The 121,896-nt window shown below is 37.4% G+C and overlaps 2 protein-coding genes across 6 annotated transcripts; one reads left to right on the top strand and one right to left on the bottom strand.

The window, feature by feature from the left end:
• Positions 1-3,489: 3,489 nt before the first annotated feature.
• ANKMY2 (ankyrin repeat and MYND domain containing 2) lies at positions 3,490-40,698 on the bottom strand. 2 transcript variants are annotated; one of them, XR_012921003.1, is made up of 11 exons: positions 40,431-40,698; positions 32,335-32,399; positions 27,725-27,863; positions 25,863-25,961; positions 17,485-17,645; positions 12,374-12,588; positions 11,460-11,595; positions 9,360-9,488; positions 7,426-7,555; positions 5,106-5,964; positions 3,490-4,341 (listed from the first exon to the last, which is right to left on the bottom strand). XR_012921003.1 is itself a non-coding variant. In XM_012781029.3 (10 exons), exons 1-10 carry the CDS (start codon positions 40,495-40,497, stop codon positions 5,780-5,782), a joined length of 1,326 nt encoding a protein of 441 aa, XP_012636483.1. In that variant the 5' UTR covers positions 40,498-40,698; the 3' UTR covers positions 4,579-5,779. The 2 variants fall into 2 exon arrangements, 1 of the variants encoding a protein (XP_012636483.1); XM_012781029.3 differs by lacking the exon at positions 3,490-4,341 and having other exon boundaries at positions 4,579-5,964.
• On the top strand, positions 40,144-100,801 carry BZW2 (basic leucine zipper and W2 domains 2). 4 transcript variants are annotated; one of them, XM_076006396.1, is made up of 13 exons: positions 41,073-41,199; positions 47,877-47,908; positions 62,921-62,985; positions 69,949-70,125; positions 75,113-75,216; positions 78,286-78,351; positions 81,546-81,681; positions 84,002-84,111; positions 88,507-88,677; positions 91,432-91,578; positions 92,636-92,774; positions 99,515-99,637; positions 100,327-100,801. In XM_076006396.1, the coding sequence occupies exons 3-13, from the start codon at positions 62,928-62,930 to the stop codon at positions 100,353-100,355; spliced, it is 1,260 nt and encodes a 419-aa protein (XP_075862511.1). In that variant the 5' UTR covers positions 41,073-41,199; positions 47,877-47,908; positions 62,921-62,927; the 3' UTR covers positions 100,356-100,801. The 4 variants fall into 4 exon arrangements, with proteins under 4 accessions (XP_020145435.2, XP_012636482.1, XP_075862511.1 ...); XM_020289846.2 differs by lacking the exons at positions 41,073-41,199; positions 47,877-47,908 and adding an exon at positions 40,144-40,161; XM_012781028.2 differs by lacking the exon at positions 47,877-47,908 and having other exon boundaries at positions 41,057-41,199.
• Positions 100,802-121,896: the final 21,095 nt, after the last annotated feature.

Raw genomic sequence — 121,896 nt, 5'->3', positions numbered from 1 at the left:
AAAAACTGGTAAATTGAACTTTATCAAAAGTAGAAACTTTTGCTCTTATAAATAGTCAAGATTTGTTTTTATGTATTTACTCTTTTTTTCAAGAAAATATGAGAGTACAAACATTTTCGTTGCATTTTATATCTTTGCCTCTCCCTAGCAAGGGTTAGAAGTATGCCCTTCCCTTCCAGCAATAGCATTATTAAGCATCTACACAAAAGAGCAATAAGACATTCTATAATAAAGACATCTGTACCCGAATGTTTATGGCAGCACAATTCACCACTGCAAAGATGTGGAAACAACCTAAGTGGCCATCAATTCATGAGTGGATTATTAAAATTTGGTATATGTTTACAATGGAATATTACTCAATTCTAAAGTCAAGATTTTTAAAAATGAGAAAGCTACAGACCGGAAGAAAATACTTGAAATACACATACATTTGACAAGAAAGTAGTGTTCTGAATATATAAAACACCTTCCTTTACCACTCCATAGTAAGAAGATAACTCAATTGAAAAAATAATAAGGTATTTTAACATTTTAATGAAGACATCTCAAGGAAGGAGGCATATGGATGACCAATAAGCACAGGAAAAGGTGCTTAACATCTCTACAATTACATAAACACAGAAGAAAAAACATGTAGAAATAATAAGATGAAATAGGATTATATTCTTGTTAATTTCTAACTGTTTTATTGTAATGATTGGGGTACAGAGAAGTGTTACATGTAGAGAAAGAGAAAGCAGGAAAGAGAGAGAGAGAACGTATATAATATGTATATTTAGCAACAAAATGAACCCAGGTGTAACCACTGCCCAGAGAACATCCAGGACATTGCCAGCATCCCAGAGGCTCCCGTGGAGCTGCAAAAATCACAATCTTCTCATTCCACGCCAAGTTATATGCTGATTTTCAAGGTCACTGGGTCCTTGATTTAGTTTATGATTTAACCTTCTATGCAAGCAAACCTAAAAAGTGTTATCTAATTTTACCTGCTTTTTGGACCTTATATAAGGTCCAAAAATTATATTTTTCTTTTTTTGAGACAGAGTCTCACTGTGTTGACCAGGCTAGAGGGAGTGCCATGGCATCAGCCTAGCTCACAGCAACCTCAAACTCCCGGACTCAAGCAATCCTTCTGCCTCAGCTTCCTGAATAGTTGGGATAGAGGCATGTGCCACCATGCCTGGCTAATTTTTTCTATATATTTTTAGTCGGCCAATTCATTTCTTTCTATTTTTTTTTTTAGTAGAGACGGGGGTCTCGCTCTTGCTCAGGGTGGTTTCAAACTCCTGACCTTGAGCAATCCTCCCGCCTCAGCCTCCCAGAGTGCTAGGATTACAGGTGTGAGCCACCACGCCCAGCCTTTTTTTTTTTTAGTCTGTAGCTGTTGGTGTTTCCATGTTGCTGGCTTCTTCAGCTCCAAGTCTGGGATATGTGAGATGGAAAGAAAGCCCTGACAGTTGTTGCCTGGATCCCTGGGTCCTCAGTCAGTCTACCTTCTTCCCTCCATCTTTCAGAGTCTTCTAATATTCATTAAAAATGCAATGTTCAGGGGTTTTAAGGTGACTTAGTGGGAGGAATAGGGAAAACTGTCTATTCCATCTTCCCAGAAGCAAAAGTGTTCAGATTATTTTTTAAATACATCTGAATTTGTTTCCTTGTGTGGCTTCTGAGTTTTTGAAGATCGCCTTCAAGCTAAGATCTTAAAGAATTCTCTCATGGTTTCTTCTGGGATTGGTCATTTATTTTTTTCACATTTGACTCTTCCACTTACAATCATGAGATAAACTGGTTTTGTGTGAGTGTACAAATTAGCTAGCTACATTGCCCTGAATTGGTCAATTATGTAGCCGCCTGATTTATTCTATATAAATTATGATCACAATTTAAAAACATGGTTTCAGCTCAAACAGTGTTCTCTCCCTCCCTTTGGTCTCTTTAATAGGTGCATTCTCTCAGGCAGATCCACATGTTAGGAGCTGTGGCCTCAGACAGCTTTGGAGATGGATCCTTGTAATTTATTATTGTCCCAAGAAAGGAAAAAGTAAACAAACAAAATAAACAGAAGCCTCTCATCTTCAACTTCAGAATGAAAATCTCTGAGAAATGCTCTGATTGGCCTAGTTGTGGCTAAGGAGGCAGATTGCTATTCACAGCAACCATAAAGACACAAGAGCCATAGTTCCCACTCAAAAAGGCCACTAATTTGCTGCAAAATCAGGGGAGACAGGATCCTGACAAGATAAAAACGTTACAAGAATATCCGCTGTAAGAATTTCTACAAAGTGTAATACTCAATACTATTAAAGCTCGAAGAAAATTCATATATGAAGGATGAGAAAAATCACTGATCTTTGTAAGGGCCTAGAGAATTATCTGCTACATCCTGGAAAATAATGGTTTGTCCTCAGTGCTCCATGACCTTCTGCCCGTGGAGCTACTACAGTGAAGTTAACATATGAAGAGTGTAAAATATGTGCCGCAGTTAAAACTGCAGACATCATTAACCACCAGCTCCACACTTTTGGATAAATTAGGTAACTTCTTTAAACTTCAACTTCCTCATCTGTGCTATGGGATAAACATAAAGTCTAATTCATAGGGTTATAGTGAATGTTAAACAAGATAACTTTAAGAAATGGAGTCACTTTCGATGTTACCTATTGAATCAAAAAGCAGAATTCAATTTTTTAAATGAATCCATTGACCAATTTAATATTGCATTACATCAGTTCTAGGTACGAGGAGTATTGGAATAGTATTAATAGGATTATTCTAAATTCTTTAGGTCTTATTATTGTTTGAGTAAAGGTTTTTTGGGGGCAGTGTATTGCAAATAATTCAATATGGAAAAAAAGAATAACCAGATTTGGTGGTATTATAATGGATATCTGTTTTAGATAATTTGTGACAAAGCAAGGGATTATCATCAGAATTAACTCCATTTTCTCCTAAATCCCATTTTTCTGACCAGCCCTTCCTTTAAATCTGAGAAAAAATTTGATATTGGCCGGGTGAGGTGGCTCATGTCTGTAATCCTAGCACGCTGGGAGACCAAGGCGGGAGGGAGGATTGCTTGAGCTCAGGAATTTGAAACCAGCCTGAGCAAGAGTGAGTCCCTGTCTTTACCAAAAAATAGAACAATCTGTCCAGCGTGGTGGTGTGTGCCTGTAATCCCAGCTGCTAGGGAGGCTGAGGCAGGAGGATCACTTGAGCCCAGGAGTTCAAGACCAACCTGAGCAAGACAGTAAAACCTCACCTCTATGAAAAAAAAAAAATAAGAAAGAAAGAAAAATTAGCCAGGCATGATGGCCCAAGCCAGGCATGGTGGCCCACATCCGTAGTCCCAGCTACTTAGGAGGCTGAGGCAGGAGGATCTCTTAAGCCCAAAAGTTTGAGGTTACAGTGAGCTATAATAACACCACTGTACTCTAGCTGGGGTGACAGAGCAAGACTCTGTCTCAAAAAAAAAAAAAAAAAAGGCCGAGCACAGTGGCTCATGCCTGTAATCCTAGCACTCTGGGAAGCTGAGATAGGAGGATCACTCAAGGTCAGGAGTTTGAGAACAGCCTGAGCAAGAATGAGACCCCCTCTCTACTAAAAATAGAAATAAATTAATTGGTCAACTAAAAATATATAGAAAAAACTAGCCGGGCATTGTGGTGCATCCCTGTAGTCCCAGCTACTTGGGAGGCTGGGGCAGGATAATCCCCTCTGCCCAGGAGTTTGAGGTTGCTGTGAGCTAGGCTGATGCCACAGCACTCTTGCCCAAGCAAGAGAGCCAGACTCTGCTTCAAAAAAAGAAAAAGAAAAAAGAAAAAAAAAATTTAATAATTTAAAAATAATTTGATATTGATATGGCTTATGCCTGAATTCCTTTGGCCAATTTTAAAGTTCCTATTTATGCCAACTACATCTGTTAAATTCTGATTCACCCAGCAATCCGTTTCAATGAAGGAGAAAATTACCTCTACATTGTCACATCTTTTTATTTTCCTATTTCCTTGTGCTTTTTTCACAACGCGCTGTGGTATCCAAAGGCAGAGGCCATGTTCTCTTACCAGACCACAGCACAGTGTGTGGCAGACAGTGGGGTGAGGAAAAGGAGGAGAATGCTGATAACATAAACACGCACACAAAATCACGACAAAGCAAGGAGCTCACACAGAAAGCAAGTCAGTGGGAGAGGGACCCCTGGGAGGGCTCTTTTATTACCTGAAGATAAGTAAGTGTTCCTCAGTGTGTAGTGTTCCTCAGTGTGTAGTTAACCCTGAACATTGAGTTCCCTCATGTGAAGTCATTCTGAGCAGCGGGATACAGGGCGTGTGAGGAGGGTGTGCACTAGCACGGGGAGAAAAGTAACGGAGCGTAAGGAAGATGAGAATCAACACGGTACAAGCATTTCATCAGCAAAGTGAGGTGAGAATTCTAATCATTTTCATCTGCAGTTATACATATTAAAATAATTATTACTTTGTTCTCCAGTATTTGCCAAGTTCCCTACTATTTGTTAAATTTTTCTAATATTTCTCTAACATTTGCCACCCGCAACAACAACAAATTATGAAACAAGATGAGTTGTGTATATTCATAGGCACAATTTATTTTAAAATCAATACAAGAAACCTTGAAATGCAGGAATACCTTCAGATGTCACTGTTTAGCTCTGTTTAAATATCACATACGCTAAAAACTGATGCCAGGACATTCTCTAAATGACAGCTATAAATCAGTGTCTGGACAGGAAGAGCCCCATGAAAAGCTTACAGGAAGATAAAAGTCAGCCTTTCAGGTGGAGTATGGCACATGAATTAGTTTTACAGTAATTGTGTACCCAGTATATTTAGCCATTATTTAACTAAAAATTTCAGGAAGTTATCTTTTTTTAATGTGCATGCTGAGATAAGCCTGGGTATGCCTTAGTTCAGTGGTCCCCAACCTTTTTGGCACCAGGGACCATTTTCATGGAAGACTTTATTTCCAAGGACCAGGGGTGGCAGGAGGAGGCATGGTCTTGGGATGATTCAAGCACATTACATTTATTGTGCAATTTATTTCTATTATTATTACATTATAATATAAAATGAAATAATTATACAACTCACCATAGGTTGGGGACCCCTGCCTTAGTTCCTTCTGAGGGACTGGACATTTCTGAAGGTGCAAATACAACCATCACTGTGGGAACTACACAAAGTTCAAACTGCTTAAGATCATTTCTATATAAAACTACAATTAGCTGAACTATGGCAGAGATCCTTTGACATATAGCTTTTCTTCATTTTACTGCATCTTAATAAGCAGAACTTTACTACTGCAAATGCTATTTATATGTATTTTATTTACATATAAGTTACGATTTTCCTAACTACCCATCCCTGTGGTTATAAAATTTTTCTTTCCTGAAAAATCTCTCTCATCCCTACCTTTTCCACTTGTCCCTTTGTTCCCTAAAGCTTATATTTCTTCTTTAAAGGGATGTGTTTTCCTTTGAGAACACCTGCTGGGGAGCCAGCCTCAGAAAGGGAATAGAAATGTTTTTTCCCAGATTTTGAAAGAGACAAATCTCTATAGGAATATCTGTTCAATTACAGAACAGAAATCAATAAGAAATTAGGGGAGAGTAGACAGAGCTTTGCCTGTAAACATCTATTCAATGACACGTGGAATCCTGCCATGGTGTCATGCAGGTGTCACGAGGCAATGAGGATACATTCACGTGAGTTTTCCAGCTACCTGCCTGGGTGAGGACCATCCATGCTGGCACGGGCTATGGCTTTTATTCTTCAGATACCTGCGGACCTGTGGGAGTATCCTGTAAGCCTTCCAACCCAGCCTCACTTTGAAGACATTCTTTCTCTTCTTCCACAGCATCTTTAGGATTGGAATCCTCTCGGGAGATACCCGCTTCAGCCTCTGGCTGCTCTTCATTAACGCAATTAGAATTGACATCGAGTTTGACATCTGATTTTAAAAAAAAAACAACACGGTGATTTTGTTCCATGTGGCCAACATGCTTGTAAATGCTTTACATGTATTAATTTATTTAATCCTCATACCAACTACATGAGGTACGTTATTATCTCTACTGTCATTACTCTCAGTATTTTATAAATGGGGAAACCGAGAAGAGAGGGGTTTGGTAACTTGCTCCAAGTTTCACAGCTAGCAAAACGGCAGAATCAGCATTTGAAGTCAGGCCTCTGCTTCCAAAGACTGATCTCTAAATCAGGACTGTTGTTTGGGATTTGACAAAACCTGCATTCGAATTCAGCTTTCCTATTTCTTAGCCTGATGTCCCTGGGTAGGTAACTGCCTAATTGTGGTTGTTTCCCTTATCTATAAAATAGGGGTAATAAAGGCTACCCCACATTTGTGAACAAGAAAGGGGTCTGCAACATTTAGAATAGTGTTGGGCACGTGGCTCACGCTTCACAACTGGGAGTTCCCAATCCTACGAGCAATCTTCATCTCCCACAGTGGTTTGTTAGTACACGAACAATTGTTATTCTCTGTCCTCAGCATATAGAATAAAAAAGTGTGGTCCAGAAAACAGGAGGAGGCATGGCAATCAGAAAGCCTGACTATTCTCTTAATGACAAATGGTTTAATTTTGATTTAGAATATAATCATTTCATCCCACTAAGCATGTTTCTCAACCAAGTGGTAAAGGAGACATGGCCCCTGGAGGGGTGCAGGCAGAAGCGTCTAGTATAAGAGCCATCCAGATAACTTTTTCAATCTATGTACACTCCCCCAGAATATATGATATATGCTCTGGGGTGGGGAAGTGGGTGGGGATGGTTCTTCTCTCCAACTTGAGAATCAGGCTGAAGCCCCTCACTATTTCTGATGAAAATGAGTCACATAACCTCACACAGAATGGGGAGAAAAATAATATGAAACTTGCTGTTCTGACACTTGCTGAAATTTAATCTGTATATTCTATCTGCAGTTTAATCTGTAATTTATAAGTATATTCTGTAGTTGCATGTGTAGTTTTGAAATTTAATTAAGAAATTTAAAGGCTTCCAACCTTAAAATCTTTTGGTAGTCATTAGGGGGAATTTAATTATTTCCCTATTCAAAGACCTTAAAATCCTTCATGAGCAGCATACAAATGAATACTCATTAAGAGTCTCATTGTTCCAGGGCAGTCTCCTAAGTTAGAATGTGCAATAAAACTACATGTCTCAGAATTCCATGTCTCTGTTTTCCAGTGATGTGTAGGTTGGCTATATTTTATGCATTATCCCAAGGACTCAAGAAAGGGACACATTTGTGTTTAAGTGTAACCCTTATATTGGTTTCCCCAAGCTCTCATGGTTCCGGGAGAAGATTCAGTACCAGCGTGCCCTGTGTTAGTACTATCTAGCATTCCTCCCTCTGCTAAGAAGCAGAGTGAGCTCGAGTTTTATTACGTACTGTTCTCCTCTTGACTCTTTTCTTTGGCAGCTTCCAATTGTTGCTTCTCATAAATGTCCTTCAGATTCTTACAGATTTTCTTATGTGCAAACCAGTGTGTTTTCTGGCAGGTTTGATCGCAATATATTACCTGAAAGCAATTGTAGGTTTATTTTCATTTCAAGAGCTGCGATTTCATGATTTCCCAACTACAACATTAAACCAAGAGCTATGCTGTAAAAATGTTCAGTTTTCTATACCCTATTTTAAAACCATGACGTGTGGCTGTATATTGCTTTAAATTTGTACTTCCTAGCTGACACTTTCAAACTATAATGGATATATAACAAACTGCCTACCCAAAACTCTAACAAATAGCTTAATATAAACCCTCTATGTGCCAGAATTGGTACAGCATAATGACAAAGAAGATACAGCTGTTGTCCCAGAGGAAGCTAACATCAAGACAGGGCAGGATTAGGCAGAAAGGAGGGAGCCAGGCACCTACCAACATGATTTATAACACAGCACAGGATGTCAGAGCGATGGGAACACAGAGGAAACAGTGACTCACTCTAGCTGGGGGCGTCAGCGTAGACAGAGAAATGGCAAAGAAGCTTTCCAAGTGGAGGGAATATCTTGTACAAAAATGCACAAGGGAAGTGAATGATATGTTCAAGAACAGCAAGATGTTTTTGTAAATGAGCTTATATTTTTGCCAGTGAGAGAGGGAAAGAGATGGGAATGAACCTTATTAAGTACTTTATTATACAAAGTCATGTGCTAGGCCCTTCCACATAGATGATGTCACAGATTGTATTACTGGCCCCAATTCATGCCTGCATTCATTTGCTTTCCCATGGGATTTTAGTTCTTTGCACTAAGGAGGAGGGGACTTGACTTTGGATTTGGCCATGTGATTCGTTTTGACTAACAGTATGAACAGCATGGCAATTTCAAGGCTAAGCCTAAAGAGGCCTTGTGTGTTTCTACTTGCCCATTTGTACCTCTGCCATTGCCATGAGAACATGCTCAGCCTCGCCTGCTGGTGCAAGGAGGATGAGAGACACAAAAAACACAACTGCCACAGCCAAGCCCAGCCAACCACAAACGAGGGAGGAAGACTAAATGATTATTGTTGTAAGCACTGGCTTTTAGAGTGTTTTTATAAGTATCAATAGTTAACCAACATACATAGCTTAATTTAATTCTGACAACTCTAGCTTCGTGTCACATATAAGGAAACTGAGGTTCACAGAAGTAAGTAAGGAAAGAAGATGAAGCTGGAGAAATAGGTTATGGCAGATTTTAATGGGTTTCATAAAACATGCTGAAGAACTTCAACCTTAAAGTCAACAGGAAATTGCTATTACCTATGGGATTAAATAAATGTACAGACACATGTGTGTAATATCTGGATGTGAGAAAAACACGATCAGATACGCCCTTTACGAAGATAATTCTGGCAGAAGGAGGCAGTGTAGTTCATAGGGATTAAAAACTGGTGACAGTCAAAAGGAAGTTGTAGTTTCACAAGAAAGAGGTGATGAAGAGATTGCCATTAAAGTCAACATCAGAAGAGTTAAGACTGTATATCCACGAATCATTCTATTCTTGGTGTTCGTATCTGCACCAGCCTCAGTCTCCTTTTCCCATAGATAATCTTTCTCTATTTTCTCATATTCGTTCATTCATACCCTTTCTTTTTATGAGTTGGACGGCACTGAAGCTGAGGAAGACTGGTAGTTTGACAGAAATAGATACAACACAGAACTACGTTCATTTTATAATTCTCTCCCCAAACTACTTAGGTATTAGATGCAATATTTTCGTGTACTAGAATTTATTAAAAAACTAATGTCACCTGTCATATTTATAGAATATTAAAACTCAGTCATCAGCTTGGCTGCAATCTAAACCAGAAGTCAATGAACTTGAAAGAACTCCATTCTTACCATTTTGCATACTGAGCATCTCTTACTTGCTCCCTTTTCTCCACAGGTAGTGCAAAATTCAACATCCACAAAACCCACCTGGCCAGTGATGGCCTGGGTCAGTACAGAGAATGCAGTGGGATCAGAACCCTAGAAGAGGAGGAAAAAAACCCTCTGAAATCACCATGGAAAGACTACAGAAATGTCACCCCATGAATAACGCTATCGCACAATGTTGACACAAAAAGGAAGAAATCATTAAGGCTAGAGATTACACAGACTTTATGACAAAATGACAAATATCCATTCAAGTATAATGTTTTCTATACAAAGCATAGAGGAAGTAAGTCATAGATCTCAATAATTAAAGAGAAAAAACATGGCTGTACTTGAGAATAAAAGTTGTTTTCAATTAGAGTAATTCAGTAAGCCCACAGTGATTTCAGATATAGGACAATGGACTCAGAGTGAATTTTCTACTGAGAACTGACATCAAGATAATATTCTGTATGACAATTATAGGGCACATCACAAATATTTAACTATCTTAATTCTTAAAGTTTGGTACAATGTAACTATTTTAAAAACAATACATTTAAAATCATTTACTTGCTGTTGGTCTGCAATTCAAATAGTTATCATCTTTATCATAGGACCATTCCAAACTCTTTAAGAAACATACATGTGATTGTATCAAAGTATTAAGAAAAATCTAAAGTGTGAAAATTATTACTATAGGGCTCTGGATAATTAGAAAGGGTTGTTAAAGAGGATTTATGAAATATTTTTGTTTGTTTTGTTTCATTTTGAGACGCAGTCTTACTCTATCAGCTGGCTAGAGTACAGTGGTGTCATCATAGCTCACAGCAACCTCAAACTCCTGGGCTCAAGCAATCCTCCTGCCTCAGCCTCCAGAGTAGCTGGGACTACAGGCATGCACACATGCTGGAGAAGCACATCATAGAACTTGTTAAAAATTCAGATCCATCCCACTACCCCACACCTTCCAAATTAGAATTTTTAAGGGTGTGACCTCAGTACGTGCATTATTACCTACAACCCAGTTAATGGTAAGACGTACTGAAAGTTTGAGAACTACTGGTACTTACTATTATGATGAATATGTATAAATCTATATAATTCTTTAGTCTCAAAGGTGGAGTACTGGATCAGGTAACAGTGTGGTACGCAAATCAACAGAGTATGATGTATTCAACAGACAGTGAAACAATTATGTTTTCATGTATAAAGGAACACTTGGAACTCACTTCTAACCCTGCTTTTCCACACACAATGATATCGCACCTAGAGAAGGCACTGAGAAGTCACAGAGGGAAGGAAGAAGCCATGAGTGAGACTGGTCTCAGGATCAATTTCTTGTTTGAAATGTAAAAAAGCATAAATGGGTATAGGTAAGGAGAACAGAAACTTATTCAAAATAGAAAAGGCAGAAAGTATCTTTATTAAATGCTACTTAATATATGACAAAATGGTAGTAAGTAATTTAAAGAACAGATAATAAAGTCAACAAAGTTCACTTTCCATCGCTGGGATGTATAAATGGATTTCTTTTTTAAGTATGGAAAATTTCTAATCAGAGGCATTAAGGTGGACTTTAGGAAGCTGGACATACTTTGAGATTGTGACCAGGAACCCCGATAAGCCTTCCCATGGCTCATCCAGATAAATCCTCTCTGCCTGGACACATCACCGTAGACGGTCAATTAGTACCTTCCTCTAGTACCAGACTCTGCACTGGTAAGTCTCACAGCCACAAGTGGATGTGTGTGCCTGTATTACATAGCAGATGGGTACCCACCTTTACAGCTTTCATGGAGGTATTTAAAATGTCAGCTTCTACTGTAATCATCTGTAATGTATTCCAACATAGGAAATACTGTTTCATAAACTATGAACTATAAAAATGTAAGAAGACGATCATGAGATGGAAAATGGAGAAACACAAACAGATTTAGCAGACAAACTTATCTCTACCTTTGTTCCTGAAAATGTTCTGAAATCATAAAAATAAATATTAAAGAAAATTTGCCTTTAACAATATAATACGTGGCTTTAATTAGGTCTTACTAACAGAGTCAACCTAGTTAAGAAGAGTCTTACAATTTCAACAGGAGCGATGCTTCGAACCAGCTGCTGGAGTAGTGTAGCTTCACAGTAAGGAAATTTTCGGATACTTTCCCTAATGATCTTTTCTTGATAGACTGGAAAGCCATCGGAAGGTCGGCCTTTTAACAAGCTGAAAGATATTTTTTTGATGAGTAATTGGAGTTGAATCACCAAGCATTCCCTCCTGAACTCAATAGCTTCTAGTTGCTTCTTTTTGTTACTTAAGATTTTCATTGTCTCTTTAAATCATGAAGAAGGACTCAATTCAAATTGCTATTGAACTTGTAAGTTAAGCCAGGCCTTATCAGGTTTGGGGCCCTGAGATGAATATGCAAAGGTGACCCCTAATCATAAAACATGTTAAACACTGTTATTGGAGTAGCTAGTTACTCATTACCGTGTCAGTTATTTCAACTAAGAATGAAAACTCTCATGAGTCACACCCTTCTGACATAGTTCCCTTTTCTCAGTGAAGCTGCAAGAGAATTTGATCTCTGCTGGTGGAAGAACAAGGATAACACCCAGCTCCCCAAGGAAGTAACAGAGATGTCCTGAGTGCCATTATGAACCCAGAGCTTCAATCTGCAGCATAACATACCTACTCTCAATTTGCACTTGGGCCACTTTCTAGCTGCATGATCTTACACATGCTATTTAACCTTTCCAAACCTCAGAGTCCTCATCTGTAAATTAACGATAACCACAAAAACATCACTGTAAAGGGTACGTAACTGAATAATCACTCAATGTAAGTATAATATTGTTCCCAGTTTCTTACAGACTAAATGTGATCCCAACAATAGCAATTGCTGCCTAAATGCTTACTTTTAAAACCCACAAAGAGGCTTTATACAATAACACATTATCCACTTGAGTGTATTTTATTCGTGACATGGTAAAAACTGTACCTTTTGATCAGCGTGTCTAATTTATTCTCTCCATCTTTTAAGAAATTAATGCATTTCTGAAAGATACAGCTGATGTAATGCATTTTCATAGCCAGTACTTCATTCATGTCTCTTTGCTTCATACATTTCTCACAAATCAAATCCAGCACCTTGTAGCATTTATTCAGGGCTGTTTCTTCTGTCAGCAGAGGATTCTCATTTACAAGCATCACGATCTAGAAGAAATTCCAGTGAACTTAGAAATTCCATGAGAGACTCTTCCACGTATAGGATAGTCCGTTTGGATGATTTCAAAAGATTACCAAAGAAAATCTTTCTTAGGATCATGTAGTTACTATGTTAAATCAAATTAGAATGCTAATTGCCCCTGATCAAAGTTATAGAACTAAAACAGAAGAATTCTGATATCATGGACTCTCTTGAAGTATATCAAAGTTAAATGTGATCTTGCACCTAGCTAAACCAGGGTATTAGCATGCCATTCGGAGTACATGGTTTTACTGCCTGTGTTAAAAGCACTATTATAAAAGATAAACATGGCATATTTGTACAACCTTTATATACAGAATTAAATCATTGAGCAATAACTACTTTTAGTTAACATTACTTGGCTGTAGAATTTCATGGCTAGCAGAACTAAAATTCTTGCTAATTCTTATTAATTATAGGAAAATAAGATTTTTTTTTAAAGAGTAATATAAAAATGAGCTGTGTTTTACTTTCCAATTAGCTACATTTCTCTATGGAAGTTTTCCTGAAGATGTTTTCAATCAAGGAGAATAGATAAAAGAGAAAACTATAAATTGCTTTAAGGGGGGAAATATTAGAAAGTTATCAAATCTTACATATTATGAGTCCCACGTTTCCCATGTATGCACAGATCAAGCTCAAATTCAGTGTAATAAGTATTTTTTTATTGGCTTTATTATAGGGTAGATTATTTGAAGTGGGTCTGCATGGGACAGTAATACGAGCATGTGTGTAACACGGCACGACTACATGCACAGAGCAGAGAGAGTCAATCAGTACCTGCTAACACATGTGTTACAGCAAAATCCCTGTACCACGGATCAAAAATGTCAGGGAACAATAAGTAAATATCCTGAATGAGAGTTTTTTCTTTAGGCATGAAGAAAGATCATTTGTTAGCTTACATAAAAACCATGCATAGCCTCCTACTTGGAAATTTAACACAGATTGAATGTCTTTGTGAAATTTAAACAAGATTTCCACTTATTTTTGATACTATTAGATTTTTATGTATCCTAATATTTTACTAAAAATCCGTCACTTAATAATGAATTGTTAGACTTAATGAAGTAAGTATAATCAGAATCCTTCTTGGTAAATTTGCTGATAACTCCCTCTACCAAAACATATATCAAAATTAATTTGTGGCAGAAAAGAATAGACTCATTAATCATCTTGTTAGACTTCTGCTAACTATAATCATTTAAAGTTATCTGATTAATATTTTTATATACGGCATTTAAAATCAAAGTATTAAACTCACAAGTGAGAATTCTTTTAAAAAATATCAAATAGAATCCAGATTAATGATCTTTTCTTTGGAGACATTAGACCTTATTTCAGCACAAATATATACCAAGAAAAATGATAAATAACTACAGCATTAGCATATTACTGAAACATTTATCTAGTTGCACACAAAAGAATAATATTTGTACTGGTTTCCTTCCTTTAATCTCTGCAGCATTATGAAGTAATATATCAGAAAGGAAATCCTTATTATTAATTACTGAGGAAGAGTAAATATATTCTTGTCAGCATTAAAAACTAGATGAATCTCCCAGTGGACTGCTACCTGAAAGTATGTTTATGCAGTGGAATTTGGAATTCTTTTTATTTTTAAATCTCAGTTTTCAAAATTGCTAAATCTACAATTCTGGGCTTGAAAATCACATTAATAATCAAAGACAAGATTGCTCTGTGCACATCTGCCTCCTGTCCATTTAGACACCCTGCTGTGTTCTGTTGCCATTTTTTTCTGTGATTTTTGTTTTTCTTCTAGATAACTTTCATATTCTGGGCATCGGCACAATTCCCAAGTCCCTTTCGAAAACAAACACATCTTTGTTGCTATAGCAGCCACTTAACCGAGACACAAATGTAGCTGTGCTAGATGCGCTGTGTAATGAAAAAGTGAGTTGTGCATTGGGGAACATTTCTGTGCTTATTTTCTTTTTCTTTTTTGAACCAGAAGAGGGTTATCTGTGCTTATTTTAAAAGGTGCTTGACATTATACAGCGGCTTTTGGTTACTTTTTTTAACACTCTGTATGAAAACCCATGCTAGCCTGAAAAGGTGTAGAACAATAAAAATGGGCCACAATAAGAAGAACTGGGCAGTTTTTTATATCCAAAGTATGGACAAAAGGAAGGGTTTCAAGTGAATATTGTTTATAACTTATAAAAATCAAGGTCGAGTCTGAAGGAAGGTACTATAGTAACAGACTAGTCTCTTTTTATAAGACTAAGTGCTCTAAAAAATTTATGTAGTCTATTTCAGATTCCATACCTTTACAATTTATTGCTTGTATAAATATGCCCTTAATCCAATTTACTCAAAATGTATGCCTTTAAAGATAACTGAAGGTAGAATAATTCTTAAGATACTTCACCCGGAGAGACTGGGTTCCATCAAAAATTATTCCACAAACCCTTACTGCAATCTAAAGGAGTAGAAATGTATATGTAAAAGACAATGGGTCAGAAAAATACAGGAAAACTTCTCCAAATCAATCTAAACCAGAGTATCCCGTAATGCTCAGGCAGGAAGAGAACAAGGGTCTTAGAAAACAACACATACTTTTCACATTGAGAAATACTGCACCCCTACAAAACACTTGTCTCCCCATCACTGCCTGTCCCATGCCTAAGAGAGACAGTGCCACAGACAGGAAATCACTGCTACTCACAGTTCTCTCTTCCCCACAAGTGCTGAAGGAGACAGAACCAGTAACACAGAAGAAAATAAATATTTTTAAAGGTTAAATTCTAAGTCCCCTGCAATCTTCACTAGAAATATGAGCATGCAATTCACAGCTGAATTCCTTTTTTGCCTACTTCTAGCAGTTCTTCCAGAATGTTAAGAAAAACCCTGAGCTTTCTAAAATAAAAACTGCAGATTTTACTTTTCTGTCTTTTGGGAAAGTCATCTACCAACTTGTCATCTCTCTTAAAGGCCCAGAAAATTAATTTGAGTGGAGCACCACACAATAGGTATTTTTTGTTTGTTTTGTGAGAGTCAAAGACTCAAGAACGATGGGATGCATCGATAAAATAATATGGTTATATATATTTTGGATCTTTTATCTCTGAATGAATGTTTTTGGGCTTTTTTGTTTTTGGTTTTTTTTGAGACAGAGTCTCACTCTGATGCCCTGGCTAGAGTGCCGTGGCGTCAGCCTAGCTCACAGCAACCTCAAACTCCTGGGCTCAAGCAATCCTTCTGCCTCAGCCTCCTGAATAGCTGGGACTATAGGCATGTACCACCATGCCTGGCTAATTTTTTCTATATATTTTTAGTTGGCCAATTAATTTCTTTCTATTTTTAGTAGAGACGGGATCTCGCTCTTGCTCAGGCTGGTCTCGAACTCCTAAACTCAAGCAATTCTCCTGCCTTGGCCCCCCAGAAAGCTAGGATTACAGGCGTGAGCCACCACACCTGGCCCTGAATGAACATTAATCTTCAAAAGAATAATTTTATAAGAACTATCTACTTGTTCATTTATTTTAGAGACAGGGTCTCATTCTGTCACCCAGGCTGGAGCATAGTAGTATAATCATAGCTTTTTGTAGCCTTGAAATCTTGAGCTCTAGCAAAGCAATTCTCTTGGATCAGCCTCTTGAGTACCTAGGACCATGGGCATGTGCCACCAAGTCTGGCTATATTCTTTAATTTTTGTGGAGATGAGTCTTGTTATGCTGCCCAGGCTGGTCTCCATCTCCTGGCCTCCAGTGATCCTCCCTCCTCAATCTCCCAAAGTGCTGAGATTACAGGCATGAGCCACCATGCATGGCCCTGTCTACTTATTTCAAGGGTGCTCAGCATATTCTATAAATTCTTCTTTTGTAACAGATTTCTAAGGAATCCTATTTTACTATATGATAGTAACACCTTGTATTAAAGAAAATCCTCAACTTTTGACCCAACTTACTATCTTGCTCACCAAACAGTTCTGACATGCTGTCAAATCTTACACAGTGAAGACAGATACTAGCCACTGAAATTTGAAAAAGGACATCACTGTAGCACACGTATAGCTATGTAGATTTCTTCGATGATTCATTGACGAAATTGTACTTCTTTCGATTGAAGTTTTAAAAACATTTTGTAAATAATAACAAAAGTTTGTGTTAAATAAATCTGAAGAAAGTAGTGGTGAAAATTGTTCACGATGACTCTTGAAGTTTCCTAGTTTAAGCTATATGAATTTATGTGTCAGTCTCTACAAAGTTTGATAATCTGTTTGATTTGACTAATTACTGGAAGAATTATACTACTTAAAGGCATCAAATGGCTACTTGCATTCAAAATGTGCTCCTAATTACATTTCAGAATAGTTCCTAGAAAGACAATGAATGCAATAGATGCTGTTGGTGTCTCACATAGCTCGTCTTTACCAGGCCTGGCACCAGGGCCCAGGTACCCTGAGTGTGGGCTGCTAAGGTCATGTCTCCTAGAGAACTGTCCTCATTCAAAGAGAGCCACCTCACTTGGTACTATCTGAGAGGCTGTCCTTTCCCTCTGGGGACAGACTCCAGCCAAGGACAGCCTGATGGATTCCAAAAACTGGACTCCTTTGCCTGTCTGGAGCCATTTATGCTCCAGAGTTCCCGTGGGATGGTGGGAGCTAAGCTTCAGCCAAACCCACCTCTTGGCCCGCCTTTTCCTCCGGCTCCAGTCTGTTTCCCTCACTCTTCCACTGAGAGCGCTCTTTCAACAAATCAGTTGGCCCAAGAGAACCCATAGCAAGCTCTGTATCTACAAAGCCCAGCCCAAGCCAATTAAGATCCCATATAGTAAGAGCTGTTCAAACTCTGAAGCAATATTTACATAAAAAGCAAATGCAATTAGCAGCACACTACCTTGACCGGATGAAGGTTAGTTGTGGTGATAATTTTGTGCAGCGGGCCTGCCAACTTTGGGGGCAGTTTTGGCTCTTTATCCAGTCCCTGGGGTTTAGTATAATAATCCAGTCTCTCTCGAGGAAAGAAATTGTTGATTATAGTCACACAATCATGTTGACCTTTTAATTGAAAAATAGAAAAGTTGTATTTATAATTTTATTATTAAAAATAAGTCATCTAGATTTTTATTAATTATATTGCTGCTTTCTTGTTAAGTAAACATGCATCAGTATCTTTATTTTTCAGGAAAGGAGAGTAGAGGAGGAGGAGAGGTAAAACACTTTAGAGAACATTTATAAACATTTCTTGTAAATTCAAGAAATAATCTTTTAAAGACACAAAATCCACAAAAAAATTACAAAAAAAAACACTGCTAACTTATAATTGACTAAATATTTTATAAAAGTTGCTTGTCATTCAAATGTGTCTTCTTCTACCCCTACACAAATGATGGTCATCCCTTCTCTAATCACATCTGGTTGTATTTATGCAATATTTAAATTTACTTGATATTAAGTATATTTATTATTATAATTATTATTAATATTATTAAGCAAAATCCCCCCTTCCCCTGAATTTGAGAAAAGATTGGCCTCTTTATGAAACAAATTAGAGAAAAAGCTTTTGCTCTAATAAGCTTACAATCCACATCATGGCTTCTCATAGATCTCTAAAGCCACTTCTCTAAGCCACCTCTTGCATTAAAAATGGTTCTACCAAAAGCAAAGCAAAGCCTTCCCTGGCGAAGCTGGTGACCTGGAAGGATGTTCCTGTTGCCTCCCCCTCCCCAGCTCCCTCTCCACTCTCTCTCTGGAACAAGGAAGTGGCCACTCTGGGCAAATAGGCAGAACCTGCAGGGCACACTGGAGGGTGCAGGCTCTTTCGAGATCTCCAGAAGAGACATTTCTTCTTCCTCTCTGCCTGCCGAAGGCCAAGGGACCAGCGGCAGCAAGTCATGGGAAGAGCACCCAGACACTGTGGCTCTGGCTCCTGGAAAGTAGTCCACCCTGGGTGGCCTGCATAGCTCCGGCCCACTTGTATGTGATCCTCGGAGCTTCTGCTTGAATCTGCTGACAGCAGGTAACCTCCAGGGGGATTGCACTGTGGCTGGCTGGACCCTGGCACTCAAGGCTGGCAGAGATTTCTGTTTGTTCCTGGGAGTTCCTGAGGGAACCTGGGAATGGAGAGGTTTCTCCTTGTGCCTCAGCTTGTTGGTTGACCTGGCCCCACAGGTATAGAGACATAGCCCTTTCTTCCACCACTCCATGACCCTATCGGCTTTACCTGACTGCCCGGGAGGTACACAGCAAAGAACGCAAGGAGATCCAGCACCTCTGAAGATTACGTCATGCCTCCAACAGATGGCTTCTTGAGTTGGGAGTATATTGACAACATTCGCCATAACAACAATCACAACCACCACCAGCATCACCACAGCACTCAAGCAGATTTAATTATAGTATATAAATAGACTTTCAAGAATTGCAGAAAGATTCAAATTTTAAAAATGAATAGGCAAATTGAAAGAGGTAATCCTGGTCCTTACTGAGAACTAAACTAGTAATGTAGAAGATCAAGTGGATGAAATATCTCAAAACAGGGAAAAAAATCAGAGTCAGGAATCATTATGGAAGAGATAAAATCTGAAGAACAAATCTAGGAAATCTAATAATGAAAAATAATAGAAATCTCAAAGAGAAAAAAATACATAGATGGGGAATTAAACAAATGATAGAAGAAAACTTCCCTGATGTGAAAAGAGAATTTAGCAGCAATCATGGTATCTCTTTTGGTACTCCGTGATATTGTTAATTACCAAAATACAAGTTTCTTCCTTTCTTAGGGGAGTAGGGAGGTATTTCTTTTCTCCTTCCTTTCCTTTTTTTCTTTATCAGAAGCTCTATTACATACATCTTGAGAAGTCAAACAGCAGTCTATATTAGAAATGTGAAATGAGCCAAGGTGCTTTATTTAGACAATGACCACCTCTTCCTCCAGAATCTTCAAGTAGAGAGAAAAATGACCTTCGACCACAAAAATCTCCCAAAGTAAGTGGGTTATGAACATGACAGCATCAAAATAAACACAGGTAACCGTGTGTGGGAATTTATAACTGTATATTAAAAAATAAGAGAAGATGAAGACAAATTGTACAGGCTTAAAACACTACCTATATATAACTTCAATAAAAAGATATTCCTATTAAAACAAAAAGTTGTTCCAAAGCATCTCATCAAAAGTATCAAAGGAGATATAGACAGATTTGAAGATAATGGGATCAGGGAAAATATGGAATTATCTTATAATCTTATCTGCTCATCAGTCCCCCAAGTGGTATAATCAGAAATGGCAATTAGCAATTGGAAATATTTGTATTACTATATAAAAATATCTGCTACGTAACAATGACACTGTCACAGGACTAGGAATTTCTTAATTATACCTTTTTGAAAAGAAAAAATAATGTTACTTTATTTTTTTCAAGATTAATCTTTTTCATTTTAGGTAGTTCTTAGATTATTTTGATTTTTTCCTTCTTTTAATTTTTATTTTGTTATTTCTTTTTTTTTTTTAATTTCAGAGGGTCACAGGGGTACAAATGCTTCAGTTACGTACATACATTGGCTTTGCACCTCCTGAGTCAGAGCTACGAGCGTGCCCATCCCCCAGACAGTGAGCACTGCATCCATTAGATGTGAATATACCCATCCCACCTCTCCCCTCCCACCTGCCCAACACCCTATGAATGTTACTTCCTTATTCGCCTATAAGTGTGGATGGATTAGTACCAATTCAATGGTGAGTACATGTGGTGTTTGTTTTTACATTCTTGTGATACTTCACTTAGAAGAAAGTTATTTTTTTAATCTGCTAAAAATTTATATTTGAATAATGTCTGTTTAGAGTTTATCTCTGTGAATACAACTTTACTTGAAAATTTATATTTAAATTTTTGAAATTGAAATTATTAAATATTTAGTTTTACTGTCTTTTAATTTATGAATTCTGAATACAAACAAATAAAACAGCACTAGTCATATAGAAAATAAATGCTGGGAGAAAAAAGCAAGCACATCATTTTGCTCCAGTGTTACAATCACTAGATTTGAGTCTTCTAGACCTAAAGGGCTCACTGAGTCCTAGGCAGGATTAATGTGAATGCACACATACACACACAACTAGACATATCCTAGTAAAGTTTCTTACTTACAAGGATAAATGGAAAATCAAACAGTGTTCCAGAATGAGAAAGGAAAAGTTTATAATGGAAAACAAATTGAATTCTGATTTGCCCAACCAGAGTTTAGCTAACACAGAGTAACTTCTATATACGGCTGAGAGAAAAGAACTGATACAAGTCATGAAACAATAACTTACATTTCAGAGAGAAAGAGAGTTTAGTTATGATGGGCTTCAAGGAATACAACCTTCATAACCCGTCAGAAAAGTCCTATAACTAAAACCTAAATGAAAACAGAGACCTCAAGACTGAAATGGGACAAACAGAAAGAGGGAGTAGAGGGCAACAGAGGGAGGTAATCTGAATGGGAGAAGATAGCATGACCAGCAGCAGATCACACTGTTGACAGTGAGGATTACTGAAAGAGAAGCAACGCCCTATCAATGACACTCTAATAACAACTGCTACTAAAAATACTAAACTCTCTCAGCTGAGTCCACAGCTAAAAGTATGACTGGCACAGGCTCTGAGGAAATAGGGAAGGAGGCATAAAGGAAAGACTTATGGCCTGACAAGGCAAAAACAGAGACTGTGGAGAAATAATTGAGTTATGAGGATTTCATCCTGTGGGGGGGATTGCTAATTGGGCAAATACAGGGCCTTGGGATGGGGGATGAGGCACTGTATGGTTTTGACCAAGAGGATCGCTTTAAGGAAACACATACGTGTGCATACACATACACAAGAGCAAAAACAGTGACCAAGTAAAATAAAGAGTAAAAATGGAGTAAAAGAGGAGGAATTCAATCAAGTATATCAGTAATCATATTAAATATGCATGAGCTAAATAGCTATTAGAAGACAGACTACTATTTTGAGTTATTAAACAAAAGCCACCTATATGTTCATAAGTCACACTACTAAAATGAAATGATAAAGACTGAAAATACAGAGGTAGGCAAAAAGATTATTGACAAATGCAAAAAAACAAAAACAAAAAAAGGAATCAGGAATGGCTATCATATCAGAAAATGTTGAACTAAAGAAATCAACAAGAAAAAGAGGGACATTATGCAATGATAAAACCAACAGCAATATCATATTAAAAAGTAAAAAGCTAAAAATGTTTTTACCAAGAACTGGAAAAAAGACATGCCAATTATTGCTGTTGTTATTTCTTCTTACTTTGAAGCCTGAAACTAATTCAAATAGAAAACAAAATGAAATTTAATGCTAGAAAACCCAGGAAACTAATAAAAATGATAAGAAAATAACATAGAAATTAATAGCTTTTCTCTTTATTACTCAGAACCAGCTAGAAGTGATGGAGTGTGGAGGTGGTGGTAGGAATTCTCCTTACAATATGGACAATAACCACAAATTACTAAAAAATAAATTTTAAAAGATAGGACCAACTAAATATTGTGGAAAGACCAAAAATAAGTCCAAAAAATATATAAAGGCATACTATTTAATTGGGTGGGAAATCCTAACATCACACAAAAGTTAATTCTCAGCATATAATTATATAACCACTTAGTAAAAGAGAATTTAACTTGACACAAAGGTGGTATTTCAATTCAGTGGGAAATGCTGGGTGGCTTAATAAATGGTGCCATTGCAATTAGCTATATATATCAGGGAAAACGAATTGTAAACCGATAAACTCTAGAAGCATCAAAAAAAAAAAAAAAGACTCATAAAAAAAATTTTCAAGGCCAGGAGCCGTGGCTTACGCTTCTAATCCTAGCACTCTGGGAGACTGAGGTGGGCAAATCGTTTGAGCTCAGGAGTTCGAGACCAGCCTGAGCAACAGCGAGACGCCATCTCTATCAAAAATAGAAATTAATCAGACAACTAAAAATATATAGAAAAAATAAGCCGGGCATAGTGGTGCATGCCTGTAGTCCCAGCTACTCAGGAGGCTGAGGCAGTAGGATCACTTGAGCCCAGGAGTTTGAGGTTGTTGTGAGCTAGGCTGACGCCAAGGCACTCTAGCCCGGGAAACAGAGCGAGACTCTGTCTCAAAAAAAAAAAAAAAAAAAAAAGAAAATTTCAAGAACATTTAGGAGAATACTTGTATAACTACTGGTCCAGAAGACTTCTTTTAGCAAGACAAGAAATATGAAAGCTATAAAAGAAAAAATATGACTACTTAAAAATAAATTTCCTGTGGCAAAAGTCCCCATAAAGTCAAAAGAAAAACAAGACTGGCATAAAATATTTGAAACACATTTGTTAGATAAAGGATTAGCATCCATAATATACATACATACTTCTTAGGCAGTAAGAATACTAAGAAGATGACAACCCAAAAGAAAAATGAATAATGAATATGAGTAGACAACCCACAGAAGAGAAAATACAAATAACCAACAATAGAAGAAGCTTAATTTCATGAATAATGAGGAGAAAGAATTCATGATATATCATCTTTTCAACTATCTGATTGGCAAAAATGAAAGAATGGTAATATTCAGTTCTGATGAGGATACTAAGGTGAATTACTATGCCCTTTTGGAAAGCAATCTAGATTTACATTAAAACTATGTATCTTTGTCTCAGCAATTTTACTTCTGGGAAACAAGTTACATATTAAAAATATGTAAATATTAAAGTACTAACATAAAAAAAATAAGATCAAGGATGATTATTATACTATTTGTAGTGAAGTGGTTAAAAAACTATAAAATCTGTCCCATAAGGGAGGGTCAAATGAACTGTGGAACATCTATCGCATAGGATATTATGCAGCTGTTAAAATAACTGAAATCACTTATACCACTGAGATGGGAGGGACTTCCATGATGTACTGGTGAGTATAGAAAACAAGTTACAAACAGTAATTATTGCGTGATTGATCATGTTTTAAAATAACAAAAATCTTGTATATGTGCATATACATGTATACATGTATATACACTGATCCACTTGAAAGAAACAAAAAGAGCAGAATGTGTTTTCTAAAAGGCTAATTATATGGAAAATATAATATCAACTGGAAGGGTATAATGTAATTTTCTGTTTGTGAAATTATTCTAAATAGATTAAAATGCAATGAAAACATTACTCTCATTTTAGGATGGGATTGTGAAAAAACGTTTACGTTAGGTTTTTGTTAATATTGTAGTGTTAAGAAAAAATAAAAAGCATTGTATTAATGGTTGAAAGAACAGACTCCTCCATTTCCAGCCATGTGTCTTGGGAAAGTCACTTAACCTCTATCTGAGCTCCATTTTGTTACATCCTGAACATAACAAAAAACTTGTAGAGTTACAGAGAACTTTACAGATCATCTAATTCCCCTGCTTCGTTGCACACAGACCAGAAAATTGAGGCTAATAGAGATGAAGGGATTTGCCAATGATCCTGTAACTAATTATCATCAGCAGACATGAGCTAAAATACAAGTCTCCAGATTTAGTGTTCTTTTTCCACTGCACTGATATCCTCAAAATTAGCTTAGAAGTGAAGGGGGAGAAACTTGGGGTCCCTGACTGTGTGAGATAAACTATTTCTCTGAAGTTTGCACAATAAAGCCATATCTTTCTCAAATCCTCCTGAAGCTGACTTAAAATAAAATAAGAATATCTGTTCTAACAAAGCTGTCATATAAAATAACTGAGTGTCTCACTTAATCAGCAGGAGCTACTATTAGTTTCAAGAAAATTTAATAATAAAATTGGATATGATACACAGTTATTGTATACCCATCTCTGACTAATTCCCCACTGTATCTCAGCTTAAGTGTAATTCCTCTCAAATCCCCCTTGCAATGGGATAGAAGATCCCCCTCTTCTATGTATTTCTATGGAATTCTTAAGTTCTCCCTTGGAGTTTATTTCCATCGTCATTGCTATTAGTGCCATGAAAGCATGAACAGCCTCTGTCTTGTTCAGGACTGTAACCAAGGCACCTGTGATGCTTGGTGTACAGGTTGTGAACATTAAGTATTTGTTTAATGAATTATGAGTCTCCACAAGGCCACTTCCTGCACTGCCAATAAATCAGATGTTTCTATCTTTGCTTTTCTATCAATGGACTCTCTTAACTGCCAATTCAATAGGGGCAAACTACCAATGTATTCACTCCTACTTTCCCCTAAAACTCTATAAAATGTCAGGTAACAGAATTAACATGCCAAAAATTATTGGTCACCCAAAATAAATGTTTGTGGTTGATGAGGATGATAATGAAGCTGCTGTGTATTATAAACACTCCTTCCTAAGAAAGAATTACATCATCGTAATAATTATTAGTAACATTAACTGATAACATTTATTTAGTACTACATGTAAAATTAAGTCTATAATCTCATTTAATCTTTACAATAACCCTGTGACCATTTTGCCAAGAGGAAACCAAAGGTTAGAACCATTAAGTACCTTGTTACTAAGTGGCACAGCCAAAATTTCAACTCAGGATTATTAACTTTACATTTCATATTCTTAAACATTAGGTTTAACAATTTCCATTAAAGAAGTAAAATATACTTGCTGAAAGCATTTAGCGGCAATAAAAATGGCCCCACTACTGTTTGTATCTTAGGAAGTGGAAATTCAAAATAGCTGTTCATTTTCTCCTAAGAGTCATTAGATGTTTTGCTAAGTTAAAATGGACTGTAAATACTTTGTTTTTTAAAAAACAAACCTGACACTATTTGCTCCCTGAGAAGCAAAGTGGTATTTTCTCCAAAAGGAAATTTTTAGCATGATATAATGTAAAACTGCAGCAAAAACACACCCTCTCTGCCTTTTTTTTTTTTTTTTTTGAGACAGAGTCTCACTTTGTTGCCCTGGCTAGAGTGAGTGCTGTGGCATCAGCCTAGCTCACAGCAACCTCAAACTCCTGGGCTCAAGCGATCCTCCTGCCTCAGCCTCCCGAGTAGCTGGGACTACAGGCATGTGCCACCATGCCCAGCTAATTTTTTGTATATATATTTTTAGTTGGCCAATTAATTTCTTTCTATTTATAGTAGAGATGGGGTCTCGCTCTTGCTGAGGCTGATTTCGAACTCCTGACCTCCAGCAATCCGCACGCCTCAGCCTCCCAGAGTGCTAGGATTACAGGCGTGAGCCACTGCGCTCGGCCCCCTCTGCCCTTTTAAAAACCAAACCAAACCAAACCAAACCAAACCCAAACAAAAAAAACTCACCTACAAAGGCTGCCATCTGAGCTGCGGTTCTTCCCACAGAGTTGACAACATCTGTCTCGGCACCAGCTTCTAACATTACCCATGTGATGTCTTTATTACCTACAGTTAAAAATGAATATATTTGTTAATATTACGGAGTACACAATTTAAACACTCAGTTTTTACTTTCTGTCATGTGGATATTTTCATCTTTTCCAAAATATGAATCATAACTACAGTAAAGAGTAAAATGCTACAGAAAAGACTTAGAAATTAAACTTATTTTTTGGAAAATGAATCAAGCAGTAAAAAAAAGGGTATGAAATTGAAAATCACTTTTTTAAACAAAATGAAACAAGTTTTCCTAGGGGTAATGTTTAGTATAAAATCAAAACACATATATAAAAAATATCAAAAACAAAGACAGAAAGGTTAAAATGAATAGAAGTCCCTGATTAATGTCTATTAACTCATCCCATCCCTCACACTTACAGCTTCTGGAATAACTATTAACCATTGGGGTTCTATCTTTCTAGACTTTTTTTTTCCTATTGAAACATCCACAGCTATTGTATTCTGAATATAGAATACAATAGAATACAGAATACAATACAATAAAGAATGTATTCACATTCTTTCCCTAATGAAATCATTATAGATATTTTGCTATTAAAAACCCCACTCAGTGACCAGTAATTTTCCATTCATTTTTGTAATTTTGAACTATGATTTTCTTAGAAACTGTTCCTGGGAAACATTGATGGATCAAAAGTTACAAATATTTTAAAAGTACTTTGCCAAGCTGCCATCCAACAAAGTTGGACTGATACGCACTCCCAATAACAGTACAAAGAAATACCTGGACATTATCACTCTTTCTTAACCTTTGCCAATATAATGTTGATCAGCCAGTTGTATTTCTTTTGTTCTCTGTTTATTACAATATTTACCTTTTTCTAATTTATTTATTTATATTTTTTTAGAGATGGGGTCTTGCTATGTTGCCCAGGCTGGTCTTAAACTCCCAGCGTCAGGTGATCCTCCTGCCTCTTGAGTAGCTTGCATTCTAGGCATGAGCCACCGTGCCTGGTTTTTCGAAATGATTTACAAGAGCTCTTTATATGTAACAATATGACCCTTTAAGATATGTAATAAATATTTTCCTTACTTTATCATTTGTATTTTAACTCTTTATGATATAGTGTATATGTGAAAATGTTACAATTTTATGTAATCAAACTGGTCAATGTCATCCAATTTGGATTCTACATTTTACATAATGCTTTGCGTTCCAGGATTATGAAAATATAGATTACAGCTTTCAAAGTATAAGAATACTATATTGTTCCTGCATTTTCTTAAAAAACTGCAACAATTATAGGTAACTCTACTTGATTTCAGATAATATTTCTCAATTGTGTTTATTCAGCACATAATAAACAACATGAATCAAGGTAAGTTTCTAAATGGATCATCATATTTAGTATGTAGATGCCAGTGAAGCAAATAAAGCTGTCACAGCAGCTATATGATCAAGAGAACAAAGATGTTTTCATATTGCTTCAAAATCTAAAGATACAGAATATCAAAGGAACTAACTTGAAAGAATAATATATCCAGTTTCTCAATTCTACCAAAATATTGCCAACATAAATAATCAATTTATTTAAATAACGAATGAAACAGATCATTAAATTAACTATCACTTATTTCATATATTATAGCTTTTCAAAAACCAATTCCCACTATTCCTTTGCACACAACTAGATCTTAAAATTACTCAAATGAAAATACATTTAATATTTTAATATATATGCACTTATAACAAATTTGTCCAGGTAATTGATATTAATTAATAAATATAGTAAATGCTCAAACGTCACCAGAAAGTGCAGCAAACATGAGGGCTGTGTATCCATGTTCGTGTTGATGACAATTTACATCAGCTCCATGTCGCAGAAGGAGTTTGCACATATCAAGTTTTCCTTTGTATGCTGCATGCATTAGAGGAGTCATTCCATTCTTTAATAGAAAGGAAAAAAAATGCATTAACTCTACTGATTTACCTTTCCCCTACCTATGAACAATTGGTGCAATTAAATTAAAAACATAAAATAAACATGACTTAATGAAACCATCTTTATAATCTGTAAAGTAGTTTTATATTTACTTTCCCACTTGGATTTTCCATTAACTTCAGAGGAAAAGAGATGGTTTTATTACCTGAGGTTTTTTCTTTTTTTTTTTTACACATTAGCAAACAGATTCAGAGAGGACTTGCTCAACCTCACATGACTAGGAAATGGCTGGGCCAAAGATTAGAACCCAGATTTACGAAACATACTTAGTTCTTCAGAAAACAAATGAACAGATATACACACGTGAAAAAAAAAAAGCTTGAAGAAAAATCTCAAAGCAAACAGAAGACCTACCAAGGGGAAAACTGAATAAAGTAAAGTAGATCCACGACATGGGATATTATAAAGCTATTAAATGAATGATTTCATCTGTATTTATTGAACTGGAAAAATTTCCATGAATTATTATCAATGAGAAAAACAAGTACAGGAAATGTATATTATAGAGCTATTGTTTTTTAAAACAATGATCCAAGAAACATATTACAGTGGTATTTGTTTTTCAACAGTGTTTCTCAAAATCACATATATACTTTGATCATATATATAATTTGATCATATGACTATATAAATATGAGGAAATGGTAGTATTTGCTCTAGGCTACACTGTTTGGTCTCCATATGTTTTATGCATATTTAATGAAATATCTAACCTTACATGTACTAAGTACCTAATACTATTTTGTAGATAAATGAATGAGCTATTTCCTGTAAGTGAATTTTCTCAGTAACCCAGGCTAAACTCTTAAGTGCTGGAATATCAAAGTTGTTTCAGATGAAAACCTCTCTAACCATATAATCCCTTACCTTAGTATGCTAATATAATTTGAATTGTTCTTGATGTTTCCAGACTATTATTATGAACATAAGCCATCATACTGTTAGCACAGTGTCACACTATTCTCAGAGGGTTGGGGACAAGAGAATTACAGGGAGTCTGGGATTTTTATTTTCAGGTGGTTGCACAAGAGGCAATTTAGTGGAAGTAATCAACATTTCTTGAGAGTAAGAATGGAAAAAATGACAGGGAGATATTATAACTTTAAGACTCCATGGCTGAGCATGGTGGCTTATGCCTGCAGTCCCAGCACTTTTGAGAGGCAAAGGCTGGAGGATCACTTGAGGTTAGGAGTTGAAAACCAGCCTGGGTAATATAGTGAGACTCCATCTCTACAAAGAATAAAAAAAAATTAGCCAGCCATGGTGGTGTGTGCCTGTAGTCTCAGCTTGGGAAGCTGTGGTGGGAGGACTGTTTGAGCCCAGGAGTTCGAGGCTGCAGTGAGCTGTGATTGCACCCCTGCACCCCAGCCTGGATGACAGAGCGAGACCCTGTTTTAAAAAGACTCATTTGTCAGGTGTTTCTACAGGGATGGAATATGTACATGTTGGGAGTGGATGGGTTAGTGAGTGTGGTAATGAGAATCTCATCATACAGACAGTCAGTCAATGGTGTGCTTTAAGGAAGTAGGAAAGGACTACATTCATTAGTTTTTGTTTGTTTGTTTTATTTAATGAGATCCTTATTTTATTTATTTATTTATTTATTTATTTTTGAGACAGAGTCTCACTCTGTTGCCCGGGCTAGAGTGAGTGCCGTGGCGTCAGCCTAGCTCACAGCAACCTCAAACTCCTGGGCTCAAGCAATCCTCCTGCCTCAGCCTCCCAAGTACCTGGTACCAGGCATGCACCACCACACCCGGCTAATTTTTCCATTTTTAGTAGAGAGGGGGTCTTGCTCTTGCTCAGGCTGGTCTCGAACTCCTGACCTTGTGATCCTCCCATCTCAGCCTCCCAGAGTGCTATTATTCATTAGTTTTTGAATGAAGGAAAAATATATTGCATCACTAGGGTGAGATATCCTAATGGATAACATAACCTGTACATAAGAGGCTAGTGTATGGCCTGGAGGGAAAGGAAAGACCCAATACTATCAGAAGGGCCCCCACCCCCACCCCGCAAAGAAGCACACAGTTATTTCTTTCACAAATTTTTAGGACCCAGACTTTAGCCAGGGAGTTCAGCATTTTCTGTTCATCCAGAACAGGTGGGCAGTCAATCACCCAGCACTCCAATCCTGCAACTAGAGGTTATCTAGCTCTGAGAATGATTAATCCCAAGACTGCAGAACTGTCCTATAGTCAAAAAAACAAAACAACAAAACCCTTTCAACACAATGTGGTAATCTGCTTAAAAGCAAAGGAGATATGCAAAGCTTTGGGATCCTACATTGCAAACTGTCCTCATTTTCTTGTCTGTTTTAAGGTCATCTGTGTCAATCACTTCTGTCCATTTATCTCTCTGCCTCCCTCTGTTTCCTACTACTCCCTTTTCTCTTTTTAAAATTTTACCTCCCTCTTTACTCTCTTGTTCTTTCTTCTTTTTTTTTCTTTTTATAATTATTATTAAAATTAAATTCATATATTTTCTTTTTCTCTTTATTATTTTCTTTTTTCTCTAATTAGAATTTTAAATTAGAAATTCTAAATTAACTCTAATTTAGAACTGGAAAGAAAGATTGTTCCTTTTTCTTTACCGGCTGTCATCTTAGCAGAAATTGGTTTTTAGGGCAAACCTATGAGAGCTTTTTTCCAAAAAGGTAAAGAGATATCCCAATCATATCATTTGCTACACAATCTCTGAACCTGCTGTTTTTGTCATGTATATAATGCAGTGTGTGTTTTTACCAAAAACCAAATTTTACCAATTAGGGACTTTTACCAAATTTCAGTGAGGTGCTGGATGGTCCCAGTTATTAGAAAATAAATTGTGGTAAGTGACAAATTCATACTAGCTTTCCAAATAATTGGATATCACATGTACTTTCCTATCTTTTAATGTAATTTTGTGTTTAAGAATTTAGAACTGTACAAAGGAAATTATAAATTTTGAAAGCAATGATCACTATGTATTATCTTAGTTCTGGTACCACCCATTATTTATAAAACTATTTCCATGGGCAAAGAAAATAGAAGTGATATTAATAAATTTTAATACTGTAAATTTTCTAATCATTCTAGTATTTTTATGGCATTTCAGTATAAATATCAAGAAAAGGACATGAATAATTCAAAACAATACTGCTACCCTATTAAGAGTAGAAGAGAATACTCCCATGTCTAAATAAATTAAGTAAATTTAATTTAAAATGTTTTATTCCAGTTATAAATATGGAATAACTTAGTATCAGACAGAAAACTAAAATACTGATTGTCCATCTCTGCTCAAATTAGAAAGGTGGTGATAAGTTTCATAAAATATCATCATAGTGTTATATGTAATTCACCAATTCTAAGAAGAATTTCATTTTCGTGTCTACAGGAGTTGGGTGGGGAAGGGCAGGAAAAGAAGATTACAGAGTATAAGGAAACATTTGAGGTGATGGATATCTTTATTATTTTGATGTTGATAGTTTCACACGTATATACATATATGTCAAAGCTTAACAAATATTACACTTCAAATAGGTACAGTTTATTATATATTAATTATACCTCAATAAAGCTGCTAATAAATGATGGAAAACTAAAAATCCAGTTACTCAGTCAAACATTCACTCCTTCATTCATTCAGTTATTTTTTGTAGATAGAGTCTCACTTTGTGGCCCAGGCATGAGGACACTGCATGATCATAGCTCACAGAAACCTCAAACTCCTGGACTCAAGTGATTCTCCCACCTCCCCCCTCCCCACACCCAGTAGCTGGGACCACAGGTGTGTGCCACACACACCTGGTTAATTTTTTATTTTTTGCAGAGCTGAGATCTTCCTCTGTTGCCCAGGTTGGTCTTGAACTTCTGGCCTCAAGCAATCCTCCCACCGTGGCTTTCCAAAGTGATAGGATTATGGGTGTGAGTCATCATACCTGGCCAAACTTTCCACATTTGAAGTGTTTAATGGCCACACTTGGCCAATGGCTACCATACCAAATAGTTCAGATGTTACCACCATCTCAAAAAGTTAACTTAGGTAGCAATAGTTCTAGAAAGTTAAGTTCTGTTAACTTTCCCTAAAAGTGGAATTGCTGGATCAAAGATATGCACTTTAAAATTGATACTTACTCCAAAATTTTCTTCAGAATGTTATGCCAACTTACACTTAATCCATCAGTATATAAAAGTCTATTTCCCCACACTTGACAAGAAATAATATGATTTTGGTTTAATTTGTACTCATTTGATTATTAATAAGATTAAACATGTTTTTACATGTTTGTGACCTGTTTACATTTGGTTTAAAGATTATTAGTATAACTTGAGCATAAATGCTACAAAACAACTTCTATTAACATATTGTGATTTTACACATTATCTATTCTCATATAAATAAAACATTTTATTAAACTTTTAAAACTTTACCTCATCCAAACAGTTGACACGAACATTCTTGCTGGATAATAACGTTCCAGCTTCTTGAACAGTACCTTAAAAAAATGAAAAGTAATTTTATTTATCACTAGAATAGAAAAAACAAACATCAAGAAAATATAAAGAGTTATCTGTAAAACTAAGACTAGTCATATTGGGTTGCTAAGAAATAAAGCATCCAATCACATACTACTTATTTCACAAAGTAATTGTCCAGAGGAATAGATTTACAGACTCTAAAATAGTTCCATCTTATTTTTACTTTCACTAACCTTAAAGTAAATTAAATTGGCCACATTTTCCTTTTGGCAGTAATACAATAATCACAAAGCATAAGACCTAATACCGAAACAAATCTAGAGGGTATCTAATTCAAATTACCACGTAAAGGTTCAATTCCAGTCACTATATTACTTGGAATTCAAAATGCAGTGAATATTTATATAATGTGTCAACACTAGGTCTTGTGAATTGATGGCATGTTTATGATAGCATGCTTGGTTTAGAAATGCTTAGGTGAAACATATCTTTAAAGCCTACTATATAAAAGTGTTTTATGATCAGTATTTACCATCCTCAAAGTCATCTAATGTAACTTGAAGGTCAGTCCTCCGTAAATTGGAAAACAAGCTGTACCTGGGCCACAACTGTCAGTTTTACCAGTCTTCTATAAGGCATAATGACACAAGCATACTTGCAGGAGAGAATGTTGCTATTATTATTAATGCAAGCCAGCCACATGCTCTGCCAAGAAATTTCTGGTTTAACTGGGCAGAGAACAATTAAATTGAATGTTCTCAGAAAGGATGAGATAAGCCTCTCCTCTAAATGAACGTAAAAGAATAGGTGCACTCCCCAACCAGGTTATTTCTTCTCTGTAAATTTAGAATTATAGCGTGAGAATGTAATAAACCTTGCTAGTCTTCCACAGTTAAAGGTGGAAGGCAGCGTAAAGATAAGCATGCTTCCTTCTCCCCGACCCACTTCTTAGGCAAGTCACCTGAGTGTCCTTCACCAAAAGAAGAGAAAGAGTGTCTCCTAGACAGGCAGAGAAATAGCTCTGTTGGGAAAATGTCAAGTGCATGATCTACACATCCCCGGAGCACGACAGCAGCTATTTTTGTCAACAGTGCATTTTTCTGACCCTGTACTCCCTCTGAAGGCAGTAACATCACTGGCTAAATGGCTATAAAATAAGAGGGCAAAGCTTTTAAGTGCCTAAGCAAGTTCTACGTGAAACCATATCCATACTTGTGGCTTCACATCAGAGACTTTCTCAAACGCCTTGCCAAAGGAATTAAAGCAGGATAAAAACTCCTGCACCCCAGTTTCACCTGAGGAAATGCTTCAGCTGAATCCCATTCTCCAGAGAAACACCGGAAGTTGTTCTCTATATGGCCAGGAGATGTTTGTGCAGGAAAGGGAAAATACTATAGGGACTCTGAACACGTCACAGCCTGCTACATTTGAAGGCCAGGATGGGGAATAAAATCACAAACGTGTGGCTCTCCTTAGAGAACGGGACAGGTAATTCTCTAAAATGTATGCCCAATGGCCAGCATTGAAAGTTAATCTGTCCTGTCAGGGAACAATTTATTTTAAATAAAGATGAGGCATGCGTAATGCAGGAGAAAACAAGGTGGCTATTTTCTCCTACTGCCCTCTTACTTCAGTCTCAAAATCCTTCACTTCTGATACCAGATGTATAGGGGTTTTCTCCACACACACCAAGTAACCCTCCATCAGAGAGTGTCTTACAATTTAACTCAATTCTGACACTACCTAAAGTGAGAGTCAGATCTCAGAGGTTAAGGACTCAGTCCCACAAGACTGTCCCCACTTCAGATGCCAAACCCAGGTTGTGAGCCTGTGCTTCTGCATGACTGGCTATAAATCAGGGCTCCCATGACCTTCTCTTCAGGTTCCATAATTGCTAGGACAGCTCACAGAACTCAGGGACACACAACTTACAACTACTGGTTAATTATAAAGGCTATTACAAAGGATGCGCGGATGGACAGCCAGATAACAGAGAAGCATGGGGCAAGGTATATGAAAAGGGGCTTGGAGCTTCCATGCCCTCTCCAAGCTCTCCTTTCTCCAAGGACTTTCATGTGTTCAGCAATCTCGAAGCTCTCAGACAGAAACCTATACTTCTGGGATATTTACAGAAGCTTTGCCATGTAAAGCAAGGTCATTTATTAACTCAATCTCCGACTCCTTTTGCTTTCCTGAAGGAATTGGTGGGATGGAGTTGAACCTTTCAAGCTTCTTTTTTTTTTTTTTTTTTTTCTTTTTTCATCTCCGAAGTATGAGGTAAACCTTTCAAGCTTCTAATCATGGCTTGGTCTTTCTGATGAGCAGTCCCCATCCTGAAGCTATCTAATCCAAGAGTTTATGAAGAATCATCTCCTTAGAACAAAAGATGCTCCTATCACCCAGGAAATTCCAAGGGATTAGTGTCAGGAACCAGGGTCAAATGCCAAATATCAGAACAAAAGAAGCACCTGGCACTCCTACTGCTCAGAGATTACAAGGGCTTTAGGAGTTTAGGAGCTCAGGTCAGGAACCAGGGGCAGAGACCAAATACATACACACACACACACACACACACACACCCCACTCAACAGGTTAAGGTTGTTTTTTGAAATGCAGGGACCAGGGTGAAAAAAATTATCTGAAACAAATTGGGCTTCTAGAGAATGAAAACAGATATTGGAACATAGATGAGCAAAATACTCCAAGAGGAAAAACTGTGATGATTTCTAATTTGGTGTTCCTAATTTAATGACATTAGTAGGAAATTATAGAAGGTCCAGAATAGCACAGAAATGTGAAACACATGGCTCACACAGAAGGATTTTTATTTTTCGTCATTCCTTACTGCCCCACTCCATTCCTTTGAGTAGATTCTCAAATAATATTTTGCAACTAAGTTTAAAGATTAATTGCTTTACTTTGAGAAACAAATGTGTTAAATCTGATTTAACAAACTGCTATGCATGGAAGATACATTACTATAAGAAGGGATGTGTAATGAGCCAACATTTACCTTAACTGGAGATTAAAAAATAACAGACCTAAACCAATGAACGTTTGTTTAATGATTTGTTTCCCTTTTAAGAATTTCTTCAGGTTGTTCAAACCAAAGAAAACACAATCCAACCCACCTCATTAGAATGGGATTGATCAATTTATCTGGATGAACAAGCATTTTAGCAGAGAAGAGATGATGAAAAGAATGACAGTCTCACTGTTACTAACTTCTTTTCTACCATACTACAGCCCTTTCAGGACTACTATGAAATGGAACAAGACCTGCAAAACTCTCAGTTTCCTCATCTATGAAACAAAGACAGTATTAATAGTATCCATCCCAGAGAATTGTGAGAAGGACTAAGGCTTGTCCTAATGTAGGACACATAGTAAATATCAGTGCATATTAGATGTTCTTGTTATTTTATATTCAGAGCAGCACAATATAATTCACTGTGACATTTCTAATATATAGATTGGGACCACAGGTCTCTACTGAAGACAAGCAGAGGTAGCCAAAGCAAACAAAAAGGGAGAAACAAACTTACGAAATTATGTTTCCAGCAATTCATCAAATAATGATGAGACTCAGACATGTACGGATTTCAATCATCTAGTGGAATCCCACAAAAATGGATATTTTAAGGAATCTATATCCAAGTTAAGGGTTTAAAAAATATTTGACTTGTTAGTTGCTATAATGTTTATATATAAGTAAAATCATGTAAAAAATGTTTTAAATGCCTTAATTTTTAAAAGAATAATAAATGATATAGATTTCAATATAACCATAAATATAAAGCTATAAATATATCTAAATAGTAGAGACCTCTATTATAACATGTGTTTTGAAATAGGGAATTTGTGTGATATTTCTAAAAGATTTCCTGCTTATATCTATTTTCGGACTTTGCAACAAAATGACCTTAACTTAGGATGATGAAGCTCTGTATAAATTTAGAGTATCTAAAAGAGTTATTGTTGTGTAAATGATGATAACAAAGCCCACTAAGGTTGCATAAGCTGCCCAGTCATATAGCTAATGACAATCATATCTTTTAAGTTAAATTTTTCTTTGAATTCTGTACTATAATTGATTATCATCAGACTTGAATCTTTCTAAACCATAAATACACTAGCAGGTTGGACACAGTGGCTCATGCCTGTAATCCTAGCACTTTGAGAGGCTGAGGCTGGAGGATTGCTTGAGGCCAAGAGTTTGAGACCAGCCTGGGCAACACAGCAAGACCCCTATCTTTCTATTAAAAAAAAAAAAAAAGACACTAGCAGTGACATTATTAACTGCACAGGACCTTAGAACAAGATCTTATTTTAATAGTTCAAAAATGGAAACAACTTAAATGTCCATCAATGTGAATGGATAAACAAATAATGGTACGTCCGATAGAAATAAAATAAGAAACAAACTATTAGTACACACGACACAAATGATCCTCAAAATCATAATGCTGAGTGAAAGAAGACAGACAGGTGAAGAAAAGAATACTTACTGTATGATTCCACTTATATAAAATTCGAGAATAGAGAAATCTAATCAATAGAAATAGAAACCTATCTGTGGTTGCCTTGAGACGGGTGTGGAGGGAGTGACAGATTACAAAGAGGCATAAGGACCTTTTTGGGGGTGATGGAGCCATTTATTACCTTGATTGTAGTGATGATTTTGTGGATATATGCTTAAGTTAAAACTGATAAAAAGTATACACTTTAAATATGTGCTATTTATTGTACTTTAATTGTACCCAATAAAGTTGCTAGCAAAAAATCTTATTGTCCAAATCTATTTCATAGCTCCTTTTGCCCAAATATGAAAAAAGCATTAGAAAGTATATTACTTTCTTATTAAGTCAGCAACAGTGATCCTAGGAATTTCAGGTACTAAACAAGAGAAGTAATGGGAAGATGTTCTGGCTTATACCTTTAAAAAGGTTTAATTTATTTTGAAATAGTGCTGTCTTGGTACTTAATAAAAAAAAGTATCAAAGCTTAGAAGAATGGGCCACTCTACAAATAATATAAACCAGTTAAATATGGTTCAGTGATTTCAATTTTCTCTTAAATGTTATGAAATGAATGCTGTCATTAACTATGATTTAAATGGATATGTTGGAAACAGCTTTTCATTTTCATTTGGAACTTCCTGGCAGTCTAACAAATATACAATCTGTAGAATATCTATCATGCAAACTCACTCAGAAAACAAAATTGTTCTAAAAGTGTCCAAGAGTAATACATGGCATTCTTCTCTGAACTCTAAGTTCCATTTACAGTCTGTCTGCTAGTTTCTAGAGGGGAGTGACTGGCAGATAAGGAGGCATTTAAACATTTGCTGAGTTTATTTCAGACTGACCAAGACAACAGGTCAGACTTTGCTGAAAATTTATTGTTAAGTCAAAGTACTAGAACTGTCTACTCGAATGATTTTCAACGTTGAGAAATGTATGAAAAAAAAAAAAAACTTTACCTACCTGCTTGACAAAAATGCTTCATATGGGTAAAAGTATAAAACTTTGCTACTTTGCTTGTGACCTTTATTCAACTATAATATAAAAATTTACTTTACAAATTAAATGTACACAAAACTAAAAAATTAATAACATTTAAAATTAAGCTAACTTGACAGATGATGTTTTGTTGAAATTAAATGGCCTCTCAAAGCGAATATGGTATGGACTGCTATGGTGCTGATTTCACTTTTGTGTTTACTTTGTTTTTTGGTTTTAAGTACAGCCTATTTATTGGGCTACAGGCCATAAGCTACCTTAGCTCTGCCAATTAGCTCTTTGACACTTATTGGGTTGTCTAACTTCCCCGTTCCTCAGTTTCCCAATCAACAAAGTGTAGATCGCCATATTTATCATAACGACAGCTAACACTAGTAGTGTTTCGAATGCTTTAACCATACTAACTCATTTCATCACCACAACAATATTGTGAGATGGGTACTATTACTGTTTCCATTTTTCACATAGAGAACTTGAAACTTAAGAAAAGTAACTTGCCCAAGGCCACATCTTCAGTAAATGATTGAGGTAGGTAGGATTCCAAGCCAGACCTGCCAGGGTAACCACCATCTCATGCTGGCTCTCATACTATCATAGCTTAAAAATAATTCCTAGCTCATCAAGATTAAATGCATTAATATATGTAAATTACTTACAATTACAATAACAGTCAATACATGTTGGCTATGGCTGTTTGCTCATATCTGCCATAACTTTTCTTTGAGAGTGCAGTGACGTCCCACAGCCCTTCACTTGACAAGAATGCATCATATACTAAGTCCCCATTAGTTCTTTTCACATTGGCCTGGGCCAATTGAAGAGATGAAAGATAGCATCTGTGCATTCATGCAACTTGATATAAGATGTGGGTCCAGAAATACAGCTCTAACCAGAATAAATGCACATGAATCCTATTTTATATAATCTCCAGAATAAAAACCGGTGGACACCTGAGAATACATCCACGGACGCTCCTATCCCCTTCTGGCGACCCAGTTTATGAAACTCCTTATTGGTTTTCACTTTTAAGAGAACACGTGATAACTCTGGCCTGTTTAAAATCAGAATTTTTGTCCCTGAGGGACTGTAAGTCAATCCTTTGTCTCCTTTTTTGCCCAACACAGTACCTGGCACACAGCTGGGACTCACATGTTTGCTTAACAGAATCCTGGAGCCACCAAGGAGGGCAGGGAGAAATTACCCAAGAGACAGGCAGAACAGAAAGACTGCAATGCCAAACAGATTAGCAAGAATCATGCAGTACAGACAATAAAAATACCAATCTGAAGCCCCACAATTCCGGGCAAGGAACGCTTATTGATAAATACAGCTGTGATTGACTTAAAAAGGTTGAGCTTAGGTAGGGTGGGCTCAACTCATCAGCACCTGTTGAGTTCAAATCTGATTTTTTTTTCTCCTTTTCATTTAGACTTTCCTTGTCATTCTGATGAATAAATGTGTCTTATTCTCTGGAGTCCCAGATTTGAGTCTGGCTACACTTAGAAGACTGCAAACTGGGAAGCCCGGTGCTGCAATGACTGGCCTCTCCGCCCTCCGAAGGCAGACGTGGCTACTTCTTCTAGAGTTTAAAACAGCTACGTTAATTGTGCCCGCAGACCCACGCGTCTCCAGGCCCGAGCCGCGGTGACGGCGCAGGGGAAGCATGCAGTCACGCAGATGTCACCTGCCAGGTAACGGCACTCGCCAGGGAGCTCCTGTGGGACGTCCACCCGGGGACTGCGGGGGGGAAATACGGCCTCTGGCTCGTCCCCGGGCTCCCTTCCTGTGACCCGGGCAGCGGAAGTGGGACTCGCGAAGGGAGAGAGTGGAAGAGAAAGCGGAGAAGCGCGATCGGGAGATCGCTGCGGCGCAACGTGGGCCTGGGGGCGGGTGTGGACACCCAGCGAATTTGCTCGCCTCTCTGCGGGTCCCCGCGGCTACCGGGGCTTCTGGAAGGAAGCCAGGGAGGCCCTGCGTGCGGAAGTCCCAATGCAGCAAATTACAGACCTAGTTCTGTGCCCTTATAAAGAAGCCCTCTCACTAAGGGCTGCCTCCAAGGCCAGGCGGGGGCGGGGACCGCCCAGGGATCCCGATCACTAGGCCTCCGGAAGCCAAAACGGCCCTTCAGACACCCGCCGGGGACCCTGACACTACCAGGCCACTGTCGCCGAGACACACCGCGGTCAAAACCCCCTGAGGAGTTTTGAGGAATGCACGACTGGGGCCCACGCCCTGGGGACGCGCCTTATCATCCGAGGTGGGGCGGGGTGTGGGGAAACCTGTACGTTTACAAAAGCTGTTTTAGAGGACGAGCCTCTGCAACTGCCTCCCTCGTCCCAGCTGGGCTTCCCCCTCCCACCTCCCTGTCCCCGCAACCGGTCCCAGACCTAAGGAGAAACGCTTTCTCCCCGTCCACACTCGCGGAACCGCAGCCAAAGGTCACCCGGGCCAGGGGCGCCCCGCGGCTCCGCCACGCCCCCGGCCCGGCCCGGCCGGCGCGCCCGGGTCGCCGCCCAGCGCCCGTACCTTTCGCGATGACTTCCAGCAGCTCCTTCTCCTCCTGGGTCAGCTCGCCCTTCTTTATGTGAACCATTGCTCCCGCCAGCTTGAAGGTTATCCTGCTGCTTTGGGAGTGTCAAACAAGAAGCGAGGCGTCTGTGTCGGGGGCGTCGGCGCAGTGAGGCCCCTGGACGCCGGGACCCCGAGCAGGCGGCGCGGAAGCGCTGCACCCTTCTCCCTCCGCGGGCCGGCGGGCGGCGGCGAGCTCGGGCGAGCCGGGCGGGCGCTGCGGGCCCCGCCGCGGGCCCCGCCCCGCGCCTGGCATTGGCCGGCCGGGAGGAGGAGCTGCGGGAGGCGGCAGCGGGGGACTCCAATTGGAGCAGCCTCGGAGGGAACAACCAAATGGAGAAAACCAGAGGGGGATTTGGAATTAAATCCCTCCGACATGCTCCCCTCCCCTGTCTGGCCCGGTTTAGATATTCGGAGACTCGCAACATTTAAAACTTTCCAGCTGGCAGTCCTGTGATTGGTAATGGCTTCTAGGGGAGCGCAGAGGCCCCCGGATGTCGCCGCGCTCCCACCGCGTCCCCGCCGGTGGCGCGGTCCGGGCGGGGGGCGGGCTGGGCTGCGGGGGCGGGCCGGGAGGCGGGGCTGCGCCGGGTTCCGTGTGTCGATGTCAATGTGTCTGTCCTTCACTCCTCCATTGTCTGCCGCCGCCGCCGCCGCTGCCGCCGCTACCGCTGCACGAGCCGCCGCAGCCGCCAGCCTTGCGCGTCGCCGCTACCTCCTCTGACAGGTGAGAGGCAGCCCAGGTGGGGTGCGGGCTGCCGGGAGGGTTGCGGGAGCCGCGACCGCCGCCCCGCTGGGGGCTTCCACCCGAGGCAGAGCTGGCGGGGAGGAAGCATGTGCCTCCTGGGGTGGCTTCCTGCCTCTGGTCGGAGAAGCCCCCGCTCTGCCTCGTCCTCCCCACACGTGCGGCGCATCCGCGCCCCGAGACGAAGAGCGCCGGCTCACCGCGTTTGGCCGCCCCGGGAGACTCGGGGACTGCGCGCGGGCGGGGGCCAGCCACGCGGTGGGAAGTGGCGGGTGCACATGGTCTCGCGCGTGGCGCCTCCAGATGCGGCTCCCGGGGAGGCCGGGGCCGGGGCTCTGGGACAGGGCTGGGAAAGAGAGCTCCCCTTGACGAGCGAGGTGAGCGCACGGGGAGAATAGACTGGCGAGAAGGTAGTTTTCTTTCGGCAAGCCTCGCCCTCCGCACTACTTGTCATCTCTTCTTTGGCCTCCGTGCAAGCTGTAGAAGAAAACCGGACCTAGTCGCCCTGTGGTGCCTGTTGAGGATGTTTGGAAACAATTTACACTTGCACTAATACTTGGTTTGTGAGAGACAGCCTGGGGGAGGGGGAAAGGAAGGGCCTCTTGGCTCTGCTAGAGTTCTCGGGTCTCTTTGTAACTCACATCTTGAGATTTATGGAAATAGGCAGTGGAGGGTAAAGAGGGTGGAGAATGGAGAAGGCAGAGATTAAATTGGCGTTGCTGCCTATATATAGCCTTAGATTAGCCCCTTAATCCAATCTTCATTCAACTGTAATATGTAACCTGGAGCTACGCCCATGCGTGGTCAGGGGGTAGATAAGAAGTATGTACCTTACTGTGGCTCAGAAACAGGACTTGCTTGCTAAAATATGAAGTCAGTCATTTCTCCAGGGTGCACATCTATAGCATGTACAGCATCCACGAAAGTTTCTTTAGATACTGTTGTTTACGGTTTACTGCTGTTTCTCTCCAGACTAGTATTGATGTTTCTCTCCAGATCCGTCTGTGTCAAAGAGAAATATTTGAGTAATTATGTAGATGGTTTTTGTTAAGCATCCTCTGGACCACTCTTTCTTCCTACAGTGCCATATATAAAGTGAAATGCATTTTCCTCTGGCCATATGCCTTCATTTTGCTGGAAGCATTCACTAACACTTCTGAAATCCCACGGAATATGTTTATCATTATTTCCTGCCTTTAGCAAAAAATCTCTTCGAAACTCCAGCTGTCCCCCACCTCCCCCCACAAGGCTTCGGTTTTAGAAGCTGGGACTGATATGAGAACATCTTACATGAAAACAGTTTGAAATTATCTATCTCAATGTATAACAAAGAAACTTTTGTTTGATGCTTTAATAATGATGTGGCTGTTCTAACAAGTAGTAAGGCTTTTGAGAGTGACCAGTCTTTTGTAATGCTGTTACTGTCACAGTTAGAATTGATTTATAACATAGTATCAGGCAGAAAGAACCCATAAACCTAAAAATGCTTGAGGAGTAACCTCCAGGAACATGTGATTTAGCATCTTACCAGCAGATGCATAGACAGAATTGGGTACTTCATTGATAGTATTTCCATCTCTTGTTCCAAATCTGGGCCATGGTTACTTGAAGGTCACACCTGTTTGTCTCACTGGGGTTGTAAGTTCCTCAAGGATAGCAACTTTATATATATTTTTTTTTGGGGGGGGGCTGCCTTATGACTCTGGGTTGGTATTTAGTCCTGTGAATATGTGACTTCAGCAAATTTAGAGACAATGACATTTAAAGACAAAGAAAAACCAAAATCTACCTAGAAATACAGATAAATCAAATATTCAGTTTGAATTCCTAGAAAACAGATATGTAATGGATAGTGTTCATTGGATGGATTACATTAATAGTTTTGTGTAGTGTAAATATTAAATGTAGGAATAAGATTAGCTAATGGGCATATTAAAATGTATTCATATCAAGAAGTTTTATTGATAATAAAATAGCTACTATATATTGAATATTTAGTCTGTGCCAGATAGTTACCTATTCACATAGGTTTGTTTGCCAATATTATCCCCATTTCTACAAAGAAGAGGACAGAAACTAAGAGAAGTAATTAATTTGCCCACAGCCCGACAGATAGGAAGTGGCAGAACCTAGTCGATCTATCTCTAATACATTTTCTCTTTTCCCTATTCTCTGCCTATGTACCTGGCAGTAAGGGGGAAATTATATATTTTAACTAGCTAATGTATAATACATCCATGTCCAGCATGCCAAAGATGCAGTCTCCTTCCCACCTCTTTCCCCAGTCCTTTCTCCATGCCCCACAACTGATATCTATTTTTCATATCCTTCCTAAGATATTTTTTGTTTATAGCTTATATGTATATTTCTGCTACTTTTTATAGAAATGGGAGAATACTAAAACACTGTTGAGTAGTAGAATTTGTGTGATGCTCTTTTCTGTTTCTTTCTTCACCTTTTTAAGAATAATGATTTCTGAAATGTCTGAAATATGTGTCCTCTCATCTGTTTTTCTACCGCTCCCACCCTAGATCTATTGGCAGTGGGCTCCTGAGTAGCCCGCTTCTCACTCACCTCTCTCCACCCAGCTAATTCAAGAAACTCTCCATTCAATAAGCATTGAGCATCCATCATCCTGTGAATGGTTCTGCACCAGCCACAGCACAGAGGTCTAGATCTGGCCTAGAAGGCTCCAGTCCATCTTGTGGTTCCAGCAGGCATTTCCAGGCCGCCAGCTCCTCCCATTCACTGGGCTCTAAGGTCACCATTCTGCTGGTTCCCTAATCTGCCAGTCATTTCCACCCTTTTGTTCCTGCTCCTCTCTTCCTGGAATGACCTTCCTTCCCTCTTCACTGAGTCACCTCCCCAGATCTGATTAACTGCTCAACATTCCAGACACTTTAAATAAAACCTGTTATCTTCAGTTTTCATGTTCACCTCTCCCACCCAATCCAGTTAGGGGAGTATAGACACTAGTAAACACATTCATTTATGTCTCTCAGCAAGGGAGATAAGTCAGATCTTTGCACTGGATGATACTGACATGCAACATGGTTGCTGGTGACATTTTTGGCACCCTTTAATTCTCTCTTATCTGAATGGATCATAACTATCCCTCTCTTCCTTCCCTCCAAATTGACATCATTGCTTCTTCATGTGGATTTCCATGAAAATACCTAAAGACAACACCTTTCTCATCACATTCTGTTATAATTATTATTATTATTATTTTTTGAGACAGAGTCTCGCTCTATTGCTGGGGCTAGAGTGCCATGGCATCAGCCTAGCTCACAGCAACCTCAAACTCCTGGGCTCAGGCGATCCTACTGCCTCAGCCATCCCAAGGAGCTGGGACTACAGGCATGTGCCACTATGCCTGGCTAATTTTTTCTATATAGATTTTTAGTTGGCCAGCTAATTTCTTTCTATTTTTAGTAGAGACGGGGTCTCGCAGTTGCTCATGCTGGTCTCGAACTCCTGACCTTGAGTGATCCTCCCACCTCAGCCTCCCAGAGTGCTAGGATTATGCTAGGATTACAGGCGTGAGCCACCGTACCCCGGCCTGTTATAATTATTATTAATAATAAATATAATCTGGCCCTTCTCTTTCTAGACTATTAATTAACCAAGTCAAATTTACCTTGATTTCTCAAGATTTAACCCCATGTCTTGCATGGGGTCTAGTATATGCATGTCTAGTATATGCTCAGTACATGCTGAGTTGAATTCAGTTTGATCTCTAAGTTATTTTAGGTGGATTTGTTTTCCGACTTGACTAATCCTTCCTGGCAATGTGAGGTGATGGCACTAAGCACACATAACCATAAACAGAGGCAGAAAGTCTTTAAATGTTTGGCACTTCAAGCTTCTTGACATTCTGATGAATGCTATCAACTAAGAAAAAAATAGTTCATATGTCCATGGTACAAATTTTATTTCCCAATGAAAGCCCCTGATCTCCAGCTCTCTGCATAGAGACAATGCTGTTTTCCTTTTTATTGCAGGGTTGGGTATTATATCTTTCAGGGCACTATTTTCCTTGACATTTGGCTTTCTTTTCTTAGACTTGGGTATATTCCTTCACTGACTGGATATTTGATGATATTAAGGAAGTTTAATTTTTTCTTAGGTTTGAAATGATATTGTGGGTATATTTTTATGAGATCCCTTATCTTTTAGAGATACATACTGAATTATTTAAGGAGGGGATGAAATGACATCTGAGATTTGCTTTAATATAATTCTGTGACTGGGAAACAGGGACTGACTGAGAATATAAATGAGATAACATTGACTATTGTTAATGGTTAAATCTGGGTGATGAGTACATTGGCTTGATTTTACTGTTGTCTCTACTTTTGGATATATTTGAAATTTTCCATAATGAAGTATTAAAAAGGAAAGTTTGGAAGTATTGCAGCCTCTAAGAAATTGTTGTTTTGTTTTATTTTTTTTTAACACAACACAAGAAAGTAACAAATACAAATGTTCTTTTCTCTGTACTTGGAGTTTAGCTTATGCAATTATTCATTTTAAGTGTTAAAATAGTTACACCTAAATCTGCAAAGGACTGTCTTATGAACAATGCATTTCCATAAACACTGCACATCAGCTTTTTACCTCTCCATAAAACTAAAAGGTAGGTGGCTTTACTCAGTACTTGTGGCACAGATTTAGGAATATCTTACTGGCAGTTAATCTTCATCTTTTTGGGGGGGCTTCATCTTTTTTTGGAAACTGACAAAGTATTTTGCAGACAAATCTGAAGAAGGGGTACAAATATATTTAGTTTAACTGAGAAAATCAAGATGTGAATGAAGTGGAGATACTGATTTTCTTCTATGCTTCATAAACCAACTCAGAAGATATTCCCTAAAAAGAAGTGCCAAAACTGTCCTGAGCCCTAGTAGCATTGTGACGCTAAGTCTATTGATATAGGAAAATCAGGGTTGGACTCAGCATAGGGTGTGCCTGCTATGTTCTTACTCTTGGGGTTTGCTTAAGTGAATGCTTACTTTGATACCTACTTTCTGATGAGTCCAATTTTATAACTTATGTTTCTTGATTTCTAAATTTCTTTTATTACATTTTAGATATATTAAACATCATTTATATATAACATGTCATCCTAGGATTTATTTGAGGGTTTTTTTTTTTAAGAATATTTAATTAATATAAAGTCTACCAATATTAGCAGGTCATACACTAGAATACTTTTCAGTCTTAGCTCACTCTAATGCCTGTGATTTGAAGGCATAGATCTCTTTAGCAAGTATCTTTTAGGCAGTTAGCTGCCAAGTGGAATGATTTGGCCTGTTCTAAATTTGGCATGTGTTGAGTGAAGAGTGCCAAAAATGTTTAGATAGTCGTATTTGTAAACTATTTGCTTTGAAAGTAAAGGTTTAGGTAACTCACTGAATAAACAATTCTTTGTCAAATGCCAAAGAGACAATGTTCTCATTATTCTTGAATTTTAGAATCAGGTGTTTCCTTTGATTTTTTTTAAAGTTTATGTCAAAAAAGAAAGAAAAAAATGTAATGACAATATATATAAGAAAGATTAATGCCCTGTGTTAATATTAAAGATATTACAATCCTTTGGCTATCTTTAATTAGCTTAATTCTTGAAAGACTATTATTTTAGTAAGAAAACAATAATAACAAATTTGTATGAGATGTGGAATGATATTTTTGCTTTTCATATCTCAACTTATTTTCATGCTTAGGAGTGTAAAAAATATAATTGTTAGATGTACTGTTATTTTTGAGGACTTGAAAATAAATCTCAAGAAAAGTCCTAGGGCAGAGGTGAGTGATGATAAGAGATAAAAAAACACTTCACAGCCAGGTGTAGTGGCTCACCCCTGAAATCCAAGCACTCTGGGAGGCCGAGGTGGGAGGATCGCTCAAGGTCAGGAGTTCACAACCAGCCTAAGCAAGAGTGAGACCCCGTCTTTACTAAAAAGAGAGAAAATTAATTGGCCAACTAAAATATATAGAAAAAAATTGGCTGGGCATGGTGGCACATGACTGTAGTCCCAGCTACTCACTCAGGAGGCTGAGGCAGAAGGATTGAATGAGCCCAGGAGTTTGAGGTTGCTGTGAGCGAGGCTGATGCCACAGCACTCTAGCCTGGGCAACAGAGTGAGACTCTGTCTCATTAAAAAAAAAAAAAAAAAAACCCTTGGCGATGCAGAGAACATATCATAAGCTACTATTGGGTGTGTAGTTTTATGATATTCTGCCGTCATCTTTTTCTTTCTGTAGTCACATGGGGGACTTTAATACTGTTCACACTAACCTGAACAGCTTCTGGGATTTCTGGTCATTTCTAAGGGAAAAACAAAAAAGAGCATGACATATGTTTTGTGTGTGCAAGGTTATAGAATGGGGCTCTTATAAACAGGAAAGAGAACCCCAAGTTGATGGTGCAGAGGAAACTGCCAGCTAGAAGAAAAGGATGCAGTTGCTAGTGTTTGGGAGTGTGGAGAGTGTGTTTTTGTTAGAGTTGAGCCTCTGGGGGAAGCAATTTAAAAACCGGATCCTATAGTGCTAGAGGTCATGGTGCCATAAATTTTCTAATATTTGAATGTCCCTAAATGGCAGTATTTGTATTAAATTCTCTCTCTAAAGGTATCTTTTTTTTTTTTCCCTCTTAGAACTCTACGGAGAACTGTTTGGCATTTTGGAGGTAACATATGCTAATTCAATTTATCCACATGCTGAACTCGACTCTAAATTAATATTTATGCTCCACTCTATCTAATTCTAAACTATAAAATCTACGAGGCAAATAATGAAAAAGCTGCCTTCGAGAATCATATAAATAACTATCCAAGACATTGCACCAGCTATGATTGCCTCTCTGGAAAGTGCACAGAGTAGAGACAGTGGATCCCATCCTGGCCCTGACTCATCCTTGTATGTAAGCTCCAGACGGGCAGGGATCTTTGATCCCCACTGTATCGCCAGTGCTAAAATGGCATGCATGACCTCAGCCAAGTGGTTTGACATGTTAGAACCTTATGTGAGGGTTAGCTGAGGGCCTGGGTTTAGATTCAGGGTTTTCGAAGGGCTCCATTCCTCATGGATGTCAACTGTAAGCTAGTAAGTGAAGAAACACACTTCACTGTTAAAACATTAATAAACACAATTGCAACTCAAATGCGTCATAGGATGTGTTTTAACATACTGGAGACTACCAATGCTTGTTAGCTTGCACTGCCAGATTGTTAGTGCAGTGCCTGGAACAAGGCTCCAACTTCTAAAAAGTGAGCACCATGAAACTTGCCTGATTTAGTCCCCATAGCATCCCTATTGACTAGTATAAGACCTGGCATATCTGGTAAATAAATGAATGATTCTCTCTCTGTATGTTTAAACTTTTTTTTTTTTTTTTTTTTTGAGACAGAGTCTTACCCTTTTTGCCAGGGCTAGAAGTGCCATGGCGTCAGCCTAGCTCACAGCAACCTCAAACTCCTGGGCTCAAGCAATCCTCCTGCCTCAGCCTCCCAGGTAGCTGGGACTACATGCCAGGCTACCATGCCTGGCTAATTTTTTTTCTATTTTTAGTTGTTTGGCTAATTTCTTTCTATTTATAGTAGAGATGAGGTCTCTTTCTTGCTCAGGCTGGTCTCGAACTCCTGAGCTCAAGCAATCCTCCCACCTCAGCCTCCCAGAGTGCTAAGATTACAGGCGTGAGCCACCACACCGGCGTGTTTAAACCCCTTTAAAAAGTATAAATGAGAGAGTTTGTAGCTCTGTACTGGTGGTTTTGTTTTTATTGTTTCTATATTAACTCTGTGTGGTCTACTAGTATAAAATTGTGTCGAGTACAGTCTCATATCATAGTGTGCTGTGCCTCTTTAAACCCTAGATTAGGCTTTGGCATTTCTCTCCAATCTGTGCTCTCACTGTGGTATAAGCATTTGTGTAGACAGTAACTTTGGTATTTGTGTGTGTGCAGCCCTTCAAATAAAGCTTCACCTGCTAGACAGGCTTGGGCAGATCCTTTTCTGGGAGGATGGGAACAGAGGTTTCTTGGTTGAGAGAACTAGTAAGTGAGCAAATAAATGTTTGGATTCATGCCCACCACCACCTTTGAGCTTCCTGAAGGTCCATGACCATGTTTTTGAAACAGTTGCTCCAAAGCAAAACTACCCCACTGGTTACTAGCATAGGACATTGTTTTGTTGTTTTGTTTTGTTTTTCCAGGACATTCTGTTTTCCCCTCCTTGATTAAAATCCTCTGAAGAGAGGAACACACTTCAATACCTCTTACCACAATAACTTACATTCTGACTTTCCATTTGAACTAATGGTCACCAACACTCACATCAGTTTTGTGTCTGTCAGGACTTATTAAACTGACATGCTCTGTGGCATTTAACACTCTAGTCCTTGCTGATTTTCATATCCTGGTTTTCCTCATCTTCTTAGGGAAGCTGTTCTTGTGTATGCTATCCATAAACTGCATACCCCTGGGTGGAAAGTAAATCTAATATAAAAATCATCTTCCTTCTTTACTATGTAGGGCTCAACATCTGTTGAGCTATTTTCCAATGAAAAAGTACTTTTCTGGAGGCACGATTATTGGAGATGAGACTTTTTAATATTAGTTTTTATCTTTCATTCAATATAGGTAAAAATTACAAATGCATAAATGCTTTCTAAAAGGTTATACAAGACAATGTTAAAGGGTTTAAATTATTATTTCCATGGAGTGAGGCAAGGACATGAGATCAGGAGTGAAAGGTTGGGAAATGGAATTTACTTTTTACTTTATACTCTGATATACTTTCAGCTATTTTTTTTTTTTGCCACCAATATATTTATAGTTTTTAAAATGCTAATTAAAATAAAAAACATAGAGACTATCTTGTTTTATTTTAAGCTTAACCACTATATGATTAACAAATTTCAAGGGCATTCCCTTTCTAAGTAATGTTTCAACTTTTCCTAACATGATGCATGGTAATACGTGGATTTTAAAGAAAGATCATAGAGAATATCATTGAATCAAATCATATAACTCTAAGTCCTAATGCAAATCATTTTTTTAGGTTGTACTTTACTGTATTACTAGGAAACATAGTAGAATTGGATTTTTAAATGTTTTCTGTATGTGTGTACCCTCCAAAAGTATTGCATTTGATATGCAATATATGAAAATCAGGCCTATTGCTTTATAGTGCAGTTATTACTCAGCTTGATCACCTACTTTTTAATTTCTTTTCAGTATTTTTTATCATAATATTATGCATGAGTCCTCTAAAAGAATGGAGGATTATATAGTTATAATCACATAACTATACACAGATATACAGTTATATGTTTAAATGTGAATAGTGGTCATTACTGAAAGATTTATAGATACTTTTCCCAAATTTTCCCTACATATTCTATAATGTATGTGGTGAGCTGACTTTATAGTCAAAGTCAATTTTTAAAAGAATTTTTTTTATAACAGGTATTAATTTTTTCACACCTTTATCAAATAATTAAGTGGTGTGCATTATGATATATAAAGTGAATGACCATAAGATAAATTAACATAATGGATAACATAAAACCAAATCTTGGGAGATACAGACCTTCCAAATCATCACTTTGTGAGAATATATATTTACTCAGTTGATACTTCAATTAATCTATTTTTTAAATTGTTCATTGCAAAGTATTGCCTTTGAAGGCAATATATGAAAATCTGGTGCATTGCTTTATAATGCTCATATTACTCAGTTTGTTCACCTACTTTTTTATTTTTCAGTATTTTGTTATAAAAATATCATGCATAAAAAGAGTATGTGTGTTGGGGAATGTGATATGGTTGGACACACCAGCTAACGTCAAGATGGTCACCTACTTTTTTTCAGCAGATTAGAATTAGACTCAGAAATACCTCTGATTTTCTACAATTAAATCCTCTATCAAACAATGAAATTTCTCATCATCGAGAGTAATCAAAAGAATGTCCTGGAGACTCTGGGGAAAATGCTAAAATAAGAGGTTCATAAATCTATGAATTAAAAAGAGTTGATTAATGACAGCACTCTTTGTTTAGTTTACCATTTTCCTTTATTGAAGGAAGAAATTACTTTGATGGATAAATTCTGGAATATATGTTTTTTAATTGGTTAAGTTACTGTGTAACATTTTATACTTAACACGTTTATTGCTTGGCTAGATGTACTTCAAATACTTAATGTAGAAAAAAATAATGATACTTTAAAATAGATTTTTTTTGCAAGAGTTATTTTGTTTTCAATTGACACATAATAATTATACACATTTAGGGTACAATGTGATGTTTTGATATATATGTATTGTGTGATGATTAAATCAGGGTAATTAGCATACTCATGGCCTCAAACACTTGTTATTTCTTTATAGTGAGAACACTCAAACCTTTCTTCTAGCTCTTTTAAAGCATGCAATACAGTTTTGTTGGCTGTAGTCACCCTACTGTGCAATAGAACACTAGAACTTATTCTTCCTATATATGTGGTCCCCAGCCCCTTGGCTGTGGACATGTGCTGGTCCACGGCCTGTTAGGAACTACAGCCCACAGCAGGTGGGGAGTGGTGGGCTGGCAAGTGAAACTTCATCTGTATTTGCAGCTTCTCCCCATCACCCGCATCACTGCATAAGTTCCGCCTCCTGTCAGATCAGCTGCAGCATTAAATTCTCATAGGAGCATGCATGAACCCTACTATAAACTGTGCATGTGCAGGTTCTAGGTTGTGCACTCCTTATGAGAATCTAATGCCTGATGATCTGAGATCATGATGGTAAGAGGCCGCAAATACAGATTATCATCAGCAGAGAGGTTTGACTGCCCTGTAAATGTGATGTGCTCAAATCATCCCAAAACCATGCCCCCTGCACTCCTGTCCATGGAAAAATATTTTCTCACGAAACTGATCCCTGGTGCCAAAAAGGTTGGAGACCACTGTCCTGTATAACTGTAACTTTGTACCTGTTGGCCAGCCTCTGCCCTCTCCCCATGTTTCACTCTCTCCTATTCTCCCCAGCCTCTGGTAACCACTGTTTTACTTGTATGAGATAAACTTTCTTTAGATACCACATATGAATGAAATAATGTGGTATTTGCTCTTCTATGCTCAGCTTATTTCACTTAACATAATGTCCTCTAGGTTCATTCATATTGTCACAAATGACAGGATTTCCTTCCTTTTTATGGCTGAGTAGTATTCCACTATGTATATATGCCACAATTTCTTTATTTGTTCATGCAACAATGGACACTTAGGTTGATTCCATATCTTAACTATTGTGAATAGTGCTGCAATATGGGATTGCAGACATCTCATTTCCTTTCCATATATACCCAATAATGGGATTGTTGGATTATATGGTACTTCTATTTTCAATTTTTGGAGTAACCTCCATACTGTTGGTACATGCTATTAGTACAGCCTCCATTATGGCTGTACTAATTTACAATTCCACCAACAGAGTATAAGAGTTCCCCTTTCTCTACATCCTTACCAGCATCTGTTATTATGTATTTTTTGTTTTTTATAATAGTCATTCTAACTGGGACGAGGTGATATATCATCATGGTTTTGATTTGGATTTCAATAATGGGTTGTTTTATTAAAACTTTTAAACCCTTTTCTGTTCAGGAACCATAGCTTTTCCTTTAGATACTCGTTTCGAATTAGCAGGATTTATCATTTCTTTAAAAAAAAAACACATCCTATTTTATACATGCACACCTTTATTTTTTTCTTTTGCTGTTGCCTCTCTTCTTTTCATCATGGTGATCTTTAATAATATTCAGTTTCATTTTATATACTTCTACATCTCTCCTCAAGACAGTAATGTAGAAAAATATTTCCATGGCAGGACTAACAAAGGTAGCACACAGTGTGGTTAAGTGATTTATAGGGAGCTTATGCCTGGATTTTGTATAGTCTAGGTCCGCAGCCTCATTGGGGGAATCAAAAAACCCCTATTCTAATATAGCAATAAGGGCAGTTTTTAAAAATAACTGCTTGCTGAGCGCGGTGGCTCATGCTTATAATCCTAGCAATCTGGGAAGCCAAGGTGGGATGATTGCTTGAGGTCAGAAGTTCAAGACTAAAGTGAGCAAGAGGGATACCCCATCTCTACCAAAAATAGAAAAAAATCAGCTGGGTGTGGTGATGTGTACCTGCAGTCCCAGCTCCTCAGGCAGGTGAGGCAGGAGGGTTGCTTGAGTCCAGGAGTTTGAGGTGGCAGGGAGCTATGATGATATCACTGCACTCTACCCAGATTGACAGAGCAAGCCTCTGTCTAAATAAATAAATAAAATAGCTTCTTGTACACAGGACAGCCAAATATAAGGATATATTTACCAGCATAAGACATTTATTATAAGCACCCTCAAGAGTTAATTTTTCTTTAATCTGGAAAAGTTCTTTAGTCTTTGTTTTTAAAAGATAGTTATGTTTCTGAAGAATGTAGACCGGTTGTTTTGGAGAACATCCCTAGATATGAGTTTATCTCTCGTGATTAGATTCAGGTTGTGCATTTTTATGAGGGATATCACGTGAACAACATCATCTTCTTTTCAGAGTAAAACATCTGGAGATAGGTGATTTTCCATTATCCCATGGTTAAGGTGTTTCTCTAATGTGTACTTAACTATTTGTCATTTTGTAATTTTTGTGAAGATGATTTGAGAGTATGTAGGTATCCTATTGATCTTCAAGCACCCCTCCACACACACACACACACACACACACACACCTGTATAGATTTAGCATGCATTGATGATTTTTGCATGAATCAATTTTTAATGTGATGGTTGCAAAATGGTGATCTTCTATTCCATCTTTCCCTTCTCTTTCCCAACTACCTCCCTTTCCTTGTGTAAGGAAAAACTTGTTTTCTTTAAAATGAGCATAAATTTATGAGCACAGACCTATGAGTTTTCATTTTATTCAGTGTGATATTGCTATCCTTAATTATTTTGGTGCACAAATTTTCCAAGGCTAGGCCAGTGGCATTGTTTGCAAGATGGTGTCTATGTTGTTTTAATTTTTTCAAAAACACTTTTGTATTTGCTGAAACAAGATGTCCCAGGGTCATAGTGATTCTTCCCTGCACCATCCTTGGAATCAGCCATTTGTTCAAGGAACCTTCGTTTCTTTTAGTAGAGAATGATATTTAGACCTTGTGTCACTTTTTTAATGCACAAATATTATTGCTTGTAACTTTTTTGAAATTGGTTCAAACATCAAAAGAGGTTAAAGTTTTTTTCACTTAAATATACACAATTTTCTAACTATAAAAGTTATATGTACTCAGATTTATTTTATAGAAAATATATACAAGTATAGATAAGAGAAATAAAATGTCCCCTACACCACTCATGTTGACCACAGTTGAGTCCTAGTAGCTAAGAATACATCATGTCTGTAGACTTTGGCATTTTGCAGTATCTACATAGCATATTGTTTTTCTCTAAGTCACAAAAATTAGCTAGTTTCATTTTCAGTCATATATTGCTTTTTAAAATTCCTCTTTTGTTGTCTTTTTCCCTCCCATTATTGCAATATCCTAAAGTAGGAAAAGTCAGTCTGCTGGTGGTCAACTTCTTCTTTTGCTTCCTCTCTCCTTAAAACCCATGATCTTGCCTATCTTCCACCACCCCCTAACTATCAGAGGATATAAAATTGTGGAAATAAATGTTAGTATCAAAGACTATGGAAAACATTTATTTTGTACAGTCTAATTGTGGATTCGTTTGTTTGTTTGGGAGACAGAGTTTTGCTCTCTTGCCCAGGCTAGAGTACAGTGGCATCACCATATCTCACTGCAACCTCAAACTCTTGTGCTCAAGTGATCCTCTTACCTCAGCCTCCTGAAATATGTGCTTATGTGTTACTGCTTCTGTGCTTAGACCTGAGTGCAAAATTTTCAACCTTTGAGAGCTGGGACCATCTCTGGTTTTGTGCACCATTGTTTCCTCCATAGTGTAGGGTTTTTTTCAGCCTCAGCACTATTGAAATTTCAAGCCAAATAATACTTGGTTGTGAGGGGCTCTTCTGTGCATTGTAGGAACTTATCTAGAGCAGAGGATTTGGGGCAATTAGTTATGCAAATACCCCGAAGCATTGTATTTTAGGAATGGATTTTCTAAAAGCCAAAGTATGCAACAATGTGGGTAGTGTATGTCAGCAGTCCCCAACCTTTTTGGCACCAAGGACTGGTTTCATGGAAGACAATTTTTTCCACAGACAGGGAAGGGGGCATGGTTTCAGGATGATTCAAGCACCTTACATATATTGTATACTTTATTTCTGTTGTTATTACACTATAATATATAATGAAATATTTATATAACTCACCATAATGCAGAATCTAATGTTGCTGCTGATCTGACAGGAGGCAGAGCTCAGGCGGTGATGCGAGCAATGGGGAGCTGCTATAAATACAGAGGAAGCTTTGCTCACTCACCCACTGGCTCACCCGCCACTCACTTCCTGCTGTGCACACGGCCTGGTTCCTAACAGACCATGGACTGGTACCGGTCCATGCATGGCCCCAGGGTTGGGGACTGCAGGTATATGTGTTTGAGTCTTTCAAAGTGTTCCAAGACATTAGAATGATATCAGCAAGACAACAAGGTTAGACCATCAGGAAGACTGAATGAGCATGGCCACTTGTTGGGGGAAGGGAAAATTCTGGGAAAAGTGCTATGGCCCAGAAAAGGGAAGGCGCAAGCCCTAAGGGTCTCCTCAGAGATTGTGTTAAATAGAGGCCATAAATTGATTAGCAGAGTGGAAGTAATTTAGGAGTTAATTTATACTTGAATTTTAAAAAAATAACTTCATTGAAATAAAGTAAGTGACATTATGTAATTGCCTTAATTTGTTCCTATAAAGAGGTTGTATTAATACATGGTTACTTAAAAAATGTAATTTTGGGAATATTTAAAAGGAAACAGAAAACCAACATTCAGAGAACTAAGGTAGGAATATTAAGTTTAAGGTATAAAATAATTTTGAAACATTAAAATGAAAACTATTAATATATCATGGTGCCTTTATGTTTTGTTAAGGGAGATTTGGATTAATATGTTAGCTTAGTATTCTTTCTTTCACAGCACAATTTCTTTGGGCTTTGATAATTCTTTCCCTATAATGTAGTTACTTAGCACAATTAAAGATTTCTCCATTAATGTTCCTCACTGGAAAATATGTTTATAACTTTTTGAAGAGGGGACTATTATGTTTCATGCTTTTTAAGAAAGATATTTTTCTTCTCTGGAAGGCTTGTGTGACTAAAAAAAAAAAAAAAAAAAAAGAAAGATATTTTTCTGTAATATTAAGGATAAGATTGAAGGGGATGTGAGTATACAGCAATATTTTTGTATTAAAGAAAGGAATATTTAATTTTATTTAGAAACATTTTTCTTTTATAACTAGATTATCTGCTATTTTAAATTTTAATTTTTTTCAATTATTATAAATACTACAGTGTTCACAGAATTTGTTAGGAGATAAAATAATTAAGCTTTTTATAGAGGCTGAGTGATTTTGAGCATGAAAAGGCTGTTAGTTTCTAAAACCACGATAAGGGCAGTAAACTGAACTAATGCTATTCTGGGCAACAAATTTTATAGTGTTATTACAGACATATAGTTAGTTTATTGCTTTAGAGTGTTAATTGTTTAAACTTTTAGAGCCAATTTAATTATTTTTGTTTCTTTTGAGAGAATAATGCTACAATGTTATTAACCCAAAAGATTCCTAGATCAGACACTTTCTGTAAAGAATTTTATTATGCCTTTTTTTTTAATTTTCAATTTTAGCTTTCATAGAAAGTAGAATAGTTTATAATTATAGATAATTTTTAGTTTCTTTTAATGGTATATGATTTCACTCATTTAGAATACGGCATAAAAGGTAATTCTTAAAACAACTAAACACAAAGTACTTCATGAGAACATTGCAATGAAATGGCTCAATTTTATTGAGTTTCATGTGTTATTATTATATCTTTATGAAATACTTTGTATTTGGGGGGTGATGTTGTTGCCCTATAATCTTTAAAGTTTAAGGTCTTCTCCCCCCTCCCCCCAAAGTCTTAAACAATGACTGCTAGCAGAAAGCTTTATTTAAAGTGTGGTACAGCTGGGCGTGGTGGCTCAGGCCTGTAATCTAGCACTCTGGGAGTCCGAGGTGGGAGGATTGCTCAAGGTCAGGAGTTCCAAACCAGCCTGAGCAAGATCCTGTCTCTACTATATATAGAAATTAATCAACCAACTAAAAATATAGAGGCCGGGCGTGGTGGCTCACGCCTATAATCCTAGCACTTTGGGAGGCCAAGGCGGGCAGATTGCTCAAGGTCAGGAGTTCGAAACCAGCCTGAGCGAGACCCTGTCTCTACCAAAAATAGAAATAAATTAATTGACCAACTAAAATATATATATACAAAAAATTAGCTGAGCATGGTGGCGCATGCCTGTAGTCCCAGCTACTCGGGAGGCTGAGGCAGTAGGATCGCTGAGCCCCGGAGATTGAGGTTGCTGTGAGCCAGGCTGACGCCACGGCACTCACTCTAGCCTGGGCAACAAAGTGAGACTCTGTCTCAAAAAAAAAAAAAAAAATATATATATATATATATACACAAAAAATTAGCCAGGCATGGTGGCGCATGCCTGTAGTCCCAGCTACTCGGGAGGCTGAGGCAGCAGGATTGCTTGAGCCCAGGAGATTGAGGTTGCTGTGAGCTAGGCTGATGCCACGGCACTCACTCAAGCCTGGGCAACAAAAAAAAAAAAAAAAGAAAGAAAGGTAAAGTGTGGTATTTTTTCTTTCTACTATAAGCACATAGCTTGAAAATTTGTGCCAAATGCTCCTCAGAGCTATCTTATTTGAAAAATACTAATTTAAAATATTTATTTAGATGTATTTTTACCTTTTTATCAAATTTAAGTGTTTTGATCTGTAAGGATCAATTTAAAACTGCATTGCCCAACATGTCGTCATTAGCAACACTGGCTATTTAAGTTTAAATTTTAATTAGTAAAATGAAATAAAAGTAAACATTTAGTTCTTCATTCACACTAGGCACATTTCCACGACTCAGTAGATCATTGCGGTTCTATTGGATACACTGCTCTAGATTAGGAGGTCACAAACTACCACCTGAGGGCTCAATCTGGCCCACCAATTGTTTTGTTAATAAAGTGTTATTGGAATACAGCCATGACCATTTGTTTGCATATGGTTCATGGCTGCTTTCCGACTGTAACAGCAGAATTGAGTAATTCAAACAGAATCCTTATAGCTCACAGAGACTAAAATGTTTTCTTTTCATTTTTTTACAGAAAAAATGTGACCTCTGCTTTAGCATATATATATTCATAAAGTTAAGGTTGTTTGAATCAGCAGAGTTATTATATGCATGGCATATAATACTTGTATAGCATGTTCTATCTACAAGGCACGTTATCATGGTTTAAAGATGGGCCAAACCAGAAGAACAATCAAAAATAGAGTATAAGACCCCAACCCAGATTCCTAGGCAAGAACAGTCATTCCGCTGTGGGGACAACTAGAAGATATGTCCTCTGGTAGATCAGTTCCTTTCCCAAATGATGAGAGAGAACTAAAGAAAGAAGAGTATCAGCTAAGACTGAACAGTCAGCATACAAGGTGCCAATCCACTTAAGCTGGACAACTGGGAGGCTTGGTGCCCAGGTGCCAAGAAATCCATCCATGCTGATAGGCCATTGTTGTACCTGGGCCATCTGGTTGGGAGTTAGGGGATGGAACTTGCAAATGGGACATTAGAAGATTAATAAAGCAAGGTGGGGTGAAATATAACTAACATGTTAGATGGAAAAACTTTTCAATTTAGACATAACTAGGAATTTATTCAAAAATGTTTGATTCATTAATAGAATATCAACCTTCTACATTTTGACAGATCGGATCATTTTAGTATTTTTATAGTCTTCTTTTATCTCGTGGAGTATACAAGAAGTGTTTACTCTCAATGACATGTGAAACATTTTCAATCCATTCTACTATTTTACCTACAATTTTTTTTTTTTTTTTTTTTTGAGACAGAGTCTCGCTTTGTTGCCCAGGCTACAGTGAGTGCCCCGGTGTCAGCCTAGCTCACAACAACCTTAAACTCCTAGGCTCAAGCAATCCTGTGTCAGCCTCCCAAGTAGCTGGGACTACAGGCATGCACCACCATGTCCGACTAATTTTCTATATATTTTTAGTTGGCCAATTAATTTGTTTCTATTTTTTAGTAAAGATGGGGGTCTTGCTCTTACTCAGGCTGGTTTCAAACTCCTGACCTCGAGCAATCCACCCGCCTCGTTCTCCCAGAGTGCTAGGATTACAGGAGTGAGCCACCAGGCCGGCCTGTATTTGGCTCATAGTTTTTAAAATAGAAGCCAAATTGTCATTATGCGTAGGTTGTACCCCAGACCAATTTGTCTTTGAGGATTTTGTTTTATTTTTTTAACTTATGTAGTTTTCATTAGTTGATTTTAAGTTGTAGTGTAATGTACTAAAAGTTAGCTTTTGACAGTGGCCTAATAGAACTGTCTTTGCTACTCTTTGTTATTTTCCCATGTTTAAGCTAGCAAAGTTTCTTATTCCAAGTGCCCTTGCTTCTCCTAGGACAGGGCTTTTATAAGGGCTCAGGGAGTACCTTATAAAGCCTAACCCTCACTGCAGCAGATTATAGTGGAGCGTGAAGAGCTAAATTTAGAGGAAAGCCAAGCCTCTGCCCCAAATAGTAACAGCTAAAGGATAGATAACTCTCTGTAAGCAGAATATCTTCATTTAGTCTTTCACTACCAGTGGGTGAGTTTTTTCTTTGTTTTTGTTTGTTTCAATTTTTGGTGTTATTTATATCAAAATCTTTGAGTACATTTGTATGTTTGCATGTTATTTATTATGTTATCTTCCACATGGAATATATCAAGGGCGTGAAAAATAAGTGCACATAACTGGGCTATGAAGAAACAAACTTTTGTGCTTAGAAGTAAACTAAGTATAAAAGCTAAAGGTTTTGAAAATAGAGTAATTCTCTCATATGTTGTGTTTGGTGATAATTCCTCATTAACAGAAAAAATAGAAACAAAGTGTAAAGATAGAGTTAATTAGGGAATTCCAAGAATTTGTATTCTAAACCCCAAAATAAAACTTTTAGAGGGACTCACACTTTTTATTTTGTAAATTTACAAAATTTTAAACATCTTTAGCTGGGGTGTGGTGGCATTCAGCTACTCAGGAGGCTGAGGCAGGAGGATTGCTTGAGCCCAGGAGTTCACAGACAGCCTGGGCAAGATAGTGAAATTCTGGTCTCTAAAAAACAAATAAATGAAAACATCTTTGGCAGAGAGTAATTCCTTGCTTACATGTTCACCTGCCGGAGAAGTTTCAGGCTAACTGAGCTCTATTTATATTCTTGCATCATGGTACAGAACCCAAGCTCTTGACAGATATTTTTCTTTGCTAACGTAAGAATATATTTTGTATAATATCTATTGTACTGTGGAGGTGGGGAGCCAATGAGAGAAACGTACATACATTATCATCACTTTTATACCAATACAATATTTCCTGATCGTGAGTGAGTGTTGAAAATGCCAACAGGGAAATTTCTGAAGAAAAGAGTTTTGCAGTGAATATAAATGATGTGTTAGAAGCTCAACTTCCAACACTCATTAAATGAAATGGGATTTCATTGATTAAGATTATAGCATTTGTAACTTTAAATAGATGTGGCCATTGCACTATACACAGAATGACTCCCAGTTTCTTTCTCTACCCTCCTAGTCTGTGCTTCTGTTGTTTCAACTATGACATTGTATTGCAAATGTCTGGGTTTTATCCCTCCCACTGGGTTCCTCGAGGGCATGGCTTCTGGCTTAATGATCTTTGTATCTCAAAGCATGATGTATTAAGTTCATTTTACTTTATAGGATTGATAAAAATTGTCTGCTCAAACCGTGTAATAAATTACTTTTTGTGCTTACTTTATTTTTAATTAGTTTCACTTTTAAAATAAAATAATAATCAAGTTGAAGTTTTCAATAATAAACAGATTTTTTTTTATGTGAAGCTGTAAGTTTCTCTTTCATGGGGAGGAAGGAAGATTTGATACATAAATTAAATAATAATTTTTCCATATTCTTAAGGATTTTTAAAGAACCTTTGAGAAGTAATTAAATAATGTATTTATACTATAAATTTTCTTGATGGTGTATTTGGCAAAATCTAGACATTTTCAAATCAATTTCTAAAAGCTTTGAAAAGTAATGACATCCTTGAATAATGCACATTATCTGAAATGTTTGGCCTTCATAATTTAAGCAAGGTAGACATATGTTCAGTTTATAATATTTATGCCACCAAGCTTATTTATTCTCAACTCTTAAGAGGTCTTGTGGAGCAGGTTTTACAGTTTTTAAAAAAGATAATTCACTATATTTTTAATTGTATATTAAATCCAGTAGAAGAATATAGAGTACCCAAATCCCCATCCACTGCGGCAAACAAAAAGTTAAAAACTTGTGAACGGTTTCTTGTATCCTTCTTAAATTTTTCTTGCATAGAAAATCATACATTGTATACATCCCCTTTTTAGCCAAGTACTTAACATTATTTTATTCAACTTGCTTTTTCCCACTAACAATATGCCTTGGACATCTTTCCATATCAGCGCAGCAGCACTGACAAGTATTTATTAAATGCTTAAACTTTGCTCAGTATTTAGGTGCTAAAGATATAGCATTGAGTCAAACCTACAAGGCCCCTACCCTTTTGGAGGTCACACTTTCATGGGGGAAATAGGCCACAAATGGATAATAATAAAATGTCAGGCACTGCTAAAGCCTCTGAAGAGAAATAAAGTTAGGGATTGTCAGAGGGTGACAAGGGAGTGAAGTTGTCATGAGGATGGTCAGGAAAGGCCTCTTTGAAAAGGAGGCATTGGAATGAATGCAGAAAGTAAGGCATGTGGACAGCTGGGGAAGATCCTTCCTTCCCAAAAGAGAGACAGATACAGAACCTCAGAAACTGGACCTTGCCTGGGCTATTGGAAGCAAAACAAAGAGGACAGTGTGTCTGGAACTCAATGAATGATGGGAAGAGGTGTGCGTTGAATATACACACATAACGTGAGGGCCAGAAATGGAATATAGTTGCATCTAATTCATTCTTTCATAAGGCTTCGTGGTGTTCCATTTGGTGGCTAAATTATTCAGACTCATATTTATGGACATTTCACTTTTCATTTTTTTTTATATATCCAACAATGCTTCAACTCAGTCCAATAACACATATCTAGCTATCTGCAGGTATATTTGCATTCTTACATGGGCATAACTGTAGGATAAATTCCCAGTAAGGTATTGCTAGACCAAGATCATGTATGTGTGAATATTTCCTTATCCTCACCAAATGCTTCCCAAAAGTATCACATGGAGTTTAACCTTTATGCCAAAGTGGATGTCTGGTGGTTTTCCCTATGTCCTTTGCCAACACTCAACATTGGTAGACTTAAAAATTTTTGCTAGTCTGATGGTCTAAATTAGATCTCATTTTAAAATTATATTCAGTTATGGGTGAGGTTGAACATATATTTATTAGCCACATGTTTTTCATATGAACTGCTTGTTTGAAATAACATAATCTTGTTTTCGTTTTGTTTTCAGAAATTTTATGAATAAGCATCAGAAGCCAGTGCTAACAGGCCAGCGGTTCAAAACTCGGAAAAGGGGTAGGTTGCATTTTGTGTTTGTGGGTGTGTGGCTATCAGTGTGGGGGTGTATTTATTTAAATTTCTAGTCAAAATATAAAATTGGAGGAGAAGAATTCAAATAATCTCTGTTTTCACCTAGCCTCACTAATTCTACTAATTTGAGGTCTGAATGTAGAGTCTGAAGTTCTGCATTTGAGCCCTCAAATTGCCAGCTACTTAGGTGTTTGATGTTGGACAAGACATTTAACGTGCCTGAGCTATGTGTCTATTTACAAAGCGGAGGTAATTATACCTGTTTACATTGTCTTACTCTGGTGAAGTTACGAAGGCAATCGATAAACTTTACCGATTTTGACATCAGCATTTATATTTGGTTTTTGCTTTCTTTGTTGTTTTGAGAAAGTGTTGATGGCAAAGATGGTAAAACTAAGAGAAAAGTAAATTAGGAGGTTATATATTAAAGATTTTTTTTTTTTTTACTTTTTGAGAAATTAAGAAGTCGAATCTACTGCCCTAAATACTCTTAAAACCCTTAAAATGATATTTTCAAGTGTCTTTTATTGTGGAGAGAGGAGTAATAAACCCAGTTTAGTTTGATCACTGATAACATTTCTATTTGTGTGCCTTCTCTTTTTTAAATAATGTTCCTCTTAATGTCCTTTCTGTATAAAGAACATCTTAAACATGGTTTTACACTTAGACAGTTTTGCATAATGATATAGAGGTTCTCTTAGATAAAAAACTAGTAGAACTGAAACTCAATAGGGAAACTTTGAAAGAGGAAACATGGTGTAAATTAAGTTAAATAACATTAAAAGGAGTGACTGAGAAATATTTAAGGAAGTAAATGTGTAGAATGAACACTGTTGAAGCATAATCCCATGTAATGATTTTTGAATACTGAATAGTTTGATCAATAAACCACTTTTGTGTGCCTTTGGCCTTGCCTGTGCTCAGGCAGCATCTGCAGCCCGTGTTCTCTTGCAATGCTGTGTCCACTTAAGTAGCAAGTCCTGTGGAAAGAAAAAAAGTCCCTATACAAGGGTACAGTACATCATTTGGGTCATAGGAGTTTGCAAGAGTCACCAGATAGACTGAATTTAACTGTGTGCTGCCTGCTGGAAAGCTTCAAGTTCACATACACAGACACAGACACACACACAAATATGAACATAAAAAAAAATTTAAAAGTAATCAGAATATGGTTATTTTGTACAGTATTTCTGTCTTGCACTCTCCTTTTTCTCGCTTTTTTTTTTTTTTCCTTCCTGGCTCATCCCCATAAGGTAAATAAGTACAAATATATAGCCTGAGCCACCTCCCTCTATTCAGTACTCATCTTAGTCTTAGAAATCGTGTCCCTGCTCCAGTTCCCCGTTGAAATCTGAAAACAGATCATCAAACAAAAGGTGCTAACCAGAATGCATTCATTGTCCCATTGTTTAAGGCAGTGTTGAAGGGAAAATGACGTGGATGATTTCAAAAGGACTTATCAGTAATGAACAATATAGCTCAGAAACCTGTTTACAGTTGAGGTATTGTGGGAGCTAGTAATGTGATAATAGTTAATATGTGCCCGACTGTGAGGCGCAGAAAGGTTTTCCACTGCCTGCCCACCGAGGGAACGTGTTAATCTCAGACCTGGATCTCCGGCTCAAGTGGCTTCATTAGTGTGACGCTGATTCACTGTAACTGAGCTGAGAGCAAGAAAGGGCCCAAGAATGTGTTGCACAACAGCAGATGTGGTTCAACAAATAAACCGGCCCTTACCGTCTGTCTTCAGTTTAGAACAGGAGAGGTTTTCTCATTGTGAACAGGTTCGCCTCTGATTCATTCCGTGGTCAAGAGAGTACTACTAGAGTATGCAGAGAAGCTACTGAGAAATATATATTATTTGTCAGTTGATGCGGATTTATATAACTCAGGTCTGTTGGGAAATTAAGCAATACTTGAGCCATTTTGTGCCAAGCTGCTGATTGGGGAAAGAAAAAAATTGAGTGAACCTCGTTTTCTGCTCTTCGTAGTAGGGAATTACCTCCTGACAATTTATCATGCCATGGCTTTTCTTTGCTGTTATAAAGGGGCTGACTTCAAATAAATGGTTAGCAGTTTTGTAGAGCCGAGGCGAAAAAAGCTACTGAGGGTATTTCAAGGTCATTTTGATAGGCTATTTTCTGAAGATCTGTCATCACTTTGAAACTATTTCCTAGCAAAGCTAATGCTCTTGGATGCCAAGTTAGTATAACGATGTATTTCTTATTGCTTAACAGTAAATGTAAACATTATGATAAGACACAATATAGAGAACTCCATTCAGGCCCTATTTTCCTTTATGAAATGCTCACATCTTGTTTATGGCATGTGCTCCAAAGTTGTTATGTTTTCCAGAGTGGCTTGTGGGAGTCTGAGAATTTCTCCCACAAGCCATTGTTACGCTTTGCTAAATTAAATATTTGCTGATTGAACTGGCCTTTCCATATGGATTTTTAGAGAAATTGGATTAAAATTAGTGAAAATAGGAGAGCAAAAATGGCCAAATTGCAGGCATCTAGAGTGACCATGTGCTAAGGTTTGTGCCTCACACTTTAGCCCTGTGCTGTTGGTTTTAAATCACTCTTAGATTCATGGTAAGTGGTGATAGTTAATAGTTGAGTAAACCTTTACATTTTGAAATATATGTAAATATGTGTGTGTGTAGTTAGAAAATACATGATATGTTTAATTCGTTTACTAAAACTTCAGTGATATTTATAAAGGAATGTAGGTTATGTTATTTATCACTTAATTAGCAGGTTGGAAAAATACTATATAAACCAGTTACTGTAGTTCCATAGTAAGCAAGTTAGATAAGATATAGGCATATTTAAGTGTCAGTAATAGGCCTGTTTCTCTAGGTCAGTACAAAGGCTGTTATGACTAACTCTTTAGTGTCACACTTGCGATTCACCAACACAGTATACATTTCAGACCCTAATAATGATACAATCCCATTTCAAGCAAGGTTTGAATTGCCAAATAGAAATTCAAGGAGGCAATGTCATATTTTCATTAGAATTTTGTTAGTATATTTGCTAGACTGCCCTCAAATAAAATACAAGCTGCATGTGCTGTTTTTTCAGATTAATAGGAATCTTTAGGTAAATTGTTGTCTTGTTTCCCAAATTTCCATTAGTGTTCTTGCCATTTTCTTGTATGGGAATGTTCTATTCCTCTTGATGGGTCTTAGTCTTAGCAACTGGGAGCTTTTTTCACTCTGTAAGAGAATTATCATGCCACTATAACTTTTTAATATTCCCAAGCTATAAGTGGTCATTTCGATCTAATACCTTATTGTTGTCTATTGAAATATCCTTGGCCATGATATGCTATCTTCCTTTTTCTGTTTCTTGGCAATTCTTTTGGAAAATTATAATGAGAGGATAAAGACCTTTTTACAGACAAGTTTTAAGTTGTCTCTTAAATTCAAAACAAAGCCCTCTGCTTGGATTCTCGGCATAGTCTGGGGTTTTCCTCATTTACCAACTTATATTTCCCAATGCCTCCATTCGCATTTTCAAAATCATCAAAATCTGTTCTACCACCTGAGCCCACCTCCAAGCATGCTGTAGTGCCCTTGTGGCGATGGCCTCAGTTGATTTTGGAAGCTGGTCACAAGGCTTAATAAACAGCTTGTGATCTTTTTACTTGTATTCTCATATTATAGGAAAGAAAATACCTTTCTCCAAGGGGAAAGGAGAATTACCCTTTGGCTAGAGACCCCTAAGTGGGAGGTGAGGTTTTCCTTGCTTGCCAGTGGGTTCCTCTTGTGTAGAGACACAGTTACCCCCTCCTCCAGCTCCACATAATATATTCCTCTAGAGTTCTCATCCATTTTCCTCCCCCTCTGCAAAACAAGACCCCAATTATATTTTTTCCTGCAGTCAACATTTGCATGTTCTTGGCTGCATAATGTTTTGCTTAAAGCATCAAAAGGACTTTTCATCTCTTGCTCATGATGAATATTGTTCCAGTTAATTTATGTGTGTCTTTATGGTATGCTGCGTGACTCTGACTGGTACTGGGCATGCCATTCTTCTCTGGTTCTGATGCTGATGTCATCGGTGTTAACCGATTACAACCCATCCCTTTTGTTATCCGACTAGGAGTAGTCAGTCTGTACAAAGTAAGCAGTTGCTGTGTGGTTTTTAAATGTAATTTTTAATTTTATCAAGGTTGTGCATTCACCAGGCATGGCTATTTCTTTGTCTTTCTACTGGAAGTATTAAGCATGCACTTAACTACTGTGGAAGGTGAGGATTCAGCTCTTTTTCACTGCCCTGCCCACCTGCATACCTCCTGTCCTTCTTCGCTGTTCCCTCATTCTGTCATAATTTCAGCTAGACCAGTGTCTAGGGTTTATATTACTGTGACTTTATACGTGCTATTCACAGGCGAACTGTTATTTGATTGCTTTCCTTTTTCTGAATGTCATTTTTGTTATCTCTGAATTTAATAAATTTAATAATTTTTCTCCCCCCCCACACTAGTTTTTTGTGCTATAAAACTATTCAATTCTAACCTTTCTTTCCCTTTGCCGTTGTATAAATCTCTAAATACAAAACACTTCAGAATTTATGGCGAAGATAGTATTAAAGGAATTCTTATATCGTATCATATTATTATATTGAACAACTTTCTTTCCTGGTCGAGGTGCTGTGTAGGCCAGTTACAGAGCTGTGAACCAAAATGCTTGAAATGTCCGTTCACCATTATCCACAAAACTACTCTTGCCTGTCTCGTGTTTCTCCCTTTTTTTCCTGGGATCTCCCGACTTACTCCTTAGTTATTCACTATTTTTGAGACCTTAAATATTTCAATATACATATATTCATTCTGCTCTTACCCTTGATTAAAAGTTTGGCTAACTTGAATTCTAAGTTGGAAATTGTTTTCCCTCAGAATTCTGATGAATTTCTTCTAGCTTCTGGCATTTCTGTTGAGCAATTCAATGTCTGTTTCTTAATACTTATATATCACTTGTTTTTTTTTTTTTTTGTCCCAGAAACCTTAGATAGTTGCTGTGTTCCCAGAATTCTGAAATTTCACCATAATGAGTGTACTTTGTGTGGATCTACTTTCAATCATCATGCTGGGTGCCCAGACAGCCAAAATTATTTGGAAACTCACACCCTTCAAATCTGTAAAACTTTACTGAAATTTTTGAAATAATATCCTTTACTTTGTTTTTCTTTTCTTTTCTTTTTTCTTTTTTTTTTTTTGAGACAGAGTCTCACTCTCTTAACTGGGCTAGAGTGCCATGGCGTCAGCCTAGCTCACAGCAACCTCAAACTCCTGGGCTCAAGCAATCCTGCTGCCTCAGCCTCCCGAGTAGCTGGGACTACGGGCATGTGCCACCATGCCTGGCTGATTTTTTCTATTTATATTAGTTGGCCAATTAATTTATTTCTATTTATAGTACAGACAGGGTCTCGCTCTTGCTCAGGCTGGTTTCGAACTCCTGACCTCGAGCAATCCGCCCACCTCGGCCTCCCAGAGTGCTAGGATTACAGGCATGAGCCACCGCGCCCAGCCATTTTACTTTGTTTTTCATTCTGTTTTTTTATTATAATTATAACTTTTGGATATTTGACTAATCTACCCTTTTTCTTTTGTTTTTCTTTTTTTTTTTTGGCTACTATTTTAAAGCCTTTGGTCTTTTATTCTAGTTTCTAAGAGAGATTCTTAACTTTCTCTTTTAATTCCTCCGTTGAGTTTTTCACTTTTCTATTTTTTGTTCCCAATAACTCTTTTATTGTTTATAAAATATTTTTATAGTTTTCTCTTTCCTTCTCCTTCCTCTTTCTCTTCCTTTTCCTTCCTTTCCTCCTTCCTCCTTTTCTTCTTCGTCAAGTTGCAGCATCTTCACTTTAGCTCTCTAAAGATATTTATGATACAGTTTTTTCTTTTGAAATGTTGAGTTCGTTTACTCCTCTCTCCCAACTTCCAGATTTATTCTCCATGGGTTGGGGGCAGGGTGGGGAAAGGTAATGTCCTTAGAATTGAATCTTCCATCCTTTACCTTTAGTATATTCATTTTCTTCTTCCTAGTCTGACCTCTGGTTTGTCGTCTTCATTTTTCAACATTATATGATCTCTGCTTTGTTCAAGACCTGACTCCAAACCAGTCTTCCAAAAGAAGTCTTGCTAGATAGAGTCTAGACCAAAACTCCTTCCAAATCCTGATCTTACCACACATGTGTGCCATTCACCATTGCAGTTCCCTTGTGCCTTTCTATATCAGTCTTATCAATGCTAATGAATACATATTCTAAAATTATCTGTTTTAATTTCTAGTAAAACAAGTATCCATAGATATAACCTCCATAAATGAAAAAGCTCTTTGGAATCTTCAGTACTTTTAGAGTGTCAAGGGGTCATAAGACCAAAAAGTTTAGAACATCTGCTCTGAAGCTATAAATATACATATGTAGCTCATGGCATTTATTAAATATTTAAGTATTCTGGAATAAATTATCTTTTAAAGAGGCATCTCTCCTTATTTTCCCCTCCCAATCTTTATTTCTTATTTATATCTATATATTTTCTTGTATTATTTGGTGATTCTCTGTGGGTCATTTTCTATCTCAGATGAAATAAAAATTTAAATTTTGATTGTTATACTCTCTATTTTTTTCTCTGATTAGGGTTAGTCGATTACATTGGCCTATCCTATAAGTGACAAACATAGATAATCATCAATTATATTGTGTATTAGAGTTAAACATTTCTGTGGCCATATTGAACAGAAATAAATTATTTGAGTAAATGTTTAAATAAGGAGTTTCAAAGCATGGAAATCTGATAGAAAAATTTAAATTGTCCTTTACCTTTTAAATAATCACATTATCAAACAGCCCTGTGAACAAAGTAAATATACGGTTAGTATCTTTGGAGAATATGATACGTACACAAAGGAATAATCTTATGAATTTTTCATTTTAGATGAAAAAGAGAAATTTGAACCCACAGTTTTCAGGGATACACTTGTCCAGGGGCTTAACGAAGCTGGTGATGACCTTGAAGCTGTAGCCAAGTTCCTGGACTCTACAGGCTCAAGATTAGATTATCGTCGCTATGCGGACACACTCTTCGATATTTTGGTGGCTGGCAGTATGCTTGGTAAGCCATGCATTATCACATCTTCTAGTAGTGTGTGTGTGTGTGTGTGTGTGTATTTCCAATTCTACTTAAGTATTTCCCTATAAGATAGAATCTTTATAAGCTTATATTTACTAGAGTTGATGTAAAACACAAATGGGAGTCCATAATTTTTTGCCTTACAATTTGGAATGGTATTAATGTGGGTGATTATTAGTTAAGAAAGGCATAGAAACAAGGGTTATTGTTGACATGTGGTCACAGGTGGCCACTTTGCTTTGGCTAAAAGCTAACTTTCCCAGTGTCCCTAATCTTTGAATGTTTTTGAGGGTTCATTAAAAGGCTAATTTCTGCAGAAGCACATAACTTAGTGCATGTCATCTAGATCCTTCTTGTATAATGAACCCAAATGTCGCATAGCAGCTTTTCTTTTGAACCTTGCTCCTTTTTTCTTAAAAGACATAGGCTTTGTGTTGTTGCCCAGACTGGAGTACAGTGGCAGGATCATAGCTCATAGCTCACTGCAGCGTCAATCTCCTGGGCTCAAATGATCCTCCTGCCTTAGCCTCCCAAGTATCTGGGACTACAGCTGCACACCACTGTGCCTGGCTAATTTTTTAATTTATTTTGCATGGAGACAAGGTCTCACTATATTGCCCAGGCTACTCTCAAATCCTGGCCTGAAGTGATCCTCCTTCCTTGGCCTCCCAAATTGCTGAGATTACTTACAGATGTGAACCACCTTGCCTAGCCTAAACCTCATTTTTTTTTTTAAATCCTTTTAATCGTGAGTATATAGTTGGGAGAATTAAAGATAGAAGACTAGAAATTAATAAAGTAGGTAAAAGTAAAATGAAAGCTTCATTTTATGGAGCAGAGACATTAGGTAAGAAGGCTTCAGATTACTATGTAAGTGTCTTAAATCATTGGTCCAAGTGTTTGTTAGGTATCGTAACCACTTATTTTTCCTTTATTCTTTTAGACCTTATTTCTTATAATTAGTACCTGTGTTAGCCATTAATTACTAGAAGTGGTCAAATCTCCTAGGACAGTGATTTTCAATTTGCAAACATGTGGAAGTGTTTGGTTGTTACAAAGACGTCAGGGTGGGGTCCAGGTATGCAGCCTAACCTTCCCTACTAGGGACATACCAGGAAATGAAAGAAATGCCACAGTGCCTTTTCTTGAGAAACACTGCTTGAGGCAATCTTCCTTGGCTTTGAGACTCAGTGAATACATTCCTCTATTTTGAGGTGGAGCTGCCCTTAAATTCTTTTTTCTCTGGGCTCTTATTTCAAGCAATCTGTTTTGATACATATACCGTGTTTTCTAGAAAATAAGACCTACCCATAAAATAATCCCTAGTGATGGGCATGGCTACGCAGCGTATCTGCACACCCCATGCATTTTGTCGCGGAGCGGTAAAGAAAATGAGCAGCCCTTCTCATCTGCCCCATCATGACAGCTACTATCCCAGAGGTGACCAGAAAGGTGTGGGCAGCCCCACCAACAAGGTTGGCTCCCCATGTCAGGTCCCGGCCATCCTGTGAGTGCTGCAAGCTGAGGCTTTGAGGGGAAAATAACACATCCCCTGAAAATAAGCCCTAGGGTGTCTTCTTGAGGAAAAATAAACATAAGACATCTATGGTGTGTCCAAATGCCAATATTCAGAGATAATCATTCTTAACATTTTGGTTAATTCCCTTCTAGAAATCTCTTTACCTCATAAACTTTTGAAAATTGGGTGATACAAATAATTTGTATGATATTATACAAATATGATGCTTTACATGCTAATTTATATTCATTCAGTAATATGTTATTACTTTTCACACTCATAAGTGTTACACTGGATGACTCTAAAACGAATTAAAGCCAAACTGATGTTAAAGAATATTTAAGTTGATTCCACTTTTTGCTGTTATAAACAACAATGTCATCAATGTCTGTGCATACTTATCTTTGTGGTCTTATATTTATCTACTTAGCAAAGGATTGATGGATTAAAGGATGGAGATATTTATATCTATATCTACCTATCTGAGAAGCCAGCCTTTCAAAAGAATGTTCTGGTTAACATTTTTGTCAAAAATCTTGAGTCCTTTAGCAATGTTAGGTACTCAATTCTGTCAGTTTTTTATATCTTTGTGCATTGGGTTACTGATAAATATTTACAGTTAAAATTTTTAAGTCAATAGTGGAATTGAACATTTCCTGATATGATTATTGGCTTTTCGTATTTCATTAACTATGGCATATTTTTATCAACACACTGGTAAACTGAATACAAGAATAATTTTCAATGACTTTTGATTCTTCTTTAAATCATACATAAATGTGTTAGTCTGTCAGATGGTCCCTTTTCAGTCCTGAGTGACCTCCAGGCAGCACTGTTGATGCTTCTGTCATTCCTGAGCTACTTTATACTCTTCCCTTACATGAGACCACCCAGACCTCCTCCCATGTCTCTGGATGCAACTTCTTATGTGACTTCCCCATATTAAATTATCTGTATAGACAGTGTCACTCTGTTGCCCAGGCTAGAGTGCTGTGGCATCAGCCTAGCTTACAGCAACCTCAAACTCCTGGGCTCAAGCAATCCTCCTGTCTCAGCCTCCTAGGTAGCTGGTACTATAGGTGCATGCCACCACACCTGGCTAATTTTTCTATTTTTATTAGAGACGGGGTCTTGCTCTTGCTCAGGCTGCTCTTGAACTCCTGACCTCAAGTGATCCACCCACCTCAGCCTCCCACAGTGCTAGGATTACAGGCATGAGCCACCACGCCCGGCCGAGATGCATTCTTTTTTATATGAACACTTTGTTTAATTATTAAGTATGTAGGAATTTTCTTCACACACACACAAAAAAATTTACTTTCTCATTATTCTTGAAACAACAGCCATCTTGGTCTTTCAGTTTTACCCTTTCTATAATACCTACAAGAAGTACTTTACTTTTACTTATACCTTGAAGAAAACAGCAGACACTCCAAAAATGTTAGAAATGGCAGCTAATAGTTGGTCCCAATATAAGGAAAAATAAATTGGAATGCAAGCTATAGCAATATTATTAGTGTGCAATAAGTGTTCTGTATAAGAATGTAACTTTTAAAACTAGCTATTAAAAGAAAAGTCTACAGTTTCAAAACCAGACTTTTCAGTTATGTAATTTCTATCAGGTAGGAATAATTAGCCCAGAGTTTTTAAAGGTATTCATCTTAATAAAATTTTGTTCCAGGTGGTTGTATTCATTAAAAAGGGCTAATTAAATCTCATGCATATATTAATTCAGTGAAAATAGACTCCTGAAGGAGCTGACTCCTCCAAAAACTAATTTACTTATGAAATTGTATGCTGGAGTCTGAAGCCTATAGAGGAGGTGATAGGCTAAGGAGAATATAATTCAGCTGAATTCTCATTCGCCTGTGTCTACTAATAAAGGTGGCTCTGTGTGTCCCCTTTCATCCAGAGATCTGAAATCACAAGTCAAATCAAGGCAGTTATACACTAAAACACAAATAACATGAGTGGCTGATATACTAAAACACAAATAACAGGAGTGGCTGGTTAATGGAAGATAGTCTTTGTCTTTTCTACTCACTTGGCCTGCTCAAACTTTCTACCTTAATTACAGTGAAGTCAAATCAGAAAACAGAAATACCATTCTGTTCTGATTCCATTCTTCCAATCAACCAGTGCAGGAGCCTTTGAATATGGAAAGCTGAATTGGAGAAAAAAGCATTCTTTTGTTCTAGTCTATGGGGGGAAAAGATGAGAGAGAATAAAATACTTTCCTGGCCAACATGCCTGCCGAGTAATCAAATTCAAATGGTAAGGAATTAGAGTGCAGGCTGCTCAACCATACACTGGTAGCTGGGTTAGTGAAGGAGGGAGCAGTGTTAATGGCCACCCAAGTAAAAGCCAAAAAGATCTGTAAGAGTCAATTCTGATCCACTCTATAGTTGATGAACTAGACTCCAGCAAGACATTATCAAGTCTGAAAAGAGAACCATGTCCTGATGTGGAAAAGATCTTGAATTGCATTAGGAATAATGGAATTAATTTCATTGATTAAAGGTTATTAGTGTAGCTTTCATGGTTAAGGTTATAGATTAAAGCCACCTTTTACGGCCGGGCGCGGTGGCTCACGCCTGTAATCCTAGCACCCTGGGAGGCCAAGGCGGGCGGATTGCTCAAGGTCAGGAGTTCGAAACCAGCCTGAGCGAGAGTGAGACCCCGTCTTTACTATAAATAGAAAGAAATTAATTGGCCAACTAATATATATAGAAAAAATTAGCCGGGCATGGTGGCGCATGCCTGTAGTCCCAGCTACTTGGGAGGCTGAGACAGAAGGATCACTTGAGCCCAGGAGTTTGAGGTTGCTGTGAGCTAGGCTGACACCACGGCACTCACTCTAGCCTGGGCAACAAGTGAGACTCTGTCTCAAAAAAAAAAAAAAAAAACCACCTTTTACAAGTCAACAAAGGGGTACAAAGCAAGAACTGTGGTAAGGGCCTAAAACTCAGTGAGGGCACTGGACTAGCTAAAAGTAATGATAATAATCAACCACTGTCGCTCATTCACTGTCACCCTGTTTGCTTCTCTATAATTACCGCTGTGGAGTCACATAGCTGGTGGTCATAGAGACTCTTAACTTTCTCATAGATAACATCATCTTCTCGAAGCCTAAGGTAGTTTCTGAGATATCTTCCAGGCCCTGAATTCCAGTAGGAAGGCTGACCCTTGCAGACCAGTGGCCCATACCAAGGAACTGACTCAACTGGTTTAACACCCCACCCAAGAACCATATTATATTATAAACATAAACAAATATACAGCAACATCTATACATCCACATATGCATATCATTCTTTGAAATTTTAAGTGATTCTTAGGTTATACATCTACTTTCATTGTTTTAGTTGATGTGTCAGAATTGATCTGTTCTGCAAAGGCTATTCTCAATTTTTACTATTATCCTAACTGTGATTACCTTCCTCTTTTCAGCCCCTGGAGGAACACGCATAGATGATGGTGACAAGACCAAGAAGACCAACCACTGTGTGTTTTCAGCAAATGAAGATCATGAAACCATCCGCAACTATGCTCAGGTAGAGCCTGTCACTGAGAGATTACCATTATGTTAGAAGGGAAGCATTTGAACAGTATTAAGGAACACATTTAGGTTCAGAAAATAAACAGCCCACTTTTTAAATAGGAAGGTTAGCTCTTAAGTGTATGAAAAGATACTCAGTTATACTCTTAATAAGACAATGGGCATTAAAACTATAAGAAGATATCTTTTTTTTTTAATTTACTTATCTATTTTTACCTCTCATGGGGAGCCACATGCTCACAGCAATTTCTGGTGGGAGTATAAATAGGTCCTACCTCTATGGAAAGCAATTTTGTACTCTTTCTCAAAACTAAAACTGCACATTCCCTTTAACTCAGTAATTTCACTTCTGGGACTTCATCCTGCACATGTGTGAAACAACACATACAGTAGTAATCATTGTTGTATTGCTTGTGATTATATCAAAGAATGAAAACAATATAAAATCAATTAAAGGACTAGTAAATAAACTTTGGTAGTTCAGAAGATATTTATAATGCTTAAAACCTGTAATGGATTCATATCTAAATTAAATAGAAAACTATAAGTCAGTAAGCAAGACACACACCCTATTAGGAAAAGATGCATACAGGCATTTCATAGGAGAAGAAACACAAATCCCCCCAAAAAAATAAACGCATGGGAGACATGTTTCTTCAAACTCATTAGTAATTAGGTAAATTTGAATTAAAATCATGAGATGTAATTTTGTGTGCATTAAATAAAAATTGAGTCTTTAGCCATAGTAAAGGTCAGGAAGTGAAGGGAGTATAAAATGGAACAGCCTATTAGATATTACTTTATGCAGCTAAACATCTATGCATAATAACTAGTCAGCTTAAGGTTTGCGTGTTCCTATTCTGACTCTATTACTGACTCTTTCTAGAAGTCATTCGTTAACTCCCAACTTAACTAATTAGGGCAAGTCTTAAGACTTGTTATACACATTTCAGTATATTAGATGAAAGGGGCCGAGGAATTAACTATGGCTAAGTGATGGCATTTCAGATGATAGAAACCATGTCTTTATTAAAATGTACAGGCCGGGCGCGGTGGCTCACGCCTGTAATCCTAGCTCTCTGGGAGGCCGAGGTGGGCGGATTGCTCGAGGTCAGGAGTTCGAAACCAGCCTGAGCAAGAGCGAGACCCCGTCTCTACTATAAATAGAAAGAAATTAATTGGCCAAATAATATATATAGAAAAAATTAGCCGGGCATGGTGGCGCATGCCTGTAGTCCCAGCCACTTGGGAGGCTGAGGCAGAAGGATTGCTTGAGCCCAGGAGTTTGAGGTTGCTGTGAGCTAGGCTGATGCCACGGCACTCACTCTAGCCTAGGCAACAGAGTGAGACTCTGTCTCAAAAAAAAAAAAAAAAAAAAAAATGTATAAGCCAAGTAATTTGAAATTACATGTGGCTATTAAGGATTTAAACTCTTAAAATGATTTTTAATTTCATGTTATTTTTAGCAAAGATATGTGTCTCCTTTTTTATATTTAAGAAATGTATAACAAATAAAAACAAAAAATATTTTTTAGACAGAGCAAAAGGTTAAGCAGGCAAGATTGAGTGGGCCAGGCTCTAACCTGTTCCTCTAAACATCTTTGCTTCTACTATGTATGTAATGACTTTAAACACCTTGAGAAGGTATGTATACTGAAATAAATATACTCAATTCAAAACCTGATCTTTTAAAATGTCCTACTCACTTTTTCATATATTAGATAAGGGCAGTTCACTAGGGATCACTATTTCTAAGTTCTTATTCCTGCTTTGATGTTTAATAGCAGTTGCCAGGTCTGCAAATAATGATAATGCCTGCCTTACCTTCCCCACAGAATTGTTTTCAAGATCGAATTAACACAAATACAAGATGTATTATTATTTATATTCCAAGGCAAAGAAAAACAAGAAGGCCTAGAAGAAAAGTCAGAACAGCTGGTCCCATAAACAGAAAGATATGGAATTTGCCTCTTCATTATATCTAAATAGCATAGTTTCTTGTTACAAATGATTTTATTTTTCATATGAAATATAGATATTGGATGAATTTGCTATGTTATTGTATTTAAATTTAAAAATTATTGCATACTTATGGAGTGACAAAAAATCCTGGTCAAAGAAAAGTCAGGCAGAGAGAAAAGTTAGATGGAAAAGGATATTTGAGTGGAGATTAATTTTATAAACTGTTACCTCTTTCAACAGTACTTTTGTAATTTGACTTTTGCTTTCTTATGTTTACCTCTGGGAATTTAAATCGTTATTCTTGGATAAGAGAATTATTTTTTCTGTTAATAATCATAGTAAGCAATATATGAGTATTAGCATTAAGTTGGAAATAAAATTTATAGGCTTTTTAATGCAATTTATTTCTTCTTATTATCGCATACTAATTCTCTGCCTAGGTCATCACTCCAAAAGTTGTAGGAGTAGAGCATGTGGATAGAAAAAAACCAGATTAGGAAATCATTGCCACAGTTATTAAAATAACCAACATTTACAAAATCCCTATTTAACTAGCAACACAATTCCACTTACAAAGCGGTCTCGAATCCCACTGATGTGATTGCAAGCCCTGCTTCAGAGTTCTAACTGGATTGCGGGGGCCAGTAATCCTTTATTGCCAGGAAGTTATAACATTTTTTGCTTATCTGCTGCAAACATGATTGTTGCCCACCTGGAGCGTAATCTCCTCTGTGCTGTGCTTTCCTCCCCATCATGTCATTAGCTAAGTGATTATGTCTTTCACTCTTTCATTTCAGTTATTTTCAATCTGCATCTCGTCATTTCAAAATTACATTCATTTTATTTTCATCAAAGTTATTTTTTGTTTTTCTACCTGTTATATTCTTGAATGAATTTGTTTTATCTTCTGTGTGCATTTTGAGCCTGTTTTTGTCCCTAGGTCATAGTGATTGAACTTGTAGTTCTCATATCACAGTATGAGTTCATTTATGCATTTTTATTATTATAGATCTATGGTGTAGTTATGGTGAGTTTCTATGCCTCCTTCTGTGCTTTTTAAAAATTGTTTACGCGGTATTTAATGGTTCTGTTTTATATTTAGGTCTTCAATAAACTCATCAGGAGATATAAGTATTTGGAAAAAGCATTTGAGGATGAAATGAAAAAGGTAAAACTCAAATATTTGTCTATTTAAAGTGATGGAAGAGGAAGGGTGCAAAAATTTTACATATACAATAATAGTCCCAAAGTGCCATGTACATAGCAAGTTTTTAATAAATGTTTATTATGGTAAATAAGTGAATGAGTATGATAGATCATTAGCTGATAGCTATAGGAAGAAATATGTGACTATGGAGGACTTTTCCCATTAATATTTAATGTGACATAGTTTGCTTTGTTCAATAGGAATAGTTTTACAGAATATGATCTCTGGCCTCACAGAGGTTAAAATGAAAACTAGAGATTTTGAGATACATAAGATAAATATATCAAGGCAAGAATCAAGATAAAGGTGATTTAATTCGTTAAAGCCCATGAAAGAGCAAAACACAGCAGCTAATGCTCAATAAAATTCTTTAATAGTAGAAGATGCAATTTAACAAAGGCGATAAAAGCACATATTTGGAGATAAAGCATCTGAGTATAAATCTCAGTGCTTTTTCCAATCAGTGAAATAGCTATAATAAGAGTATATACCTTATGTTTGTTGTGGGAACAAATGAGATACCATATAAGGTGGATAGCATGGTAAATGGTCTCTAATAAGGAGCCAAGTGAACAATAGCATTTTCTTAAGAAATCCTCTTTTTAGTAATGGTTACATGTTCCCTCTTCTAATCTGTTTAGCTCTGTATTTATATATAGCACCCATTGTATTAACTTGTTACAGATTTATATGTTGCTTTGTCATTGTTTTGAATTTTAGACATCAGCCTAAAGTATAAACCACATGAAGAAAGTAACCATAACATCAACTTGTAGTTTACTTACTCATTTCCCCCTGTTCAAAGTGATACTGTACATAATATTGAACAATTTGGCAGTAAAGTCATTTGAAAAAAATTTTTACATAATCCACAACTGTCTCACTTATAAGAATCCTTTAGCATGGCTATATAAAGCTATATATATAAAGATGACATCACATTCTGAAATACCACAATTTAACTAACCAGTTTCCTACTAAAGGAGACTGGTTAAATTATGGTTTTTCAATAACAGTAGAATACTATGCAGTCTTTTTAAAAAATGAGGCATGACTACATTAATTGATAAGGGAAAATGTCCAAGACAAATTAAGTGAAAAAACAAGGTGCAGAACAAATAATTGGTAGTAGTTTGACTTTGGGCAAGTTATATATAAGTATATTAAAAAATCTGGAAGGATGTACATCAAACTGGCAATGTTACTTCTTAGTGAGTAGAATTAGAGAGGGTATTTTTTTTACATGTTTGTATTATTTGACATTGTTTGATTTTGTTCAAAAATGATATGTTAAATATGAAAGAATTTTAAATGGAAAAAAAAATGGTTCTAATGGACTGCCAGTTGCTCAGAAAATAACAAGAGCTTGATTAAATAAAGGAATGGAAATGTTGAGAAGAAAATGGTACAAAGTTCAAATCAATTAAGCATGGTTTTGTCTATTAATACCAATCCATGTTTTTACTCTTCACAGCTCATCTAAACCTTGAAAACTTTCTTAACTCTGTCATTCATATGGTGAATATACTCTCAAGAAGTATTTTTTTCATAGTATTGCCCTCTTAAACGGCCAGCTCTGTTGCAAAACATGCAACATCTGAATTTAATGTTGACCAATATAATTGAACAATATGATTATTATTTTTTGTAAATGATTAATTTTTGTCTTATTTTATTATGATCAAATATGTTTTTTGCTGACTATGAGTTATTAGTGTGCTTAAAGGAGAATATTAAAACTTTATTTTAGAGGCTATTTCTTATTGCTCATTTTTATCTGTTCTTCATTTTTATAATGGGGGCAAAGGCCAGATTGATAAGAATTGTCTATGTTTTTGTTAGTTTACCCCATTCCTGGTGCTTCCTGGAGTTTTAGCCTTTGATACCTTCATTCTCTCACTCCCTGACACATAGATGGTGACTTCTTTTTAATTTGTTGAGAATTTAATAGGTATAAATTAGAAATCAAATGGGCTGGTTTAGTTCTAATTTTTTCACTTACTAATAATGTAAATATTTGGAGAGTCACATAACCTCTCTGTAACATAATAATCCTTCATTTGTTGGGGGATAGTAAATTAATATTGTCCTACCCTCCTCACAAAATTAGTGGAAGAATCATATGGAAAATCAGCAAGGTCCCTGTAGTGATAGTGGCCCCTAGGGCATCTCAGTGGCATGCCTAACAACTGGTGAAACAGAGAAAACAGCAGAGGAGTATTGTCACAGCATAAGGCAGAGGAGAGCAGCTACAAGAATGACTACATTTACAATTCAAAATAAGAAGTGGACTATCATCTCCTTTGCTTTGGCTTGCATTGGAACTTTCTGAGGTTGCTACTTTTTCAGTTCTCCTCCTCTTAGCACAAGAGCATTGGAGTACTAGGGCCCAAGAAACATCTTCACTCACTTATTACCCCTCCAAAATTCTCTTTCCCACTCACATCAGAGAACTTTCTACAGTCTGTTTAGGCACTTCTTTTACTTCCTGCCTTTCATTGCCCCATCACCAAAGCTGGTGGTAAAACTGTATGATCCAAGAAATACCATGTTGGAATCTAAACATTTTACAAAGAGCGTCAAGAACTTAGAAAACTCCACTCTCCTTTAACAGTTTTGCTTTGAATACTCTTATATGCCATGAGCTCAGAAAAGTGTATATCAGATATCAAAAGGATAACATTGACTCTTTCCTGCTTTGTTTGTTTTTTATTTTTTTGCCATAAAAATTCTGTTTTTCAAAGAAAAGTACATAGATAGCAAGATAGATGGGGTCACCCAAAGAAGTAAAAAATACCAAAGATAATATATTTCAGAAAACATTATATCCATTGTATATATTTATCCTTTTTCATGCACATAGTCAAATGTAAATTATTATCTATTCACATGTTCTCCAAATGTCCCTTTTCCTACTCATGAGTGTTACCTACAGCCCTGTATAAGTGAACTTAGAGGAAAGGAACTACGCCTGATCAAGTCATTTTCCATAGCAACCAATTTGTAATTGAACATATATGTTTCCAGTGAACATCTATGCTTTGCATATGCCCTGCTGCGTGTGTGCCATGGAGCCATGGATGTACGTGCTGTTTGTCATCTTCCTTCTTTAGTCCTTTGCATTATAGACATGGTTTCTTTTGTTTGACCCACAGCTTCTCCTCTTCCTTAAAGCCTTTTCCGAAACAGAGCAGACAAAGTTGGCAATGCTGTCGGGCATACTGCTGGGCAACGGCACCCTGCCTGCCACCATCCTCACCAGCCTCTTCACTGACAGCTTAGTCAAAGAAGGTAAGGATGCCGATGTTCTCTCACCTGTTACATGTCCAAAGACAAGTAAAGCCACAGAGAGTTAGAAAAATTCCAGTGGCTCTTTTTAGTGTCATCTACTACCCATCCTTCACGTAAGAGAATAAATATGTGTGTGTGTATATCCCTTCAAATAATAAAAGGAGTGTATGTAGTAATTGTAGGAAATTAGAAGAAAAAATATGCACACTTGTACAAAGACATAAAAAGAAGGACTGTTAACAAATTAAAATCTTAGGTATAAAACTCAACACCTCAGTCAAATACCCTGAAATTGATCTATTTCTTTCAACTTAAGTGCTGTGGGCATATTTTATAGGGGCAGTGCTTCATTGTGCATGACTGCATTGTGCTTTGTGGGACATTTGATCTTTTGGCCCTCAGACACAAAAGGCCAGGCTGTAACTCCCAACCGCATTTATTGTAACAACCAAAAATGCCCCTTCGCATTTAAAGCTGACCCCCAAATAGGACCACTCTTCTAAACTGTTTCCCATCAAGGTGTGGAGAAACTGATGCTTAGATGTTCGTTTTGATGACATAATTAAGATACTCATAGTCTCAGTTTTACAAAAAAATTAAGACTGTTGCATTAAAAAGAGTCTTGTTTCAATTTGAAGGCATTAAAAGAGTTTGACAGGCATGCATACCATGATATGGTTGTAGAATGAAACAAAAGAGGGCTGTTTTCTTGTAGGAGGATAATCACATTCAAATAATAATCCAACACAAAACACAGTTATTTTTCCTTAAAAATAAATTAAAAGAGCTTTTGTGAGAACATCTGTTTCTTCTGAGAGCTTAAAAAGTTTTCCTCCTACATATATGAAGTCCCAGCCTCATTCATGCTTGTAGTGAAAGGGGTTATAGTTTTCTCGTAGCTAAGAAAAGAATAGTACATCAAGAGTCAAATGGTATTATTCAGAGATTCTTGATAGTTTTTGGCTTAAAATAGCTCAGATTTATCACAGTACAGGCTCTGTAAGTGTTGATGCTATGTTATTAATATTATGACATTTTAAAGTGTTTTCCCAAAGAGAATTCAATGTCATACATCGTATTTGTGCTATTAGCTATTTTACACATAAAACATAGGTAAAACATAACCATTAAACATTAATTATATAATCCTAGCCACCATAACATAAAATAATAGCTTTTCTAGTTGTATTAAAAACCTAAGCGATGTCTGCAACTTCCTTTGAATGTGTCCAAAAATTACATTTTGGATAGATATACATGGTAGATGTGGGATAAAGTGAATATAGCAAAATATCAACAGTTACAGAAACTAGATGGTGCGTATATGAGTGTAACTTTTCTTTATGTGTGAAAATTTTTATAGTAAGATGTCAGGGTGGCGGGAGGAGAGTAGAAAAATACCCTTGCTATGAAAATAACACACTTCCTGTGTCATATAGATTTTCCTCAAACTCCACCATCTCTAGAAACTAGAGGTTTAAACACTTGCTTCCTAATGAGAAAAAGATTATACCTTTCCCCAATGCCCATGTAACAATTGGCCAAGGAGAAATGGGACCATCTACCCATGGGAAGAGTGACTGCAAAGAAATTTCCTCAACTTTCCACCAAAAGCCACTTTTAATACAAAGTAATAGGTTTAAATCAAGATTTTAGACTCGGCCAGGCGCGGTGGCTCACGCCTATAATCCTAGCACTCTGGGAGGCCGAGGCAGGAGGATTGCTTGAGCTCAGGAGTTCAAGACCAGCCTGAGGAAGAACAAGACCCCATATCTACTAAAAATAGAAAGAAATTAATTGGCCAACTAAAAATATATAGGAAAAATTAGCCAGGCATAGTGGTGTATGCCTGTAGTCCCAGCTACTCGGGAGGCTGAAGCAGGAGGATTGCTTGAGCCCAGAAGTTTGAGGTTGCTGTGAGCTAGGCTGACGCCATGGCACTCTAGCATGGGCAACAAAGCGAGACTCTGTCTCAAAAAAATAAATAGATAGATAGATAGATAGATAGATAGATAGATAGATAGATAGATAGATAGATAGATAGATAAATGTATTTACAGTTATACCAGGTTGGAAGCAGGAAGTCCAACTTTTTAACTTGCTTTCCTTCCCAAGCAAATGTTCTGTTTCGAATAATGAGAAGAGGTGAACTTTGCCTAGAAGTCTATTAATTAAAAAAATAAAGTCTATTTTTCCTTTGCACCAAATTAAGTCATTTAGTTATTTACCTATTTCAGGAAACCTAGGAAGAAGTGTTGCTTTTTGCATCATCACAAGGGGTTTTGCTCAGAAAAGGAATGAAATTCTTGTGTTTTTACAGGCATTGCGGCCTCATTCGCCGTCAAGCTTTTTAAAGCATGGATGGCAGAAAAAGATGCCAACTCTGTTACCTCGTCTTTGAGAAAAGCCAACTTAGACAAGAGGCTGCTTGTAAGTGTTTTCTGGTTCAAAGGGTTGTATGTTCAATGCTTCAGTTGGAGCTCTTGCAGTGTCTACGATAGGTAGTGCATGACTGAGATGGCGGGGTCAGTGGGATTGCAGCACTGTTCCTTTTATTTCTATGTAAGTGGTAGAGAGAAGTAAATTCCACTTTAATCCTTATTGCGCCAACAAATGGCATAATAAAATTAAGGGATCATAGGGAATAGAGACTTTCAAATTTGGAATCTTGTTGACATGGTGTTAACATTTTATCAGAGTTTAGAATTTTCTTTTATAACCAATAACTTTCTAGAAATTTAAAATCTTAATATGATAACAATCTCATGAATCCTACCTAATTAGATACTTATGTTATCTTCGGTAGGAATACACTGGTCTCAAATACCGTGTTAAATAGTTTGCTAATGAAACAAGAGTTTAAACAACATTCTTGTGGAAATACTTAAACTATAGAAGAAAGCAAACAACTTGATTGTATCACAGTTCCTAGATTACATCTTTATTTCTCCATCTGTGCATTTTTCAAAGAAAATCAAGAAAAAATATTTTGTTCTTATAATTTCTATCTGCTCCCTCTAATTCCTTTGTGCTACAAGCAGCAGCTATAAAATGGCAAAAGATTTCTCCAAGTAGAATTGCCTTTACAATTTTAGGGTAGTCTAAAATTAAAACATACCCTGCCATCTTCTTTTCACCTCCTCTCTTCTCTGTTTCTCTCTTCCCGTGTTTTCCAGTGTACAAGGCTGCCAATCCCATGGGATAATTCTCAAACTATCTCTTTTCCTCAAGAAAACCTGCAAATAGTTTTAAATATAAATCCTTGTACTTTTAATCCCTTCAAATTCCTTGTCTCTTGAAGTTTACCCTAAAATATCCCTATTCATGTCTGTAACATCTTTAGATTATGATACAGAAGAAAAATGAGGAAGTCTAGATTCTTGTTCATTTCTGCTAATGATAATATAATAATTTTCATTCAGCATACATATACTAAGTTCCTGTTCTGGGCTAGGCATGTTCCCACAAGCTGCAGAGCCAGTAGAGAATGGGGTAGAAAGTTCCCTGCCCTCATGGAACCTACTTTCTAGTGGACTTAGGGCAGATCCCAGTAAATAGAAGCAAGAAGTATAAAGGCCCTAGAAGATGAGTGTAGGTTGCTGAGGAAGTTCATATGAATGGACCGTATCTTTTGTCCATGAGCCTCTGAGTGGTCTATAGATTAGCCATGTCTTGCGTAGGGCTGGCTCACTTCCACATGCCTATTCATTGTTGGACCCAGGCTGAAGGAGTAGCCCCCATCTGGGTCATTCTGTCTTCATGGCAGATGACAGGAACACAGAGACTGAACTGCACCACTCAAGTACCTTAAAAATTCACTTTCAATTGGCTAAAAGAAAATTACTGAGAAGCCTGGCAATAGGGTGGGAAAGTTCAGTCCACAAAGAGGGGGAATCTCTTAATACACTTTGGAAGGAGAAGAGGTGTGTGATTGGGAACAAAAATAAACTCTATCTTTGCCAACAAAAACTCAGTTAAGCAGCAGTGGTTTCTTAAAGATATCAATAATCCTAGCCTGGTTAATTTAATGAGATCGCTTCCTTTATAAAATTCATTTCCTTTTTGAAACCACATGTTATTTAACTGTTCTTACTAGATTATATGTTTATATATATTTGGGAATGAGAAGCATAAGTGGTGGTTTCTGCCACAAACACCATAAGCTGGTGGGGGGATGGGCAGGGTAGTTTTCTGTTGTACTGTGCCAGCCTGACATTTGTTTATTCAACAAGTGAATGAGGAAGCAGAGGGTTAGTTCCACTCTCAAGGAGAAAATTTTGTTTTATGAACACACCCCGCAAAATTCTCTTTAACTCTGAGCTACTCCATTTTAGAAAAATAGCATATTTTTGGACCTCAGTGATCACCCACTATTATAATACAGAAGAAAGAAAAATGCATAGCAATTCAAAGAAGAGAGAGGATGGGAAAAGCCAACCCTTATTACTGGAAAAAGGAACAGTGATTAAGAAATTGAAGACATTGCTTTTTTCCTTTATTTATTAAATAAATATTTATTGATTGTATTATTTGCCAGATAGCTTTACAGGAGCTATCCCCAAATTGAAAGGAATCAAACTAATAGACCCTTTCCTTTATAGGGCTTACATTCAATTACAGGGGAGTGGGCAAAAAACTAAATGAGTAAACATGTATTCTAATAAAGGTAAAAAGTATTATGAAGAAAAAAAATCAAGTAGGGAAGAGCTAAAGAGCATCAGATGTGGGATGTGATTTTCAGTGGTCAGGGAAGGCCTCTGGAATAAGGTGACATTTGTGTAGAGACCTGAAGGAAGTGAGGGAGTGAGCTGCGAAGGTATCTCAAGGAAGAGTATTCCAGACAAAGGGAACAGAAAATGCAAAGGTCTTGAGGCATGACATGTTGGGGGACAGGAAGGAAAAAGTGGGTAAGAGTAAGAGCGTGGGGGAGATCAGGACTTTGGCATTTATTCTGAGTGAGATGAAAAGGTTTGAGAAAATTCTCTGCAGAATTGGCCATATAGTATGATTTTAAGTCTCAACAGCATCACTCTTGCTGTTGTTCTGGGAATGGACCCAGGAGCAAAGGCAAAAGCAGGGAGACCTTATTCTAGGGAGATGATGGAGATTTGTACCAGGGTAGGGTTTCTCTAACAACTACAAACCATGTTCCAAGCCTGAGAATGACATGGTATGATTTAGACTGGCTTCACCTCATTTTAACCTGAATAATAATTTTCAATACATTACATACCATTCATAAGGACTTGGGATATAGTTCATACATGAACTACTGGTAATATGTTTGATGGCATATTGCTCTGAACATAACTTTAAATCAAACTTTGCGATCATACTCTTCCTAAATAGAATATTGAGTGCCAGCCCAAAGTAATGGAATAAGTATTGACTTTGGGGCCACACAGCTGATTCTTAAATATTTCTGACTGCATAAAGTGGGTCAACCTACTTAACCTTGTTGGAACTTAATTATCTGGAAAAATTTATACTTTGCACGATTATTGTGAGGAGAAAGTGCCCGTACATCTTGATTCATAGGAATAACTCAATAAAATTAAATTAGTTCCCTGTCCCACAAGTTTGGTAGATCTTCAATGACAGTAGAAATGTCAGTGATGCAATTTTAGTGTAATATGAAATGTTTGCTTTAACGTGAACGTGTGTTTGATAGCTGCTACCATCAACTCTGTTCTGACATTTTGAAACATATGACTCAACAGGAGAAATTATAGGATGATAATACAGAGAACATTGAAATTTGAGCCCTGACATAGGCTATGTTGTTCCGATATATGGTGGCAAACCCATTGCAGATCTTTCTGCTGAGACTATTACTGCAGCCACATAGCTATTGGCCACATATATGCAAATCTAACCAATGCAGAAAGTTAGGATCTATTTTTTAGACTCTGCAGCAGTCTGCAAAATGAGAGAACTTTGAAAATTGCCTTAATTTCATAGTTGGGGTGTTGATCTCACACAGGATTAGATCATGACTAAGTGTTACTGAGACTCTGCCAAGCTGTGTAGGGTAATATGGAAATGAGGTGAAAATATGAGAGCAGCTACAGTGTATTCTCTTTTTGTTAATTTCCACCCAGATTATGTAATAAAAAGAAGAGTTAGTAGGGTGGGTGTCTTAGTCCATTTCTATTGCTTATAACAGAATACCTGAAACGGAGTCATTTATAAAGAAAAGGACTTTATTTCTTCCAGTTATGGAGGCTGGGAAGTCCAAGGTTGAGGGTCTGCGTCTGGTGAGGGCCTTCTTGCTGGTGGGGACTCTACATCTACAGAGTCCCAGGGAGGCTCTGGTTATCACATGACCAGGTGGCTTGGTGTGCTATCTCAAGTCTCATCCTTTTCTTATAAAGCTACCAGTTCTCCCAAGATAACTAACCCATTAATCCATGAATAGATAAACAGTGTGATTATCTAATGGTTTCAGGTTTTTTTCTTCCCAGGTTAAAACAATCCAAACATTATTCAAAGTTACCTTATTTGTGTTTCATTTAGTAAATTTGATTCTGTATTTACACATGCTATATTTGAGTAAAATAAATGAAAAATGAAATGATGGTCCAAAATGATTGGAGCTAGTTTTATCTAAGTTGCTTAGTATGTTTTCTTTCTTTGCAAAACTTCCTGGTTTTAGAAGGTGTTTGGCTCAATAAATATGCCAGAGATTTATTGTTTTGCAAATCAGTCCTTCTTTTCTTCCAAAAGAAGTATTCTAAGTGAAATGAAGATTTTGCCCTTTATGCTTGCTGAAATTTGAATGGCTTGCTATAGTTGTATAACAGTCTTTTTTCCTTTTTCCTTCAGGAACTCTTTCCAGTTAACAGACAGAGTGTGGATCATTTTGCTAAATACTTCACTGACGCAGGTCTGAAGGAGCTTTCCGACTTCCTCCGAGTCCAGCAGTCGCTGGGTACCAGGAAGGAACTGCAGAAGGAGCTCCAAGAGCGTCTTTCTCAGGAATGCCCAATCAAGGAGGTAGGAGACGGCCAGCGGCCGTCACTGCAAAATACACGGCTGAGAGGAATTACATAGACTGTAGCACAAGCTTTACCTCTCTGGAGGAGACAGCCCTTCCGTGTATTGCTATAAACTTTATGCACTTGTTCCTACCATTTAAATTAATTCAGTTTCAAAGTATTGATTCAGAATCCTACATTTTATCTCACTCTAGGATGTTTCAGACATTAATAATTATGTCCACACAAATTAATTATTCTATCAGGCTGCTCTAATTATCAAAATATTTCATCTTGTCAAATAGATTTGACCATCCACTATCAGTATAAGGAAATATCATGATATGATGGTTTTAATTTTGTTGCAGATTATCTAAACTCTGTAAGCATTTGGTTAGTGTTTGGAAATCTACACTGGATTTTTGTGCATTATTGTGTATGAATACGTAGGCTTTTTATTTGAAAAAGAAAAGTTTGAATTCGTATCATGGGAAGAGACCAGTTGGATCAGTGAGTTGTTTGAGCCTACTCACACGCACGATAGCTGTATGTCCCCATAACATAAAAACTACATTTTTAACAGCCATGTATCATAGTTTGTGTATACGTGCTATAGTTTTGCCGTCTCCAAACCCTGGGCCACAGACCTGTACTGGTCCATGGCCTGTGGAACTGGGCCACACAGCAGGGGTAAGCAGCAGGTGAGCCAGCTAAGCTTCATCTGTATTTACAGCCACTCCCCATCCTCACATCACCACATAAGCTCCACCTACTCTCAGATCAACATCGCATTAGATTCTCATAGGATCTCAAACCCTCTTGTAGACTGCACATGCGAGGGATCTAGGTTGCGGGCTCCTTACAAGAATCAAATGCCTGATTATCTGAGGTGGGGAGCGGCTGCAAATACCAGTTATCATTAGCAGAGAGGTTTGCACAGTAAATGTGATATACTTGAATCATCACCCCCCAACCACTCACCCAGTCCATGGAAAAATTGTCTTCCATGAAACCAGTCCCTGGTGCCAAAAAAGGTTGGGGACCACTGCTATCGGTCATAAAGCTATGATTGTATTTTTTTTTAATGTGCCTAGAGAAAACTTCCTATTTGAACTAAAAAAAAAAAAACTTTCACATGACACTCTAAAAATTAAATTGAAGAGAGTCCTTTCCCTTTTCAACTTGCTCCCAAAGCCCTTTCCCTCACCACCTTCTACCACACTGTAAATCCCTGCAAGGCACCTCCCACTGCTGAAGGCCAGAGAATTCCAGGCTGACACTATCCAGCAGATGGAGATATTGGAGCAACATGCATTCTTAAGTCTCATGGCATTAAAGTTAGCAATACATTCAATAATATTTCTCCAAGTAAGAACTCATATATGATTTTCCATGGGAAAAAAATCAAAACAAAAGCCACCGTGTTACTTTTAGATGCAGGATGTCACCCTTCTTTGTAGATTCCTCCAGGCAGCTCAAGAGGGACTTCCCAGCTCCTTCCACTCTCAAAAGCTACTCAACCCACTGCTGACATTTCTGCAATCCAGGCCACAAGGAAAGAAAGCAATATATTTTCACTAAAAAAGAAAAGGAAACAAAAGTTGTTCTATTACTCACAAAGTAGTACACTTGAAATATATTATGGTTTTTAATCACTTCTGAAGCCCTAACCTCTATGTGTGATTTTATTTTAAAAGGAAAAAGCATTCTTAGATAAACTTGATATAAAATATATTATCCTTAAAATAAGTGATTGTTTTTAATTACTTCTGAGGACCTGACCTCTATTTGTGATTTTATTTTAAAAGGAAAAAGCATGCCTAAATAAACTTGATATAAAATATGTTAAGTTTGGCAGACCTATATTCCATACTATCCAGGGCTAAGAATAAATTTGCCTATTTACACCTAATTCTAAGTGGACAATAATTGGCTGGGCATTGCTGAATTGATATGTATCAAATTAAAAACTTGCCTTTGCACTTAATGGTTTATTTACAAACTAACTTTTCACTGAGCTGGGTCATGTGCATCATGAAAGTAATGATTGAAGAATAAATGTGTGGAGAATGGACTTGTGCAAACTCATGAAGAGGTTTTTAAGTTGAGGGATAAAAGTAAAAATTCACAACTCTATTATTGCCTTCTTCAAATCCCAAGAAAGTCAGACTGTTTCAGGTATCCTAGCCCCCTTTGGGGGGATCCACTATATAAGAGAATAATTTTGTTGGGTACAGTGGTTCACACCTGTAATCCTAGCACTTTGGGAGTCAGGAGTTCGAGACCAGCCTGAACAAGAGCGAGACCCTGTCTCTATAAAAAACAGAAAAATTAGGTGGGTGTGATAGTACACGCTGTGGTCCCAGCTACTCAGGAGGTGAGGCAGGGGGATCACTTGATCCCAGGAGTTTGAGGTTGCTGTGAGCTGTGATGATACCACTGCACTCCAGCTGGGGCAACAGAGTAAGACTCTGTCTCCAAAAAAAAATTTAAAAAAACATAACTCCCAAGAAACAAAGATTCTCTTATTCCATGCTATCCGGCAGCTCCTGGCCAAAGCTAAGCCTATTAAATTTTTGGACTAAAAATACATCTGCTTTCAGAACAAATTATTATATTTTCCCTCCCTCTTCTAATCTCAGTATACATACCAGGAAAGGGGGAGCTGAGCAGATTATTTCTTATCTGCCCTGAACCTTTTATTGACTGGGCAATGAGGGAGGAATCTTTCCAACTGCCTCTTCCTTTCTGACACCTTTTCCATGAAATGTAGGTGGTGCTTTATGTCAAAGAAGAGATGAAGAGGAATGATCTTCCAGAAACAGCAGTTATTGGACTTCTGTGGACCTGTATAATGAATGCCGTTGAATGGAACAAGAAGGAAGAACTCGTTGCAGAGCAGGCTCTCAAGCACCTGAAGGTAAATGGTCTTAGCAAGGAACTGTCCCAGCTGCAGGCCAGCTGCAGCTCTTAAGAGTATGACAGATGGGTTCCAACTGCGTTTCCCCCAGACTCAGACTAAACATATGCTTGATAATTTTTTCTTTTCGAATTTGCCACTGCCTGAAAAGTTTCAGATGTAAGAGCCTATGAAATATCTAAGGGTCAGTTCTTATTTAAAACAATATTAGAAAATCTACAGAATTATCACACACAGTCTTAAAAAGAAATACAGTCTCTTGGCTTTCTTTCTGTTCTATATGACAAAAACTCTTATTGACTATTTTTGTTTAAGTGGGCCACTTTTAGAATTTGAAAAGTATCTGAGTGGTGGAAGAAATCAGCTGATTGTGTAAATTATGTGTTTTTGTGCCTCAATACATGTGGCTTTGCTTTTCTTAATTGTCTTTTCCCTATAAGACTATGTTAAGATAAGTGGAAGAGTTACTTAGATCCTGCCTTCAGAATCTGCACTTGAATTGGGAAGTCAAAGGCAGACATAAACTAGGTAGAATATAAGTTAGAGAGATAAATTTCAGTGTTCATGAGAACATAGCAGTGAGTAAACTGTGTTAATTCGATCAAGAGATAAGTGCTGATTTGGGTGGGTGATAGAGAAAACAATGGCTACACATCAGGGACTGAAAGCCATGGACATCTGGGGTGAAAGGAGCAATAGGAACATGGTGGTACAGTTGACCTGTAAGGGGTCTGGGACACCTGGGGGAACAATGGCAGAGCCACACTCCATTGATACAACGGATATTGTATGAGGATATAACCTCATTTTCGCAATATCCATCAGACATAGTGGACACAGCAGTTACCATTAATAGAGGCAGATTCTTATATTTGGTCTCATCATTTAGTGGATACAGTGAGAAAAATCTGATAAGATGCTGGGATAAAAAGCATTCATTTTGATTGGGCACAATGGAAGACATTAATCCTAAAAGTGAATGTTTTCAAAGCAGACCTCCGGATTATGGTGATGATTCCAGCAGCGTAATGTTTTTTTCTCTCCACTTCTGTTCCAGCAATATGCGCCCCTGCTGGCTGTGTTCAGCTCCCAAGGCCAGTCCGAGCTGATCCTCCTCCAGAAGGTTCAGGAATACTGTTACGACAACATACACTTCATGAAAGCCTTTCAGAAGATTGTGGTTCTCTTTTATAAAGGTAGCCATCCATGCAGTTCCACCACTCTGTTTCTATGTTTTATTGACACTCTTTGAGGGGCAGAGCAGGGGGCAAGGAGAGGAGGTCTTGGAGTCCCTGTTTGGCACGGGGGACAGCAATATGCTAATTTGTGTAAGTTTTAGTGAGAAAACCATATTATGTAGCGAGAGAAGGCACACTGCCATGTATGTCCCCATCACCTCAGGAACCATCCAAATCAGGCCCCTAGGCACTTCTTACTGATGGAAGTTGCTAGAAGACTGGTGGTGAACTGGTTATTGTTTCTTGGGCATGGTGAAAAAATGTGATTATATAAAATCGAGTCTGTTTTTGAAAGGTAAGGATTAGCTCTAATAACAATGATTATCAAAATGCTATATATATGTTATGTTCAGACCCTTTTAGGTGCCACAAAGCTGACTTTAAGATTACTGACATAATTGGCCCTTTTTACTTGTATTTTAGTTTATTTTGCCCAGCCATTCTCCTATTTTCCAAGGAAATGGCTATTTTTAGGTTTTCACATTTACTGTCTTTTCATTGTATTTATAAGGATTAGGTTGCCATGACAACTGGCACTAAAAAAATGAATGCTAAAGGTTTTAACTGATCTCAATCTTTATACCCACAGCATATAAAAAATGATCTTGGACTATTTTTTAGTCTAGATTTATATAGCTTTATGAGGGAGATAAAGGAGCACTTAAGAAAATGATATATTCTGAACATTAGAAAATGCTTATTTAAACAGTATTTTATTAATAATGGCATCATATTCACAAAATATTAAAAAGTATAAATTAATACCAGCCAAATGTTTATTTTCCCTTTGATGTGTTCTTAAATGTGCCTATTTGAATAACTTGGAAATTTGGAATATAAAAATTTAGCAGTATTAATAGCTATTTTTACAATGTTTAATAACATTTCAGAATGAATTTTAATTGGCCATGTATACTCTTCAAATGCATGCATCTTGCCCACAAGTGTTTGGGTGATATCTTACATTTTCAGAACACTAAGGTATTCTACAACGATTATTATGCCAGTAGGAGAATATGATGGCTGCCAATTCCCATTTGAAGTTCAATAATTGGTGTTTTCTCTGGCCAGATCTGAGTTAGGTCTTTTTGGATGTGGTCATGAGATAATAGCATCCTAAAATTAGGGCTCACCAAATGATACCCAAAGTGATCCATGAGAACCAAACCTGCAGGCCATATTGCCAATCCACATGTGGTACCCAGCAGCCAAGAATGAAAGGCAGGGTCCACACAGCCAGTAGCCATTCTGTCCACATTCGCCACAGCTGCCTCCATTTGTAAGACTGGTAGCGAGACCTAGGGATGGGTTCCACATTTGCTTTGAGGGTGGTCACCTTTTTCCACTACAGAAGAGCAAACTATTCATAAACGTACCTGAACACAATTTTCCGCCTTCTCTTTTAACAGCTGACACAACCAAACAGTGTTTCTTACCAGATTTTTTGTTGTTGAGACAAAGTCTTGCTCTGTTGCCTGGGCTAGAGTGCTGTGATGTCAGCCTAGCTTACAGCAACCTCAAACTCCTGAGCTCAAGCGATCCTCCTGCCTCAGCCTCCTGAGTAGCTGGGACAACAAGCATGCACCACCATGCCTGGCTAATTTTTTCTGTAAATTTTTAGTTGTCCAGCTAAGTTCTTTCTATTTTTTTTTTTTTTAGTAGAGACAGGGTCTCACTCTTGCTCAGGCTGGTCTTAAACTCCTGAGTACAAACTATCCGCCCTCCTTGGACTCCCAGAGTGCTAGGATTACGGGTGTGAGCCACCACACCTGACCCAGATTTTTTTTTAAACTGAGACATAGTTGTTTGAGCCTCATCTACAGGATCACTCCATTTTATTGTTGTACTTAATTCACAAAAGAATTAACAAACCATTTGCTATTGGTAATGGCATTCAGGTCACATATGAACTATTAAATCTTTCTTCAGATTTCTCATTTTAGCCATGAACGTATCTTTATAACAACTACTGACAGGTAGAAAAACTGGCTACTTTTGAGTTTTCTCTTTTTCTTCAGCCCCAAATGCTATGGGACAGTGACCTGAAATTATAAAATAACCCAAGAAGTGAGCACAGGAAGTAAAAAGAAAGAGGCATCAGCTCTTCCTTAGGCCATTCATTAAGTAGGTCATTAGCTTCTAAATACTAATAACACAAAGTTAGTAAGGTCTGTGGCAAGTACAAGCAGACCCACAGGAGCACGGGAAGGGTAAATGTCAACATCAGTTTTATTCTGGGTTAGTTGGTTTTAGAAATGAAATCAGGAAACTCGTTTAAAAATGGAAACCTAAAATATATCACTGAGATATTTTAAATATCATTTTTCAGGTAATTTTGTAATTTTCCACAAAGTCATACACCTACACTATGTTTTCCTGGATGAAATAATTACATGTTTCCTCTTGAGAACATGGAATCCCTAAAGAATGATTGTTCCACACCACTAAGAGCATTACTGTCTTTGTTTACCTTATCTCTTTTTTGCCAGTTTTTTATTTTGTCCACCAAACACTTGTGCACCAGAGACATGTATTTGATTTGTTTCTATAAGGATCTGGATGCTCTTGTTCCGTATTTTATCTGCCTAGAGAGGCTTGGTGAACAATGAGTTTAAAGCACTCCTTTCCCCACTCTGATGTTCATAAGTAAGAATCACCTGGAAAGCTTGTTAGAGGAGAGATTCCCCAGGGATCTGATTCATTAAGTCCAGGGTTGGGTCAAAGAATATGCATTTTTTTTTTTTTTTTTTTTTTTTGAGACAGAGTCTCAGTTTGTTGCCCAGGCTAGAGTGAGTGCCGTGGCATCAGCCTAGCTTACAGCAACCTCAAATTCCTGAGTTCAAGCAATCCTACTGCCTCAGCCTTCTGAGTAGCCGGGACTACAGGCATGCGCCACTATGCCCGGCTAATCTTTTCTATATATATTAGTTGGCCAATTAATTTCTTTCTATTTATAGTAGAGACGGGGTCTCACTCTTGCTCAGGCTGGTTTCGAACTCCTGACCTCGAGCAATCTGCCCGCCTCGGCCTCCCAGAGTGCTACGATTACAGGCGTGAGCCACCGTACCCGGCCATGAGAATATGCATTTTAATAAGCTTCCAGGTGATGCTGTGACTTTTATACCAGGGCCTAAAAGATATGGCATTCAAAAAGCAACAAATTCTACAAACTAAAATAACATGTTCAAGAATGTATTGATCATTGATTCCATGTGTATATACATATTTTATAAACATTAAATAGTGTTTTTCCTGCTGCTTTTATCTAGTGATGTGGGTTGTTTTTGTTTATTATAAGGAAGATTTTGTTTTAAAGTAGGCTTTTAAAAATGTAGTGGAGGCCGGGCGCGGTGGCTCACGCCTGTAATCCTAGCTCTTGGGAGGCCGAGGTGGGCGGATTGCTCAAGGTCAGGAGTTCAAAACCAGCCTGAGCAAGAGCGAGACCCCGTCTCTACTATAAATAGAAAGAAATTAATTGGCCAACTGATATATATATAAAAAATTAGCCAGGCATGGTGGCGCATGCCTGTAGTCCCAGCTACCCGGGAGGCTGAGGCAGAAGGATCACTCGAGCCCAGGAGTTTGAGGTTGCTGTGAGCTAGGCTGACGCCACGGCACTCACTCTAGCCTGGACAACAAAGCGAGACTCTGTCTCAAAAAAAAAAAAAATGTAGTGGAAACCCTTGTTCCTTTTTCATTTTTCTCTCTCTTTCTCATACACACAACACACGCATGTACACACCCCTTCCCAAACATTCCCAGAACTTGAGGATAACAGAAACATGGGGATTTGATTCCCCTGCCCCTTTGGTAAGCCTAATTACTTTGTTGAATGTCATTTTTTAAAGAATTTTAAATCTTTTATATAAAATTGGAATAGGAGTGAGTAAACTATATATAATGCTTGTCAGCAAAGAAAAAAGTGGTGATTGGTCATTTTTACATTTCTGAGACAATGAGAAATAATAAATCCGTTGCTAACTTTCAAACATCACATTATTGACTTGTTAAAATAATTTCTCTTCCTTCCTAAAGATAAGTGTCATAGACTCTGCTAAAAAAATATAAAACTACCTTCTCAGTTACTATTATTATCTTTATCATGAGTTTTCTTGTTTACAGAATTTTTTTAGGTTAAACTCTGTCCCTCATGCAAATTTTTCTAAAAGGAGTTTCTTAATTCTTGTTCTAAAAAAAGATGAGTACCCTTCTCAGCATATATTCCCAGCATTCTTAGAGTAAATTATTTTTGACTTGTGTCCCTGTGTGACATCCTTAATAAAAAAATTCTGAATTTCCTAAGTTCCAAGTGACATAGTTTTAGACTTAACTATCCAAATAACTAACATTATGTAAAGTTTAACAATTTTCAAACTACCCTTACAGTCTCTTTGATCCTCGTGAACTCCCAAATTTTAAATTGGAGCTCCACGAATTGAGACATTTTTAATTTTTCTCATCAAGTTAATAAATGTATTCATTATACACATGTTGAATGCATCCTATATGGCAAGTCTTACAATTAAATGCTGGAAATTAGGTGAACAAAGTAGTCCCTGACTTCCTGAATTTCCAGGTATAGAAGAAAGCAAAGAATTACAGTCACCATGTCACTTGCTAAAACAAACCTCATAGAGAGGGTGTCAGAAGCGGTAGGACAGCAGAGAAAGGGCACCTGACTTATAAGAATGCAACTTGGCGTCATTTATGTGATTTTTGGTGAAAAATGCATTTGCTAGGTTTTACCCGTCATTTCATACCCTTTTCACAAGCACTGTCATTGACAAGCATTTTAGCGGTTGCATGGCCTCCTTTAGCCTCTATGGGGCAATAAAACACAGGAATGAGCTCTTGACCTTCAAAAGGAAGCCTCAGACAAATATCACTGAACTGCAGTCTAAATCAGCTTTCTGACATGTACTTTGTATCATCCTCAATTCATTAAGGTGCAGAGAAAAGAAGTGAACTTTCCCTTTATATGTTTGTCACATTTTTAATTCTATTTTTTTGTTTTATAACGTTAAGAAGAAGAAGAATTTAATAGTACATGCATATAATTTATAAACTCAAAAATATACATGTTGGGTGTCCTTACTCAAAATTGTCCTACTGATAAGGAATCATAATCAAAACACTTCGATAATTGCTGATCTAAGTCATGAGCATCTTAAAGATAATTTATAAATTATATAAAAGGGACTTTTAAAATCCCTATTAATGTTCTAGAAAATTCTCTATAGGGCAGTCTTGTACAACAACAGGTCACTTCCTGGGTCCACAACTGTCTGTTCCTCCCCTCTTACGAAAATTGGGCTTTGATGACTAGTGGAAATTTCCTTCATCTTTCTGAGTGGAGAATGAAAACAGAAGGAACTAAAAAGCTAGAAGATAAGAATAGTCCTTTGGGACTGCTGATTATAACTCTTGTGTCCAGTGCTTATAAATGAATACATACAGACCTCTTCCTTCCTTTGCAAAATATAGTGTATTGAATGCTAAAAATAAACAAAATACTTAAATTCTCTAAAACCAATCATGTTCATTTGTAGTCAGTTTAATTTCTTCAGTTTAATTCAAGAGCTTTTTCCAAGAATTATTAATTTTTTTAAAAAGGATGGGGAAAAACTTAATGTTTTGATTATAAAAAGGTCGGTGCTGCTTTAAGTGAAAAAAATGTTAAATGATTTCTGTCATTTTCATAGGTCAAAATTATATTTTAATTGAAAATACATTATTAGAGAGATTTGTCAACCTTGCATGGATTTGTCAGCATTTGTAATGGATTGGACACACACACTGGGAATAATAATAAATGCTTTTTATTTACTATCTCATTTCCCACTCCAAAATCCTAAAAGAAAACCCATTAGAACATCGGCATCGTGTGTAGGATGTTATTTTCCTTTTCTTAACATTATATATTCTCAATTAATGGTAATGAGGGTATCAAGGCACACTTGTGGAATTTAGATTTTTAGGTAATGGTTAGCATTTTTAATTAGAAACCTACAGGAACTCTATGTCTCTGTTTTTCTCTAAATGTAGTAGTAGAAAAATATTGCTTTTGTAATTTAGGATATTATGCTTTAGGAAAATAAATTAGGTATTTAGTGATGGAATAAGTGTAGAACTTTGGCTTATGAATATATTGATTCCATGACACACCCCAGGAGCTCATCTTTATATCTGATTGTTACCATCATTATTGTATACTGGTCTATATTTTCGTCCCTTTGCCATTTTCTCCTAAAAAAGAAAATCCCCTTAAAGGACCAGTCATTTGAGGTTGCTTCTTAATAAAGATGATTGAATTTGGCAGGACATAGAGTATTCTGAAATGCTGGAATTGCTGATTCATTTGCAAAATCACAAAGTAACTCTGCTTTCTACCAGCAAATTAGCACTGTAAGAGATTTCCAAGTTTCAGCAGTGTGACCTATAGGCTTGTATTATATCATGCCTGATGATGTATGTCATCATCCCTGAAGTCTTCATTATGCTCACTGTCAAAATGTGGCATTGTGCTACATGGAAATGAGCCTGGTTCCTTTCTTTTGATAAGTTTCAGATATAGATTACTTTTATCATAGAGTGTTCACTATTAAAAAAGATTACTTTGTGTTAAACTATAAAAGATGAAGTTGTTCTAAAACATGACATTTGCATAGTAACTTGAAATCTTTGCTTTGAAATTACAGCTGATGTTCTAAGTGAAGAAGCGATATTGAAATGGTATAAAGAAGCACACGTTGCTAAAGGCAAAAGTGTTTTTCTTGACCAGATGAAGAAATTTGTTGAGTGGTTACAAAATGCAGAAGAAGGTATGCTCCCATTTAACAACTTTGATGGTCATTAAACAAATACTTTCTCATGATACTTCAAAATATTTACCTCTCCCCCAGATTTTTCTTGCTGTCTTAAGTTCTTGAGGTATGTTCTTGAGGTATCTTTCATATCAAACATTTTGCCTACGTCTTAGCCCTCCTTTCTAAAATCAAAGCAATAAAAATTTCAACATGGTTTAAAAAAAATTAATGGAGGACAACGAGGAAGAAATAATCAGCACATGTGAAAAGAAAAAAATACATTTGGCTCTATCACACATTATGGGACACTATAGGTTTTTATATCACCTTCACCAGTTGACTGGTATTTGAAATGGGAACACCAGGTGGAAGAATAATAATGGATCAGAGTGGATCCAACTAAGAATAAAAAGTTTATCTTAGGTGAGCCAAAGAAGAAAAAAAGTTATATTGTCCAATGATATATACAAGCATGTTGTGTTTTTAGAAAGGCAAATTTCACTTGAAAGCAAAAAGGAGCAAGAGTTTGTTATCTGCACTTATATATAACTGTATATAATAAATGGGTGCACACAGTGAAAGAGTCCTGGGGTGATGGCGAGGTTGTGTGTTTAGGGGGGAAAGGGTTGACTAGAAACTCTCGACCTTGTATAAAGAGATCTGGGGGGAAATGCCTGACTTCTTTCTTTTTCTTTCTTTCTTAGAATCTGAATCGGAAGGTGAAGAAAATTAAATGGCTCAACAAGCACAATACCGAGTTGACCACATGACACTTCTTGATTGGGAGTGCTGAACCATTTGGGAAGAGAAACTTGGCTTCTGTTTTCACAAAGGAAAAAAAAAAAAAATAGGATAGGCTTCCCTTCTGCAGAGGGGGAAATGGTTTTTGTTTTTGTTTTGTTTTTAAATGGAGCCCTGAGGCATCAGCTATTATACTTGGGACTCTACCTCTCACTCACTCACGATATGCTAACTTAAAGCCATTCAACAAGGAGTCAAGTAGGAATCTGAAATTAAATACTCAACAGACTCCTTTTTTTTTTAGCTGTATTTTTCAGGTACTATGTGGTGAACGCCCCACTGGTGTCTATATTACAGGGCCACTTTGGTAGTTGTGTATCTGCTCGTGTATGTGATTTGACAAACCAGTTTTTTAAAATAAATGGCTTTTTAAAAATCTGGGCTTATAGCTTCCAAGCTTTTATTTCTTTACTGTGCACGACTTCTTTCACAGGTAGCATTTCAGTGTTATATTTTTCGCCCGATCCAAAATGGTGAATGGTTATATTTTGTCGTCCATAAAAACTACTCTGTTCCTGTCATCATCATAAGTAATACATTTCAGTTGTCCTGATAGTGAAGTAGAAATGAACCCCCAAAATACATGCATGTCGCATTATACCATGAGGTTATATTATTCATAATCAGACATATAAGTATATGTTCCATTTCTTATGTTTTTTTTCAGCACTATTTCCTCCCTACTTAGAGGAGAGTCGAAAGATTTATACATATAAATAGGTCTTTATTTTTATTCATAGAACAAGGTGACTTTATTCTTTAAATTATTCTGTTCTCAATAGTAACAGTGTAAAACATCTGACCTTTTAGGAAAACTTACAGTTTTATTGCAAAAATTCTTGAAAAACTTAAGGTATTCTGCCCTATTGCTGATAGTAATCTCAAAGAAAGCAAACATTTTATCTGAATCAGAGTTGAAACGAAAATAGGAGACAGTGGTAAGCAATAAACTCATTAGGGTAAATATAAGAAAAACTTTATAATTGTTGGGTCATCATCGTGTATCAAAAGATGGTTTTCTAGTTTCCTGTTTGTCTTCAGGAAGAAAAAAATACATATATTTTTCCTATGACTTCACCACATACCTAAATCTGTAACACGATGGATTCTTCCCATCTTTTAGATGCTAAACTTTTGATAAATGTCTTTCTTGCCATGTAGTTTGAACACTGTCAAGTTCTCTGTCCCAACAATGGACAGAGAAATATCAATTTGAATAGATCTTTTTGAAAAAGCATCCAGATGTGAAAATGTTATTTTCATTATACAGGAAATAATGACAGGACGACTGTGGCCAAGTATGATTGAAAGTCAGAGAATAAAGAGCTTTACAGCACAGCCCTGGGGAGACATTCATATTCTTTCCTAAATTGACCTACTTGATAATGTCCCTCTTTCATATGCTGGAGCTGGTTTTCCTTCCCAGTCTTCTCTTTCACAATTGCCCTTCTCCTCTTTTATAAAAGAAAGTAATAACTCATCCGCCCCAATATGGTACACTGCCCTAGGGATAAAAAACATATGGCACTAAACAAAAGGACAATTCTAGAATGTGTTGCTCTTATAGGCTAGTCCCTTGGGAGAAAAGCTGCAAACTGAAGTTGGAGGAGGCCTGATTTCTTCCAGGCCACTGATTCATGGCAAGTCTCTATTTACCTACCCTTCCATCTATCAAAACTTAGAATTATGAATTTAAATAGGAGTCACATTATAGAATGTCTATTAATGTGTTTATTTGAATTGAAAAAAAATGAAAATTTTAATTGAAAAGTAAATTTGGCCAGCTAACTTGACAATTGCTGACTACAATTGGAGACACAGCAGGCACATTCCATAAATTAAATCTGCAACTCTAATATATCAACAAAATTTATGGTAAAATGTTGAAAATTACATTCAACTTAAGATAAAAATTTTGTTGACTTTATATGGTTTTTTTTTTCTTTTTTTTTTTTCTTTTTTTTCATGAACATACAGAACAGGAATATATGTTTTATATTTAAATTTCTTTTTTCTTTTTTTTTTTGAGACAGAGTCTGGCTCTATTTCCCAGAATAGACTTCAGTGGCATTTTCATAGCTCACTGCAAGCTCAAACTCCTGGGCTCAAACAATATATTTACTTTTATATATCAATATGTAAGAGAGGTATCACTTCACTTTAAATAAACATGAATATAAAGTGGAAGGGTCACTAGGTTAGAATATACTGGAATTTGTTTTCTCCATGATTTCTAAGGCAACCAAACTGAGACCCAGAAAATTACAAAGTTGTCCAGGATCTCAGAGTTAGTGACAAAGATGGAACTAGAAGGTCCCATGTTCAGGGACCAATACTTATGCTATTTTCTAATCTATAACTGTAACAATTATGAACTACTTAACATTTTCCCGCAGACTATTTTTCCCAAACTGAACTTGAGATAGTGACTTCAGGTTAAGTGAGCATGGGGTAAATACTCAAACAGCATAGACTTAACAAATCCTCAAACCCAAAGCTCTCTTTCTCTGAAAGACAAGTTCCTCTGTTGTTGTTGTTGTTTAATAAAGTCTGTTCTGATTATAGAAGTAGTTAAACTAGTTACCTACTGCTGTGGAACAAATTATCCCAACATTTAGCAACTTTAAAACCATAAACATTTATTATGGCACAATTTCTGTGGTTCAGGAATCTGGGAGCAGCTTAGCTGGGTGGTTCTGGCTCAGGGCATCTCGTGAGGTTTCAGCCAAGCAGTTGATTGGCGCTTACAGTCATCTAAAGGTTATAGGATCTGCTTCCGAGCTAACTCACAAGATTGTTGGCAGACCTCAGTTCCCTGCTAACGTTTAGCCAGAGCTTACAGTTAGCTGGCTTGCCTGGATGTCCTCATGGAATAATAGCTGGCTTCCCCCAGACTGAGTGATTTGAGAGGAGGAGCCCAAGAAGGAAGCCATCTTTTGATAACCTAATAGTGGAAGTGACATAGCATCACTTCTGCCATATTCTATTGGTCACGCGAACCAACCCTATACAAGGGAACTGCAAGACAGTGTGAATACCAGGACATAGGGATAATTGAGGACCAACCTGGAGACTAGCTACCACAGCAGTACATACATACGTACAAAAATAATTTCTGGATGAATAAATATCTTCACCTAGTATTAAAGCAATGAAAGCACTAAAAGAAAATACAGGCAATATCTTTAAAACTGGCATAGGGAAAGCATGACACAAAAGCGAAAAAAAGAATTTATAAAAAGTTAGAAAAATTTTCATACTGAAAGGTACATGAGTGATAATAATATGTGGGATCAGTAGAGCTTCAACAGGTTGATAAAAATAACAAGGATTTAACAATGCATAAAAGAGCTTCTATAAATTAATAGGAAAAATGTAACCAATTCAATTGAAGATCGCAGAAAGAATATGAAGAGTCAATCACATGGGCAATTAACATGAAAAGACCCTCGATCTTAATTTTAATTGGAGATGTGCAAATAGGAAGAATAAAATAAAATGCTTTACTTACTAGGTCAACAAAATTACTAAAATCAATAATCAATGGTGGTGGTATGAAAAAATGGGTTCTATTCACACATGGCCTTTAGAGTTAAAATTTGGCAATAAATGTCAAAAATTTTGGCATATCCATTGATTCAGCATTGCCATTAATAGAGATCATTCCAAAGGTGTACCCAAAGAGCTATGTGCAATGATCACTATATTAGTGATAGAACAGGTAAATGTAAAATGTCTATGAGCAGGAGATGAGTTAAATTATGATAAATCCATATCAGGGAATGAGGTAAACTCAAAAAGATGTCATAATATGTCATTAAGAGAAAAAAACATATAGCTGTTCTTGGTGTGGATGGGGCATAATTTATTATTCCATTATTCTATGTAAGGTATTCTACAACTTTTTGCTTTTAAAAATTACCATTTAAAATTTATTTCATAATTTTTTGTTCATCTATGTTTATTTAGAAAAACAGAATTGGGGTCAAAAGATTTGAATGTGTTTAACACAATGTGATCTCATTTTCTGAATTTGCATTTATACATATGAATGCATTTTACTGCCATTTGGGACATAGTTCAAGGAAATATCATTTCAATAAGAAATAAAAACATCTGTTAATAATCTAAAAATAGAAAAATTTAGACCTTCTGGAATTAAGCAGTTTCCAATTTATAAAATTTCACAGGGCTAAAGGGAAATAAAAATCTTTCTTTTTCAAGCCAAGAAACCAACAAGTCATGGGACACATCAGATCCCGCATGGTCATAGCATCGTCTGGTTTGAGTCAATGTGTGTCCCGTTACTAATTATTAAACACCTCCCCAGCTGAGGCTGACTCACTGTCTTGGACCTCACCTTCCCTGAGGTAATGGCAATTATTTCCTTTCTGCTCTCTGTACTTTTGAAAAAACCATAGACTTCAAGGTCCTTCCTGGTAGATGTCCCTACACTGCTGTGACTCTGTACATGTGGAATAGATGACTGTAAAATGTTTCTGGCATGAAAAACACATTTTAGAGCTAGTCTTTGCTTATCTAAAATCTCTACATCTTGGTTTTATGTGTGTTTTGAATATTTTATTGACACACAACATATAGTTAGGTGCATCTAAGTCTATGGCTTGAATGGAAACAACACACCTGTGTTACTAGCGACCAAACATCAGCCCCCTCCTACCCCTCCCACCGCAACCTGCACCCCTCAGGGGAAATCATGATTCTGAATTCTGGCAGCACAGATTCACTTTGCCTGCATTTGCAATAAATGCATATAATATTATTTGGTTAGTGGCTTCTTTCACTCTGTTTTAGCTTTTTTGCTGTTAAAGAGCTTTTTTGTTGCTGGGTCATTTCTGGTGTGTGATTAAGTAGACACAGTTGACCTACCAACAATAATGCCCAGTTCTTTCAGCAGGAACATAGGAAACATGAGAACATTATATTTTAATGAGCCAAAATGTTGCACTATTCTCTTGGCAGAGAATAATTCCTAGGCACGTATCTGTTTTTCAGAGATAATTTTGGAGCACACGTTTTTCCTCACATTGGTCATTACAGAAAGGGAAATCATCTCCTCTGAAAGAGTAGTCACGTTTTCTGTGGACAAGATAGAGGTTTTTTTTCTTTTTTAAATGAAAACATTGATTACTCTGGCTTTAGTTATTTGTACTTCATATCCTACATTTGGCTTTTGCTGCTGTGTTAAGTGGAGAAGTAGGGATATGAAATTGGAATTGGTCGGCTTGAGCTTGGAGGCAGCACTCTGCCGTTTAATTAGCTGTTTAACTAATTAGCAAGTCACTTAACTCTTGGTATTTGCTTTGCTTAATTGTAAAATAAGGGTCTGGAAAAAATCAGTCCTTAAGCTGGGGCTGTGAACCACCCAAAGCAATATGCAAAACTCCGTTTTCATCATATTCTCAGTGGTCTGTGACCTAAGAAAAATAAAATATAATTGGGCTACAGTGCTGAATCTCAAACCTCAGCGTGCATCAGCGTCACCCAAAGGGCTTATTAAAATTGATCGCTGCTCCCCTTTCATCCCCCAGTGTCTGACTGAGTAGGTCTGGGCCTACTCAGGTCTAAGGATTTGCATTTCCAACAAGTTCCCAGGTGATGCCGATCCTTCTGGGTCAGCTCCAGAACCAGAACCACACTTTGAGAATTGTTGGGCTGAGTAGTTACTAACGTACGTTCCTGTGCAAACTTTCTGAAGTCCATGATGCCTATAGTAAAGGAGGTAGATTATATTGTGCTTAACCCTATATCTTTGATTGCCTTACAGGACAGCACATAGCTTGGCAGGAAGTTGGTGTTCAGTAAATGTTTGAATGAATAAATGCGTGAATGTGCATTAAAAATTCCTCTTTAAAGGGTTGATCATAAATTCATCCTAATGTGTTTCTATACCTTCTTTAAAAAGTTCAGCATCAGGCCCACAGCCTGCAACTTATCGAGAATTTGAATTAATACACTAAATAGAAATACATCATTATTGATTGTGTCATTCTTTGGAACAGAGCCAATAAAATGTGCACCCATAAGTGGATTTATAAAATGATCCTGACACTATCCCTTATTATTTCTTTCCAACTGAAGCAAAAATACTTTTTACAGCCGAGCGCGGTGGCTCACACCTGTAATCCTAGCACTCTGGGAGGCCAAGGCGGGCAGATTGCTTGAGGTCAGGAGTTCGAAACCAGCCTGAGCAAAAGCGAGAACCCTGTCTCTACTACATATAGAAAGAAATTAATTGGCCAACTAATATACATATAAAAAATTAGCCAGGTGTGGTGGCGCATGCTTGTAGTCCCAGCTACTCGGGAGGCTGAGGCAGTAGGATCACATGAGCCCAGGAGTTTGAGGTTGCTGTGAGCTAGGCTGACACCACGGTACTCACTCTAGCCTGGGCAACAAAGGGAGACTCTGTCTCAAAAACAAAACAAAACAAAAAAAACTTTCCTGTGGGGACCGTCTAATCCAGCTCTGTAACAATGCATTTGTGGGTATTGACCACACAACATTGACCAACTGTGAGCCCTTCAGCCTACCTCCTGCATCCTGGACCAGGTCTAACAAAGGTAAAATATTGCCAGACTAGGTCGCTAGTTCTTGAATTTCAGTGTGCATCAGCATCACCTGGAGGCTTATTACTTACAGGTTGCTGGCAGCAGTCCCTGACTTTCTGACTCAGTACACGTGGGGTGGGGCACTTCTAACAAGTTGCCGGGTAATGCTGCTGCTGCTAGTTAAGTGGCCACACATTGAGAACCCCTGGGCTAGATAGTTTCTAATCCTTTAGTAACAGGCATGTTGAGGCAACCCAGCCCCATAGGATGGGACTTTGATTCAGACAAGTTTTAAAGCTAAAATTTTTTTTTTTTTTTTTCCTCAGTCACCAGGCATGGATAAAGCTAAAATTTTTAAAAGCTGAATTTCCCTAATTTCTAACTTAGCTCTCCCAAACTCCTGTCTCTTCTGAAATCCTAAAGTATTTTTAAGAAGTACAGGAGGGTTGGAAATATCTTAATTCAAATAGCCCAGACTGGCCGGGCGCTGTGGCTCACGCCTGTAATCCTAGCTCTTGGGAGGCCGAGGCGGGCGGATTGCTCAAGGTCAGGAGTTCAAAACCAGCCTGAGCAAGAGTGAGACCCCGTCTCTACTATAAATACAAAGAAATTAATTGGCCAACTGATATATATATAAAAAATTAGCCGGGCATGGTGGCGCATGCCTGTAGTCCCAGCTACCCGGGAGGCTGAGGCAGAAGGATCACTCGAGCCCAGGAGTTTGAGGTTGCTGTGAGCTAGGCTGACGCCACGGCACTCACTCTAGCCTGGGCAAGAAAGTGAGACTCTGTCTCAAAAAAAAAAAAAAAAAAAAAAAAAAAACAAATAGCCCAGACTTCTTACAACAGACTAAATCTATTGAGTAGATACTAGACCTTTTCTTAGCATTCTCTTTTCCTTTTAGCAGAAAAACATCATGATTTTCTAAGTGTAGTCCCGAGACCAGTGGTATCAATATTACCAGAGAGCTAGGTAGAAATGCAAGTGTCAGGACTGACTAAATCAGAAACTCTGGGGGTGGACCCAGAAGTTTATCTTAAGTTCTCCTGGTGAGTCTGATGCATGCTTAGGCTTAAGAACCACGGGCCTAACCCAAACTTCTGGTGTCGAAACATCTTGGAACATATTCCTACAGAGACATAAAGGTAAGTGGACAACTACAACAACAGGCCCAGGTTTTTTGGCACAAAATAAGGGATTAGCGGGATGGTAGATTTCACTTTTCTTGAAGGCTGATTAGAACTGGAAAATATCTCTGGTGGCAAGATGACCTGGCATTCTTCAGTGGTTTTTACCTGATGTAAGTAGAGCGTGGTTATCAGTACTCTGTCGCTATGTGACTCAGATCGAGCTATGGAAATAGCTGGTAGCTAATCTGAACTCATTCTCAAGAGCATGGGAACACCTCCTAAAAGGAATAGTTCTTCTAAAACTGGTTTTTCTCCATTTTTTTAAATCTTATTGAGCAATGAAATGAAAATGTGTTGAGGGTGTTTTTTTCCTTTCTGTTTTCCAGTGTGTTAGTCAACAAGCATAACAGCAGGTTTTGTAAACAAAACAACAGCTTATCTAAATACAGTGGACTCTAGGAGATAATATTTATGATATATCTCAAACTTCTGGGGCACAGAGAGGAACACAGGCAACAAAGCAGCAAGAGATTAATTTTATATGTACATGCACGTAGGAGTCTAGAAAGGAGGGTTCTAGACTAACGAGCTTGTAACAAAAGATTTTAAAACTCTGAGGTGGCATTAATGCTGAAGATCAAATAACAAAAGAAATATTTGATCTTTTATTTGGGGGAGTGCCAACCTTAAAGTTTTTCCATGGATTTTAGAAAAGCTGTTCACTTTGCCCTCATGGCCTCTAGTCTTTTGTTCAAATCAAAACATGTTTCACATCATAGCATATATGTGCTAAATGTTCAGAAATATGAACGATGACAGTCCAAGAATTCTTTACAAGCATATTGTTTAATTTCCAGATATTTGGATTTTTCTTATATATGATTGTTATTACTTTCTAGTTTAATTTCATTGCAGTAGGAGAACATAACACAGTATGATTTCAATGCTTTTAACATTTATTGAGACTTGTTTCAGAGCCCAGCATGTGGTCTGTCTTGATGACTGTACTATGTGCACTGGAAAACAATATGTGTCCTGCAGTTGTTGGGTGTAGTGATCTATAAATATTAATGAGGTCTTGGTGGTGGATAGTGTTGTTTAGAGATTCTGTGCCTTTCATGATTTTTTTGTTTGGCTACTCGTATCAATTGCTGAGAAAGGGGTATTAAAAGCTCTGGCTATGACTATAAACTGTCCATTTCTCTGTTTAATTTGGCCAATTTTTTACTACTTATGTCTGGAAGCTCTGTTATTAGATCCATACACTTTATGATGGCTGTGTCTTTCTCATGAATTGACCATGTTTTTCATTATGAAATATCCCTTTTTATCTCTGGTAATCTTTTTTTTTTTTTCTTTATGAGACAGAATCTCACTCTGTTGCCCGGGCTAGCTCACAGCAACCTCAAACTCCTGGGCTCAAGCAATCCTCCTGCCTCAGCCTCCTGAGTAGCTGGGACTACAGGCACTCACCACCGCACCCGGCTAATTTTTTCTATTTTTGAGTTGTTTGGCTAATTTCTTTCTATTTTATAGTATAGACGGGGGTCTTGCTCTTTCAAGCGGCTGGTGTCGAACTCCTGAACTCAAGCAATCCTCCTGCCTTGGCACCTCCCAAAGTGCTAGGATTACAGGCGTGAGCCACCGTGCCTGGCCTTTGTCTCTGATAATAATCTTTTGAAGTCTGCTTTATCTGATATTAGGATGGTCACTCCACCCTTCTAGGCATTCAGTTAGCATGGCATATCTTTCTCATCTATTTACTTTCAAACTATCTGTGTCTGTGTCTTTATATTTAAAGTGTGACTCCTGCATATAACACATTACTGAATCTTGCTTTAAAAATAATCCATTCTGATAATCTCTGTCTTTTAAACGGTGTGTTTGGTCCATTATTGATATGGGTGGATTTAAGCTTACAATTTTATAGTTTTTTCCAGCTTATCCCTTCTGTTTTTATTCCTCTGTCCCTCTTTTCCCACTTTCTGTTTGGATTACCTTTTAGATTGCCATCTCTGTCAAATCTTATTTACTTTGTCAGAAGCAAGAAAAACTTGATGTTTTGATAAAATCACTGTCGGTCTTATAGGTGTTGTGCAGAAGGAGTACTTCCTTCAGGTGATAACTTATCATATCACAAGATATTATGCCTTGTTATGCTTCAGTTGATAGGAAAAACACAAAGTTATAAATACTGGCATATTTCCTGGTAGTTTTAGCATCATCTCTACTGGAAGCTGTTCAAAGCACTTATAGATAATGATAATAAACTGCTTTAGAAATAGATTTTGGGTTCCATTATGTTCCAGAACTTATTCAATGCTTCATTTTTTTATTATAGCATAATATCAATATATAGATACCAAAATATGTATTAGGATTCTACCACAGAAACAGAACCAGTAGGAGATTGGAGGTATACATACATACACACACACACACACGTGTGCACATGTATATGTATGACAGAGAGAGATTTATTGTAAAGAATTGGCATATGTGTTGTGGGGGCTGATTAGGCAAGTCTTAATCAAGCAAGTCTTAATCTGATTAGGCAAGACTTAATTCCTAAGTCTCCATAGGAAGGTCAATCTGGAACTCTTGGGCAAGTACTTAGTTTGTAGCCCACAGGTAGAATTTCTTTCTCAGAAAAACCTAATTTTTGCTCTTAAAACCTTTCAACTGGTTCAGTAAGACCTACCCAGATTATGAAGATAATCTCCTTTATTTAAAGTTGCCTGATTATGGATGTTAACCATGTCTATAAAATACCTTAGCTAAATTCACACATAAAATGAACCATCATATATATTAATATATGCATATTTAAGAACATTAAGTAATAAATAGAACCAATCATGGAAGAACCAAAAGAACTGTGAATTATAAACCTGTCAGAAATGACAAATGTATAGCCTATTAGAAAGTAAAAATAAGATTTGTGGCAAGGCATGGTGGCTCATGCCTATAATCCTAGCACTTTGGCAGGCCAAGGTGAGAGGATTGCTCAAGCTCAGGAGTTCAAGACAAGCCAGAGCAAGAGCAAGACCCCATCTCTACAAAAAATAGAAAAATTAGCTGATAGTGGTGGCGTGCACATACAGTCCCAACTACTCAAAGGGCTAAGGCAGGAGGTTCGCTGGAGCTCAGGAGTTTGAGGTTACAGTGAGCTCGGATGTCACACTGCACTCTAGCTGGGGCAACAGAGTGAAACCCTGTCTCAAAAAAAAAAAAAAGAATGTTTGTTATGGCAAAAAGTCCCAATAATGTTGGACTCCTCCCCTGATAGATCACCATCTCCTCCTCCCCAACCCTACTCCCTATCAGGCTACCAAGAGAATCATAACACACAATAATAAAGAGAAAATTGAAATCATGGTAACACTATATCCCATATATACAATGTCTTTTACAGGGTATGGGAAAAAAGTGATTAGGAGCAACCCGAATACACTCTGTGCCTACTCCTTCCCTTTACCTCCCCACAGCTGTCTATAGCTCAGTTCTATTATATTTAGAAATATCTGTAGAGAGTAAGAGATGGGCATGCTCCAAGGGGACCCTAATACTACTTACCTAACAAGTCATGGAGAGAAAAGAGAAGAGAAGTTGTTGGCCCAGGGAAAACACTGCTGTCTCTACCTCTGCTTGCAGCATGGAGGCGACAGTGCTTCCATACTAAGTTATTCACTTTCTGACTCATACAGGTCCCTATTCATGAGCAGCTATCTCTCCATCCATGTCTTTAAACATGATGGTGACATCAACAACTTCTATTCATTGAAAGTAAGAGGTGTAGGTGGATGGAGTCAGGGCTTAGCATAGGCACAGGAAATTTTAACATCCCCTCCTCCTATTTAACTTTTAGTAAAAATGTAAACAAACAAGAATATCCTTAAGCAGAATTTAAGGCAACTTATAAAAAGACATTCTTGTATATTAAATTCTATTTATTGGTTGGTTTTCTGCATACTTTTTATGAAAGTTCAAATTTCTAACAATCTCATAAAAATACTACTACAAGGTTTCTTTTAATACATAATTAAAGTTGACAAAACATGAAGGTTTTCTATTTCTCTAGATTAGAACAAAGTGTATATTCACAGGCTGTTTTCATTTGTGGCTAAATTCCAGTGCTCATCTCAATAAAAAAAGAATGAGTAGAGATAGGTAGATGAACTTAACGATGACAAGATTTCAATTTTTCTCTTTTAAAATTCCACAGATTTATACTTACAGATTTTAATTATGACCAGAGCAAAGAGCCTTGGAGATCAGAAGTAGTGAAAAATCACTATAGTAGAGTCAGTATATTTTAATACACAGGCAAACTCATGCATTTATATGTTTTTTATATGTCTGTGTATCTTTAGTCATTATCCTTTTAAAATATATATAGTAATCAAGCTGAGCATGGTGGCATGTTCCTGTTGTCCCAGCTACTGCAGCAGCTGAGATAGGAGGATACCTTGAGCTCAGGAGTTCAAGTCTAGCCTGGGCAACAAAAGGAGATCCATTTCTTTTTTTTTTTTTTTTTTTGGAGGGGGGGAGATCCATCTCTTAAAAAAAAATTGGTAATGATTGATTGATTTGTCCAGTAATTTTGTAGCTTACTTTTAGTTTAAATTAGCTTCGTTTTTATTTCGGTTCATTGGGGGTTAGAGTAGAAGAGTTAACGAACAACAACAACAAAAAAATATTTTGTTTTCTCCAGCATATAATATCTTTCTAAAGAGATAGTCTTACTTGACGGGAAAATTAATGTCTTTATATATTCGTCAACAACAATTAAATTAATGATAGCTTATGTTTACTGAATGACTTCTAATAACTGTTAAACACTGTGTATACCCTATTTTATTTGATCTTCACAAATACAATGTTTTGGGTCAATGTAATTCTATTTTCCCATTTTACAAAGATAGAAAAATTAAGGAACGCACCCAAGTTCATACAAGTAATAAAAATGGATCCAATGCTATCTTATTCCGGAAACCATGTTCTTAAAAACTATATACTACTACCTACCATGGTGATATATATACTATTTCACATGGTAGTTACATGAAATAACAAAATTGTATTATTTTAAAGTGCTGCAAGTATTATGAATTAACTTTTTCTTCAGATCAAAATCATACTTCTCAAACTGTCAAGAAAAATGTCTAAAATGAATATATAACCTTTTCATTCTTTTAATAGTTTGGGGAAGAACTATGTTTGTTCATGTTCAAAGTCAGAAGGAACATGGTTTTGGGGGACAAGTGCATCAGATTGATTCAAAAGATCACAGCCTGTCTTCATTCTTATCTTCTCTTGACTTGGTTTCCTCCTCTTGCAAAATCAGAGGGTTGGGCATGATGACCTCTAAGAGCACATATCTTTCTAAGTATCTACAATTCTATAATTCTTGAAATAAGCTCTGAGACTTGGAGATAATTCAGAACTGCCTTCTGACCTCTTTGAACCTATATTCTCAAGAGACCCTAAAGAATGATTATAATAGAAAGATTTAAAGATATACTAATTCAACAAATTACCACTTTTTTAGTGCTTAATGAAATTCATAAAAGCCACTGGTAAGTCCCTCCATCATCCTATGGTTATATACAATCATTTAATCCAAACATGAATGCCTAATGTTGTTATCGTTAGAGACCAAAGGTTTGTTCATTTTACCCCCTTACATTAAAAATTAAAAAGTTATTTTTCATATACAATGATCAAAAAAATTTGAAGCAAACAAATTAACTCCTTAGAAGCTATTATGATTTGTGCATTATTTTAGATATGGGAAAAATATTCTTGTTATTAAAATCATTCTGAAATTAAAGATTGATTCTAACAGCGAAAGATTTGTAACTAAAAGAATACAGTAGATGCCTTTGAAGATTAGACTGCAAAATATGCTAAAAATGTGGGCATTCAGGAAAATTACATAGAACACATGACAAAATATGCCACGTCTGAGAAAAACAAATAGTGCTGAGCTGGTGAGGGCTCACTAGCAGTGACTCCTGGAAGTTAGTTAGAGCTGGGCAGCTCACCACATGAAATATATGTGCCATTTGCAATATCTGAATCCCTTACTGGTGTCTCATTTTTGTCCTGGGGGCTGTTCTTCCTTCAGATGTAGTCTCATAGTGGGAAAAATGAAGAGGAAAGTGGAACATAAAGTATGGAAAGTAGAAGAGATACAAAAAAGAAGATTGGTGTTGACATAATGAAGTGCCTACTGCAGGGACCCACTTTCTTTTGTCCTCATCTCAGTTCACAGTTCGCCTGAGAACACTACAGGATACTGTTTTCCGAAAAAAAGCACTGGCCCATTTTCTAAGAAATAACAGAATATTTAGATATTTCAATTTCTATTTTTGGTTTTAAAAACTCAGGCAATAAATTTGAGTTCTCCAGCACAATTACAAATTAAGAGTTATGGCCTAGTCATGTCTCTTTAGGATGCATTTGTTTTTTTCTTCCCCTTTATAAATACTGAAAATGAATCTGAAAACTAAAAAAAAACAAAGCTGAAGATCTCAGTTTCGCAATTTGATTGGAATGGTTAGAGGCGACTAGCTCCCAGGATTGCTAATACCCAGAGTAAACGAAATTTAACTTCACACCTTGTCCTTTTTTAATTTGATCTCCCTCAGGCCATCTTTCTGCAGGATTTTAGCAGAAAGTGCTGAAGGACAAACAGCAGAACAGCCCTCAGTTTAGGACTTCAGAAGGTAAATTGAGGATAGGATGAGGAAGCATGAACCAAATCCAGCCCAGAAAAATGTAGGGAGGTGAAATAATATTCTTAATTCTACGTGGAAGCCGAAACAAGCCATAGACAATCTGGGCTCTGAACCAAAATAGGTGAGAGGATAGTCAGAGAAAACTGCAAAGATCAATATTTAATTAAAGAAAATGAAAGTAATACAGTTGGGAACCATTTTTTATATCCATTTGGTCTGATGGTTCTAGACTTCGTATACTAAAGATTTAGGGTGAGTTAATTCTACTCAGATTTACAGGAAACCCAAATTAGATTCAGCAGCGATAAGCAGTTCAAACTTACTGATAGAGTCACTAATTGGATTTAGGTATTGGTGTTTCCTTAAATTATCCTCTAAATTATCAATTTGTTAGCCTTTTTGTTCAAGTGAACAAGATTTTTAATCTCTATCTTCATTAGTCGCCCATAGGAGAATCCTAGCTGTTTATCAGAAGGCAGCTTAGGCAGCACAATTCACCTGAGGCTTCCACAACCTTCCAGGTCAGTAAACAGAGGCACAGTCTTGAGCAGCCTTGGCCTTGAAAACACACACCTACCAGCAACACCACAGGCTACATGTGCAGATCCCACAAAGGAACTGAGTGACAGCTGATTACCGACCATTGCTATGTTAGTTTCCTATTGGCATTAATGAATCATCACAAATGTAATGACAAATAGCCTCATAAATTTGTCATTTTACAGTAGGCAGAGCTGCATTCCTTCTGGATGTTCTAGGGAAGAATCTACATCTTTCCCCTTTTTGCTTCTAGAGGAAGGAAGGAAGCTTATTACATTCTTAGGAAGTTTTGAGAAAGTTTGAATAATACACTTTTTTATTGTGGTAAAAACATACATAACATAAAACTTATCATCTCATCCATTTCTAAGTGTAGAAACAGTTCAGAAGTGTCATGTATATTAACTTCATTGTGCAACCAATCTCCTGACTTTTTTGTCTTGCAAAACTGAAACTCTATACCCATTACAATGGACTAAATGTTTGTGTCTCCCCCAAATTTATATGCTGAAATTCCCCAGTGTGACATTTTAGGGGGTGGGGAGCTTGGAAGGTAATTTGGGAGGTCTTGGAGGATGAAGCCCTCATGAATAAGATTAGTCTTTGTTAAAGAGATGCAGAGAGTACCATAGCCCACTTTTCACCCCGTGTGAGGTTAGGAGAAGTTGACAGTCTCCAACTGACTAGTGGGCCCTCACCACTAACTGGACCCTGATCTCAGACTTCCAGTGTGTGATAAATTAATTTCTGTTGTTTACAAGCCACTAAGTCTATGGTATTTTGTCCTAGCAGCCCAAACTAAGATATCCATTACACAACTTCCTATTTCCCTCTCCTCTCAGGCCCTGGCAACTACCATTCTACTTTCTACCATTCTACTTTCTGTTTCTATGAATTTGAGCACTGTAGATACCTTGTATGCATGGAATTATACAATATTTGTCTTTGTGTGACTGGCATATTTCACTTAGCCAGTCAAGTGAAGCCAGTCACTTCAAGATTCATTCATGTTGTCAAATCCATCAAAATTTTCTTTCTTTTTTTTTTTTTTGAAACAGAGTCTCACTCTGTTGCCCAGGCTAGAGTGCCTTAGCATCAGCCTAGCTCACAGCAACCTCAGACTCCTGGGCTGAAGTGATCCTTCTGCCTCAGCCTCCCGAGTAGCTGGAACTACAGTCATACGCCACCATGCCCGGCTAATTTTTTCTATATATTTTTAGTTGGGCAATAAATTTCTTTCTACTTTTAGTAGAGACAGGGTCTCTCTCTTGCTCAGGCTGGTTTCAAACTCCTGACCTTGAGCAATCCACCCGCCTCAGCCTCTCAGAGTGCTAGGATTATAGGCGTGAGCCACCGCACCCAGCCAAAATTTTCTTCTCTTTAAAAGCTGAATCGTATTCTGTTGAATGTATATGCCACATTTGGTTTATCTATTTCACCTGTCAGGGGCCATTTGGGTTGCTTCTACTCCTTATTGTGAATAATGCTGCTGTAAACATGAGTGTACAAATGACTCTTTGAAACCCGGCTTTCAATTCTCTTGGATGTATATCTAGTGGTAGAATATGCTAGTACAATTTTTAGTTTTTTGAGGAACCATCATACTATTTTCTAAAGCAGCGTCACTATTTTACATCTCTATCAATGGTGCACAAGGGTTCTAATTTATCTACATCAGTGTCAATACTTGTTTTTCTTTTTCTGTTTTCTCTTTTCTTTTTTTTGATAGTAGCCATCCTAGTGGGTGTGAGATAATATCTCATTGTGGTTATTATTTGCATTTCCCTAATGATTAGTGATTTAGCATTTTTTCATACACATGGCCAAATAATAAAGTTCTAATTTAATCTTTGTTTTGGTCAATGTCTGCCATCCTTAATGGTACTAAAAAAAATTAAACATTAATTTTTCAAATATCTCAAAAGTAAATAAGTGTAGAGAAATTTAAACAGTCTTCATTTGGTAAGTTTGTAAGTTCATTCTGTAAGTTTATAGCATCTATACTACTGAAGATATTAAAACTTTAAACTAAGACTTTTGAGACACTGTGTATGTAAAATCAGAAATTCAGGTTTGCTGGTTGGAGCTGTGCCTGGCCTAACTCCCCACTTGGCAACTGGGCTTCTAGCACGCCCCACCCCCCAAGACAGCCACACTTGCAACTACTGGACTTGCTTCTAGGACACCAGGAACACAACTCCTCCAACTTATCCCTGAGCTCCTTGTCCATGGTTGGCAGCATCACCCCCTGAAGCTGTCCTGAAGTACATGTCCAGGTGACAGACCACACACCATCAAGGTGTCGAAGAGGACTGATGGGTGCCCATGTTGCTCATTTTGCTCATTGTTTTAGGAGACCACAACATGCCCTTAAACTCCTCACCCTTTAGGAGTCTGCAATGCACCTGGCCAGAGCTGGAGTTCACCACTCTGGGCACTCCAGCACCTTCAAGGCCTGCCTGATTGCCAAGGAGCTGCAGATGCCCGCTTGTGCTAATTAATTGAGTCGTCTTTCATTGGCTGTGGTTATCACTTAGCTCTTAAAAATCTGTTTATATTATATATAATATTATAATTGTTTTCCTGTGAGCTAGTAAAACTTATAGAATTTTAAATTTCTCTGGACATTTAAGTGATTATTCAAAATACTTTCAGCATCTTTTTGGTTTTTGATCTCATCAGAGACTGCATTAGCTGGCAGCGTTCACCACAGGCTAATGAATACAAACCCAAAGAAGCAAATTCATGAGAGTATTTTGAATTTATATTTGAGTTATATATAGATTTGCCAATGGGCCCAAATCTGTAAAATGTTACTTGCTAGTTCTTTCTAAATCATTTGAATACCCTGAGTGGTGCATAAATAATTGAGTAGTGACTTTTAATTAAGGCTCTATAGTGAAAGCTGCTTTATGCAAAATTAAATGCTTTTTAATAGCTAATTTAGAAATCACTTTTTAACACTGGAAGTATCATACCAGGAAACTGAGCAAATTGCTAATTTGAATTGGCAGTGTTTTCAGATGACACTAGTATTCAGTTCCTTTTTGTAAATGAATGTTCCTTACAGAATTTTTTTTTTTTTTGAGACAAAGTCTCACTCTCTTGCCCAGGCTAGAGTGCCATGGCATCAGCCTAGCTCACAGCAACCTCAAACTCCTACGATCAAGCGATCCTGCTGCCTCAGCCTCCTGAGTAGCTGGGACTACAGGCATGCACCACCATGCCTGGCTAATTTTTTCTATATATTTTTAGTCATCCAACTAGTTTCCTTCTATTTTTTAGTAGAGACAGGGTCTCACTCTTGCTCAGGCTGGTCTTGAACTCCTGAGCTCAAGCAATCCACCCGCCTCGGCCTCCCAGAGTGCTAGGATTACAGGCGTGAGCCACTGCGCCCGGCCCTCCTTATGGAATTTTATTTCAATATTACCAGTACTTCTCACAGAAGAAAGTCATCAAGTGAAAAAACTTAGACTGCATAATATATTAAATAATATTTCATAATAATATGAAAAAATAATACAGCCCATGAGCACTTGAGAACTAACTAATGCTTCATACCCTTATCTAAAGTTTTATAGACATTAAAGGTAACTAGGTATTACGGGTTGAATTGTGTCCCACCCAAATGCATATGTTGGTGCCCTAACCCTCAATACCTTAGAATGTAAATTTACTTGGAAATAGGGTCATTGTAGATGTAATTAGTTAAGGCGAGGTCATAATGGAGTGGGGTGGGCTCCTACTACAATATAACTGATGTCCTTCTGAAAAGGGACAATTTGGATACAGGCATGCCCAGAGAACAACATGTGCTAATGGAGACAGAGCGTGGATAATATAGCAGAAGCCATGGAACACCAAAGGGAGCCAGCAAAACCACCAGAAGCTGAGACAGTTGCATGGAACAGTCTCCCATATACTCCTCAGCAGGAACCAGCCCTGCTAACACACTGATTGCAGATTTCCAGCCTCTGTAACTATGAGACAATATGTTTCTGTTGTTTAAGTCTCTGTTTATGGTACTTTGTCCCAGCAGCCCTAGCTAAATATTATAAACTGAACATCTGTGTCCACCCCACCACCAAATTTGTATGTAGAAGCCCTAACTTCCAATGTGACGGTATCTGGAGGTGGGGCCTTTGGGAGGTGATTAAGTTTAGATGAGGGCATGATGTTGGAGCTCTGTAGTGACTGCTCATAATTTTATGTTGCTTTAGCATCCATTTTGACATAAGTTGGACTTTTCCATACCAGAAGCAAGGCTCAGTCACCCTTGGCAAAGCTGATAGAGAAACTGGAAGAGTTTTATTCACAACAGGCGCTCAAGATGGGATTAGCGTCCTTATAGGAAGAGATACCATAGAGATTGTTCTCCCTCCCTCATGTGAGGACGTAGGGAGAAGGCTGCCCTCCCAAACTAGGAAGAGGGCCCTCACTGAGAACCGACCATGCTCACATCCCGATCTTGGACTTCCCAGCCTCCAGAACTGTGGGAAATAAATATCTGTTGCTGCTTAAGTCCCTCAGTCTATGGTATTTTGTTACAGCAGCCAGAGCTAAGGCAACAATTAATACAATAGGTATCCCACAGAGAACTCCAAATTGAGTATGAAGCACAAACAGCTCTGCTGGTTATCTGAAGGCCAGTTTACATAAACATTTCTTTTAAAGTACTTGAGATAATTATAAAATGACAAATAAGTGAGCACCATAAAATTAATCACACATTACTGTTAGAGACAGATGAATATAACAAATACTATTAAATATGCAGTATAATATACTATATTCTAAATTGCTTCAGTATTGGGAATCTTGCTACTCAGTCCTGATTTAAGCATTTCCCAAATTAAATTACATAGTAATCAAATAAATACATAGCTTCTGTAAATGTGACTAGGCAAACATAATTGTCATTTCAGTAGTTATTTTTAACTCTCTATGGCCAAAAGTTAATTTTATTTTTATCTTCAAAACAATCCTGTAGGATAGAGCTATTATTAATTTGACTTTGCTGGTGATGAACCAGCTTAGCAAAGCTGAATAAGTTATCCAAATTTTTACAGATAAAAAGTCGTGGAAATCTGATTTCCAGCCATGGAAATCAGTATGCTCTCTACTACCCTTAAAGAAAATGCATACATTTTGAAATACAAATTCTCTTAGTTTGTTTTGCAAGCCTATCATCATTTTAGTAAAAACTTAAAATGAAAATTATCCTTGGAAGTTACCATTGCTGAAGGCTAAGACTGGCTCTTTGAAATATGTGAGCATATTGAAATATACTTAAATACATTATCTCTGGGATTTTGATTTTCTTAAGCAGAGAACTAAAAGAAATTTTTAAACTCATTGTTGGTGGAGGTCTTATTTCTCATGGATTCTTAAACAGATTCGATTCTGTTATTTAGGATCTATTTCTTAATTTTCCCGTCTAGTATTTGAAAATTAAATAGAATGAAACTAAAATATGTTTGTAAGTATAAATGGTTGTTTGTTGTTACTGAAACAATAGGATGTTAATGTCATCTTAATATATTAATAGAAATCTCTATTCTTATATCCTGCTTAAGATCCGTTGTCTTTCTCTACCAATTGCATTGAAACAAACTCTCTGCTTTTATTTTTCTATGGCTTTATCACAGTTACTTTTCCACAAGTGTTTCCCAAGCCTCTTTTCATTAACATTATTATAGTCTTTATTGTAATACTTAATGAACCTCCTACAGGGTTGCTGTCACAGCTGAATGAGACAATGAAAGCCATTTTTTTTGTTGTTTGTCTGTTTTTGGGACAGAGTTTCACTCTGTTGCCTGGGCTAGAGTGCTGTGGCATCAGCCTAGCTCACAGCAACCTCAAACTCCTGGGCTCAAGCCATCCTCCTGCCTCAGTCTCCCAAGTAGCTGGGACTACAGGCACTCACCACTGTACCCGGCTAATTTTTTCTATTTTTAGTTGTTTGGCTAATTTCTTTCTATTTTTAGTACAGACAGGGTCTTGCTCCTGCTCAAGCTGGTCTCGAACCCCTTAGCTTGAGCAATCCTCCTGCCTCAGCCTCCCAAAGTGCTAGGATTACAGGCGTGAGCCACCGCACCCAGCCTGAAAGCTATTTTCTAATACAAGTTATCTCATATGCAAGATTATGCAAGTTACATAGTGATATGATTTTAATCTGTGAAGTCTCCAAAATTTATGTTGAAACTTAATTCCCAATGCAACAATATTAAGAGCTAGCGCCTTTAGGTGGTAGAGATTAAGCCACAAGGGCTCTTCTTTCATGAATAGATTAGTGGCATATAAAAGGGCTTCAGGGGGTGAGTTTGCCCTTTCTATCTCTTCTTCCAAGTGAGGAAATGCCATTTGTCCCCTCCAGAGGATGCAGCAACAAGACACCATCTTGAAATCAGAGAGCAGCCCCCATCAGACGCTGAACCTACCAGTACCTTGATCTGGGACTTGTCAGCCTCTAGAAGTGTGAGAAATAC

This window comes from Microcebus murinus, chromosome 9 (assembly GCF_040939455.1).
Source record: "Microcebus murinus isolate Inina chromosome 9, M.murinus_Inina_mat1.0, whole genome shotgun sequence".
Lineage (NCBI taxonomy): Eukaryota > Metazoa > Chordata > Mammalia > Primates > Cheirogaleidae > Microcebus > Microcebus murinus.
This window is presented reverse-complemented; position numbering and strand designations above follow the sequence as displayed.

Bases quoted from the DNA above. Each gene is read 5' to 3' on its own strand.
- ANKMY2 (XM_012781029.3), bottom strand. From the start codon at position 40,497: ATGGTTCACATAAAGAAGGGCGAGCTGACCCAGGAGGAGAAGGAGCTG. The intron at 17,646-25,862 runs GTGAGTTTTTTT...TTCAATTAAAAG, and splicing joins TCAGATGGCAGCCTTTGTAG to GTCAACATGATTGTGTGACT. The intron at 9,489-11,459 runs GTAAGACTCTTC...CTCCTCTTCTAG, and splicing joins GCATCGCTCCTGTTGAAATT to GGTTCTGATCCCACTGCATT.
- BZW2 (XM_020289846.2), top strand. From the start codon at position 62,928: ATGAATAAGCATCAGAAGCCAGTGCTAACAGGCCAGCGGTTCAAAACT. The intron at 78,352-81,545 runs GTAAAACTCAAA...TTTGACCCACAG, and splicing joins TTGAGGATGAAATGAAAAAG to CTTCTCCTCTTCCTTAAAGC. The intron at 84,112-88,506 runs GTAAGTGTTTTC...TTTTTCCTTCAG, and splicing joins ACTTAGACAAGAGGCTGCTT to GAACTCTTTCCAGTTAACAG.